The 144,179-nt window shown below is 40.7% G+C and overlaps 1 long non-coding RNA gene across 1 annotated transcript; it reads right to left on the bottom strand.

The window, feature by feature from the left end:
- Positions 1-68,324: 68,324 nt before the first annotated feature.
- LOC142142729 (uncharacterized) lies at positions 68,325-135,299 on the bottom strand. The gene is made up of 3 exons (XR_012689302.1): positions 135,135-135,299; positions 134,036-134,155; positions 68,325-69,025 (listed from the first exon to the last, which is right to left on the bottom strand). It is a non-coding gene; the product is annotated as an uncharacterized LOC142142729 (long non-coding RNA).
- Between the last annotated feature and the right edge of the window lie 8,880 nt (positions 135,300-144,179).

Raw genomic sequence — 144,179 nt, 5'->3', positions numbered from 1 at the left:
AACTTCTCAAATACTATGTAATTTAAACTGCTGCGGCTGAAAGAGTTACAGATGACAATTTCTACTGCAGGCACTGAGATTTAAAGGAACATTATTAAGCAAAATCACATGCAGGTACAATAACAAAGATCTATTGTCTACAAGTAATACAAGGTAAAAGAAAATGAGATGTGGATAAAATTAAAGAGGATTTAGGGGCCTTAAAAGAAAACTAGTGGTCAGTGATATTTTTAAGGAGCCAGGACACTAATGAAATTCTCTAGAAAGTACCCTGTAAAGTTGACTACTAATATATTTTTAGGTGCCAATGCTATCTAACTAGTGGGATTTATCCAACCTTGAATCAGACTTTACCTGCCACAAATGATTTTGACTCCAGTCCATTCCCAGTTATTGTAAAGAAGTGAGTCTTGTCATAACAGAAGTTATATATCATACCAAAATTTAATTTAGGCCTTAGAGTGCTCTAATCATTGCATGCTGTGTTGCAACCAGTCTGAATCTATTTATCCATATGCAAAGTACCAGTGGATCAATCCACTCTGTGACAATTTATGGAAATCATTTGCCTGCGGTTGATGAATAACAGGAAAATCTAAATGACATCAGAAATTAAAAAAAAAAGTTATACACTATTTTCTGGAATTATTGTTTGTATTATTATTTTTTTTTACTAAAATGACATTTACGAATCAAATAACATACTTTAAGGTTAGAGCAAAGGTTTCACGCTCAATTATAAAAGAAAAGCTCCAAAGCACATTTTAATTATTCATAGCTCTTTCTTAATTATAGAAATGATAAAATATTAAGTATGACCTTTTACTTTCTGCTTACAAAATTAATTCTGCATCTTAGCAATTAACAATATGAGTGGTCAATATTTCATATTTGATTATAAGTTTAGTATTTTGAAATTAAAAATTCTCATTTTGCTTGGATGCTTTGTACATATTAACTGTATCAATAATTTAAGTGTGATATGCTTAATAAAAATACATAATATGTATGTGTTAATATAATCTTTTCAGGTTATAAGTACATGGTAAAAAATACTGTAGTTTCAAAAGTATATTTTATTTCAGATTCAGGGTTCCTATTTATTATGCAATGGTGATGATATAGATTTTTTATAGCTGCTTATAGCAGCGAAAGAAAATTTAATTTCACCCAAATTTAAGAAGAAAATGTCTTAATATATAGGCCAGATAAGCAGCTAAGAGAATAACTAGAGTGTGTATACTTTCTTCTTTATATTGGGAAAAGCTTAAAATTTCTGAGCAATGTTTTGAGAAAGTATTAAGGACGTGAGTTATATCTGGTCCTCCTGTATTTTTGCAACAGAACTATATAGCTGGCTTAGGGAACTTTATGAGTACCCAGCTGTCTCTGTCAGGACACTAATCCTATTATTTGTTAATCAATAAATATGCATATGGATTCTGCATTCTGATAAATTAATCATATAGTGTTATATATTTTCAAGGCAAAAACATGAGTGTCGTCAAACCTTACATTTTGGATCCCTAAAAATTAGAGAAGTATAGAGAGATTGGAATAAATGCTCCCTTCTCCCCACTATACACACACACCTGGTTTGTACTCATCTACTCTCATCATCATCATCAACATTTATTTATATATAGCGCCAGCAGATTCTGTGGCACTTTACAATTGGGAACAAACAGTAAAACAGTAATAAAACAATACTGGGTAATACATACAGAGAGGTAAGAGGGTCCTGCTCGCAAGCTTACAATCTATGGCACAATGGTTTGATGAACAAGGGTAAGTGCTACATCATATTGAATATTTGTCCAGCTAGAATGCAAAGGTTGCAAAGTATTAAGTGGCTGTATGCTCAGTCACACAACTATGTTGGCCAGAGAGTTGTTGTCTTGTGTTAGCTGTGTAGAGGGTGGTAATAGGGTAACCTAGGGAGACTACTTGCATGTTAGAGGAATATTATAAGCTTGTCTGAAGAGGTGGGTTTTCAGAGAACACTTGAAGGTTTGAAGACTAGAAGAAAGTCTTGTGGTGCGAGGAATTTTTAGCCCTCTTATGGTAAAGTCATGTTATATTTTTTATTCTATTTGCAGACTTACACTTTCTCTATCATGAGGCACGTTGAAAACAATAATGTAACACAGAAAAACCTCTCTGCAGAATTGTGTTGTGCCTGTTACTTGTAGATCTAACTTTCAAAAGCTAGTTATAAATCTGGCCACCCACAAATAACATTAAATTGTCAGATTTGTTTGTTATAACTTATAACACTTATTTGTCTGGCATTAAGATACATTACGCACTCTGGCCTATGTCCCATTCTGCACCAGTCCCATAGCCTCATAAATTAAAATGACATAGACAACCTATGTTTATAATATTAACTGTAATATTAAAGAGAAAACAGTGATGGAAGTAGATGCAGCTGTCATTCAGCGGGCACATGATCAGTGTAAAAAAAATTACCTGCCCAACCAACCACATTTGAGGAGCACAACTTCCCCCATTAATTGAGCCAGAAATATATTATACTGTGAAGAAAAGTGGAATTTATCATAGGCTAAACCAATAATACAATATGAGACAGTATCATGCCTGCTACTTCACCATCACCTACAAAAATTTCAAAGATGTACCAATACAGTTTTCAATGCAAACAATAAATGATGTTAAAAGGACAGTTACCATTGCAAGCCGAAAATCATTGGTTTGGAAATGCTGACATGTCTAACAGTCAGTTGAGAGTGCCAGGTAGCAAAACTCTAAATGTCAGTCCTAATCCAATACATGAAAAGGCATCATAGTCTCCTTAGACAAACAAGATGGCTGTTCAAAAGATGAACATGTTAAATATTAATTTAGCATTGTGTTCTTGCTGACCCCCTTCCCTTCCACACACACACATTTTTACTTTTAAGCACCCTCCCTAATTTTCAGTTGCTATGTTCTGCTGTCTGCTGTTCCCACAGAGATTGTAGATAGCAGTTAGGAAATAGATGAGGCAAGTGTGGGGCCTTGTACAACGGACATCCCTTATCTGCACATGCTAAATACACATTCAGGCTGCCATCAGCACAGAAACTCCATGTATAACCCCTAGGCAGTTGTGTTCAAAGGGTGTAATATTTTAGTTGAAAGACCAAACGTGGCCTTTTCAGTGCATCCACCTGGATCATTCTCAACTTGACACAAGTGATGGATAGATTTATCATTCACCAGGATCAACCCAGGAGAAACCCTGCCGCTATCACCCAATTCAAATTAGCAATACAGAGATAATGGGAAAAAGACAAGTTTATTACTAATCAAGGGAAAGAATGAAGCAGTGGATAAAGATATGCAGGTAGGAAGAAATAAAGTAAATACGTGGGGTTAAGATAGAAACACAATACTGTGCAAAAATAATTAGATGAATCAAAGTAAAATGAAATTTTAATTTTTTAATAGTAATAGACATATAGGGCAATACTTCAATAATAGTTACTCTTTAGATCACTTACACAGATTACCCTCACACTGTCATTTTTATAATTTATCTCTAACAACATTGTTACACTAAGAGAATGTAGTTGTACACCTCTATTCAGGCGACTGGCCAAATGATACCTTTACAATCAAAGCAGTAGGAGAAGTGGCGGTACGGCATACCTGTCCACTTTGACTACTGATTGTACTCAGAAAGTGCTAACTTAGTATATTTCTTAAGTAATTGCAACTTGTTCTCTAGTACACTTGCAACCATATTCAGTAAATACAATAATACTAATCTTGTGCTCAGAAATGTGATTGAAATTGGTATTGTAAGAGCAGAATAGATCAGGAGTACCCAACCCTATACTTAACAATAGCAACATAAATTAGCTAAACAGCATCTGTTACTGTATTGTAGGTGTTATAATTGACCATGTGACAGGCTGATTTGTCACATTCCGTTTGTACAGTTATAGCTAATAAGTATACAAAAGTTGCACATCACTGGCCAAGAGAGGAAATAAACCATTAAATTATGTCCAGTAGTAATGTTGCTTTATTGCGTCTATATGGTAGCTAAATAAAAAATCTAATTATGCAAGAAAAAGTAGCTAATTTGAATTGAATATGAAAGTGATATGTTTCCTCAACCAATTTTACATCCGATTGTCACTCGCAGGACTTGCCAACAGGAAAAATGAAATGGCTAAAAAAATATAACAAATACAACAAAATAGTACTGCAATAGTATTTTATATACATTTAAATTAGAAGATGTTAATGCACAAAAACTTTAACTGGAAACAAAATGCATTTGAACTTTTGGTTATTAAAAAAAGTGATGGTAAACTTTACCTACACAATTCACTGTTGAAATAAATTATATTTGTAATTATTTTTCATTCCGAAATTACAATACATACATTAAAATAAACATTTACATATTCAATCCATAACTATTCAAAAGTAAAACTAAGATAATTTATAATTATTTTCAATGATTAAAAATAAATATACTTCGGCTATTATGAATGAAATGTCTTATAAACACTTTCACAAATTGGATTGCATTTTGTATTTAATTTCACATTTCGAGTTTAGATTAAAGTTGTTGCCCAAAACAGAACCCCATTAGATTTAAGGGCACTGTAATGAAGTATGACATTGGCAAGTTACAATTTAAACAAAAATGCATCTACTTCCTTTTTTCCCTGTTAATATTCATTGTGCTTCAGAAAAAAACTGAATTGGTTCTTCCCTGCTTTGTAAAGATTAATAAAACAGTCATCTAAGGTAGAAGAGAAATACCGTTTTCGTGATTTAATCTACATTTTCTTAAATGTTGTTCGAGACACGATTGAAAATATGTAAATTGAATAGATAGAGTGAACATTTTCTTTATTAGAGACAGTGAAATAACATCACATCTAGTGGGAAATTAAGTAGAATAGGACACTTCTTTTCAAGTAGAGATCAGGCAAGCTAATTAGCAGACTGTGTCACACCGTAAATTGTCTTCTATTTAGATAATTTTGTTTTTCTTGAACATCACTAATACATATGTAATATTGTAGACAGTGACTTATCATAAACTCGGAAATATACAGTAATTACTGAATATTAGGGAAATTACTTGAAAAAAATGACATGAACAATTATGCAGCACTTTTCAAATCTTGACCCTTAAAAATTATGATAACAGGAAGCTCCTCCAGATAATTGTCTATATAAATGTCAATTACTGGTAAATTATGAAATACGAATGTAAGCAAAAAAAAAACAAAACACAACAAAATCTTGAAAGTAAACTTTATCTAAAAATATGTTTTCTTTGTATTAAAGAATACTTTGAAATATATGTGCATGTTTCTGTTCTTGTAGAGAACTATTTCTGAAATGATATTGCTTTGCTATGAAGGAAAAGCATAAACATAGTACTCCAACAAAATATGATACCTAATTGAATGTGATTCTATTATTAGCAATGTATTAAACATTCACATGAAATTTAAAAACAGATATGGTGGTGCACAAATAAATAAAAACATGTAATAGCAAAATGGTTACAAATGTATCCCAATTACCCGAACAATGTACAATAAAATACATAAAGATAGACACTAGGGCTAGATTTACTAAGCTGCGGTTTTGAAAAAGTGGGGATGTTGCCTATAGCAACCAATCAGATTCTAGCTGTCATTTTGTAGAAGGTACTAAATAAATGAAAGCTAGAATCTGATTGGTTGCTATAGGCAACATCCCCACTTTTTCAAACCCGCAGCTTAGTAAATCTAGCTCTAAGGCTTAAAGTTAACAAAGTGCTGAACTCTGGACTGTGGTTCAATGTACAAAGAACAATATGGGCCTGATTCATTAAGGAAAATAAAGTCAGAGAAGGAGTAACTTTGCACCTTGGCAAAACCATATTGCATTGGAGGGGGGTGTAAATTTAAAATGTGATGGCAGATTTTTAGTTGGGGGTAGGGCATGTCATTGATCAACTTTAAATTTCAGTGTAAAAATAAAGCTTTTTTTGCCTTACTTCCCTTAATGAATCATGCCTTATATCTATCTCACAGAGCACGTCTGTATAGCATTCCAAGTCCAGTGTCAAAACTAATCATAAAGGGTCCTCAATAAGCTCTATGAATAGTGCTGACAACATTATTACATTAATATTATTCATTTGGTTACTTCTTGTTAAAAGTGGTAGTTGAAGATATTGATAAGTGCCTCATAGAAGAGGAAATCAAGTGGATTTCTTTATTGAAATTTGTAGTACCCTTCAAAATTAATTAGGAAACATAGTTTAATATTATTCTATAATTTTGCAACTCATATAAATATGCTTTTGAAAATAATGAACTGCTTGTCTCATGTATTAAATCTATATACAGATTGTGAACAAAAAAAGGAGACACCTGGGTAAAGGTGAGACACCAAGCATTTTGAAAGCAAAGGCGCAGCTCATTGGTTAATTAAGCCAATAACATACCAACAGGATCATATATAATATTTTTGGACTGCTACCTCCAATATTCTTGGTGAACACCGGGGAGATTGTTAGACTCCGCGCCTCAGGTATGCCAGCGCTAATCAAGATTAGTAGTAGTAGAATCCAATATCTGTTACAGTTTGCTGTGACCATGGATTCCGCAGCAAAGGACCTGTTGGAGCACTTAGTGGGAAGGGTGGATAAGCAAGAGGCTAACCAAGAGCAACTTTCAATAGTTTATCCACCCGGTTGGATGTTGTCCAGAACACCCTAGTGGCTAGCGGACCACCTGCATCGTCAGTGTCTGCCCCAGAACCCCAGCCCATAGCGGCAGCTTCTTCCTCGCAGTTACGGATACCTAACCCACCTAAGTTCGATGGGGAACCCAAATATTGCAGAGTATTTTTAAATCAATGCTCCATACAATTCGAGCTATTACCCGGGAACTTCCTTTCTGAAAAAGCAAAAGTGGCCTATGTGATTTCTCTGTTGTCCGGTCAAGCCTTAGCATGGGCTTCCCCTTTATGGGAGAGGGATAATCCCATTCTATATAACTTCAACACCTTTTTGTCCACTTTCAAGAAGATATTCGATGAGCCAGGAAGGGTATCCAATGCCGCTACCGGCTTATTACGTCTTCGCCAGGGAAACCAGTCTGTGGGACAGTATGCGGTCCACTTCAGAACAATGGCCTCTGAACTTCACTGGAACGACGAGGCTCTAGTAGCTACTTTCCGGCAGGGCCTTTCAGACCGGATCAAAGACAAGCTGGTATCTCAGGAACTCCCTACATCTCTGGATGATATCATCTCTCTCCATGTCAAGGTTAATTTGCGTTTTAAGGAGCATAATTTAGAGAAGGAACAATCTCGGTGCAGTATGATTCGCTTGGCCCCCAACTTCCAAACCCCTGTTCTTCCTCCCGAAGAGCCTATGCAACTGGGGGGACCCGCCTGTCGGCCGAAGAAAGGGAGAGGAGATTTCGGAACAAGTTGTGTCTATATTGTGGAGAGAGTGGCCATCTTCTGAGTTCTTGTCCTAAATGCCTGGGAAACGACAGGGCCTAACGAGTTCGGGAGCTGCATCGTTGGGGTTCTTCTCTCAGTCTCAGTCAGTTCCTTGTACTAATGATTGCCTGTCTATCCCCATTTCCCTTCAGTTAGGACAGAAGACTTTCCCGCAGTCTGCACTTCTTGACTCCGGAGCCGCAGGAAATTTCATCTCTGCCGTAGTAGTTAAACAATTCGCTATTCCCACACAAGCCTTGGAACAACCCATCTCATTGCTGGCCATTGATGGGGAAGATATCCTGAGGAATCCATTCTGATACGCACTATTCCCCTCCCTCTCCAGATCGGAGCGCTTCATCGGGAAAAGGTCTCTAGTAATTCAGAAATCTACCAACCCAGTCATCCTAGGACTTCCATGGCTTCGTCTCCATTCTTCCACCTTAGACTGGAAATCATGTCACATATTGTCCTGGGGACAGTCCTGCTTCTCTCACTGCCTTCAGAAAGTGGTCCCTCCAGATATTCCCAGACGTTCTCAAAAATTTCCTGTGACTCTTTTGCCTGAACCATACCAAGCCTTCTCTGATGTTTTTGTCAACAGGAGGCCACTAGGCTTCCTCCTCACAGAATCTGGGATTGTGGCATTGACCTTATACCTGGTAAACCTATTCCTAGGGGTCGTGTTTACCCCCTTTCCCTTCCGGAGTCTAAGGCTATGGAAGAGTACGTCCGAGAAAATCTAAAGAGGGGCTTCATCCGCAATTCTGCTTCCCCAGCTGGGGCTGGCTTCTTCTTCGTAAAAAAGAAAGATGGGGTCTCCGCCCTTGCATAGATTACAGAGGTCTGAATGCTATTACCATTAAAAATCGGTATCCTCTGCCACTGATTTCCAAATTGTTTGACCGTATTAAGGGTGCCACCATCTTCTCTAAACTTGATCTCAGAGGAGCGTATAACCTCATACGCATTAAGGAGGGGGATGAATGGAAAACTGCATTCAACACCCGAGATGGCCACTTTGAGTACTTGGTCATGCCCTTCGGGTTATGCAATGCCCCGGCTATCTTTCAGGGCTTTATGAATGAGCTCTTTCAAGATCTCTTATATCAATCCGTAGTCATCTACTTGGACGACATCCTCATCTTTTCTCAAGATCTAGTATCTCATCGCAGTCATGTACTGGAAGTCCTCTCTCGTATCCGGAGAAATCATCTGTTTTGCAAATTAGAAAAATGTACCTTCGAGCAGAAACAAATTCCTTTCCTGGGATATATTATTTCTGGCACCGGTCTGCAGATGGACCCCACCAAATTGAAAGCCATACTTGACTGGCCTCAACCTTCTGGTCTTAAGGCTACCCACCGCTTCCTAGGATTCTCCAACTACTATCGTCAATTCATTAAAGGTTATTCTTCTCTTGTGGCTCCCATCACTGCATTGACCCGTAAATCTGCTGATGCTAGCATATGGTCCACTGAGGCTATCCAAGCCTTTATATCATTAAAGTCTCTCTTCTCGTCTTCAACCATTCTTCAACAGCCTGATTGTTTACGTCCTTTTATTCTGGAGGTAGACGCGTCTTCCGTTGGTACTGGAGCCGTACTGTCACAACGGAGCCCTTCTGGCAAACTTCATCCTTGCGGATTCTTTTCCCGTTGCTTGTTACCTGCTGAGAGGAATTATGGGATTGGCGACAAAGAGCTCCTGGCCATCAAGTTGGCTCTCTTCGAATGGAGACATCTACTAGAAGGGGCACAATTTCCAATCACCATATATACCGATCACAAGAATTTGCTTTACTTACGTACTGCCCGATGTCTAAACCCTCGGCAAGCAAGGTGGTCCTTATTCTTCTCACGCTTTGACTTCAACATCACCTTTCACTCGGGATCCAAGAATACAAAGGCAGACGCCTTATCTCGCTCTTTTGATCCAGCTGATATGGAACCTTTGGAGGACAATAAATTCATTGTAGACCCCTGTCGAGTATTGGCAACTACACGCCTGAACAAGGGTTGCCCTCCGGGCAAAACATTCATCCTGCCACATCTGTGCACTCAACTCCTTAGCTGGGCTCATCACTCTCTCTTCTCTGGGCATGCCGGCATCCGCAAGACCTGGGACTTGTTGTCCCGAAGTTACTGGTGGCCTTCTTTATGGGAGGATATGAAAAAATTTGTTTCTGCTTGTTCCAAATGTGCTCAACACAAGACCTCTAGGAAAAGACCTTATGGATGTTTGCTCCCATTACCCATTCCTGAATACCCGTGGTCACAGATTTCAATGGAATTTATCACAGACCTTCCACCTTCCAAATCCTGTACTGTGGTGCTAGTGGTCACAGATCGCTTCTCTAAGACAGCCCTCTTTATTGCTCTTAAAGGCCTTCGATCTTCCTCCTCCTTAGCCGATATTTTTATTAAAGAAATATTTCGCCTCCATGGCTGTCCTCAACATATTGTTTCCGATCGTGGATCACAGTTCATATGAAAATTTTAGAGGTCCTTCTGCAGGAAGTCCGGAATTAAGCTTGATTTTTCCTCCGCATATCATCCCCAGTCTAATGGGTCTACGGAGAGAACCAACCAAAAATTAGAAAAATTCTTAAGAATATTTATCTCAAGTAATCAAGATAACTGGGTGGATCTTCTCCCTTGGGCCGAGTTTGCCCATAACAATCATTTTCATGAGGCCATCTCTAACTCCCCCTTTTTTGTTCTTTATGGCTGCCATCCTAGACTACCCACCTTCTCTCAAATTACACCTTCCGAAGTTCCGGCAGTGGACTCATTGTTTTGTAACTTCTCTTCTATTTGGGAACAAACCAAGAGGAATTTAAAGAGTGCAACCATTCGTTCCAAGAAATCTTATGATAAGAGGAGGAGAGTAAGCCCAAGCTTTTCTATCAGTGACAGGGTATGGCTATCCACTCAAAACATTTGTTTAAAGGTTCCCAGTAAGAAATTTGCTCCCAAGTTCATTGGCCCATTTGCTATTTCTGAGGTCATCAATCCGGTAGCTTTCAGATTGAGTCTGCCTCCTTCCCTACACATTCCAAATGTCTTTCATGTCTCCTTGTTAAAACCAATGGTAACCAACAAATTCTCCTCCCCATCAAGAGTTCCTCCTCCTATTGTGGACCAGGATCAAGTGGAATATGAGATTAAGACTTCTGGATTCTCGCAAAGTTCAAGGTTCCATACAGTTATTGGTGGATTGGAAGGTTTATGGCCCTGAGGAGCGCTCCTGGGTAAAAGCCACTGCTCTGCACGCTCCCCGTCTACTCAAACTGTTCCATAAATTTTTTTCCGCTAAAACCCTGTTAAGTGTCCGGAGTCCACCCTTAAGGGAGGGGGTACTGTCACAAACTTACTTGCTTTCCGCTGCTGATTCCTGTCTCTGTGTACAGCAGCACTTCCTGGTTTGGGTGGTCACATGATCATGGCTGGGAGGCGGCTTTTACTATCCACAGACTATATTAAGCTCACCTGGACACTGCAGCCTTGTCAGAGCAACAAGTTCACTTACCTGTTCCTAGCTCCTGTGCTTCGTGGATTGCTGTGTCTTCCAGTCTCCTGTGTCTTCCTGTGTGCTGATCTCTGCCTGTTAGACTATCCTGGCTCTTCAACCCCCGTGTACTGACCCCGGCTTGTTTGACTCCGAGTTGCCTCCTGATTCTGCCTGACTCCATTCCTATGCACCGAACCGGCTTGTCTGACTCCGCATCTTCCGCTCCACTCCGCTGCACTACATCTTGGGGCGAACCTGAGGACCGCGACCTGCGACTCCTGGCAGCGAAGCCCACAGCGCCTTCCGGCGGTTCTTGGTGAACACCTGGGAGATCGTTAGACTCCGCGCCTCAGGTAAGCCAGCGCTAATCAAGATTAGTAGTAGTAGAATCCAGTATCAGTTACAATCACGTCATCCCCCAGACACATTATGACACATCATGACACCCCCCAGAGACATCATGAAACCCTCAAGACACATTATACTTCCCCAGACATATCACATCCCCCCAAACATATAACACCAACCCCCAGACACAAAAAGACACATTATGACATCCCAGGACATATTACGTTACCCCCAAAACACATCATGACTCATCATGACACCCCCCGACACATAATGATGAACCCAGACGCATTATGTAATATAGATTATACAGTGTACTTTTGATTATCAGTACATAGCTTCTAATATGTGCAGCATGGATCTTTTAACACAATGCAGTTTCTGGGAATGTACAGCACCACTTGGAGCATCAGTATCAGTCCTCTTTGGAACTTCACCGCATTGAGAAAATTAGCCCTTAGCTTCTTTACAATGTCTGGTATGCATACAGTCTTATTAACAGAGGATATTGCTGCTAAGTTAGTAGTCTGTTTTAAGATTGTTTCAAACATCTACTTTACTTTCATGTCTGTTCAACTACTGGGCTCATTGAGTTCAACTATCTTTGCTGTTGCCTTTGGCTGCTGGAATTATTGAACCTGAATATATGTTGTCAGATGATCCTGACTAACCAGCTTTACTAATCTCACTGTACATACTTTTGATATCACATGGTAGCTTAACCACCTGCTGTAAAGTACAGCTGTTTTCAGATATTTTAAGGAGCACTCAATCCAGACTATGTTTTATTTATGAGTTATCACAGGTGGACAAAGTGCAGCTCCTTAACTATGATCCGCAAATAGACCAGTGATTTAGCATGCAATTGGCTTAATTTGACCTTGCTCTTGCTTACTCTCTGGTATTTTGGTGGATCTGTTGGCTTCTGACCCCTGGCTTGTCTGACTCTCCTTTTGCCTGATCTTCCTGTGGATCATTTGGTGACTCCAGACATCCTATACCTTCAGTCCACTGTCTAACTTAGAGAGTCTCCAGCTTACTCTGCCTAACCTGTACCTACTGTTAACCTATTGTGCCAGTTATCCAGTACTCTTGTTCCTTACATAACCTGGGATCCTGTTTCAACAGTTTCTATGTACTTGTGCTAGTTGCCTTATTATTTACTGCATCTCATTTTTACCTGTGTGACATATGTTTAAAATAAGACAGGGATGAAGGCTCTGATATGCCTGCTGCTGATGTACTACAACTACCAGCTGTGAGTACCTGCATTACAAAGTGATTGTTGCCAACTTCAATAAAACAGCAAGCTGTTTAAATTCAAAGCATCTGTGGATTCACATTCACCTAACACCACTATCACATTTAATAACATCCAAACATATAACCAACAACAACCCCCAAAACAACACCATTCATACATCTAAATACTCGTCTCAAAATACTGTCCTCACACCTTCATCCTCAAGTTCTAATCTACACCTTGTCTCTGTAACCACCTCTTGCTCCCGCTTAGAAGACTTCTCCCATGCTGCTACCCACTTATGGAATACTCTATCACACTTTATCAGAGTTTCCCCCAGCTTTCAAACCTTCGAACACTCTCTGAAAACCCATCTCTTCCACCTATACTGTTCACACTGGTGCACTTTCACAACTGTCCCAATCTCCACTCTGAGGCACACTTGCTCCTCTTGTCTTAGCTGTGCCCTTTTCCCATTAGATTAGTAATAGCTGTCTCAGGAGCAGGGCCCTCACATCCCTTTGTTTTCATGTCTGCATTTATCTTGTCTACCTTGTATGTCCATGTTTTCCCACTGTCCGGTACTGCAGTGCACTGTGAGGTCCTTTATTACAGATAAACATGCCCACTATTTTACCTAACCACATTAGGGATGTGCACCGGCGACTTTTGAGGTCTCGTGTTTTGTGTTTTGGATCCGGATTTTCGTTATTTTTGGGGTTCGGATTTGTCTCGCAAAACACTTGACGAAAGGTCTCGGTTCGGATTTAAGGTTTTGGATTCGGATTTTTTTTCAAAAAAACATAAAAAGTTTAAAAATCAAGTTTTTGGGCTTATTTTCACTCCTAGGCTATTATTAACCTCAATAACATTCAATAACAAGCATTTCCACTAATTTACAGTGTATTCTGAACACCTCACAATATAGTTATTAGTCCAAAACGTTGCAACAAGGTATCTTTCTGGACTGCGTAGAGGAGTGGGTCACCACAATATATATTAAAAACCCTGAACTTTTATGATTCGCACCAATAAATGTACCTGGACTGCGTAGAGGAGTGGGTCACCACAATATATATAATAAGAAAACCATCAACTTGTTTGATTCGCACCAATAAATGTACCTGGACTGCGTAGAGGAGTGGGTCACCACAATATATTAAAAACCCTGAACTTTTATGAATCGCACCAATAAATGTACCTGGACTGCGTAGAGGAGTGGGTCACCACAATATATTAAAAACCCTGAACTTTTATGAATCGCACCAATAAATGTACCTGGACTGCGTAGAGGAGTGGGTCACCACAATATATATTAAAAACCCTGAACTTTTATGATTCGCACCAATAAATGAACCTGGACTGCGTAGAGGAGTGGGTCACCACAATATATATTAAAAACCCTGAACTTTTATGATTCGCACCAATAAATGTACCTGGACTGCGTAGAGGAGTGGGTCACCACAATATCTTAAAAACCCTGAACTTTTATGAATCGCACCAATAAATGTACCTGGACTGCGTAGAGGAGTGGGTCACCACAAGATATATAATAAGAAAACCATCAACTTGTATGATTCGCACCAATAAATGTACCTGGACTGCGTAGAGGAGTGGGTCACCACAATATATATTAAAAACCCTGAACTTTTATGAATCGCACCAATAAATGTACCTGGACTGCGTAGAGGAGTGGGTCACCACAATATCTTAAAAACCCTGAACTTTTATGAATCGCACCAATAAATGTACCTGGACTGCGTAGAGGAGTGGGTCACCACAAGATATATAATAAGAAAACCATCAACTTGTATGATTCGCACCAATAAATGTACCTGGACTGCGTAGAGGAGTGGGTCACCACAATATATATTAAAAACCCTGAACTTTTATGAATCGCACCAATAAATGTACCTGGACTGCGTAGAGGAGTGGGTCACCACAATATCTTAAAAACCCTGAACTTTTATGAATCGCACCAATAAATGTACCTGGACTGCGTAGAGGAGTGGGTCACCACAAGATATATAATAAGAAAACCATCAACTTGTATGATTCGCACCAATAAATGTACCTGGACTGCGTAGAGGAGTGGGTCACCACAATATATATTAAAAACCCTGAACTTTTATGAATCGCACCAATAAATGTACCTGGACTGCGTAGAGGAGTGGGTCACCACAATATCTTAAAAACCCTGAACTTTTATGAATCGCACCAATAAATGTACCTGGACTGCTTAGAGGAGTGGGTCACCACAAGATATATAATAAGAAAACCATCAACTTGTATGATTCGCACCAATAAATGTACCTGGACTGCGTAGAGGAGTGGGTCACCACAATATATATTAAAAACCCTGAACTTTTATGAATCGCACCAATAAATGTACCTGGACTGCGTAGAGGAGTGGGTCACCACAATATATATTAAAAACCCTGAACTTTTATGATTCGCACCAATAAATGTACCTGGACTGCGTAGAGGAGTGGGTCACCACAATATATTAAAAACCCTGAACTTTTATGATTCGCACCAATAAATGTACCTGGACTGCGTAGAGGAGTGGGCACTGGGCACCACAATAAAATATATAAAAAACCTTCAACAGGTCTGCATTACACTACACATACGGCTGCTCCTCCATCCTCTCCATCATATACATGTTGGAGTTTTAGCGTGTGACAACCTCTTGTTTTTGATAATGTCAGTGCATTTTGAATATTTTTCAATTTGCCCCACACCACTGAATGTACTTTATCTATGATACGCATCTATCTATCTTGACTGCGTAGTGTGGTGGCCCCGGAACACTATTTGGTACCGAGGCCACAATATAGTTAAAAAATTGGGCATCAACTGTCACCGTTGTTTAATATCTGATACACCTAAATATGGACTGCACAGTGGAGTGGCCCCGGTAGTAAATTTGGTGCCGGGGCCACAATACGTCCTCCAACTTCCAAGTGTAGTGTTTATAAAGACAGACAGCGTCGAAGTGTTATTAGTTGACTTTCTTAACCCTAAAATTGTCCCTGTTGCAAATATTCGTGCAATGGACAGTTACTTTTTTATTGAAAGACTCAAGCTTTCAAGTGTAGTGTTTATAAAATATAAACAACAATACAGTAGTTTTAGAGCACGTCAATACCTCTTGTTTTAAATTATGACACGGCATTTTACTTTTGGTTTAATTTCTTGAATTTTTTTAAATTTGGTTTTACTTTTTGAGAGTCTAAGTGGGGTAAGCCACTGGGAGATAATTTCCCTCATTTTCTCTAATATGTTGTCAGCGTTGTGCCTCTTATTAAAGCCTGTAATGCACAATGTTGCCTGCCTTTGCATGAGCAGCCATTTTGTAGATGCTGCTACTGATGCAGCTGTTGCTGTTGCTGCGGAAGGGGATGCATCTACCCAGTGGGCTGTCACAGTCATATAGTCCTTCGTTTGCCCAGAACCACTTGTCCACATGTCCGTGGTTAAGTGGACAGTGGGTACAACCGCATTTTTAAGAGCACTGAGGACACTTGATCGTACTTCTCTGTACATTTTTGGTATCGCCTGCCTAGTGAAGTGGAATCTCGACGGGATCTGGTACCGGGGACACAATACCTCCATCAACCCTCTAAATCCCACTCCACTGATGGCGGACACCGGGCGCACGTCTAACACCAACATTGCAGTTACAGCCGCAGTTATACGCTTTGCAATAGGGTGACTACTATCGTATTTTGTGGTCATGGCAAACGACTGTTGGACGGTCAATTGTTTTGTGAAAGACTTAGCGGTCTTACGACTTCCCCTCTGGGAAGATGACCGACTAACAGCAGCAACAGCAGCAGTGGCAGTAGTAGGCGTACCGCTGCAGGATTCCTCGGATGAATCCCGTATTGAGGAGGACTCAGTCTGGCTGCTGACTTGGGCTGCAGGACTGAATCTGATGGAGATTGTGGAGGAAGTTGACGAGGAGGGTGTTGCTGGTGTGTATCCAACTGGACCACGGGATTTAGGTGTCCCTGTACCGATGAGGGTCCTAGCCCCAGTTCCTGAACTAACCACTGAACTATGAAGGTTATTCAGGTGACGTATAAGGGAGGATGTTCCTAGGTGGGCAAGATCCTTACCCCTGCTTATTTGAGCTTTACATAAGCTACATATGGCCATACATTGGTTGTCTGGATTTGGATAAAAATAACTCCAGACCGAAGAGGTGCATTTTTTGGTCTTCTGACCAGGCATGACGATGGGCTTTTTCATCCCATGGACATCAGCTGTTTCCCCCCCTGGTGCCTCATTTACAATAACCACATCACCATCCTCATCATCAAGTTCCTCCACAGCGCCAGCTACATCATCAATAGCCTCCTCCCGAGCCACCTCTTCCCGTACAGTGATGGGAAGGTCAGGCTTGACAACCACCAACATCCTTGGACTCGCCTTGTGGATTTGTGATAATTTCTCTTTAGAAGGCAGAGTTGTTTGCTGTTTTGTTGCTGACAGCATAACTCTCTTCAATTTTTTGTAGGGGGGGGAGGAGGAGGAGGAGGGCTAAGATCCGTGGGTGAAGCTGAACCACTAGTCATGAACACGGGCCAGGGCCTAAGCCGTTCCTTGCCACTCCGTGTCGTAAATGGCATATTGGCAACTTTACGTTTCTCCTCAGATGATTTTAAGTTTCTCTTTTTGCTACTTTTTCTTAACTTGGGCATTTTGGATTTTACATGCCCGGTACTACGAGATTGGGCATCGGGCTTGGAAGACGACGTTGATGGCATTTCATCGTCTATGTCATGACTAGTGGCAGCAGCTTCAGCATTAGGAGGAAGTGGGTCTTGATCTTTCCCTACTTTATCCTCCAAATTTTTGGTCTCCATTATATGTAGCACAAGATACTGCAGAATGTGTGAACTTGGTAATATTGCAGTACCAATGGACTTATACTGCTGTATTGGTTTTGCAAATTTGGTTATAATTATTATATATTTTTTTTTTTTTAAATTTTTTATTTTTTTTTACTTTTTTTTTATTTTTTAAAAACTTGGGAATAATGGGGAAATAACTATGCCCTTAGAAGCACAGAGCACAGGACACAGCACCACTGGAATGAACAGGACACGGCACAGGACCCAGCAGCACTACGGAACTCAGCAGGACAGAGCACAGGACACAGCACCACTGGACTGATACTGCAGAATGTGTGAACTTTGTAATATTGCAGTACCAATGGACTTATACTGCTGGATTGGTTTTGCAAATTTGGTTATAATTATTATATATATTTTTTTTTTTTTAAATTTTTTATTTTTTTTTACTTTTTTTTTATTTTTTAAAAACTTGGGAATAATGGGGAAATAACTATGCCCTTAGAAGCACAGAGCACAGGACACAGCACCACTGGACTGAACAGGACACGGCACAGGACCCAGCAGCACTACGGAACTCAGCAGGACAGAGCACAGGACACAGCACCACTGGACTGATACTGCAGAATGTGTAAACTTTGTAATATTGCAGTACCAATGGGCTTATACTGCAGGATTGGTTGTGCAAATTTTGTGGTAATTAAAAAAAATTAAAGTAGTTTTTGGTATTTTTTTAAAAAACTTTTTTTTATTTTTTTAAACACAGGGGAATATTGGGGAAATAACTATGCCCTTAGAAGCACAGAGCACAGGACACAGCACCACTTGACTGAACAGGACACAGCACAGGACCCAGCAGCACCACTGACATCAGAAGGACAGAGCACAGCACACAGCACCACTGGACTGATACTGCAGAACACAGCACAGCACAGCACAGCACAGCACAGCACAGCACAGAACTAAACAGCACAGCACAGAACTAAACAGCACAGCACGAGATCTACCAGGACAGAGGACCACCTAACACACCCTCCCTCTACCCTGATCAATGCCCGAGTGAAGATGGCGGCGACTAGCGGGGAATTTATAGGATCCGAGTATCGCGAGATCCGACAACGGGGTTATGAGTCAGAGCCTCAGTTTCACATTTGAATTTGGCGCCAATACCCGGATCTGTCTCGGATCCGACTCGGATCCGCAACGTTCGGGTGGGCTCGGATTTCATAAATCCGAGTGCGCTCATCCCTAAACCACATCCACTTTTTAATCTTACAGGACTTTATCTATTACATGCAAAGTCATCATATTCCAGAGTCTGCTCATCACCAAAAAATTCTGCTCATTTATAGTTACAATTCAGCTAGAAGGTTTAACTTTGTACCTTTGCAAAACCATGTTGCACTGTGTGCGTGGAAGGCAAATTTAAAATATGCAGACAGATTTAGATGGGGGTTGGGCACATCCTAGCTCATCACAGTGTTAAAATAAAGCTGCTTTGATTTTTGTGCTGTATGCAAAAGCAGGCAGTATATTCCCTGCATGCAAACATATGTTGCATTTACACCCCTTACATCACCCTTCAGCTGGGTGCACTGCAAACTTTAAATGGGGCCTCATGTGGCCAAAAATGTACAATTAATTTTGATCCTAATGGCTAATTTATTTTTGGAAATGATAAATTTTGTCTTAGTCTTTGCCAACTAATAAGTTTTAAATAAACCATCTCAAAAATCAAAAACAGAATGCTAATTGTCCCTACAATACTGATTTTCCAGTATACCTTTCTTTCAGTGTCCTTTACACGTATGTTTGGAAATGGTCTCATAAAAGACCAGCTCATCTTACTTTGGTGCTTGTCTGCATTTATGAGACATTGAGATTGAACTAGCAACAGAAGAAATCAGTTTCTGCAAAAATAATTTGATCTGCTTAGAGAATTAACCTGACTGTGAGAGGCTGTTATTCCTGTTCATAGATATTATACACTAAAATGTGTTTGCATAATCTGCAATGAAGACAGCATTTTTATCACCGGGTCTGGTACATTTTGTGAAATATAAGTGTTGGTAATAAAAGTTTTTGGTGGTTATTGCCCTTTTACTCTGAGCAGATACATAAAAAGGCTATCAACACATTTTAAAATGAAAGGGATCACAGTGTGATCATCATTAAAACTGGCACAGATGCTGTCAGTCCTTTTCCTACTCTTGGCATTTCAAGCTTGGCATTTGAAGTCAAAACCATACAGAAGAGTTGGCTTTCATCCTACAAAAAATTTTGTATCAATAACGAAGGGTAATAAAGTTCTATTATTAGACTCCGTTATGAAAACATAATCAGGAATGTGAGAGTTCTGGTTGGCTGAGTCTGAAGAAAACCAACTTTAACTTCAGTGATTTTAAACTTCTGCTTCAGAACACAATAAATGGTGAAAAAAAGCCCTAATAACTTTGCCTGACTTTAAAGGGAGCTGCTAGAATAAAATCAATGACTATTTATAGTAGTCCAGGATAAAGTCATGAAGTTAATAAATTGTCAATCATTTCTATTTAATTGTGTAAACTAAGACTGTAAGCTCCAATGGGGCAGGGACTGATGTGAATGAGTTCTCTGTACAGCGCTGAGGAATTAGTGGCGCTATATAAATAAATGGTGGGGATAATGATGATCAAGACCACTCTATTAAAAATAATTCCATTCAAACTTTACAGTTATGATGAAATGCACAGTCTTAGTTATGGGGCATCCCCAGAAGGCTCTGACAGTCATTTACTGCACTCCTCTCACCTACTACCAATTGCCTGTTTGAAACAGGCAGTTGTCTTATTAAAGCCTCTCTCCATGAATTTCCCATTGATACCCTTTCAGGACATTTGAAACTATCCTGCCTTTGTGGGGATGATTTTTTACTGAAGATGTGAGCTGTCCATTTAAAGAAAATATTTTTTTTGTTTATTCAACTATTCCTGCAGATTATTTATCAATTCCCTCCCTGTCAGAGAGTTTAAAAGATTTCTCGTTTGACAAAAATATTTCTAGAATTTAAAACCTTTAAATGAGGTTCTGCTATACTACTGGAAAAAAGAAGGAGTGATTTGGCAAGAGAGGGGAGGGGTGGTGGCCAAACTTGTAAAGAGCGAAGGAGAAAATTTGTAAGCGGCTAAAAGAAAAAGTGCTGGCAGCCAGATCAGTCTGTAGCTAAAACCCATTTACAGAGACTTGTGCACTGAGATAAATAGGGACAAAGCTGAAAAAAGCAAAAGGTTGGGTGACTGTAAATAGGCACCTAGTGCTTCTCACCTTTAAGTCTTAATAGAGCCTTCACCTGAATCTGAATTCCTGCTCTGGGCTGTGTTTCTAGAATTTGAACACTGGGGATCAATTAAGGAGAACCCCTGCCCCATACCAGACCTGGTTCCCCTCCAAATGACACTCAAATAATATAATAATGTAATAAGTGTCCCTTTGGAGTGAGTAATAAAATATAGGCTAGTTAAAGTGATAAAATATTATCAAGACATCCTCCTCTTATTATATTAAGGTCTTAATATAAACTATTAGGTATCACTCACTGAGTGACATACAACAAGTAAAAAAGATGTCAATGGCTACCCTGGATTGTTCCACTATAAATTAATAGCTTACTGTTTCTACTCCATCACACTATATATTAGAGATGAGCTGTTCGGATTCCGAGAAATCTGACTGATTTGGGCTACCAAGTAGTTACAAAACATGACTCGATTTGTTGCAAAAAAATCGGATCTGAAAATGAGGCAAAACGTAATTTTCGGGGAAAAATATGAAACCAAAACGCTTATTATACAGGAGCGCATCATTGAACTTCCGGGTAATGCGTTCCAAGCTGGAATGTATACAGCTGGAGTGTGCATTTGATATTGGAGGTACGTTCTTAGACTCACCCCCTTGGAACATGTCTTAGGTAGTCATGGGAAATACACATCTGCTAGGCAGGCGTCCCAGGGACTTACCTAGGAATCGCTGAGTTTCATTGTTAAGTGAAAACCTTTTTGTGTACTTTCGGTTTTGGCACTTCTGGTTTATGCGTTCCAGGGTGGAATGCATATTGTTTGGCGTACCTAATAGAGAATACAAGGGAACCAATACCTCATATATTCTGCAATGATATGCAGACTATCACCTTTTCATGAATCAACAGCTGCAGCTGAAGACAATCTGGGATTGCATAAGAAGTCAGGTAACTGACTCATGTTTTTTATATAAATTGTTTATTTAAAGAGAAAAAATGTCTGAGTACAAAATCAACAAAATGGACAAAAAGCTACATAGAAAGCATAAAAGGCATATGTAAAAATATATCATTAGACGTGATACCCTAGAGTATGTAGCTACACAATGACCATATCAGAACATTTGCAAAACATGTTTTTTCAGCATATGTCCTTTCTGTTGTTCTATGTAGTTTTCTTGAAAAAGGTCCAAGTTTATGACTGAAACTTTGACTTATAATGTGAGATATGGAATTGAATTAAAAGAAAATGAAAGCAGAAATGGTAATTCTATCATCATCATCATCATCAATTTATATAGCGCCACTAATTCCGCAGCGCTGTACAGAGAACTCATTCACATCAGTCCCTGCCCCATTGGAGCTTACAGTCTAAATTCCCTAATATAGACACACACTCACACACAGACATATACATACAGACAGAGAGGTAGAGACTACGGTCAATTTTTGATAGCAGCCAATTAACCTACCAGTATGTTTTTGGAGTGTGGGAGGAAACCGGAGCACCCAGAGGAAACCCACGCAAACACAGGGAGAACATACAAACTCCACACAGATAATTCTATCTTTTTGGTAAACTGACATGTATTTTTGCCGCTACTCTGTCACTAATTTTAGCCGGCCAGCTCACTACAGACTAAAATTAGAGAAAATTAGGACAGTTGTGAAGAGATCATTAGAAAATTGACTATAAATAACTATAAATGAATGCTAGTGCTTTAAATAGTAATATAGGAGCAAACACAGCTCACTATCACACCATCTTACCTATTTTGCACAATTGTTAATTAAATCCAGGTCCAAAACCAAAACCTTTCAGGATTTTTGGGCAAAACCTACAACAAAACCAAAACACGAAGATGTTTTAGAGACAAAATCACATCCAAAACCAAAACATGGGGGTCAGCGCACATCTCTACTATATATTCCTCAGCAGAGCACTAGGAATTATTCAAAAATTATAAATTTCTAGAAACCAAATAAGTACATTAAATATTAAGTTTTAAGGCAATATTAGAACATATTCATATTTATTAATTACACTGCATCACACACAATATAACTATGAAAGTCCTCATTTTTGATAATACTTAACCTATGTAAACATGGGCAAGGAGGTTGGTGCACATCAGATGATAATGAATTACTTATAAAACATTGGCAGTTAAACGCTGGTAGAAACCACTGTTACTAAATGGGATGCAGTCGTAATAGTGACTGTCAAATATGACTATGAGGTCTCAGTTTGTCAGATTTTCAGGCAAGTGATGACATTGATTGAAAATTAGTTAAATGCTGTATAATTTTGTTAGCTTGCTAGAAGATTTACACTGTAACTCAATGTGACAGGATAGGCTGTCTATGCCACCCTGTCTGTTGTTGCTGGGCACCAGCTGGGTTTTCTTTGCCACCATTCCCTTTATTTATCCCAATTGTGCCCTTTAACTGCAGTAGGAGAAGCTTAAGCTGCTACCACCACTGGACTCCTTAGCAGCATCCAGAACCACATCCTTCTGGGTAACTGTCACTGCTAGCATACCCCCTTGCTGGTACACCCACCTTGGCTGGTACCCCTGACCTCTTGAATTCAGATCACGGTTACTGTGGCTGGTACCCCTGGCCTATCCACTGGCCAGATCTTCAGGTAGTGGCAAAGTGTTGGTACTGGAAAGATGAGTCCAAACCTTAGAACAGGCGGAAATTGATTAAATTTGGGTCTAATGTGTAGGTCACAGGAAATACAGCAGGGAAGAAGTTGTTAAAGCAGGGTCTTGAACCAAGTGATGTTTATTTGCTCAAGTGTCCTGATAAGGACAGTTCACATTGGTTTAAGGTTTAACTATCAAGGGATCAAGTATCTCCTACACTACCAAGGACCTAGCGTCCTGTTAAACCAAGGCCTATCACCTACTATCAACTATAAGGGCTTTCTGCCCTGCTAACAACCAGGACCTACAGTCCCTCTAACCACAAGGACCTAATGTCCTTCTAACAACTACAGGGCTACTGCCCTGCTCCCCTATCATGAGCCTTGTGCTCCACTAACTCAGAGGCCTGCGCCTCTCTACAACTCTGGGCCCTGTGCTCAGCTAACTATAGGGCCTTGTGCTAAAACAACTACCTATTGGACCTAGTGTCCAGACAACTATCTAAGGGCCTGGTGCCCCCCTTACCTACCTAAGGGCTTAAACCCAGCTATTTATGGGGCCTAGTGGCCAGTCAATCCCTACCTGTTGTACCTTAACAGTGCCAGCATCTTGTGCCCACTAACTGTGCCAGCGGGCCTTGTGCCCGACCTAAGAGCAGCCAATATACTCACCTGCTCTGCACAGGATTCTCAACTTGCCCCAACGTCTTTGTCTCCGGGTCTTCCAGACCCTCCAGCCAGCGGCTCCTCTTCTCCATTTCGGCGCGCTGCTTTGCGGCGTCTTGTTGGTGGGGACATTGCTAGCCCTCACAAGGACTCACCGCCGATGATCTCTACCTTTTCATCTTCTCTGCGTCTTCTGTCTTGCGCGACATCTTCTTCCCTTGCTGCGCCGTCTTCTCCGTCATCTTCGCATGGGAGGGTAGCTCCTAGTCCTTACAAGGGCTCCCTGCCACTTCCGCCGACATCTCCCGCTTCTTCTTTGCTGGATGTCCCACGGCGTCCTCTTCCACCTCCTCCGCCGATGAACTGCTCTGCAAATGGCGGCACCCAGCGGCTTAAATAGCTGACGTCACTCGGCTGTGTTGCCCTGATTGGCTCGCCGCAGGGCCAACAATTCAAACTGCCGTAGATGAGCCAGAATTGGCTCACCTATCCGGCTGCCGATTGGCCAGCAGGGGAAGGTGAGCCCTGATTGGCTCACTTGACCTCTGCGACCGGTGCCTGAAAGAAAAGACGAAAACTTACTGCCGCTGGATCCCAGGCTGGGTAAGTGTAGTCTTCTCCCGTCTTCTTTCTTCCGGGCCTCCATCCTCTCTTCCATTTTCACCCTCTTCCAGGGCACGGCAGCGGGGCACAGCTCCACATATATATGACATTTTATTATATTATTATAATGTGTACAAGTAGGATAATGAGACTTTAGCATTTACTACTAACACTGTGAAGCCACATCTTTACACTTTATGTACAGCTTCTCTATGCAATGTCTATGCTAAATGCTTCCAATGCTGCAAGAGCTGTCTATATAAGCCTGTAATTGGGTCATATATGATAGAGTCTTGCCACCAGATTATCATTGGGCATGGGGTTATTATTGGACCATCCACTCTACTATATTGAGCTAATTGCAGTGTGTGTGTTCAGCATTAGGCTTACTGACCTTCAGGTCCGTCTCTCACTGTAGCTCTCTGCTCTTTATATATTCCATTATTTTACATTGAATACCTGCACCTAACACATAAGAGTGTATATTAACAGAACAATCATATATTACAACAGTCGTATCATAAAACAACTGTATAAAACAAAAAATTGTCTACAGCTGTATTAACTCTATTTAAGACATTGCCTATCCTGGCTATTTTCCAGTAATGGGGTGGAGAAAAGAAGAGGTATAGTAATTGAATTACAATAGGGATATAAACCATGGAAATTATACTAATAAGGTACAGTAAACTCACATTGCTTAGCTATAAAGACATATGCAAAGTATTAAATACAGTTGGAGGAGATAGTTGGAGGAGATAAAATATTAGACATATTTATTCATACCATGAGTTCCTAAGATAGATACTGTTCCTATATGATTCCAGGTAGAACCAGGTATAATTTGGTTGCAATGAGATAAAGATTAGTGACAACAAAGTTCAACAAAAAATGTATCTTTTATTGCAAAAAAGTTACAAAGATCGTGATATGATATGTAGCTTCTAATAGTAGCTTTAGCAATATGTTCAAATCAGCAGCAATCTCCAGGAGCCTCGTTCTCTGCTATTGAGAGCTGCATAAATGATATTTGAACTGACACCACTGCAGACGGTCCAGGCAAGAGGCTACCTGTGTAGCCTCTTGCCTGGACCGGGAGGAGACATATTGCTTGGACTTGGACCTGGACATATAAGCAGCCCAGCTTTTATTGACAGAAAAATGAGGGTGCCAGATTCCATTAACATAAGGTTAAAAGGTCAAAACTTCTTATTAGCACAACTATGATTATTCTACAGTACATTTCCTGCATTTGCACAGTAGGCACTGGGACAAGGCCTAGCTAATATGCTGACGTGTCCTGGCCTTGCCTTAGTTATTTCAACACTTCATAATACACACATTAAAGTATAAGAACAAAAAAATGTTGCCATTTTACTTGGCCTGTCACAATATGATCAATGATTTGATAAATAGATTTGATTTATTGTGGCCTGAATTCTTAAATCCTCTGGCAGTAGCTTAAGAATCCTAACTTCCCTGAAAATATATGCATGTCTAACGTACAATTTAATTTCAAACAAAAGCATGTCTATACTGTAATGACTTAAATTATTTGCTTTGTCCATATTCTGGGGCATATAATTTAAATCAACTTATCTCTTGACAAACTTGTACTATTGGACAAAATATAAGCTATTCTTTGTACATTTTGACAGCACAATAACTGGGCTAAGTGCATTATTACATTATTCTTCTAAAAGATGTATTGGACAAAGGAAAAGGCTTGTAGTTCAACTTTGACTTTTAAAATCTTTTCATATAATGATCAATTGTTCATGCTGCTTAATCAAAGCCAAGGTGGAGGGGTGGGGAGCTGTAAGATATTGGAGGAAGAAATCTTTCATTATTCATATGTGTCTCTGTTCAGTGAAGGTTGATGTGATTGCATTACCAGTTTTATTAAGATAATGAAATTAAGATGCAATATATAATGATGTCTACACAGTGTTATACCCAGGGGAATCTATGAAGTAGTTTGTGATATGTAACATTTTAATGTTCATAATTATTATGTCTGAAGACCGAGTTAACGACTGACCTAATATTTTATTAGGGCTACACTTCAATTGAGTATAATAAAAAAAAGTCACAAATCGAGTTTTATTGATAATGAGCTCTTGCTCTCCTTTAGCTTGGCAGATGTGCCAAAAGAGTTTTTTTTATATTGGTTTAATTTAATTTAATTATGTACATTATGTTTTTATTACAATAGATAATAATTTAAAAAATACAGTTGAACAAGTGTAAAAGTAAATAATGTAAAAGTTAGAATATTATTAGTGCTGGATTAAGGGCCTCATAGGCTTAAAGCAAAAAATAATTATAGCCCCAACATTTTAACTGGGTTACTTCAGTGCTTATTTTGTGAGGATAGACTAGGGGTCGACAACCCCCACACACGTGCCAGACGTGGCAGGCAGAGCCGTTTTCACTGGTACGTCGACCCCCAGGTCACATCCAGACATTAAGGGGGAAGGCTGTTTTCGTGAGTTCTGGGCTTCCGCTGCCCGTCTCTCTGGAGAACAGGCACTTTCTGCTGGACTGTAGTGCGCGTGCGGTCATTTCTACAGGTACCGCAGCACAACATCTATCGTCCAACTGTGTCCCTGCTACCTCTACCTCTTTTTCCCCTCTTCTCCTCCCTTCAGACTCATGATTGGTGAGTGCCTTCCTCACGGTGTAAAAGAGGAGCCTGATCCAAGTAAGTTAGATCTCCCATCTGCATTGCAACCCTGCCTTTTCCTGTCTCCATTTTTCCCTCCAATGTGTGCCTCTGCCCTCCCTGCTCCATGTGTGTGCCTCTGGTCCCCCTGACCCATGTGTGCCTCTGTCCCCCCTGCTACATGTGTGCCTTTGCACCCCCTACCCCATGTGTGACTCTGTCCCCCCTGCCCCATGTTGGCCTCTGCCCCCCCTGCCCCATGTGTGCCTCTGCCCCCCTCCTCATGTGTGCCTCTGCCCCCCTCCTCATGTGTGCCTCTGCCCCCCTCCTCATGTGTGCATCTGTCCCGTTTGCCCATGTATCCCTCTGTCCCCTTTATCCATGTGTGCCTCTGCCCCCTTTGCCCATGTGTGTCTTTGTCCCCGCTGCCCCATGTGCCTCTGTCTCCACAGCCCATGTGTGCGCAAACTATTTGTGTGTATCTGTCTTACATTATGGTTGCCTGTCCCTTTGTCTCTCCGTTTTTTTGTGCATGTCTCCCTTGTCCCCCCATCCCATATGTTTCCCCTTTTTTCCAATGTGCCCCCACAACCCACAATCCTATTACACCACACCTTCTACCCCCGTGTCTTCCACTTCACACCTTTTCTTCTCCTCTCCTGAATGTGGTAGGCAGCGTTGTTAGATCAGAAGCAACGTAAACGAACAAAGGCAAAACCGTGTCCAGCGCCACATAACTGAACCTGAGAATTGGAACCTGAGGCTGGCGGGTAAGCACAATTTTCCTTTAATAAATCGTATGTGCTTTTTCTTCAGAGTGTTACCTCTGGGTATATTACTGCTATTGTTGGAGGTTACCCCTACAGGAGGCAAGAATGCTTTTGCACAGGGGAGCCTATTTAACACAAAATACCTGTACTTTTTTATTGATCTCTGAATGGTGATAAAATACTTTATTTTAGAAAAATTTTAAATGCCCTATCCTTGGAATCTAAAAAATTAATATATATATATATATATATATATATATATACACATGTATACATGTATTACAAAAAGACAGGGGGCGCCAACATAGTGCATTATAAAACATAAAACAATGCAAAAAGTCCTCCAAAGATAGGTTTTCTCCGTACCAGATATTAGTAGAATTAGAGCCAATAGGATGAAATCTCATTGGAAATGCTGGAACTTGCACCAAGCCTGGGTAGCAGATGGATCCTTCCAATATAGACAGAGTAGTATCCAGATACACTTTGGTGGAAGTCTTTTGGCTGCAGTGATATCTGACTTTCACCGAAGTGTATCTGGATACTACTCTGTCTATATTGGAAGGATCCATCTGCTACCCAGGCTTGGTACAAGTTCCAGTATTTCCAATGAGAATTCATCCTATTGGCTCTAATTCTACTAATATCTGGTACGGAGAAAACCTATCTTTGGAGGACTTTTTGCATTGCTTTATGTTTTATAATGCACTATGTTGGCGCCCCCTGTCTTTTTGTAATCCATGTACTAGGTCTGACACTTGCAGACAGGTGTTGAACGATCGGGGAGCTGCCTATTACATTTAAGTATTATTTTCATTATTTTCATTATTATATCATAAAAAGCGCTCTGAGCTTAAAGACTTTTTGGGTGTTTTACATGTATACATGTATATATATATATATATATATATATATATATATATATATATATATATATATATTTATTTATATGGCACACGTGGGCTTGGCAAGGTTTTAGCCGACACACTGGCGGCAAAAGGTCCGACCCCTGGAATAGATCATAGTGTGGCATAGACAAGAAATGGCCCAGGTCATCACCCCTTATAACTGAGGCAAGATTCAGCTATCCTTGTAGAGTTGAAAGCCCATTTAAAATACTTTCTTACAGTGAGTTTGTGGCTGTCCTTCAAATTGGCATATGTATTATATGCACGGTACAACTGTTACTGCTTCCAATACATCTCAAGGCAACACAGTGCGGAATTTATCTGGGGAAGAGTTGCAACTGTGAAACAACTGTCTACATACCACGCACAATGGGGCAAATTAGACTTGAGGAAGGGACAGACCAGTAGTCGGCGGGGCTTAAAGTATCCACTGCCATGAAGCAGGGGGCTTGTTTATGGCATGTACTGGTTGATTTTTTGGGTAGATGGACCTGGAGCTACAGCTTCTTGTTATTCTTGAACATATTGAAAAAAAAACATAACAGTGACTACTGACGTAACATTTTAGCATACAATTTAGAAGAGCTTATTACAACAACTGACAGTAAGAAAAAAAACTTTGAGGATGCATATGACACAACCTGATTTAAGAGCCTATACATAATCTTTGTTTAGGTGTATCTTGTGTATACATGGGCTCTTAGATTCCCTCATCTCATAAGATACACCTAAAAAAAGATTTCAACCCTTGCTAAATGACTCAGAGAATTCCTTTTTTTTTTAACTTTTCCTCAGTGATGACATGTACATTGTCACAGTAGGGTTAATTAAACACTCACAGGACACAGCTACAGTCGCTTTTTTAAAATAAATAGTTTGACTGGAAAATAACCAGCTATAAGTATAGTATTTTCATGGTAGACCCACCACTAAAAATAATTTTAATGGCAGTGGGGCATTTTGCATTTGTCACTGAAGTTTCTATTTTACAAGTCAGTAACTCCAGATGCATCCAGCTCAAACACATTTGTATTTGCATACTTGTTATTCTTACACCATACAATAACGTAGATATGTGGCCATTACTCTCTTCTAATTCTCTCTGCTGCATTTGACACTGTTGACCACTCTCTCCTCATACAAATGCTACAATCCCTAGGTCTTGAAGGCACTGTCCTATTCTGGTTCTCATCTTACCTATCAAATCGCTCTTTCGGTGTTAATTTCTCTGGATCCACCTCTGCTTCCCCTATCAGTTGGAGTACCACAAGGCTCAGTACTAGGTCCTTTGCTGTTCTCTATCTACACCACTTCTCTTGGAAAACTAATAAGCTCCTTTGGATTTCAGTATCATCTCTATGCGGATGATACACAAATATATCTATCCTCTCCTGATCTCTCACCATCTATGTTGTCTCGCGTTACTGACTGTCTTTATGCCATTTCATCTTGGATGTCCTCTCGCCAACTCAAACTCAATCTTTTAAAAACAGAGTTAATAATATTCCCACAACAGAAGTTAGCTGTCTGACATTTCTATTTCTGTTGACAACATGACCATAAATCCCACCTCGCAAGCTCGCTGCCTAGGTGTGATTCTTGACTCAGAACTATCCTTTATTGACTTTATATCTAAATCAAGTTATATATACATCTAAAAAACATTTCCAGAATACGCACATCTCTTACACAAGACACTGCAAAAAACCTTAATTCATGTGCTTATCATCTCCCGCATTGATTATTGCAATTCCCTCCTTACTGCTCTTCCCCAAAACAGACTCAAACACCTACAATCTATTTTGCATGTAGCAGCAAGATTGATTTACCTTGCAAATGGTTATTCCTCTGCTGAATCACTCTTTTAGTCGCTACACTGGTTGCCTGTTTTTTACCGAATCCAATATAAATGTCACTCACCGGACTACTTCTCGTGCTACTTCTCGTGTGTTTAGGAACCGTGGCCGTCCACCATCCTGAGGGTCTGCGCATGTGCAGCCCTTTCAAACCTTCAGTTCATGTTCCTTTTAGTTAATTGGCTGATCAGGCAACACTCCCTATTTAAAGCACCTGAGGTCAATACCTCGTGGCCTGATCTTGGAGTCTCATTCCCAATGAGCCTCTGAAGGTGTTCCTGTGTTTCCTCGTGTGTTCAGCTCCTGCTGATTCCTGTTGTTCGTTTGTGGTTTCCAGACCACTTCAACTTCCCTGTGTTTCATCGTGACTGTGCCAGCTGATTCCTATCCGCTGCCTCTGTGCTACTACAGTTTCCAGTCCACTTCAACTCTCCTGTGTTTCATCGTGACTGCACCAGCTGATTCCTATCCGCTGCCTCCGTGTATCTACAGTATCCTGCTCACCTCAACTCTCCCGTGTTTCATCGTGACTGCACCAGCTGATTCCTATCCGCTGCCTCCGTGTATCTACAGTATCCTGCTCACTTCAACTCTCCCGTGTTTCATCGTGACTGCACCAGCTGATTCCTATCCGCTGCCTCCGTGTATCTACAGTATCCTGCTCACCTCAACTCTCCCGTGTTTCATCGTGACTGCTCCAGCTGATTCCTATCCGCTGCCTCCGTGTATCTGCAGTACCCTGCTCATCGCAACCCTCCAGTACTCCTCGTGTCTGCAGCCAGCTGATCCGCTCTCCGTGCTTCTACAGTGTCTCTGCTTGTGTCAAGTCGCCTGTCGGCATTGGATCAATGCTCCGCTGCTTCCATCTCGTCTAGACCATCTCTACTCTTCTGTATTCTCCAGGTGTCCAGTTCGATATACTACTGCTTCCTGAGTATTGTTTCCATCCCTGCTGGTCTACCTACCTGTGTGCTGCACCTACTTGATTACCGCTTCTACCCTCCTGGGACTTCGTATCCTGCCGGCCTCCAGCCGTCCAGGTATCTCTGCACTTCTGTCTGACAGTCTGCTCTCCTGAACCACGGTATGCATACTTCTCATTGACTGTGCTGGTGTATTGCATATCTTGCTGGACTGAGTTGTTCTCCTCTGGAGTTTACTATCCGCTGAGACTATTGCCATCATTTGACTGTGTTACCTTTTAGCCTGGATAGTTCTCGTGACTTTGTATTATTATGCAGTGCTGTTCAGTCATTACTATATTGTGCATATCATCGTGGGATCAAGTTCAGTGTGCCCGTGTATACTCTGCAGTGCATTTCTCTCCCCGTGCTCCCCCTCACATATATATTTCAGTGGTACAACTTGCTAGAGGCAGACCACTGTTCCCTGTTCCTGAGTCACCTGTTTCCAGTATCCTCTCACATAGCAGTGGTACAACTTGCTAACGCAGACCACTGACTTCCCGGATACCTTCACCTGGATTCCATTCCCTCACCTAGACAGCGGTACCACTTGCTATACGCAGACCGCTGACTCTCATCACCTCCTCGTTACTTCTGGACATTCCTCCTCACTATAGCAGTGGTACAACTTGCTATCCGCAGACCACTGACTACCCTCACGTTTCCCTTGTCCATTCAGTTCCTCGTGTACTATTACTACATATTACCAGTGCTGCTAGTCATAGACTTTCCACGAGCATTCTCTACCATCTGCTGTCTCCTGTTCCGTGATCACCCCGCTACCAGAGTACCATATTACCACCTATACTGCTCTGGTAAGTCCATCATCTGGTGATCCCTGGGTAAAGACTCCTAGTGCCCGTGACAATAAAATTCTTCTATTAACATACAAGGCCGTCAACAAAGCTGCACCAACATACATCTTCTCACTTGTCTCAAAATATCTCCCAACTCGACAACTCCGTTCTGCACAAGATCTGCGTCTCTCATCCATTCTTATTACATCTTCCCATTCCCGGTTACAGGACTTTTTTCGGGCTACACCCACTCTGTGGAATTCCCTCCCTCGCACAATAAGACTTTCCTCTGGTCTACAAACTTTCAAGCGTTCTCTGAAAACCCACCTCTTCAGACAAGCTTATAATATTCCTCAAGCACCCTCTTAACCTCACTGGATTACCCCATTACCACCCGTTACACAATTCACACAAGACAACAACCCTCTGACAAACCTTGCAGGGTGATTGGATCATATAGCATACTAATCCCATTTTGTTTTTTTGTTTTTTTTACCTTTGCAATCTGGCTGGACCAAAATGCAATATGTAGATTTAACCTCATGTATCCAACTCCCATTGTCTCATAGATTGTAAGCTTGCTAGCAGCGCCCTCTCACCTCTTTGTCTGTTTTGTTTATTACTGTTTACTACTGTGTTTGTCCCCAATTGTAAAGCGCTACAGAATATGTTGGCGCTATATACATAAATGTTGATGATGATGATGATGACGACATTGTTAGTAGTATATGTTAAAGTAGATTTATCCCATTTTATACACAATTTGATAACATAATGAAGTATTATATTATAATGAAGTATCATATGCAGAAGAGAGAATAGTGTCTTGACAGATATTAATAAATGTGAAACTCGCATTTTCAATATAAAAATGTAAATAAATACAAACCCCTCCACATCTGTTGTTTAACCTTGTAAAAACCCAATGGGAATCTTTTTATTTCTTGCTGTAGTCCAAATGGAAATTTGAATGAAGTATTGCAAATAGACTTCATATAATATAGATTTGATATAATACAGCCACAACACAAATGATTTAAGTTCTGTTAGCTGGAGGGTTAAATATGCAATCAGCCAATCAGAAGTGGCTAGATGGAGCTGATGAAAGTCATCATCATCAATGCTTATTGTTGATCCATCCATCCTGTCTATGCCAGCCCCCATCTGCCACTGTGGGCATAAAGAGGATGCAAGTCAACTATATGCAGAAATCTAGATAGGGTTCTTAGTGTAAGCATTTTTAGAACGCATTAGCTGTATGGAAATGAGTATCTTATGCACAATAAATTGGACTAAGTCCAATTCTAAATTAGTCCCTAAATCTTCATATGCACGAAGTCAATGTAACGTAAGGGCGTGCCAAGGTCGAGCATATACAGCAGCGTCCCGAGTCAAGCTTTGGGTATCTCTAAGGTACGTGTTTTTCAGTCATATCACTTGTACCAGCTACAGGTCAGGGGTAAGTGCAGAGTGATAGTAATGACGGTCGTTTATGTAAGGTAAAACATGTGTTTGCAACCAAAAGCAACTATAAAAATGCATTTTATGTACAGAAGACATTAATAACATCCTGTAAAATATATTTCATAGGAAAAATGGAAATAAAACATTCTGTGTGTGGTAGGGAATTTAGTTTGTAAGCTCTAATGTGGCAGGGACTGATGTGAATGCCTACACATTCTCTGTACAGTGCTGTATAATATAATTGGCACTATATAAATAAAAGATAAATAAATTAGAGATGGGCGGGCTCGGTTCCCCGAGATCCGAATCCTACCGAATTTAGGGTATCCGAGTACCGAGCCGAGCACGCTCAGTACTCTCCCGCCCTTTCGGATTCGAAATCGAGGCAAAACGTCATCGTGACGTATTTGTTTTTCTGAGCTCGGTTCTCGCGAGATTTGAAAAGCATAAATACCAGCCTCCACAGCAATCCATCGTCATTTGACAGAGGGAGAAAGCAGGGTTAGGTCACACTGGCTATATCAGCGCAGGGACAGTGATTGATTGTATTCAATACCATTGTAATCAGTTGTTACAGCAGTAAGAGGAGAAGAGAGGAGGGTTTTTGTTCAGTTTCTGGCACTCCAAGTGCTGTTGGGCTGTTCCCCATTCTTTTGCAGAAATTTATCGGACTGTCCAAAAAGTCATATTTTGCAGCAGTGCCAAAAAAATATATTTAGCACTCCCATTTGTTTTTGGGGTGTCCCCCATTCTTTTTCAGAAATATATCTGGCTGTCAAAAAAGTCCTATTTTGCAGCAGTGCCAAAAAAATATATTTAGCACTCCCATTTGTTCTTGGGGTGTCCCCCATTCTTTTTCAGAAATTTATCTGGCTGTGCAAAAAGTCCTATTTTGCAGCAGTGTCAAAATAATATATTTAGCACTCCCAATTGCTGTTGGGGTGTCCCCCATTCTTTTGCAGAAATTTATCTGTCTGTCCAAAAAGTCCTATTTTGCAGCAGTGTCAAAAACAATTTGTAGCACTACAAGTGCTTTGGGCACCGTCTTTTGAAATCAGGCAAAAAAACACACACCCCAAAAAAATTTACAGTGTTGAAGCGAAAAAGAAGTGTAACTGAGGAAATGTTAACTGCCGATAAAAAAAAAAAAGCCAACATGCCATTCTACACACGCAGTGGCAAAGAGAGAATGAGGCCTTCACCTTTCTCTATTAGTGGCTGATCCAAAAATGTTACCGAGTCTACAAGTGGTGCACAACTACTGTTACGCGTCAAAGCCGAGCTGCAAGATAACAGTAAGGCATTAGAGGATAATGTTTGCTCTGAATCAGAAATGACACCAACCCCTGTGGAGAGTCCATCCAACAGTGGGATGTCTAATCGTGAGCATTCTGTTAGTGTACCCATAAAGAAGGGCCCTTTCAGCAGTTCTGCTGATGTGTGCCTGAACAGCCCGAGTGTAGCCGGTGATACACAAATTGAGGATGCCACTTTGGAATTAGAAGAGGATGAGGGGGAGATTTGTGTAGGCGATGAGGGCGCTAATGAGGATGTTGATGATTATGATGCAGACAGACACCAAATTGCCTTTCTCAATTTCTATTTATATTCTAGATTATATTTACTTTACTTTAAAACATTGATTTTTCAACAAAATAGCAAAACAAAACCAAACAAAACCAAAACCAAAACACTCATTGGCGGTTTGGCAGAACCAAACCCAGATCCAAAACCAAAACCAAAACCAAAACACGGGGGTCAGTGAGCATCTCTAAAATAAATCCAAAAGAAAAAGAAAAAAAAGAAGTGTTATCTATCCAAACGGTATTAAAAAAAAGCTATAGTTATGGAAGAAAACACACTGTAGAACCAGCTCTTAAGAGTAACATAATTTATTACTTGTTAACATATGTTGCACAGATAAATTACATCCAAGACTTAAAACATCTTAAAAGCATGTTCATAATCTCCCGGAGACAATCTTTGCTTAATAAACTTGCAATATATGAACAGAAAACATTAGTAATAATCCTTTGCTATTTGAAAACTGCTTCCTGCTCATTCTTTGTAAGAACAATACATTAGGAGGGGGGAGCTGCTGACTGTGACATCACACTGGCTATTTCCTACAGGCTACAGATCGTGCACAGGAATACAGAGTGTCACAAGATTAGGTAATCTTGCAGACTAAGAGCTTCCCTGCTCACTCTGTGGGGAGTTTTCACCTAATGTGTCAAGGAGGGGGGAGTCATATTGATCTGAGGGGGGTGTCATATTATGTATGGGGGTGTTATGATGAGTCTGGGGAAAGTCATGATGTGTCTGGGGGGTGTCATGAGGTGTCATAATGGGTCTGGGGGGTGTCATGAGGTGTCATAATGGGTCTGGGGTGTGTCATGATGTGTCATAATGTGTCCAGGGGGGGGGTGGTGTGATGTGTCTGGGGAGTGTCCAGGGATATTACAATGTATCTGGGGGTGTCATAATTTTTCTGAGGTAGGTGTCATTATGAGTCATAATGTGTTTGGAGGTGGCATGATTTGTCTGGTTGAGTGTCATGATGTGTCTGGGGGGTGTCATGATGTGTCATGGGGAGGTGTCATGATGTGTCCTAATGTACCTGGGGGGTGGTGTGATGTGTCTGGGGGATGTAATAATGTGTCTGGAGGGTGTCATGATGTGTCAGGGGTGTCATGATGTGTTATAATGTGTCTGGTGGGTGGCCTGATGTGTCTGAGGTGTGTCATGATGAGTCATAATGTGTTTTGGGGGTGACATGATGTGTCTGGGGATGTCTATCTATCTATCTATCTATCTATCTATATATCTATATATATCTATAGATATATAGATATATATATATATATATATATATATATATATATATATATATATGTAACCCCCTGTCACTGTGTGTAGTGTGGTGTGCAAAGGGTACACAGTGCACCTCCTTCTCAAGCCTTGGCTAGCTGATGGGCAACAGGTGTTTCTTTGTAGTTAGTGGGACACAGGGGATGTCACTTTGGTGCAGTGTAATAGAAGTCACAATAATTTGGACGCCAGACCATCTCTATGATAAACTGAACTTTTATTTACACTCCTCTTCCTCCAGCACGATAATCATAATGGTTGCAGCAATAAAGAAATATATGTACAGCTCCTTACTCTCTCCAGCACAGTTCTTAATGAGCAATACGAATATGGTTGCAAATATCTTATTACTCCTCCTGCACAGTTCTTAATGTTATCCAGATGTTATATAACATAAATCATAGGTCTCTTATACTCCATCACTGTAGATCACCCTCCTCTGCAGGGGCACTCACATGGATGCTAACAGGCAGGCAGCTTCTCCTCCATGCAGCTCTGACACACTCTGTGTACCTCTCAACTGCAGCTCATCCCTCCTCTGCGGGGATAATGTCTCCTGTGCTCTGACACGTCACTCTGTGTACTCTCAGCCTCAGGATCTGACACTATAGCTACCTTGCCTCTTGTAGCACCCCTCACTCCAGGGCCTCTTCCATGAGAGTGTCCCCCTCTCTCTTGGGTTCTCTATAGTGGCATGGAGTTCTCCCCCTCATCCAGGGCACACATTCCTTGCCCTGGCTCAGTCACCACGCTCAGACAGCCAGGCAATGCTGGGGGAGCCTGGGAGGAAGCTCCCACTCCCAGTCCCCAGCTACCATCTCTCCTCTCCTGTGTCTCTCCCAGTCTCTCTCTCTCTCCCTCTCTATTCCCCCTTAATCGACAGCCCCTCCTTCCTTTCACTCAGTCTCACAGGCTGGGCTGGGTTATCACCATGGTAACCAGTTTATGTAACTTTTTATAAACTTCTATCTTACCCTCTAGGTGACTCCTCCTGTTTTCACTGAAGTGCAGGGTTTTACTAGAACACCACTATATATATATATATATATATATATATATATATATATATATATATATATCTATATAATCTACTTTTGGCTTTAATATGAGAGGCAGGCTTTGAAAGTTACTTTAATAATGATTACTAAACTAGAGGATCCTATAACATTTTTGCTGCATTAAATATTGCATATATGTATGCAGTATAGTCAGGTCTGGTATCAATGGTTTTGTGTTGGTATTTTTTAAATATGCGGTATGAATTTTAGATTTAGTGTGATGTGTCATTGCTAGTTTTAATGTACGGTATCAATGGTATTTTTAATATACAGTATTAATGCTAGTTTTATTGTGCGGTATCAATGCTAGTTTTAATGAGTAGTATTAATGCTAGTTTTCATGTGCAGTATTAATGCTAGTTTTAATGTGCGGTATCAATGCTAGTTTTAATGAGTAGTAATAATGCTAGTTTTAATGTGTGGTATTAATGCTAGTTTTAATGAGTAGTATTAATGATAGTTTTAATGTGCGGTATTAATGATACTTTTAATGTGCAATATCAATGCTAGTTTTAATGTGTAGTACCAATGCTTAAAAAGTTTATGTTGAAGGCTTATTGTGACACTCTATTTTTTATTTTTGCTTTGTTCCGAATTCAACCATTGGGAAGCCCCCCCCCCCTAAAAATCCTGCGTTTGCCCCTGAGGATCCAGTCAAAAATCCAATACAAGGTTGTGAAAGCTGCAATAGTATGTTGGAGGTGAAACATGGTTTTAATATTGCTCTGCTGAAATATTAAAGTTTGATGCAAAGAGCAATAATGTGCTATAACCCATAGCAACCAATCAGCTTTTGGCAGTCTAGTATTGTCAGACTCATTAGAGCTAATAATGGGTTACAGCACGTTTTCAACTCAAAGTTTGTGTTTATGGTTTAATTAGCATCATTTTTTTTCTTTTTATTCTCATGTATACAAGACCTAAATAGTATATGTGATAATTACATATATAGCTATACATATAATGATTTCACTTTTCCACTTATTCATGCCCTGTGAGTGCTTCCATCCTATCTTTGCTCTCTCTCTTTGAGGCCTATTTATTATAGGGACTGGTGGTTTTGCCACAGGTAGGGATTCCCCCTATCTATACTGGGGTTACCGCTGGTGAAGCCTTTTAACATTGACAAGTAGAAGTACAACCACAGTCCTCCTGTTGGCATTGCCATCTCAGGATGGTGATAGCAGGGAGAAATTATTGAAATAATACTTAATTTATGTCCCCACGGTAGTTCCACACAATTATAATTTTTTTTAGATGTTTTTATTATTTTTTGCAATTTATTTATTTTTTTATTTCTTTTTTTGGGAGGGGGGGGGGAGAAAGTGGAACTGGAAATCCAAGGGATTACAGATCCACTATGCATGTGTGAACCAGGAAAGCAGGGTCATGCATGTGCAGAGGCATCCAGACTGGTTGGGGAAGCTGTAAGACTTAAATTGCAGCAAAACAAGATTTTCAATTGTTGGGATAAGTATGGGAGACCTCAGACTCTCTCCTTGATCCTTTTCCTATGTTGGCCATATTGACATTTCCTCATTGCTGTTTGGTGATAAGAGTCAACAATGTATGGAATTCAGACTCTCAGCAGACAAGTAACAGAAATCCAGTCTGTAGACTCTGGTCTGATATCTGTATTTCTTGTTTTATCCTTGATGCCCTTTATAAAGTGTATTCATCGAATTAACACAGTGTGGGTTGATCTGCATACTATAATGATATCACTGGAGCAGTGAATTGATTGGTTGCAGTCTCAGTGCCTTAGTAATAGTGCAGGTTCCTAGTGAATTGATTGGCTGAATTTGGATGAATACTGGTGCAGCACAAAAAATGTCCACCTTTTAAAAAGCAAAAAGTAGGACAAAATAAGCCCCACCCACAATCTGCCTAAACCCTGCCTGCAGTCCACCCAAACTCACCCTAAATCTGCCTAACTACTCACATTTTCACTGAGATACACCCACTGCTCCAATAGGCCACACCCTTCTGGTTCTGAGAATTGGCACAGTCCCAAAAACTAATGGGAGGGTTCAGTTGTGCGAATAACCAGCCTATTTAATTCACATTTTTCTTCATGAGATAAAGCTTCACAAAAGGCAAGACATTTTAAGCCTCACCTCATTTAATACTTGCTTTTTTTTCCACTCTCATGAGCGAAAAGAGGTTTTTTTGATCTTATATTTTTTCCTTAGGCAAAATTATTGGGCAGGCGCAAAAAGAGCAATTTAATGCATCACACATGTAAGTTTCTCACACGTGGAGTAAATTGTTGGAATATGCTCTCCACACTGAGGGGTCTATCTAACAAGGTTGGGCTAGAGACCAATTTAAAAATAACTTTTTGCCCTGGCATCTGATTAATGCTCAGCTCCCCAGTGATACGGGCTGGCAGAGTACCCTTACTGATTCACCAGCCAGCGCAGGGTCCTTCTGTGCATGTCCTGAGATGGCGATAGAGATAGTAGGACGGCGGCAGTACTTGTATCACCGCTGTCCTTGTTAAACAGGCTACACCATGCTTTGCATCATACACTAATATCCATTAATATACCTAAATGTATAAAAGTGTCTAATTTAAATAGATATTGTCTGTATTCAAGGATTCAGCTGCTTATACATAAGCTGCTGAGTTTCCAACTGTCAGACAAGAATAGTATTTAATTATTCATTTATTCATAATATTACAGACAACTAAATAAAGGACTTGTTCATATACCGAGACCATGGGAGCATTTACTGTATATGTATCAGAGAATATTAATGACAATATTAATATTAATAGCAAAATAAGCCCTGCATCCGATCCATCCAAACACACTTACTTTTTTACACAATCATTCTCATTAATTGGCAAAGCTCCTCCCATATCAGTACAAGCTCCTCCCATTTTGAGGTCTGTAAATCGGCACTTTTACCTCCAAAATCAGGACAGTTGGTAGGTATGTATTAAGGAGGGGTTGTCAAAAGGAAGAGCCCTCTGTTCCACAGGCAGAACTTCCCTATCTCACAACCACTGCTGGTTCTGTCACAGATGCCACCATTTTCTCAGAAATACCGGAGGCCTGGTGCAATTAGCTAAAATAATAGGCAATATACAGTGAACACAGCCAGACTGACAGGAGCTAAAGCGAGACAACAATTGACAACTTTTTTTATAGTCCTACCCCTCAGTGCCAGCAGGACTCAGAAAATGCCGGCATTTACTCCAGCGTCAAAGTTTGACAGGAGATGGGACTTTATCAACAACTTCAGTTTGGTGCTTCAACCCCTTAAAGCCCTCCTCTCTCCACTGCTGAAGTATATCATAATTTTGTTGTCGAACTTCTTCTTTCACATTGTAAGTTTTGATCATATAACTTGTAATTACAGTTTATGGATCAGAGTCATTGGCCAGGTAATAAACAATGGACTCCAAATTTAGTCTCAATGGTTAAACAGTATTCTCCTGTTTGAGCCATTAAATAGTCCAGGGCTAATCGATGTTGCAAAAGTTAATTTTATTAAATGCCTGTAATTCATGTCCAACATAATTTCATCATAAATTCTAGTCACATTATCAATAAGTCAAACATTCAATTTTGATTAGTCATAAAGCCAAAATTTCCATAAGTAACCATATTACCAATATTTATGACAACTTTATGTCTTACTGACTTGCTAATAATTGGAACATATTTTTTATTGACTAGTACATTTTACCTTTTCTTTCTAAACACATTATGAGACAGTACCTTCTTCAACTCATCATTTGATATTGTATAAACTCTTCCTAAATAGCAAAATCCTTCAGAATTAACTGGTAACCATTTATAAGGATATTTTGTCCGGTCATGTGTGATGCCAAAATTATAACTAGAGCTTTAGTTAATATACACAAACAAATAAGAGGATAAGGTCGGGCCCTTCCTATGAACGTCTAGAGACGTTCATATACACATTGATTGAATACCACTTAATACTTGTTAGTAATAAAAAGTTACTGGGCTGTGGTAGATCACTCCTTTGGATTTGTAATGGATGCTGTTCAATCCGTAATCTTCCCTCCGATGTCTCCTCCAAACACATGTCACGGTCACTAAGGTTCTCGACCCAGAATTCTGCCAGCAGTTGTCACTACACTCAAGGCGCGGAGTCTAACGCAGCGGCTGGTCTTCTCCAGGGACCCCCACAAGAGGGTATGGGTTTTAGCAGCACCCCTGTGCAGGTCGCGGTCCTCAAGAGAGTGCGGCAGAGCAACGGAATTACAGCTGAGCTATAGGAAGATTGGGCAATCGGGATAATGGAACGTGACATGGTGCTCAGGGGATGTAGATAAAATTTAAGAGCAGCGGAGAGATGCAGATGGCAGGCAGGTTGTAGACACCACAGACGTAGAGATAGGATCTGGCCAATAGGAGAGATAATTCGGGAGATGCTACGATGAACAGCAGATGGCTGGGATTACCACAGAGGTGGCGATGATTATCCGGCCAATAGGAGATGTAGATAAGTTCAGTGAATGGCTGGTATTTATCACAGTGGTGGCGATGATTATCCGGCCAATAGATGAGATAATGAGAGGTGTAGTTATATTCAGCGGATGGCTGGGATTTACCACAGAAGTGGCGATGATTATCCGGCCAGTAGATGAAATAATAAGAGGTGTAGTTATATTCAGCGGATGGCTGGGATTTACCACAGAGGTGGCAGTGGAGTATCCGGCCAGCAGGTAAGATATAGCGGGTGTTGCGATGATCAGCGAGAGGCAGGTTTACCACAGACGTGGCGATGAAGTATCCGGCCAGCAGGTGAAATATGGCAGGTACTACGATGAACAACGAGAGGCAGGTTTACCACGGACATGGCGGTGAAGTATCCGGCCAGCAGATGAAATATAGCAGGTGCTGCGATGAACAACGAGAGGCAGGTGTACCACGGACGTGGTGGTGAAGTATCCAGCCAGCAGGTGAAATATAGCAGGTGCTGCGATGAACAGCGAGAGGCAGGTTTACCACGGACGTGGCGGTGAAGTATCCGGCCAGCAGGTGAAATATAGCAGGTGCTGCGATGAACAGCGAGAAACAGGTTTACACAGGGCCCTCTTAACAACCTTTTGGGCCCCCGGGCAAAGCAAGGCACTGGGGCCCCTATATATACATATGTATATATATATAAAAAAAAAGTGGCTATATATATGGGCCTTGCAGCCCAGGGAGGCCCGTCGGAGGCAGCACAAAAAAAAACCTGAAAAAAAAGAAGAAGACAATACTTACCTTGCTGTCAGCTGGCGATCCGGCTCCCTCCATGGTCTCCTCCTCTGTCACGCTCCGCAATGGATGTCGGGTGGGTCTGATGACGTCACGCCCGACATGCACTGTGAGCGCTGCACGGAGGAGGAAACCATGGATGGAGCCGGATCGCCAGCTGACAGCCAGGTGAGTATTGTCTTCTTCTTTTTTTTCAGGTTTTTTTTTTGTGCTGCCTCCGACGGGCCCCCCTGAGCTGCAGGGCCCCCGGGCACCTGCCCATTGTGCCCAATGGGAAAGACGGCCCTGGGTTTACCACGGACGTGGCGGTGAAGTATCAGGCCAGCAGGTGAGATATAGCAGGTGCTGTGATGATCAGCGAGAGGTCTGGAGACGCTGAAGCGCTGAGAGGAACAGGAACCACAGGAGAGTAAATCACGGCTACCACAGCAAGTGAGGATCAAGAACATACAATTAGTAAGAGGTCTAGGTGCCTTAAATAGGGGAAGGCAGACGGGGAGCCAATACGAAGTGAGGAAAGGTTATAAAGTTCCTTCTGGTCTGCACATGCGCAGAAGTATTCTCAAGATGGTGGATGGCCGCAGCGCTGCACAGGCGCCGATAGAGAGGTGAGTGGCCTGGATCTAGGTCCAGAGATCCGGTGTTTGAATACAATGTTTGAATACAATGAATACATGATTTCAATTATCTAAGGTGTTTAGAATTTAAAGGTGTTTCCTCTCCTTATGCAGTGTATGTAGATCTTTTGTAAACTCCAATAGATGTAATATTCATGCAGAGAGAAAGAGAAACAAAACATCATAGCTTTATCCTGTGTTACAAAAAGAGCTAAATACTATTGTAAAAACTCACATTTTATTAAAACATTAAAACATATAGTAAAAAGGAAATTCTGTGAGAAGATATAGTCGTACCAAATGGTATATGGTTAAGAGCGTTCAATTATCGGGCAAACATCACCCGGGATGCTGCCGACTTATTGGGCATCTCCACGAAAATCAAAACACAGGTTCCCCTGCTGCACACCAACACGTTTCAACTTATGAAAGTCTTTGACAAGGTGATGCAGGGGTAGGGTCATGAGCTCTTTATATACTTCCTCCAGAGAGTCTCAGGCTAAAGGACATACGGACCACAAGGGTTGCATATATATATATATATATATATATATATATATATATATATATATATATATAATACTCAAAAAAAAATTACCAATGCTTGATAATATATATAGTGAATAATCATTTGTCATATTATATAATTTTGGACTTCCTGCTTATGTAGCCATAGCTTACAATATTTCAGTGCTACGAAAAATCCTCCCCAGGGGCTTGATTCATTAAGGAACTTAAATTAAGAAACTTCTTATTTCAGTCTCCTGGACAAAACCATGTTACAATGCAAGGGGTGCAAATTAGCATTCAGTTTTGCACATAAGTTAAATACTGACTGTTTTTCCATGTAGCACACAAATACTTGATAGCTCATTTGTACACTGAAATGTAAAGTTGATATTTGTGTGCTACATGAAAAAACAGTCAGTATTTAACTTATGTGCAAAACAGAAAACTAATTTTCACCCCTTGCATTGTAACATGGTTTTGTCCAGGAGACTGAAATAAGAAAGTTCCTAATTTAAGTTCCTTAATGAATCAGGCCCCTGAGGTCTAATTGTTTCTCATCAATATAGATACTTATTATACTGGCCACTTCATAGATAAATATCATGCTCTATAGTCTCCAAAAATAATAGCCATACTAAAAATAGTAAATAGTCAATTACATAGTTATGAAATTCATACTTATGTAGCCATATCTTGCGATATTTCAGTACTACATAAAATATTTAGTTAAGTTATATGTATTTTCAACAATACGACCACAATTACTAAGATCACAATTTTACTCTTGACATTTTATATTGGGACTAATATGAGTCAGTTCTACCTGACATTGGCATATATTCACTCAATAAAGGAACTTTAATCCATATCCAACAATTAGCAATCCCTAACATTTCACCTAGCATAGAATGCAATTAGTCAACTGGATATTCTTTCTTGTAATACACATTATTATCAGAACACCATCTTATGCACCTTTCTTCTGGTGGAGTACCACAATACTCACAAATACATTTTGGAATTGGTGGTAATCCTTTACAATCTCTGAATTCCCTGGTTTTCTTGTTTAGAAAAGAAGCAGAACTGTTCTTATTAAAATCATCCTCATCCAATATATCAGATGGGCTATCACTTCCCCAATTCCTCCTCAATTCCTCTCCAAAATATATTAAAACCTATTAATGCTACAAAAATCATTGTCCCTATGAGACAAGCAACAAGGCTGAAGGTTCTTTGTGACATAAGTCGATAACCATGTAGCTGATTATAGATTTTCACCTCCACCTTGATTGAAGAGCTCTTTTAGATGTAACTCAGTCTCTTTATATGGTTCTGAGTCCGTTGGTTCCTTTAAGCTTGGGTCTTTGACTTGTTTGCAATAGGAACTGTGGATTCAAGTGTCTTTCTCTGCAATTTTACAGTGGTATCAGTTGTTAGTAGAACTTGTCATTTAGTAGGACCATCCCATCGATCTGTAAGGGAACCAGAGCGTAAGAAATTTCTTATTATAACTCAAGTATCTTGAGTGGAGGCCCAAGAGCTGCTTCTGGTTGAATGTCCTTCTGAGCCTTCCGAAGCTTCTGCATTTGTTTAGAAAATTGTATGACATATTGAACAGTTAGATCATGATGCAGATTTAAGTTAGTCTGTGGATAAGTAATGTATCTTGGTTGAAGTCCAAATAACAGTTTATATGGAGAGAGATTGAGTGTAGGTTTAGGTGTGATTCTGATACTATGATGCACTAAAGGAAGTGCCTTTTCTACTCATGCCATTCCTGTTTTTTTTGTAAGCATAGAAAACCTATTTAATTACTCCAATGATATGGGGTGTGAAGTTTTCAATCCATTCCCATCATGTCACACATTCTTTGAAACACTTTCCCTGTAAAATGAGTATCCCCGGTCACTCTCTATGGCTCTGGGTAAACCATATCTACATACAAATTCTCGCAAAATCTTTTTAGCAGTAAACTACAAGGCCTCAGACATAATGTAGTTTACCATGCTTTGACCCACCTATCGACAGAAACTAAAACATACTGTAACCCTCTTATCTTTTTCAAATGAATGAAATCAATAGACCAATTTGTAAGGTTTTCTTAGGCAAATGCCTGGCCTAAGTGGGTACTGTTTTTCCTATACTGTTCTTGAGACAAATGATACATGTTTCACATTTAGACTTTGACACTATAGTAAATCCTGTTGTCTTGTCCCATGCCTACTAAAACATGAGCACTTTCTGCAAGAGCTGATAACAACATTTTTGGTGCTGCATATGAATAATTTGTTAGTAGTAATATACATTTTGTAATTGGTAATATAGCTTGATAATTATTACTTTGACAGCTCACATGTCCTCATCTGCGACTAGTGGACAGAAAAATGTAGTCTTTGAGTATCTTAAATGCCTCTCCAACTGTGTATGTGCACTTTCAACATTCAACTCACATGCACATTGGTCTAGCAATATCCAGATCTGACCTCACATTCCATCTTATCCATCTGGAGTAATCGGTCACTGATTTCTATCTCTCTATTTTGGAGAATTATTCTCAAGATGCAGGCACACAGCATCCAAACTCTATTAATCTAGAGTCTAGACACCCTAACATCAAGAACATGACCTCACAAGACAGATCAAAGGATTGGTTCCTCAACACATGAATCACATTTTCAAACACTCATGTTCCATTAAAGGTTTCACCCTGCCATTCAGGGTGTTGCACAAGTGGCATTACAGATAATTATTGTCTTGCATTGTTTTATATTATGATCAGTGCTAAATAGACATATTACCCATAGTGTATGTTCCATCCTGATCATTGGTGGGCAACAGATAGACTATGGTCTGCAGTGGCAGATCTACCATTGGTGCAGCAGGTGCGGTGCATTGGGGTTCATGGAGATAATGAGGAACGCTGCACTGGGAACTAGCGAGCTGTGGGCCCCGGTTCCTTCCATCCTGATTCCCTGCACTGGTGCCTGCAGCTCGCTCTGGTCTGCATACATCTCCATGGAGTTTACTAGTAATTGGCGCTTATATTCAGTGTGCCCTTCTCTGAGGACAAAAGTGTCATAGATGACAGCACCGACTACTCATGTCATGTATCCTCTTGGTGCATAACACTAATTTTGATACTGTGGTAACACACAGTCTATGTACATGGATCCATACAACGAAGTTCTCTATTTTGATAGCAATTTCATTTCAAGTGTTTAATTTGCAACCTGCCAAAACCAAAACTGCATGTAAGAAATCAAACTATTTTTATCCAAAGAAAATGTAATAAGGGAGTATATTTAAAATACATTGGCATATATCAGACACCTGGGAGAATCAAATTAAATAGATTTGATTGCCAAACATCCATGCAGTTTACATATACTTGGTTTTTCTATTGGGATATATTTTTGGTATAATTTCTTAAACTAAAAAATAAAGAAACTACTGTTTTCTACCCCTGACAAGCAGTCTGATTGTGCATGACTTTAACAATGTTACCATATGCAATAAACTATGTGCTCTCCTAGTTTATTGCCTCCAAGCAAATGAGAATAAAATACAAGCAATTAGCAAGAAGCAGCATTTTATTCCTATAACATCAAGTTTACGAGAGTGAGAACAAAGATTATTTCTGGTCATGAGGATCTGAATTCAATAACATTTAAAATTCTGTATTGTTTTTTTCAGAAAGTATATTGTATTCTGTTGTTTGAATCGTAAATCCATAGTAAATTATTTTAAGGACATTTATTTTCAAGCTTCTGATTTTACTGCTGATCTCTAAATTTATGGTTAAAGTTTTCCCTATGTATTTGTTGATACTGTGGCATTTCTAATATCATCTGAGTTATTACTAAAGTGTTCCATGCTGTGGGAGTTTAATGGTTCAGTGTTTGCAATGAAAAAGGAAAAAAAAAGAAAAACAAACCATTAAGGGAGTGTATGCGGAACAGTTTGCAAATCTAGTTTGCAAGTTTCAAACATATTGTTACCCCAGAACTGGTGCCTTGATAATTCCCTGTGTGACCATTTTTTGCTCCTAACAAGGAATTTGGACAATTGGTCAAATTCTGAGTGGGGAGAAGGTTAGCGTTAGATTTTTAGGTGGGAGAGTAGAATTAGAATTGGGTTTTGGTTAGGTGATGATAGGGTTACCACTGAGTTTTGTGACATTGGGGACGGAGGGGAGCTGGGTAATGTTGTGTATTGTTCCAAAACCACGGCACATTGGCCTGGTGGAGTATTGAGCATTGTGTTTTGTGGATCTTCTGTTCCTAAAACAGGGATTCTGTCGAGGTGGAGTAATTGCTTCCTTTTGGGTGGGCAACATGATGGCTAAGTGGTTAGCACTTCTGCCTCACAGCACTGGGATCATGAGTTCAATTCCCGACCATGGCCTTATCTGTGTGGAGTTTGTATCTTCTCCCTGTGTTTGCGTGGGTTTCCTCCGGGTGCTCCGGTTTCCTCCCACACTCCAAAAACATACCAGTAGGTTAATTGGCTGCTATCAAATTGACCCTAGTTTCTCTCTCTACGTCTGTGTGTGTGTGTGTTAGAAAATTTAGACTGTAAGCTCTAATGGGGCAGGGACTGATGTGAATGAGTTCTCTGTACAGCGCTGCGGAATTAGTTGCGCTATATAAATAAATGTGATGATGATGATGATGATGAAGGTGCCATCTAGGAACTAGAGATCAGATGACTGGGGGCATCATTTGTCTGTCCCCTAATGCTAAATGTAACCAGCCCCCACAGAGATTATCCCTGGGTTTGGCTGCTGTGATTAATGCTGGAAAAATTGGCACACGGAAGCAATATGAAAATTCTTTAATTCTCACCTTATTTCTGTGCCCAGGACATTTTATCACAAGACTTTGCTTTGGGCACCTCTTTATTAAAAATCAAACAACAGTTTTTCACAAAATAGATCTGCTACAAGCATGGTAAGCTCAGACCTAACAGGGAATCCAGATAAAAATGAGGTACACATGGGGAGGGGTAGCTTTGCTAAACTGCGGGTTTGAAAAGTGGAGATGTTGTCTATAGCAACCAATCAGATTCTAGTTATCATTTGCTTATTACATTGTACAAAATGATAACTAGAATCTGATTGGTTGCTATAGGCAACATCTCCACTTTTTCAACCCCGCAGTTTAGTAAATATTCCCCCTGGAGTGGGATTCATGCTTATTTATCAATGTTGTTAACATCAAACTTAAACGAGATTTAATATGCACAAAGTTACTAGAACTACTATAACTCATAGTGAGTCCATAAAATCATGCTAGCCAGTCTGGTGTAGTTACCTTTAGCTTAAAACATATAAAGGGAGGGGGGGGGAGGGTTGGACTGTTTCCTTTGACTGAGGAATACATAGCAAGGGATTTTCTGACACATTTACTAAACGACAACAAAAATTGCGCTATTAAGGGTACGTGAAACCTTAGCTGGCTCCATTGTCAAGCATTTCCTGACAAATTCCATCATGAATGATGTCACTAATAACGTTAATGACATCACATAAAACATTTCGAACATTATTATATCACTGACAACACACAACATGACACCAACTATTACATCAGCAATGACAAAGGTTATGACCCCAAATATATATACATATATACAAATATATATATACATTAAATACTAGCATATTTTATGTCTAAATACTATTTAAATTGGTCACTCTACAGCCAATGAAAATATTAGTTTATTCACCATAAAAAAGACAGTAGGGGCACTGTGTCTGTGTTACCATCCCCATATTTTGGGTTTTAAAGGCAATAATTTGAGATGTTTACAATGTACCTACCAGTAGAAGATCAAATTGTAGGCAAATAGTATGTGACCAAAAAATATATAAAAGCTAATTGCTAATGTAAATATATAACCCTCATGTTGTACCTATATCTTTTTGATTTATTATATTTGAAATACCATCTTTGATTCCACACCTCAGCGCTGTGTGTTATTTTAGATGTGTTCTAGGTTTCACTAGTGGGGAATAGCAATTAACCCCTTATTGTTCACAGCTGCGCTGTGTATATTCTAGTTTGGTGCAGCCCAGTGCAGGATTTTCCCCTTTCAGTACCATTCTAAGTGCATAGTGCTGCACCAGTTGTACGTATGCTAACCTTTACTACATACTTTTACTATTGTGACCTCATTGATCAAGGTGATTGTTGATGAGGATGTTGTGTTATGGCAGTGATTAATTCTGTAATCATCATCATCATCATCAACACTTATTTATATAATGCCAGCATATTCCATAGTGCTTTACAATTGGGATGTACGAAATGTTCAAAGTGATGTCATCAGTGATAACGTTATGCAAAGTTACACACACATGTAAATATGTGTGTACCATTACACGTGGCCGCCATATTTTAAACTGGAGGTAAGTGACATAGGACTCTTTACCACCTGGGGTCATGGGCCCTGTTACGGTTATAAATTCCATGACCACAGTAGTTGTGCCACGAGTTACAATACATGCAAACATTAATGTTATATGCCTTGTTACTAGCCTTGTATAATAACATGGTAGAAATCACAATTATGTTGTAATCCATAGCAGCCAATTACATATTAGCTTTGACCAGACTTGTGCAGTATGCAAATTAAAGCAGATGTCTGTCTTCTATGGATTTCAATACCACAAGATGAAATCGGATTTTATGTAAAACACTGTACATGTCTAGCAACATCCTAAATAGGCAAATTACGTCTGGAACATTAGGGACATTATAAAATGGCAAAAGACTTTGTCTTAAAACAAAGCTTAAAACAATCCACAAATCAGCATCAAATAAAATAGCATAACGGAAATAATACAAAATAAGAAAAGTGTGACTAATGTATGACCCTCAAGACACTGCAATACAATGGAGAGGTAACAAAAGCAGCAAGGGGTGAATGCTGGTTCCCTTCTGTAACATGCCCTTTAAATTTTACTTTAAAATGACTGACCACATAAATCTACATTTATTAAAGCATTTGCAGGGCTTTGCTTTTCCACTGAAATTGGCAGAGAATCTACAAAAGTGGCCCAATGGTATAGGTCAGAATTATAAATATGTAAATTTCCACAGGCTAAAGTTGCTTTTGAGCTGTAGAACTTTTAATAGATGTTTTATATCAGATCAACTTGGGAAGGTGAATATGAGCTGCTCACAAGCACACCTTTAATGTCAGATAGGTCAACCCATCTGACTGATACAAATACCAATTCACATATCTATTACAATATCTAGTCTTCCCTTGATTAAACAAGAAGCAGCAAAATCAAATAGGAAATATTTGATATAGATAACAGTAACAGTGGTTACATTACTTTCCAGAGTTCTCCAAGGATGCTCAAGTCCATGAAAGTAAAATGAATAATACATTTTACTTTGAAAATATGATCAAAGCAAGTGACTATAATAAAATAGCATTTAATACATTTGCTTACCATGTGAAAATCATATTGCACTATGGGAATACTGTACATTGTAGTTTTGGCCAGAAGGTTGCAATTATATTTGCGGTATACAATAATACTTCTTAACACATTTTGTCAGTAAATCAGAGAAACAGTCTATAAAATGACCCAGGACAGTGGCATTTCTCTGAGTAGAATAAAGCAAAGAAACATAAAAGAATCACTTCTAGAAAGAAGACCCAATGAAATATTTTTGCTTTTGTGAAGAGTTATTGATGTGACATTTTTAGATTTCTACCAGGGATCTATGTGCTGGAAGTATGCGACAGAAGATCAGAGGGTGGCAAAGGCAACAGGAGCATATTAAGAATGAATAGTTTGCCTCAATATAGAACTTATCTTTGAAGACTGAGGTCTACTTTGATTGTAAACCTTTTTTTTTCCACAGGGTAAATTTTAAGCAGTTCGTGTCACTTATATGGCACAATCTGTTCCTGCTGCTTAGAACATTGTACAGTTAATTTAAAGAGACTTTTTGTGTAACACAATGGATTTGGAGTTCAAGTCACGCAATTAAAGGGGAAGTGTCAATTTTCAAAATACTTTTTCAATGTGAATATGGTATAGTAACACAATTTAAATAATTATTCATTAAAAATCTGCTGTTTTCATTTTCTTTTATTGTGTAGTTGAATGTGCCACCTGTGTAGTTAAAGGCTAAGTAAGACACATAATAGATTGAAATAATAAATGTATTTTCCAAACCTATAAACAGAGCATCCGTATGTGAAATTTGTGGGGGGTGCAAACTTTTACATATTTTAGATTTTGTTTTGCGGGATGATATTGTTTTAATGAATCAAGAGGAAGGTGCATTTAGGGGTTCATTCCCTGCTTTCCTGTGATAGGCCACATAGAATGTTCCTCCCCCGAATAAGGGCTATCATTTTACTGGCATTCAGATGGTCCCAGTTATCATAAGTTATCCACAGCCTCCACAGCCAGACAGGTTCGCTTTCTCTGTGTCCCACAGAGGCAGCTGGTATTAGTGGTGATGGGAATCTTGTGACATTTCCTGCCCTTTGCTGCAGTCCTCATATCGCTTGTTTGCATATCCATAGCGCCAGCTCATGCAATATCGGTGTGGAACACATCATGTTATGTCCATAAATAGCACTTGTTCTGTTCTCTGCTTCTACCTGGAAGCCAGAAGGAGCTGATTATTGCAGTATGTTGACCCCGTCACTGCTAAGCAAGTGCTTGGCTATTAGCTGCCAACCACAGTCTTAACCTCACCTTATAGAAAAAAAATTGAAACATAAATTGCAATTGGGGCTCTAAGCCTGACCTAGCAAAGCCATTGATCCATTTACAAGTGTAAGATAAGAAGCAATCTCCAGCATCTCCAAGGTGGGTGATAGGTCCAATCCATTCAATGCCTCCTCCTGGGTGGTAAAAACTTTTGCCCCCTTCCCAATGCATCCATCTTGGCTGGCAAATCTATGTGGTCCTCTGTAAAAGTTGATGAGTTTAACCAAAGTACCCTGTTGCGTCACAAAAGAGTACTTTCTCTATGGCTTTGTACTTCTACTTTTCCTAAATTACACTTTGACTTGCAGTAAAAATTAGTGTAAGAGGCTATACTTTGTCCTTTGAAAAATGTTCTTTAATTATCAAAGATAATTCTATTAATTTATGATGTTTCAATGGATAAAAGAGAAATAACATTAAGGGGGATGAAACCCACTAGGCCAGTGGATCCCAAACTTTTTCAGTTCAAGGCACCCTTAGGGTCTCCATAATTTTTTGAAGGCACCCCTAAGCCAAAATAATTACCAAGTAGTCCCCCGCCTTGCTTACCACTGGCCCTGGCTGAGGAACCCTTGTGAGATCGCCGAGGCACCCCAGGGAGCCTAGGCGCACAGTTTGAGAACAACTGCACTAGGCCAATGTATTACTATCCCTCACTAGTCCATGGAGTATTTTGGTTGTGTTCAGTCAGCCCTAAAATGCACAGTTTTTAACACTCATCATTATCATTTTGTATTTATAAAGTGCCACAAAACTGTGCAGTGCCTGACAGTCGGTACAACAAATCACCGAAAAGCAAATCATACATAGAAACAGAATAAAACCATAAGTAGTTGACAGACAAGTTTCAGGCATGAGACAAAGAGAGGTTACTGCTAGTGAGATGTTATATTCTAGAGGTTAATGTCTAAGCAATAGGAGCTGGAGGGATGGGACTGAAGCTGGTAGTGCACAGATGGCGTAGTATCAGGAGAGGGTGGTCTACACTATAGTGAACCATTGGGATTTGAGATAATTCTTGAACGATTGAAGGTTGGAGTAAAGTCTTTTTAGGCCGGTGTAATGATAAACTGTGCATTTGTAATGATTGCTGAGGGGTCAGGGGTAATTGAAAATTATGATGTTTATTTCTGTACACATTTGTAATCAAATAGTGATGATTAGGACACGGCATAAATGAACAACTGTCAATTGCAGGATAAAGTCCTACTAAGGCAGTGGATCCAAAACTTTCTCAGTTCGACCCCAGGGAGCCGCAGCACCCAGCTTAGGAACCACTGTACTAAGGTGCAAATGCCCAAAGTTCACAACAGCAGCACCTCTGGTAGAACAGAGGTACTGCGGAGATAATTCAAAATATAACTGAGTTCTGACAGTTGAGTAGGGAGTTCCAAACATCGGGTATGTCACCTGCGTACACGGTGGTAGTGGAAGCTGAAGGAGTATATTAATTCACCAAGAGAAGAAGTATAAAGATGGAAAAGTAGACAGCCTCAAGGAACCCTGACAGATAGTGGGAATGAAGGTGAGGATGTCCGAGAAGTAGAGGCATCGAAGGAGTGTTTAAAAATGTAGAAGGTAAACCAGGAGAGTACAGTGCACAATTATGCTGCTGTTTGGCATGAACTTCACAATAAATCTGCAAACCCCATGTGTAACTTATACAGTGGCTATAAAAAGTATACACTCCATTATTGAGATTGCTTGTATTTGTGATGGAAAGTCTGAAATCAAGATAAATCATGTCAGACAATTTTTTATCTTGTTTCTCCTTTAAAATTACCTTGCACACAAGACAATGCAAGGGAAAATCCAATAGATTTTTTGTAGAAAAAAGAAGTGAACATAAAAAAGTACAATACACTGGTTGCATAAGTGTGCACACTGTTCCATAATGGGCTCGAGCTGTGTTCAGAATTAACCAATTAGATTTAAAATCATGTTCAAATATAATCAGCATAACTGCCAGCATTAAAAGCGATTGTAATTAATTCTAAATAAAAATTAGCTGTTTCTGTAGGATTACCTTGAAGTTTCCTTAGTTGCATTTTACTGGGTTAGCCATGGTCCGCATGGAGCTTTCAAAACATCTACAGGGTTTCACTGCAGAAACCTACTAATCAGCAGAGGGATATATATGACCTATAAAGGGCTATGCAAAGCAAATACCTTTGCAAGGTGATGCAATTTCAACAGGGAAGAGTCAGATAGAATTGCAAAATTCATGTATGTGAAGTTGATGGAGACTTATTTAAAATGTCTCACTGCTATAATAAAAGCACAAGGTGCTTCCACAAAGTATTGGTTTATATTTAGATGTTGTCTATTTGTTTTCACTTGAGTATTTTTGGTTGCAAGATGGTTGTTGCTTGCAAAAGGTCTCACATGATTTATGTTGATTTCAGGCTTTATGGCACAAACTTTCAATAAGGGTGTGTAGACTTTGTATCACTCACTTTGTCTATCACTTTGGCAATACCCAATGCCCAGATGCAGGAGCTCAGTAACAAAGTAAAAGCCTGGCAAGGACTTACACTGGGCAATGGCCACCATCAAAATGACCTTGAGGGAGCCTTCATTTTACTCTCCATTTTGACAACAATGGTAAAAATAATATATTGTCTTTTTATTTAGGTAACATTTCATTTTTGACAATAATGAATGAAATAAAAGATAATGTATAAATGCACACTAGAACAGATAGAGCAGTGGGTCCTTTAGTATTTGTAATAGGAAAAAAAGAGAAAAAATCCCCATAAAGATGCATACAGACTGTTGTTTGCAACACTATTTTTTAACGCATGTCAAAATGCAAGTTAAAACACATACAAACTGCATTGTGTTTATGTATGCGATTGTTATGAATTTGATATAAATTTAAATGCACAAGTATGTGCAATTTCTGTTTCCTAAACATGCCTTTATGTCAAAACAGGAAGTTGTATTCTTCTTCAAACTAAATGCATGTGGACATGCTTACCAAATCTCATTGCTTATAACTCTCAAATGTCCAGCAGGTCAGAAAGTTGGGAGGCATGTACCATTCTACTCTACTCTGCATATCAGAATAGTTGTAAATGGGAGCTGTGTGCACCTGCTACTGGGGTATAAGCTAGCAAATTCAGAGATTGGATATAAGCCAACAGTTTCAGAGATGGGTTAAAGATATCAGTCTCAGAGATGGGGTATAAACTGACAGTCTCAGAGATGGGATATAAGCCGTCAGTCTCAGAGATGGGGTATAACTTGTCAGTCTCAGAGATGAAGTATAAGCCGACAGTGCCAGAGATGGGGTATAAGCCAACAATCTTAGAGATAGGGTATAAACCGTCAATCACAGAGATGGGGTATAAGCCGTCAATCTCAGAGATGGGGGATAAATCGACAGTGCCAGAGATGGGGTATAAACCAACAACCTCAGAGATAGGGTATAAGCCAACAATCTCAGAGATGGCTTATAAGACGTCAATCACAGAGATGGGGTATAATTCATTAGTCTCAGAGATGGGGTATAAGCTGTCAGTCTCAGAGATGGAGTATAAGTCGACAGTCTCGGAGATAGGTATAAGCCAGCAATCTCAGAAATGGGGTATAAACCGGCCAGTATCAGAGATGGGGAATAACTTGACAGCCTCAGAGATGATGTATAAGCAGATAATCTCAGAGATGGGGTATAAGCCCACAATCTCAGCGATGAAGTATAAGTTGACAGTCTCAGAGATGGGGTATAAGCCAACAATCTTAGAGATAGGGTATAAGCCAACAGTCACAGAGATGGGGTATAAGCCAAAAATCTCAGAGATAGGGTATAAGCCAACAGTCACAGAGATGAGGTATAAGCCGTCAATCCCAGAGATGGGGTATAAGCCGACAATCTCAGAGATGGGGGATAAACCGACAGTGCCAGAGCTGGGGTATAAGCCAATAACCTCAGAGCTAGTGTATAAGCCAACAGTCATAGCGATGGGGTATAAGACAACAATCTCAGAAATGGGATATAAGGCGTCAATCACAGAGATGAGATATAATTCATCAGTCTCAGAGATGGGGTATAAGTCGCCGGTCTCAGAGATGGGGTATAAGTCGACAGTCTCAGAGATGAGGTATAAGCTGACAATCTCAGAGATGGGGAATAAGCTGACAATCTCTGAGATTGGGTATAAGTCACCAGTTTCAGAGATGGGGGATAAACAGACAGTCTCAGAAATGGGCAATAAGCTGACAATCTCAGATATGAGGTATAAATCAACAGTCTCAGAGATGGGGGATAGGACGACAATCTCAGAGATAAGGTATAGGTCGCCAGTCTCAGAGATGAGGCATAAGCCGACAATCTCAGAGATGGGGTATAAGTCGACAGTCTCAGAGATGGGGGATAAGCCGACAATCTCAGAGATGGGGTGTAAGTCGACAATCTCAGAAGTGGGGGATAAGACGACAATCTCAGAAATAGGGTTTAAGTCGCCTGTCTCAGAGATAGGGGATAAGCCGACAATCTAGAGATGGGGTATAAGTCTAAAGAAGTTGTCACGGGCACTAGGAGTCTTTACCCAGTGATCACCAGATGATGGACTTACCAGAGCAGTATAGGTGGTAATATGGTACTCTGGTAGCGGGGTGATCACGGAACAGGAGACAGCAGATGGTAGAGAATGCTCGTGGAAAGTCTATGACTAGCAGCACTAGTAATATGTAATAACAGTACACGAGGAACTGAATGGACAAGGGAAACGTGAGGGTAGTCAGTGGTCTGCGGATAGCAAGTTGTACCACTGCTATAGTGAGGAGGAATGTCCAGAAGTAACGAGGAGGTGATGAGAGTCAGCGGTCTGCGTTAGCAAGTTGTACCGCTGTCTAGGTGAAGGAATGGAATCCGGGTGGAGGTATCCGGGAAGTCAGTGGTCTGCGTTAGCAAGTTGTACCACTGCTATGTGAAAGGATACGGAAACAGGTGACTCAGGAAACAGGGAACAGTGGTCTGCCTCTAGCAAGTTGTACCACTGAATATATATGTGAGGAGGAGCACGGGGAGAGAGATGCAATGCAGAGTATACACGGGCACACTGAACTTGATTCCACGATGATATGCACAATATAGTAATGACTGAACAGCACTGCACAATAATACAAAGTCACAAGAACTATCCAGGCAAAAGGTAACACAGTCAAATGATGGCAATAGTCTCAGCGGATAGTAAACTCCAGAGGAGAACAACTCAGTCCAGCAAGATATGCAATACACCAGCACAGTCAATGAGAAGTATGCATACCGTGGTTCAGGAGAGCAGGCTGTCAGACAGAAGTGCAGAGATACCTGGACGGCGGGAGGCCGGCAGGATACGAAGTCCCAGGAGGGTAGAAGCGGTAATCTAGTAGGTGCAGCGCACAGGTAGGTGAACCAGCAGGGATAGAAACAAATACTCAGGAAGCAGTAGTATATAGAACTGGACACCTGGAGAACACTGAAGAGTAGAGATGATCTAGACGAGATGAAAGCAGCGGGGCATTGATCCAATGCAGACAGGCGAGTTGACACAAGCGGAGACACTGTAGAAGCACGGAGAGCGGATCAGCTGGCTGCAGACGCGAGGAGTACTGGAGGGTAGCGATGAGCAGGGAACTGCAGATACACGGAGGCAGCGGATAGGAATCAGCTGGGGCAGTCACAATGAAACACGGGAGAGTTGAGGTGAGCAGGATACTGTAGATACACGGAGGCAGCGGATAGGAATCAGCTGGTGCAGTCACGATGAAACACAGGAGAGTTGAAGTGAGCAGGATACTGTAGATACACGGAGGCAGCGGATAGGAATCAGCTGGTGCAGTCACGATGAAACACGGGAGAGTTGAAGTGGACTGCAAACTGAAGTAGCCCAGAGGCAGCGGATAGGAATCAGCTGGTGCAGTCACGATGAAACACAGGGAAGATGAAGTGGTCTGGAAACCACAAACAAACAACAGGAATCAGCAGGAGCTGAACACACGAGGAAACACAGGAACACCTTCAGAGGCTCATGGGGAATGAGACTCCAAGATCAGGCAACGAGGTATTGACCTCAGGTGCTTTAAATAGGGAGTGTTGCCTGATCAGCCAATTAACTAAAAGGAACATGAACTGAAGGTTGAAAAGGGCTGCACATGCGCAGACCCTCAGGATGGTGGACGGCCACGGTTCCTAAACACACGAGAAGTAGCACTCACAGTCCGGTGAGTGACAGAAGTTATGAAGAAGTGTATGGAAGATAATGCAGTAGATCTTCAACAGAGTTTAAGTTATATATGTGGTAAGAGGATTGGAAGGATCATTGGCTAACAGTTTAATTAATAAGGAGAACTCTGTAAAATCATTATTTTTAATGATAATCTTCAGTATACTACAAAAATAGCAAAGAATGAATTCTGATCCTGACAGTGTCATTGAATATGTTGCAAAAGATATTAATAAGGATAACAAGAATATCGGAAGCATCTGGAATCTAAATACTGAGAAGTTTTAATCTTGTACCCAAATGGATTTTACACATAAGTCTTGAAAGTCATGGTCTGAAGTAAATTATATATTACTAAGTCATTCTCAGCGTCAACAATTAGAAGAAATTACATATCCCTTATCATATTAAACCTTCACCGCCTCCCCCAACCTCATCTATATACTAGAGAGTGGGTATTGTAGTATATATTAAACAACAATGTGTATATGTGTGCATAGATGGATGAATATGAGGAGCATTGGCTTATATTAGCCCTGGGGCCACAAAGCCTCTAGCTATGCATTATTAAGTAGTGCAGACATTTTTGTTTTATGTAGAAAAATATCTTGTTATGTTAGTGAAAATCTTACACACTGTTAAATACACCCTGTCTTTTCATTTCTCATAAGATGGAATTAAAAATATTACTGAGTTTTCATTTGATGGCTTCAATTCTTTCTAAATTGTCTAATTTTAGACTATGACAGGCTTATAAAATTGATTACCGAGGCCAAACGAGGTCCACACTTTGACATGTACTCTGTTTTAAGTCCTTGAACTCTCCATCTTTTGCAGTAACTTATTAATTTTCAGAACTTGTGAAACAACTAATGTGGCTTCTTTTTAAACTTTTTTTTGCATTGTTCTTTGACCCTTCTTTCTTTCTCTTTACCCTCTATATGTCATTTAATTTGTAACTGTCAGGAACATAAATTTTATTAGTTTCTGAAACAAAGCAAAGTACTCAGCCTGTTATCTGCTTTACTTCATATGACAATAGGGAGCCGTTAGAACTGAGAAGCACTGTGTCTGCTAATGAAAATTGTAGAACTGCACTATACTTTAGGTCTTTCCATATCATTCCTGTGCAAACATACACAGTGCAGACTAATATTTAACATTCACTCGTTATGCTGGAGCATTTTGTCATTTATTCATGGATATTGTTATTAGCTTGCTTGCGGTACAAATATATTTGTGTTTTTCACAAAATTCCAAATACATGGTATTATATCAGAAGCTAAAGCAAGAGGTAATTAGATTTTCTGTTTCTATTTATATCTCATACACTGTATAGTTTGATCACATGTTCACAAATGTCAAATTACCATGAGTCACTGGCAGGGAAACAAAACCATGACGGAGATTACTATCAATATCTGTAATAATGAACCAGTCTCTGTAATGGAAACTACAAGATTTCCAATGCCCTCAGTAATAACAGCTTTCCACTGGCACATGCTGAATATAACCTTCTCGCTCTGTCATTGTTTCACCACAATCATTACATAATGTAGTACAGCAAATACAAGTTATACTTTCAAATGTCCCTTTTTGATGAGATAATCTGCTCCTGATGAAAGAAAGCAGAGTGACATGGAGATATAACATTTAAGTAATTCCTTGTCTTCAGACAGATGCTTCCATGGTTCTCTGTCATCTCTTCTCATGAATTATTGATGCAAATTGATACAAGTTTCGGTGTTTAAGAAATATTAGAGTCTGGTGGTGGTGATGATTCCCAACTAATAGGTGGTTTATCCTACACGTGCAATATGTTGCAAGGTCAGGAGAATTTAAATGACTTCATTTGGAATATTTATCATTTGCATTCCATGTTTGATAATTTTAGGCACTTATTACCATGAATTATACAGTACATAGCTAGAAGGTGCAGTACAGTATTTGGATTTATGAACAGTCTTTCTATAACCTTGTATCTCTCAGAACTGAGGTTCGTTTGACAACATAGACTTCCTGTATCAGTTTGACAGGAGAGTCACATCATAATTCTGTGCTCTCATTAGCATTTAGATGGCTCCATTCTGCGCTAGCCTCTCCCATAGAAAATTTGCTTATATGTGGAAATGCATGAGTTGGTAGAGCCAAAATAGACGTTTTGGAAGAATGATGTCAATCAAGGTTAATTACTAACATTGTTCAAAGATGCAAGTCTGCACTAATACTATAGCAAACAAAACAGAAATTAGTTTTACCTGTCAAGGGTAAGTTAGACAATACGGGTCATATATGAACCACAAAAAATGCAGACCTTTATGTTTACAAGTGCACATACTGTGATGACTTGAGCATTTGAAGGTGCTTGCCTACCTCACAGTCTTTGAAAACACCCCTGTAAAATCAATCTGCCCCAGCTTGCAGATAACCCTGAAAAGGCTTGTGGTGGAAAGAGTAATAATGTCACATTGGAATACACTTTAGGAACATCTATTCATTCATTTAATTTAATTTAATTTAAAGTTATGTTCTCCCCTGCAATTCTGCTTGGCATAGCCTTGTTTGTGTTTTAAATTAACCATGAGAATGAGGTGACATTGGGAATGTCTTTATTACATGTTTGTGTGCTAACACTTATTTATTGCATTGGTTGATGTGCACATACAAATGTGTTTGCCGCAGAAATGTAATTGAAGGTTCAAAACACTTCCTATTATAAATATGAGGCCAAATCTTTGACACCTCTGAGTGGGGCATGCTGTTGTATATGCACTCACTCTAGACCTTTAACTCCTCCTGTGTTTCATGTGGGTGCAAAAGTAGGCAGTATGTCCCTAATCTGTACACAGATAGGAGCTCCCTACCACCCAGCAAACCAACTCACCCGTAAGCTTGTTTACTTTTGCTATTTGCAAATAATGACCCTTAATAAATTCAAATGAATGTTCATTTGGCTGTTATGGTTCTAGTACTCTTATTTCTGTAAGGAAAAGTATTTAATGTTTATTAATAAATTCAAACGAAATCTCTGAAAAGCATGATTATTTAACAATGAACTAATAACCCATGTCCTGCTGTAATAAAGGGAAAGAGTATTACATATACTCAGCAAGGCCAATAAAAATTGATGTAGGACGCTAACGGTTCTTTAGAGTTCTGTCCAACAGACAAAAGAACCACATTGCACCACTGAACTGTTTCTTTGTTTGAGAAATTTAGGGGTGGTGTTACAACTCTGCCTGTGTTTTGTATATGGCAGCAGTACCTTTGGTCCATCAGAGGTGCTGTTGTTCTGCTCCTGAGCTTGCACCATGCATGAAGGGGTTAACCTCCTTGCCAATTAGAACTGCACCTGGCTCTCAGCTTCATATACCTGCCTTTACCTGTACTCAGTGCAGTTCATCCGTTTGTTCCTGGCTGCTGCTGCCCTGTTCCTGTGTTTCCTTTGGCTCGACTTCTGGACCTTGCTTATTCGCTTGTGACCTTGATCTCTGCCTGGCTATTTGGATTTTGTTTATCTGATCTCTTCTTGATCCCTGGACTCTGTCTGCTTCCCTGGACAGCCTTGTGCCTTCTGGACTGGGGTAAACTTATAATACCTGTTCCTGCCATTTTACTATACAGTCTCTTTTGGAACCTGTTCTTATCCGTGGATTTGAGTTATCTTTGTTAATGTATTTACCTGAATAAAGACACTTAATACTTCCGTTGCTCTTCGTGAATGCACTAGGAATCATAACAGGTGGACTGGCAAGTGGAGCAGGGGTACACTTGTCCTGCTGGCCAGTCTCCAACTATTGCTCACTTAAACAGTAAGGGACAGTGAGTGATCTGCCTGGTGTAGTGAGTGGGGGACAAAAGAAAAAAAAGGTGCATCACAGAAAGTGACTAGTTGTTATCAGGATGCGTTGTCTTTTTGGCTGCCTCTGGGTGTTAACACTTCATTATACAGATGCTGTAGTCTGCCTTCCACTCTGTCATTCATGTACAGACTGCTTGAAGCTCGGTGTCTTGTGTGTTGTTCAATGACTAATTGATGCCACCTGATTTCACTTTTTTTTTTCTCTTCCTTCTGGACGATCAAGACCTCGCATTGTCACTCCTGATTGACATGTTGGCCCATGAATAAGATCAGTCTCTTTCTTGTGATGTTGTACTGTATTCTGTATATTGGTTATGGACCTCGAACTTGCAGTTTGACAATTTTTTTTTTAGGAAAAATAACATCTCTAGCCCTATCATCAAACAATATTATGTCAGTGAGGATGTGCGACTTAGATTGGGGGTACAGTAAACACCTGGCTCTTTCAGAACAAAAAAACTTCTTTCTGCTACTTTCTTCTGTTGAATATAGAGCAATTGAGCAACCACTGTTTTTTTTTTTCTGTTACTGATCTTTATAAATACATTTAAGAAATTGTGGAACATGAAATAATATGAGACCAAAATAGATGTGCCTACTGCATGTTAAATGAAGAATTAAAATCCACTTAAGATACTTAATTATTATGAATATTTATTGTATATATTTTTAAACCAGGAAAGTAGATTATTCGAGTGTTGTGCAGTTTACCTTTAGGAACCTTTCCTAAAATATGGATAGCAACACAGTAGTTAGAAAACGACATTATTGTGCAGACTTCCTAATGCCACCAAATTTAGTTCATTACAAAGTTAAAATATAAATGGAGAAGGATGACTATCTCAGAGCATAATACATTAAACTGTACGCGAAAAGACTTGGACTAACCTTATCTTTCTTTTGCAATGCACATTCAATTTCCCTTAGAATGATTTTATACATCAAGTTTAATGAAGTTTCTAAATGAAAGCTTGCTATTCTTGGCAAAGTGCAAGTGATTTTATATCCCTTCAGTTTAAAAATTATTTTGTGACTACTGTACATTTCTCTATATATTCTATCATTTTAATTGTGGAAATGTGTATGTTGTTTATGCTTTCTTTATTTGTCTTTCAGTTTATTGGGATACTTGTATTCCATTTTCACATTTAGAAACTCGTATTGTTCAGTTCATCCCAAGCAGCTGATGCCTGAGGCAAAATTGATTCATATATCAAAATGAATGCTCTTTACTCCATAACAGGCATATGCCTTCATAAAATGTATCTAATCATTCTACCATCCAATATACTCACCGGAAGGTTAAATTACATTAACATATTGTATTATGAAATGCCTTTTATATTGAGAGTGTGTCTCAATGATGAGTCAGTGTCCCTGTAAAAGCATTGTTCCGTTCAAATTAAGTTTACTTTTCCTGAAATTCCCATCCACTAAGATGATATTGCGTACTATGCCTAGAAGCCATTTACGTGTCAGGTCAGTGAAACCATCTATTGATTTTCAATTGGCTCAAACCAGTTTTCCTAAGTATAGGGGAGAAATGCAGATGCTTCTTTTCTGTTCTGAGTCCTAATAATTGCCTTGGGAGCTCTTTTCTGCCATATCTAGTATCCATCATGTTGCAAATATTATTCACAAATTGGAATGTTAGTCGTCACATGCCTAAAATGTATTTCATGTTCTCGTTCGTTATGACTTCACTTTAATAGAAGGTAAAATTAGTGATGCTTAAGGATTCTATTGATTATTTTTCTAGCAAGAGCTTCCTGTACAAATTCAGTCTGAAAATAAAAGTTCACATGTGGCTAAAATTGTGCATTCTGACAACAAAACCATCAGGCGCTATCCTTGCATCTTCACATTTGCACAGGGACGGACGCCTTCTCCCCACAGGGTGGTCGTGCCCGTTGCCTAGCATTTGCTAGATTTTCATTATCTACTGCCTATATAAGGCAGACTCTGACACCATTAGCGTGCCAGAATATTACGTCTACTTACCTGCTCCAGTGCTGTTCCAGTTTTCTTGTTCCTGGTTTCTGACTTCAGCTGCTACATTTGACTACTCTCCCTGGATCCTGATTTGGTTCTTCAGTCTAACTGGTTTGATCCCATTTATTCCTGACTATCCATTCTGATTCATTGACCTCTTTCTTTATTGACCTCTCTGACTCTGACTTGTTCCTGACTACTCTTTAGATTCTTACTGATCACCTCTGCCCACTCCCATCTCCAGGACTTTTCCCAGGCTACTCCCCAGCTGTGGAATGATCTTCCACCTTCCATCAGGGTAGCCTCTACTCTCAAAGGCTTCAAGCGTGTCCTTAAGACTCATTTCTTTATTCAAGTCTCAGTCCTCCTCCTAACTCCTTTGTTCCGGCTTTTTCCCCCAGTCAGTACCATCCTATTTGTGTCTCACCCTTTCCTTTAGGATATAAACTCTTATGAGCTGGGCGCTCATTCTTTGTGTTCTCCTTCTAATATTCCATCACCCTCTGTACCTCTTGGCCTTCTCCTACTTCTCGCTGGTTACTACCATCACTCTCACTCATTGTCCCAGAAATATTTTGATCTGCATTAACATGTTACCTGTATTTTTTTATTTTTATTATTTACTTATTCATTCAGTATGTCTGATCTTTGTATTTTGTTCTTATGTCTTATGTCCACTCAACTTGCAGTCTGAGGTGCGTTCTGCAAGTGACTGAACATAGCTCAAAGTCAGCAGACCATGTAAACTTAGAAATTATATGTGTTCAGAGCCTTAAATGGTAACTCCACTTAAAAATAATGTTCCTTAGATAATATTATTATGCTTGATACTAAAACTTACTGGAATACCTCCTAATACTTTGAAAAGCAGTTTTGAATGGAATTGTCTGTTGATAACATGACTGTTATTGTCATTTGACAGGTAGGTTGGGAATAACTGACCTTCTATAGCAATACCAGTAAGCATGCTAATACAAAGTAAAGTTTACAGTTTCTTTCCATGGATTCAGATGTTGCTAATAAAGATCAATATTTTAGAGACTGAGGAACAGAAAAATGCTGTATGGCTTCTGATGTAGTAAGACTGTACTAACCCCACCCTTAAATATAATGTAGTCCACAAATCCATCTTGTTCTGTTACTTTTGTATGCTGGCAAAAGTAAGAATGGCACTTAACATTTGGATCAGCCCCTTAATTAATATCAGGTGTGAAGTCAAATGAACAGACTCATATCCCATGCCAATTCTCATATGCATATCTGGGACAAGTGCTACCTCTAAGCAGGGCCACCTTAACAACATTACGGGCCCCCGGGCAAAGCAGTGCACAGGGGCATATATATATATATATATATATATATATATATATATATATATATATATATATATAGGGGCCCCCTTAACTTACCTTAAGTCCGATCCCCTTCTCTTCTTTTTTGCTCGCTGAATCTCTCTGTTCTGTGCTCCTCCGTGCTGTGCTTGCAGTGATTGTCACGCCCGACATTCACTGCGAGCACAGCATGGAAGACGGGACTGAGGAGGGAGCCGGATCGTCACCTGATCACCTGATCTGAATGGTCAGGTAAGTTTTTTATTTTCGTCTTTTTTTTCACACAGAATTTTTATTTTCACAGCAGTCCTGTCTTGCTGTCTTGGGCCCCCTCTCCCGCTGGGCTCCCGGGCACCTGCCCATCGAGCCCAGATGGAAAGACGGCCCTGCCTCTAAGTTCACTCAAATCTACCTCTCGTTCCCTGACGTCTCTCCTTCAATACTATGCTGTATAACCAACAATTGTTCCACTATTTCTATATGGACTCTCAGCACTACCTAAAGCTCATCATGTCCAAAATAGGGCTTATCAGTTTTCCCTCCTCCTGAAGTCACCACCTCTCCTCAAATCTCCTCAGTGTAAACAGCTGCAATTTTATCAGTCTCCCAAGCCCGTTGCATTGGTGATTTGACTTTGCTTCACACCTCAGATCCAGTTTCTCTCGCTGTCCTGTAGCTTCTACCTTTGAAACATCACTAGAATACTCCCTTTTCTTTCCCAAGGTGCAATCAAAACGCTTATCCATTCTCTTATCATCTCTGGCTTGATTCATCAAGGAATGCAAAACAAGCATAATGTGCGTCTTTTTTACAAACACGCGGAATTCGGTCTTATGCTTGTCCATATTCAGGTTCGAGCCCACATGGGCAATACGGTACTTGATGAATAGGGTGGTAACTCACTTACATGACAGAAAACCTAAAGCATGCATAATTGCATTTTTATTTGCTCCTGTATGTGATATGCGAGCAAAGGGTCCTTATTGCCCTACACACTACCTTATTACTCCTGGTTGATAGAGGAAAGCACAGGAGTGCAAATCCTTCATCACATTCATTCACCTTAGTACTCCTAAATTCTCATGTTTCATTACTGCATAATAACTCTTTACATGCATTAGCACAACAACCTGCACTATGATCTTAGAGGATATTAACACGTGCATATTAGAGCTTGCAGGTTGGTCATTACCAATGACATATCACATTGCTGGGTGTCATTTAATGACAGATTACACCTTACCAAGCATTATATTTTGCATTGTATATATTAGATCTTTACATTACTGCTGGTATGCTATATAATTGTCGGTATTATTACTGGCATATTTCAGTATATAGCAAATTATCACTGGTATATTATAAGTTTTTTGCTGGCACATTACAAGTTGATATAAATTATAACTAGCATAATAATATTACTGGTCATTATCACTGACATATTAGATTTTACTTATGGCATGAAAGATTGACGGTGTTATTGATTTTCCTTACACAGTCTTAATGGTAGACCTGGGTACTGGCATCAGATTGTAAAATAGTTGGCACTTATACTCGGTCATCCAGTTGAAAATTGCAGATTTGTGGCTTTATAACTTTATGCAGCTGCCTTGTTGTTCTCATTTGTATTATCTTAATCTTTTTTGCCATCTTCCATGATATGCAAAAACCCATTACAACCTCAAATACATTATTAAACATTTCCTTTGAAAAAATAAAACACACACAAAGGTTTTTCTTAAATATCAACAACAAAAATTCAGACATTAACTTACACAAGAAAAACTTTAACAAACTTAACTAAAACTTTAACCTAATATAAACTTTAACCTATCTAACAAAAAATATTTGTAATGCTCTTTAAATCAATCTAAATATTTTGTTACATTTTCTGAATTAGTATATCTGCAGGCGGTGTTCCCTGTGCACTTGGAGAACAAAGGAAAACAAAACATTTAACTTCACAACATTATGACATTTTGCTAACATATCCTGGCTCTATGGGTGTAAATTTGGGCCACATATTCTAGCTTGGTGAAGCTAGAATAATGGAAATTCTCTAAAACATTCATCTTTCTGTAAATACAGTGCTAGCCAGAGGACTGCATTTTGGATGCACATGCAGATATATTAGGAGCAGGGGTGGAATTGCTTGACAAACAAACCTTTGGAATTGTAAAGTTTATCAAGGCCTAGGCAATGACACATTTATTATATAAATAATTTTTTAGGCCTACACTTTTATGAAGAAAAAAAAAGAAAATACTAACATAACATAAAATTCAGATACTTCTCTTCAGGGGCCTGGATGGACTATCTGCCTCCTCCACCAGGAGCTCCACTACTATAATGAGGAGTCCCTTCCAGGAGTCCTCCAGGTTTCCTTCAGGGGAGGGGGAAAGGTTTCCTCTGGAGGTGGGATAAGGGGTTGTTTCGGTGGTTGAGAAAGGCCCTCCTCCAGGACCCCCTCCTGGGGCTCCTCCATGACCTTCTCGCTGGTCTCCTTTTGATGGCGGCATTCTGTTTGAAGAAATATGCATTCGTTTTTTATTAAATTTTCTCTATTTCTCCTACCTAGATAGATATAATGTTAGGTTTCAATGTCTATTATCAGATACCACACATGGAGCATTACTGTAAACACAACACTGTTGTGTAAGGCATGGGAATACCGAAACTAAAACCTTTTATAAATATAGCAATTTAAATATTTGCAAACTTACATTGCAAACTGTTTTAAGTGTATAATATTGATTATGGCTGTGTAGCAGTCTGTGATTATTGTGTGACCTGTTGGCTTAATAAAATATTAGATTTATATCTACATGGATGTGTGTAACAGTATTTTAAATTTGTTTTACCAGTATACATTGCAACTTAATTCACTTTGAACATTTCACACAGGTGGTAAGACTATAAAAGAAGACTTAAGGATAAATTGAGAGACTACCACAGACAAAACAAGCGGTGGTCCCATGGTGCACATAGACCTCAGCTCTCTGGAGTGCACAGCATTGGCTTGTTTAGATGATTGATACCAATGAGTGACCTCTCCCAGCCACACACCAATCTCCCCCCAGGTAACTTCCAGATCAGAATACATGCATTTACTATTCAAATTACTGTAACATTGTGACTAAATAAATCAGAACACCTCCACCAACTGTGCTCTAAATTAATCTCCACTTGCCTTTTAACAAATGAGATTGTGAATTTTGTGAAAGCAAACCCAGCAAGAGCTAGTGCCCCAGACTGCAACATAGTCTGCCTATTGGATAATCTGGCCAGGTATTCAAGATTACTATGTATTTTCTGTAATATTATTGTCAAATCATTTGGTGTAATATTTTCTCTACATGACCTCACATATACACACATGACACCAAAAAAATATACATTTCACAGGTGAAATGACTGTGTGTTATGAAATCTTCTTATATGATGCAAAAACTTGGATGTTATTGTTATGGATAAAAACACACATGGGTATGATGTTATTTTGTTTTCCATTATTTTAGCTGACTTGTTTTTAATAAACTGTGACCTATTCATTTTCCAACAAATCTGATGTCAGTGTCTTTATTTTACTATAAGTTTAGTTAAAACTTAACGTGTGAGTGTAGTTTGGTGCAGTGAAAGTGAAGCATCTACAATCTGCCGTTTTATTTAAATTTTTCATTTTAGTTTGAAACAAAATGACACAATGGTATTATTATTATTATTATTATTATTATCATTTATTTGTTAGGCGCCACAAGGTATCCGCAGCGCCGCACACAGTACTAGCAGTAGACTATACAGGGTGAAACCATACAGAACAATGAACAAAAAGTACCAATACTTCAGAAACTCCAGCCAGTCATATGCAGTAAAGACGGAGCGGAAGAACAGGTATGGAGACAGGAGGGGAGGGGGCCCTGCTCATACGAGCTTACATCCTAAGGGAGGGTAAACAGACCAGGCACAAGAGGAGCCAGTTGAGGCAAGAGGAGAGAAGGGAGGATGAGATAAAGGGAGGAGATGGGGGTTAAGTAGATGGTTGGTAGGCTTTGAGAAAGAGGTGAGTTTTGAGTGCACATTTGAAGGAGCACAGAGTAGGAGAGAGACGGATGGAACGAGGGAGGTCATTCCAGAGAAGGGGGGCTGCACAGGAAAAGTCTTGGATTCTGGAGTGGGGTATGAACCTGCGTATGAACCTGCCATGAGCTTATAATGTTGTTTGTTAAGATGAATAGTTTCAGGTGAGTTGTCAACATCTCATTAGATTGTGAGAGAGAATGCTGTACCTGGTCATCCCTATCATCCGTCACTTACACATGCTCTGGAGTAGATGCAAATCTTACATCTGAAAAAGAGTGTACTTCTGCATATGGCTGGACTTGACTCGATCACATCTACTTGGGAACACCTCTTCTGTACTTTTGCTATGTTCAACAGCCTCCCCCATTCCACCCTTCATGTCGTAGGCAGCAGTAAGTGTCATTTTCATTCAAAGATGAATTGCATTCACATGAATATAGTCTATTTGTGCTACTAATTGTTAGGATCTGCCTCAGGATGCTGCTTTATTTCGGCAGCTCCTGCCTCTGGGAATATATTGGACTTTGCTATTGTATTTACCCTGCAGTACCTGTGAACCACTAGAGGTACTGCTATTCTGCCTTCTCATCCCACTATCAGAGATTAACTAGCTGTACTAGTTAATCATTCGCACCTGATTGTCTCCTATATATGCCTGCCTCTCCCAGTTTCCTTTGCTGGACATTAATGTTTCTGTGCCTGTTTATGGTTCTGTGCCCTTGGACTATTGCCTTGCTTTTCTCTGTTCCTGTGGAAATCCTTGCTTAGGCAGTTCCTGCTTCTATGTAGCATTTAGCACTCACCTGTATTTGGTCTCCTGGAGGTAAACATGATTTCTGCATTATAACTGTTATTCTGCAATACCTGAAAGTCTGTTTAGTCACTGACCTAGTCTGTGTTTACATTGCTTCACATGGGCTTGTGTTTTCAATGCAATAAACAGTTTAATGTTTTCAACATATGTCTGGCTCCATGGCTGTAATTACAAGGACCTAGTTCGTGGTGCAGAATTGTAACAGGATGGCCAGCCCAGAAAACAACTTTGGAGCCATGTGAAAGTTCTACTTCCAATTTTTATTTCCTGAGACTCTTACTACAATTGTTCCATTTGTTTTCTCCTGCAACATGTCTGCCTTACAAATTGCTGAATTGCCTCTGCTACAGACTCTACAAGCAGATATAATTTTGTTACCATCTCAGCTAGCTAATTTTTCTGCTTTACTTACGGACCCACTCAGAAGATTCTCAGATTTTGTTTCTCTCAATTCAAATACTGTTGATTTGCCTTAACCATCTTTCTGAATCAGTGCAAACTGCACCTCATAACAGTGCTATTACAAATGTGCATTTTACTAAGAACTACTGTATAACAAACTCCAGATTAGCAGGTGGACCACTCTTCCATCTGACAGAAGAGGAGCAGCGGCACAGAAGGACTAACAAATTTAGTATGACAGTGATGTACACTTTTTACCGCAGACCACACAAAAGCCTACAGAACTGTCTTCTTTTTACTCTCTGTCATGTGCAAGCTAATTTTTAGGCATAAATCTGCAAATATATGTTTGCAAATTACTTCCTAGAAATAGTGTGACATGGTTCTCTTAGAAGCTGTTAGATCAATGGGTTTTGTGTATGTTAAACTACCCAGAGGGGGCTGGTAGATAAGGGTAGCACCTTTCACCATTTATGGCAGAACGCAAATGTGAAAGCCTTTGAGGATATCTCTTGCAAGACAATGAAATCTAACACATGTGTAGGAAGCCCCAGACATGCCGACTGCAGAGACAGGGTTGTATGTTAATGACAGATTCAAGCTGAATAGGGTCACAGGAAAACATCATCTCATTTTCTCCAATATCATACCTACCAGAGGCATGTGTGGTATGCAGATGAAGGGAAACTTATGACTTGTTGTGTGGAGGTAAAATCATGTTTGTAAACCATACTGTTCAAAAGTTAGGACGGTGTAAAGAAAACTTGACTTAAAGGTATTCCAACAGCAGAGTCATAAAACCCTAATTTGCATTCTACCATCCTGTTGGTTCTGACCTCACAGGAAAGGGGGCAGGGGGGTCCTGTAGCAGGGTTTTAAAACTATAGAGTAAATGTAAGTCTTGGTTCACTCTGAGGGAGTCATTTGATTGAAGAGGTCCCATTTTTCCTGCTTCTCCCAGCACCAGAAACTTGATTCTAAGTGAGGTATCAATTCTGTGTTTCATCCTTTTTATTTCATAAGAAACAATTGCACTATATTTGTATGTCCTTCATTATCTGTTTTATCTTAAGCATTGTGGATGTATTTTCCATATTAAATTACACTTAATAAGTTCTAGTCTCTGTGTTCTTACGAAGTCATGCGACAGTTTGGTCCAGACGCTACATAATTGAAACTGTGCAAACCTTGTGGTTTATGTGAACTCTGATTAAAGTAAATTGTGTTAGATTAATGCTAGGGAGAACCGAAGGCTTCCTAAATAAGAGTGTCAGCTCTTGTCCGAAAAAATCTTGGTGATGGCATAATTAGTATCGCAAAGCTAGTGGGTGGCATAGATAGGGAAGGATTTAATCATTTTAGTCAGACCAGGTGGTTGTTTTTGTGGTTAACCCTGTGTCACATATGCATCACGCAGACTCAGGTGAGTGCTGTTTGTGACACTCTCCTTCGCATTACAGATTTGTTCGTGCTTCACTTTCCGTTTCTAAATTTCAACCTGTTCTGCTCCCTGGGATGAGGTCTAGTCAACCAGATTTAGCCACCTGTCCCGAGGCGCTAGTTCCAGGCGCCTGTCCCGCGGGTGCCTGCCTGGTCTTACAGTCCATTCCAGCGGTGGCCCTGTCCTTACAGTCTGCTCCAGAGGGGGCCCTGTCCTTACAGTCCGCTCCAGAGGGAGCCCTGTCCTTACAGTATGCTCCAGAGGGGGCCGTGTCCTTACAGTATGTTCCAGAGGGGGCCCTGTCCTTACAGTCTGCTCCAGAGGGGACCCTGTCCTTACAGTCCGCTCCAGAGGGTGCACTGCCCTTACAGTCCACTCCAGAGGGGGTACTGTCCTTACAGTCCACTCCAGAAGAGGCCCTGCCCCTTTAGTCTGCTTCTGAGGGGGCCCTGTCTCTCCAGTCCAATCCAGAGAGGTCCCTGTCCTTCCAGTCCACTCCAGAAACATCGCTGACAGTTCATCCCGAGTTGCCACACAGTTAAGTTTATCCCGAGTTGCCACACAGTACGGTTCAGCTGAATTTCCAAACAGTACAGTTCAGCCCAAATTGCGGGTCATAACCCACGATTTTAGTCCCCAAGTCTTCCATGTTTACCTAACTCTCCTGTGTTTCCTAACAGCGTGATTAGTAATCACATCACTGTTACACTGTATGCCTATACAGCCAGAGGTCCGACAGCTGTCAAAAGTTTAAAAATAGATAAATGTTTTAAAAACAAAAGCGTGGGGTCCCCCCGATTTTCATGCAACCAGCACTAGGCAAACCAGCCTGGGGGGGGGGTTGTTAGTTTTTTTCGGTGGACCCTGCTCCCTAGGGAATCCAGCCTAGCTGAACAGCCAAGGGTTGGTTGTCGCTATGGCAGGGGGACCCCTGCTACCTGTCCCCCTGCTATAGTGCCACCCACCCCGCCTTGTTTGCCTAGTGCTGGTTGCATGAAAATCGGGGAGACCCCACACAAATTTTTCCCTTATTTCCACACAAAAAGCAGTAGACTGGCAGCACTAGGGTTAATAGTGGTCGGGAGGAGGGATCCCACGCTTTTTTTTTGGGAACATTTATCTATTTTTAAACTTTTGACAGCCACGGGCACCTGCGGCTCTATAGGCAGACAGTGTAACAGTATAATACAATAGTATATGATAGGCGCAACACATTTAATGATATGACAGACTGTCCAAACGAGCAACACAAATCTGGGGTTAACCACGCCGTTAAAGTACATTCAAAACAAAATTGAAATGGTGCACGGTGGCGAAGTGGTTAGCACGTCTATCTCACAGCACTGGGGTCATGAGTTTAAATCCCGACCATGGTCTTATCTGTGTGGAGTTTGTATGTTCTCCCCGTGTTTGCGTGGGTTTCCTCCGGGTGCTCCGGTTTCCTCCCACACTCCAAAAACATACTAGTAGGTTAATTGGCTGCTATCAAAAATTAACCCTAGTCTGTGTGTGTGTGTCTGTCTGTGTGTGTGTCTGTCTGTGTGTGTGTGTTAGGGAAATTAGACCGTAAGCTCCAATGGGGCAGGGACTGATGTGAATGAGTTCTCTGTACAGCGCTGCGGAATCAGTGGCGCTATATAAATAAATGGTGATGATGATGATTATGACAACTAGAGGGCAATAAGAAAACAGAGAACAATTTTTATCAACCAAATAACTTGAATATCATGTATATGTAAATGACTCAGAGTCTGATAGCACATTAGAATCAATGACAATTGTCCAATGATAGTTCCAAGGTTGTATATGAATAAAACAGTGTTGACAGTCTGGCTCGGGTCGTGAATGTGAGGTAAAAGATCTAATTACCTTACAGAAGGCATCATGCGCATGAAGTAATGCATCTGATTCAAGCTGTCACAGCTCGCACTCTCCAAATCCTCGGTCCTCTGTGTATCTACTCACCTGACTTCTCATACAAATTAGTCAGCTGACTCAGAAAGGCCAGTGGGTAGATGATACATCAGACAGTAAGCTCACGGGAGATGTTCATGTGGGGATAAGGAAAAGAGGCAAACCATTGTGAAACTATCACTAAAGATCCTTTAATGATCAAAGAGTTGCACTTACATAAATCCAATAAAAATAAACTTACGTTGATAACAGATGGGAATCAGATAATAAACCACCAACGCGTTTCATTCATTAAATTGGTCTTTTTCAAGGAGACTCTGTGCATACCTAGATCTGATATATAGCTAAGAAAGTTGAACAGTTTTCATGTCTGTTGGACTTCATTCAAACCTCTTTTACTATGTTCAGGTTTTAATTGGCTGTTTTCTCTGGTGAACAGCAAACCTTGAATGCAAATCATGAATGCCCAATGTCAAACACAGTAGTGTCCACCGTTCAAATTAAAATCTTCAAAGTATTTTGTAATTATTTAGAAATGTTATTTAAATATTGACTTAAAAATAAAAATATTTTAAAACAGTAATTTGAACCTGGTTTAATGGTGAATCTTAAACAAGAACAGTGAACAGCAAACCTCGAACGTGAATGGGGAACCACAAATGTAATTTGCAAGTACAAATTGTGAACAATGAATGAGCTGCAAATTACGAACCACAAATTCAAATTCGGGTCAATTTCTAATTATGCCGCAAACATGTTAGTGGCCAGCGAATCTGTAACATAGTAACATAGTTGATGAGGTTGAAAAAAGACACCAGTCAAGTTCAACCTATTTTGGATCTCTTGCGATCCTGCACTTATATTTGAAATTGATCCAAAGTAAGCAACCGCTAATCTGTTTGAATTGTGAAAATCATCCCCCAGACTCAATATTGCAGTCCTATTTTTACCCTATATCCACTACTATCCTTCATTCCTTCATTTTAATTAACGGTGGTATCCCTGGATACACCTTTCCGCTAAAAATTTGTCTAACCCTTTCTTAAACATATCTTTTGAATCTGCCATCACAACCTTCCCTGGCAATGAATTCCATATCTTGACTGCCCTTACTGTAAAGAACCCCTTCCTTTGCTGGTTGTGAAATTTCCTCTCCTCTAACCTTAGAGGATGACCACGTGTCCTGTGTATGGTCCTTGGGGTAAAAAGTTCCCATGAAAGTTCTCTGTATTGACCCTTAATGTATTTGTACATAGTAATCATATCTCCCCTTAGACGCCTCTTTTCTAAAGTAAACATGCCTAAACTGGCTAACCTTTCCTCATAACTTAATGACTTCATACCCTTTATCAATTTATCAACTTCTCTGAACCCTTTCTAGTTCCAAATTATCTTTTTTATAGAGTGGTGCCCAGAACTGTACTGCATATTCCAGATGAGGTCTTACCAACAATTTATACAGTGGCAAAATTACACTGTCTTCCCTTGCATCTATGCCCCTTTTTATGCATGCCAATACTTTGCTTGCCCTTGCAGTTGCTCCTGCTTGATATTGAGCACTATTGCTAAGTCTACTGTCTACGAGCACTCCCAAATCCTTTTCCATTATAGATTCTCCTAAATTAATTCCATTTAATTTATAGATTGCGTTCTTGTTTTTGATACCTAAATGCATAACCTTACATTTATCTATGTTATACCTCATATTCCATTTGGCCGCCCAATCCTCAGGTTTAGTTAAGTCCCACTGTAGAGAAGCTACATCTTTCTCTGATTTTATTACCTTACAGAGTTTAGTGTCATCTGAAAAAATAGAAACTTTACTCTCTAAGCCATCACCAAGGTCATTAATAAATATATTAAAAAAGAAGTGGCCCCAGCACTGAACCTTGAGGACCACTTAAGACTTTTGACCAATTAGAAAATGTTCCATTTATCACAACTCTCTGTTTCCTATTCTCTAACCAGTTTTTGATCCAAGTACAAATGTTGATTCCTAGACCCAGTTCCCTAATTTTGTAAACCAACCTCTTGTGTGGAACTGTATCAAAGACCTTTGCAAAATCTAAGTAGACCACATCTACTGTGTTGCCCTGGTCTAAGTTCCCACTAACTTCCTCGTAGAAACTAATTACATTAGTTCGACATGACCTATCCCTCACATATCCATGTTGATTCCCACTAATAATTTTATTGCGCACCAAGTAATCCTGAATACTATCCCTTAAAATACCTTCCAGTAGTTTCCCCACTATTGATGTCAGGCTTACAGGTCTATAATTCCCTAGTTGTGATCTTGTCCCCTTTTTAAACAACGGTACCACATCTGCTATTCGCCCATCCCTTGGAACTGAGCCTGATGAGATTGAATCTCTGAAAATTAAGAATAGCGGTCTAGCTATTTCCGAGTTTAACTCCATAAGGACCCTTGGGTGTTTGCCCTCTGGACCTGGAGCTTTATTTATCTTAATATTCTTCAGTCGCCTTTGGACTTCTTCCTCTGACACACAAGTATTAACTAATGGCATGGTTTCATTTCCATTTTTATGTATTACTCCTAACATTTGTTCCTCTCTAGTAAATACCGAAGAAAAGAAAGTGTTTAATGCCTCTGCTTTTTCCTTAGTATCATTTATCAATTCACCCATCTCACTTCTTAGGGGTCCTATATTATCTTTTTTTTAATCCTTTTACCATTTATATACTTAAAAAACTTTTTGGGGTTTGTCTTACTTTCTTTTGCAACTTGCCTTTCATTTTCTAATTTAGCCAATCTAATTTCCTTTTTGCATGTTTTATTACATTCCTTGTACCTACGGAAGAACTCCTCTGACCCTTCAGACCTAAACAATTTAAATGCACCCTTCTTACTTTGCATTTCTTCCCTTACCTTTTTATTTAGCCACATTGGTTTAGACTTAATTATTTTATTTCCCATAGGAATGTTTCCAAAAACATTTTAAAGACAACCCACTTTTCTTCCATATTTTTTCCTTCAAAGGCTTTGTCCCAGTCTATGCTCTTTATAGACTTCTTTAGCATATTAAAATTTGCCTTTCTAAAGTTTAAAGTCCTAGTTGATCCCTTATACTGTTGCTTCTGGAAACTAATTTCAAATGAGACCATATTATGATCACTGTTTCCCAAGTGCTCCCTTACTTGAATATTTGATATTATGTCTACATTGTCTGTTATTACTAGATCCAGTATAGTCCGGTTCCTAGTCGGTTCCTCTACTAATTGGGACATGTAATGGTCTTTTAGCGTGCTCAGAAACCTATTTCCCCTAGCTGTACCGCAGGTCTCAGTACTCCAATCAATGTCCGGATAATTAAAATCCCCCGTAATTAAAATATGACCTAGTTGTGTAGCCTTTTCAATTTGCTGTAGAAGTTGGACTTCCTCAATCGTACTAATATCTGGCGGTTTATAGCAAATCCCTATCAGCAACTTCTCTGAACTTTTTACTCCGCTGGATATTTCCACCCACAATGCCTCTATATTATCACCAATATTCTTGTATATAACTTCCTGAATACTTGGTTTTAATTCTGGCTTAATATAAAGACATATTCCTCCTCCCCTTTTATTTACCCTATCCCTCCTGAAGAGAGAATAGCCTTCCAAGTTTACTGCCCAGTCATGTGTATCATCCCACCAGGTCCCGTAATACCTATAATATCATACTGCTCATTCATTGGTACTAGTTCTAACTCCCCCATTTTACCTGTCAGGTTTCTTGCAAGCATACAATTAAGTCTATTGCCTCTCTTAGGTATTTATTTTTACTTTAAAAAGGGCCTCTCCTTATCGGCTATGCCTCCCTTTCCCCCCTCTCCACCCCCTTGGCTCTTGTTACATTCCTCCTTACTACTCTCAATGTCTATCCCATAAATACTTGCTTGCCCCCCATCCCCCGAAGCCTAGTTTAAAATCTCCTCCAACCTTCTAACCATCCTCTCCACTAGCACTGCAGCCCCCTCTTCATTCAGGTGCAATCCATCTCGACAATAAAGATGGCAACTGACCGAGAAATCAGGCCAGTGCTCTAGGAATCCAAAACCTTCCTTCCTACACCAATCTTTTAGCCACACATTAACCTCCCTAATCTCCCGCTGCCTCCCTGGACTAGCGTGTGGCACAGGTAGTATTTCCGAAAATACTATCTTGGATGTCCTTGCCTTAAGTTTGTGACCTATATCCCTGAAATCATTCTTTAGGACACCCCTTCTTCCTCTAACTCGGTCATTGGTGCCAACATGCACCAAAACCACTGGGTCATTCCCAGCCCCTCCCAAAAATCTGTCCACCTCCGCAATATGCCGAGCCCGAGCACCCGGGAGACAACACGGCAGGCACGGCCCCGGTAACAGATTGCCCTATCTATCTTCCTAATAATTGAATCCCCTACCACCACAATCTGCCTGGGTCCCTGAGTAACTTTGGTCACCTCTATGCTGGAAAGACCATTCCCCTGGTTGCTAGAGGAAGCAGTCTCATCCAACTCTACCAATTCTGAACTGCCTTCCACAGTATCTTCATCCAATCTGGAAAATCTGCTGGGATTGCTTAGCTCAGAACTGGCCTGCCTCTTCCTCTCTCTGCTACCCCTAGTAACTGTTACCCAGCTGCCTACCTGTGCATCCTCCTCTGTCTCTGCTCTACCCTGCTCAGCTAACGCATCAACGGTGAGCTGTAAATTCTGCTCCAGGTTGGCAATGCCTCTCAATGTTGCAATGGTCTGCTTTAGATCAGTTACCTGGGCCTCCAAAGAGACCAATTGCTCACATTTCTCCACGAGGTATAAACCTTGGAACACTTGCTCCAAGTGTGCATACATATGACAAGATATGCATTAAGGTAGATCATCAAGCCTGCTACCACTCATCTTATTATGACTAACCCTTCTTATAGCCTACAGTGAACTCAAGAGTACTAACCTTTGCTACCTACTTATCAGATTAAACCCCTTCCTGGATTCAACTCCTCACTGGATCTAACTCCACACTTTAAACAAAAAGCACTTGAAATCAAACAGCAGTGGAAATCACAAGCTCAATTAAATCGATTACCACCACCTGTTAAATAGAGCTTGCACTAACCAGCTGTATCAACTTATGCAATTAAACCACAGCCACTAGCTCTACCAGAAATGAGAAAAAAAAAAAGAAAAAAGAGAAAAAAAGAAAAAGAATAAAGGGACACTTAATAAACACACAGAAAAACGAATCCCCTTCAATAAACACACAGAATAATTCCCCAAACTATATCACTCACTCAGCACAGCATAGCAATCCTTACTGGATCTAACTCCACACTTTAAGCAAACAGCATCTGTGAAATTCAATTGAACTTCAAACTGGTTAAAATTTTACAATACCTCTACTAAACAAGATACATTGTTCGGTGCTGATGTCCATCCATAGACAATGACAACAACCATTGAGAATTACCTTCGGCATATACAACAACAGTGGTTTTACTGTACAGCTATTGTTACATACAGAATCATAAGTACCAAGAACTGCATTTCAGTTCAGTCTGCAAATTGGTTCTGCATCACTTTTTTTCAAATAAATACAATTATTTTTAAAAAATAAAAAAAACTTAAATAAAAGGTACCTGGTTTCTGTGTCTGGCATCTATTTGCTGGCAAATGCATCTGCATTTATCTCCTCCGAGATTCGTTCTGCTCAGTTATGTGAGTTTCAGACTATATCTATAATGTTCTGTTTTAAATATTCCTGCCTCTGATTAAGTGACATTGCAGATATGAAACTATTTAGTCCTTCAGCTCACCTGCTAATGCATTTTTATACTTAATACTACTTTGCTACCAATGCTAATAACAATAGTGTTTCAACAAAAGTAGACAGTAAACAGTAACTTCCTTTGATGGGCATGAGCGTGGGTTCTTACTTCCTACATTTTCTGTTGCTTGTGGAGGAATCACAGCAGTGTCCTATGCCACAAACATGGGATCAGTAACCAGATGTAGCGAGGAATAACTCGCCATTACAGGGAAAAGTATTAGGAAGTATTTATTACAGGGGACTGGAGATTCCCTATGTTCAATATTGTTCTACTTGAAGCCACATGACCGAGCCAAACAAATCAGGCCTATTGAGAGATGAGATACAATGACACCTCTTAAAGTGATAGACTAATCACGTTTCTCTTTCCAGTAGGAGTGCATTGTTGGTACATGGTAGGTCTAAATGTCTTTGGCTGTGTAATAGTCCTATGTGTATCTCAACATGGCATGTCCCAACTGCAAATAAATCCCTAGAAGTGGAAGGCGCAAACAACTGACTTAAGAATAAAGGGCAACTCTGGCTGCTATGAGTCAAAGGCATCCAGGATGTGACTAAGGCAGTTCAGCAAAAATATTGTCTCTCAAGTCATGGCAGACACATTAGTTCAGATATAAAATGCCAAGAATTCCAACCTGCTTCTGCAGAGTGCACCACTTGCCAAAAACAAGTCCAGTATAAATTTTTAATTTTTTCCTGAAATACACTTTGTAGAATTGTAATGTTGATATAGTGATACTTCTCAAGGGGAGTTCTGATTTACTGAGTAGTTGGATACAATGTTGAACAAATTGTTTTTCTTACTATCCTTCCATCACCTGTCTCCATCACTTTCAAGATTCTACAAAAGTGCCCCATTGAAGGCAGGCTTTGTATCAAACTAACCTCCATCTATGACCTCTTCCTATCAAACAACGTCAACCTTCTTGTAATAACAGAAACATGACTCACACAATTAGACACTGTTTCACCTGCACCGTTTTCAGCTGGTGGCCTCCACATCACCCACATCTTCAGGCCTGGAAGCACTCACCCCATGATGCACATTTGCAGATCAACCAAATAACTTACTTTTCTCCCTATGCAGCACATGCTGTCAACCTATTGTTTTGCATGTTGCTCCCCTGAATCACCCCAACAATTGCTTGAACATGATTCTTCTTGGCTTCCTTATTTCTTACCTTTTGACATCCCCCCCATCCATATTGATTATGCATAATATTCTTGTGCCTCCAAATGAATATGAGTTCTCTATTCTTTTGTTTTCCTACTCTACTAGAGGTCTGCTCTGCTCTACTAGACAGGACATGGCAGGATACGTCCAATATATCTGTGGAATATAAACTCAAAAGATAACACACAGAAATATATGGCTGAGAAACAAGTTCTTTTAAGATGCGTGTGACTATGAGTAAACATCCCTTCCCCGTCCCATTCCCTCCCTGAAATTGTAGGTTGTAGTAAGTGTCATTTACTGTGTTCTGTGGCATTTGGTCAGGTTCGGGGCATGCGCAAAATAATTTTGCAGATTGTACACATAAAATTTCCATTTAAGTCCCTTAATGAATAAGGCCCCAAGACTGTCTTCTAGCCTCCAGACCTTCAAACTTTCCCTGAAAACGTATGCCTTCAGACAAGCTTATTGCTTTCCCAACCGTCCAAACTTCCCTAAGTTACTCTACCCAATTACCATCCCTCGGTACAAAGTTTCAAACAAAGCTTAAAAGTCTTCTCTTTTTATGCTCAAAAATGCCCTCTGCGTGAGACCAACATTGCTTTGTGACTTAATCACTTAGCCCCACAAAGCACTTTTTACCTTTTAAATCTGGCTTAATTTATATTCAATACGTGGCACTTAACCTCATCATCATCGTTATTTCTTTAAATGGCGCCACAGACTGGTGCCTGAAATAATCATACAGATGAAACAGATATGAGAACAATAAGAATAACAATGGGTACAGATATAATAAATGCATTGATGCAATTAACAGAACGAATTGCAAGAAATAGAGAAATATTTCAGCATAAGACATGTCTGAAACAATAACAGGTACATGGGTACAAATAAGCAGAATAATCAATGCATGGATGTAATTAAATCAATAAATTGCATGTCTTACAAAGACAGGGGCCAGAAAGGAGCATAGGTCATGATAATACAGAAGCCATGATGATGCTAAGGCCTGGATGGTTAACGTAGTCTCACAAGCCTGTAGCAATTGGCTCGTCTTTCTCTTGTAGCCACAGGAATTAGCTGTTTGGTCCCTCTTGACCATTTGACCACTGGATCACATGCCAGCTTAACTATTTAATCATAGGTCGATGCAGGTCCAGGGAAGGATGGAGCTTCAGGCCACAGATTGCAGTGGAGATGGAGCAAAGCACCAGAGTTCTGAGCAGTTGTGTCCTGGGGCATGCTGGGCCAAAGCAGGAGTACATGGCTGGGTGTTGTGGAAAGGTAGGTCTGAGTCATGAGGGCAATCCGTATCTGTTTCCCAGGGACTCTGGATATGGGGAAAGGGGAGATGGACAGTGTGTTTAAAGGAGCTGGTGATGGGGGACATTCTGGAGCACTGGACAACTGGATCCAGTGAATAACTGAAGCAGCTGGCTGCAGGAAGGGTTCAGGCTTTGACATGAGATGGAGGTCAGGGCTACATAATATTTCTTTGGATTTGAAATAATGAGGAGGAAGAAATGTGCCTCAAAAGATCCAAGTAATGACCAGAATACAATCCGGAAGAAAAGGTTTGCTGTGGGGTCAGGAGCACCCCGATGTTAGTGGATTGATTGGCTTGATTTAGGTAGCTGGTAGAATCCATATCAAGGATCAGGATACCATCTGATTACCTCATATATCAATCTCCAATTTTCCTACAGATTGTAAGCATGTGAGCAGCACTCTCTTATCTCTTTGTCTGTTAATACCTCATCTTGTTTTATTACTGTGCTTTTTCCCAAATTGTAAAGCACTATGGAGTGTGCCGATACTATATAAATAAATGTAAAATAATAATATTTAAGGGTAGGGTGGATAATTTGTTTAACACTGGTTATAGTGATTTTGATTTTGTAGATATGTGTTTAATCGGTGGTACTCACTTTCCCGATGGCCTAAACCCAGACAACACTTACCCCGGCAACAACAGGGCCACTCTGTCAATTCCGGCACGCTTCTAATGCCTACTGTTAGTTTAACTGACGTGAAACTAATGCAATGATTGAAGATCACGACACCATTAAATGACTTTAGTCTGCGACGTGACTTTCTTATTGCTCTTGTTAAGGGGGTAATGGAAGCAGCCAGTGGCAGTAGAATGTGAAAGTGTTTGTCAAATATTATTTTACTTCCGCCGGCTGCTTCCATTATCCCCTTAACAACAGCAGTAAGAGAGTCGTGTCTCAGACTGACGTCATTTCATCGTGTTGGGATCTTAAGTCAATGCATTAGTTTCACGTCAGTTAAACTAACGGTAGACATTAGAAGCGAGCCGGAAATGACAGCGTCGCCCTGAAGTTGCCGAGGTAAGTGTTGTTGAAGTTTAGGCCATTGAGAAACAGTACCCAACCCGTGTTTAATCAGTATAAATTTTGGAGGCCATTTTTTTTTTTTTTTAAATTGCTAACATTGGAAATGGCTTGTAAAATAGGGTTATATTAGGTATTTTACAGGACTCTCCTTTACAGTTCAAATAGTAAAGTTTAGTACTTTCTGATTGTATCCCTGAATGCAATATGGATGTGGTTACAGAGTTATCTATTAAGGCTTATTGAGAAGAAGGAATCAGTCCAATACTAATATGACATTCATTAGGTATGCTTTGCATGCAATTAACTTTTTTAATGCTAGCGTTTCAAACCTGCCATGTAGTTTTTATGGCTTATGATATCTTACAACTCTTGAATTACTTTGAATTATTCCTTGAAGAAAAAATATCTTACACTACCCAGTGAACAATAATCCCAGTAATCTTTATACGGCAGTCTGAAAACATTTTTTTGAATTTCTGGTCCTTGTGTTCATCTGGTTTGTATTTTGCAATTAATTCTGATAATAAACACTGGGGTTTATGGTTGTTTCTACTTCTGTGCAGTTTTATTGCACTGAGATTATTAAAATGTCATCCACCTTTACTCCGTACTAGGTAACCATTTATTTCAAGAGTGTGGAAAGTAAATATAAAATGACATTTTACATTACCTGGCACAGAAGCAAGGATCTTTACAGTTCCTTTGATCGTCTGAATATGTCAAATAAAATACAGCAATTGTTTAATTAAATTGTCACCTCAAAGAGTTTTGAAAATTAGAAATTTTCTTATTAGGAAATGCTGTAGTTGAGCAAAAGACAGTTTAGTTTTTCAAGTAGGGATCTCAATTAACCTCTTGGTATCTGTCAATGCATATCAAACTAAATACATCCATTATTGTGTAGACACGAAAAGAAATGTTTTAGAATGTTTATCAGGTTAGGAGATATTCAGTTTCCATGGTTATATTTAACTTTAGTGAGTAAAATCTTGTGTGAGTCAATATTTAGTGAGAGTTTAATACAAAGGTCATAGAGGTGCTTTAGAAATTAGCTATATATTTAAAATAATTATATAACAAAAATATTTCAAATTAAACCTTACACTACACATATAATACAGTATTTTTAGCCTTCTACTTATATAACTAGCATTTAGAGACTGATTGACTTTTGTCATTACGGTCTTTGTAAATGGATAGCCCCTATAATGCTCATTGACAAGTATGCAGGGCAGAGATTTTTCATCTTTAATTGGGATTGTTTATAAAGCACACTAAACGAATATACTGTAGCACACTACACCCTTTGACATGGCATAGTCATTGAACATAAAGCTGCACAGAGAATTGCATACAGGACAGGAGAAAATATACAGTTCTCCCGTATATATATATATATATATATATATATATATATATATATATATATATATCTATATATACATATTTGGGTGTAGAAAATACTTGGGAATTGTGTTATGTATTATTTATATGAGGCTAATTACAGTGACATTGCGTTGCTCACAATGTACTCAGGAATGGTTAGAAGTTACTGTGCCCCACAGCAGCATTTTAAGGGGCTTCCAGCTCCAGTGAATGTATTCACACTTATATATTGTTGAACTTGGTATGCCATTTCATCTAGGATCATCCAACCATTATAATCACAATGTGTATACAGGTAAATTTTAGATGATGGTGAGAATCTTCTGCCATTCTCCAGCACACTAACACAGGTATCCCAAATGATCATACAACTCTGAACCCCATTGTAGCCACATTGGCTTCTATCTTTTATGACATTATGGCGCAAGACTAAATTACTGTGAAATTCCATGGTTATTTGGTCATTTACCATGACACATTCCTCCATCCTCTGTGGAGTTCCAGCGCGCCACTACCTCTTGTTTGAGGTAATGGCAGGGCAGGTTCAGGCTTTTCTGATGTTGCTTGAGTCTGCGGTAGGCAGTGGCAGAATGCCAAAAGTGTCCAGCATTTTTGCAGGCCACCGCAAGCATATCCTCCACACCCCTGTCACTTTTCAGGTAATGCTGCACCACCAAATTTATTGTGTGGACAAAACATGGCACGTGCTGGAAATTGTCCATATGTAATGCCCGCACTATGTTACTGGCGTTGTCCGACACCACAAATCCCCAGGAGAGTATAAACGGGGTAAGCCACTGCGAAATGATTTCCCTCAGTTTCTCTAAGAGGTTGTCAGCGTTGTTCCTCTTACTGAAACCGGTGATACACAACGTTGCCTGCCTTGGAACGAGCAGGCGTTTCGGAGATGCTGCTACTGATGCAGCTGCTGCTGTTGCTGCGGAAGGCGATGCATCTACCCAGTGGGCTGTCACAGTCATATAGACCTTAGTTTGCCCTGAACCACTTGTCCACATGTCCGTGGTTAAGTGGACAGTGGGTACAACCGCATTTTTCAGAGCACTGAGGACACTTTTCCGTACTTCTCTGTACATCCCGGGTATCGCCTGCCTAGTGAAGTGGAATCTAGACGGGATTTGGTACCGGGGACACAATACCTCCATCAACCGTCTAAATCACACTCCACTGATGGCTGACACCGGATGCACGTATAACACCAACATAGCTGTCAAGGATGCAGTTATCGCTTTGCTATAGGATGACTGCTGTGGTACTTCATGCTCATGGCAAACGACTGTTGTACGGTCAATTGTTTAGTGAAAGACGTAGCGGTCTTACGACTTCCCCTCCGGGAAGATGACCGACTACCAGCAGCAACAGCAGCAGCGGCAGTAGTAGGCGTAGCGCTGCAGGATCCTCCGGAAGAATCCCGAATTGAAGAGGACTCAGTCATGCCGGTGACATGGCCTGCAGGACTATCTCTGATCGAGATCGTGGAGGAAATTGACGAGGAGGGTGTTGCTGGTGTGGATACAACAGGACCAAGGGATTTAGGTGTCCCTGGACTGCTGATGGTCCTAGCCACAGTGAATTATGAAGGTTCTTCAGGTGACATATAAGGGAGGATGTCCCTAGGTGGCCAAGATCCTTACCCCTGCTTATTTGAGCTTTACATAAGGTACATATGGCAATACATTTGTTGTCCGGATTGGGATAGAAATAATCCAGACCGAAGAGGTGGATTTCTTGGTCTTCTGGCCAGGCATGACGATGTGCTTTTTCATCCCATGGACAACAACTGTTTCCCCCCCTGGTGCCTCATTTAAGATAACCACATCAGCATCCTCCTCGTCAACTTCATCCTCTGCGCCAGCTAATATCGTCCTCCCGGTGTACAACATTGACACCTTCATTAGCCAAATCTATAACTGCACTGTGGGTGATCCTTCCAGCATATGCAGAGGGTGTGCTGCAAATGGTGGAAGGAGCCACCTCTTCCCGTACAGTGATGGGAAGGTCAGGCTTCGCAACCACCAACACCCTTGGACTCGCCTTGGGGATTTGTGATGCCATCTCTTTAGAATGCAGAGTTGTTTGCTGTGTTGTTGATGACAGCTTAACTCTCTTAAATTTTTTAGAGGGGGGGACGAGGAGGGCTTAGATCCTTGGGTGAAGCTGAACCACTAGTCATGAACACGGGCCAGGGCCTAAGCCGTTCCTTGCCACTCTGTGTCGTAAATGGCATATTGGCAAGTTTACGTTTCTCCTCAGATGATTTTAATTTTCTTTTTTTGGTAATTTTAGTGGCTTTTTGGATTTTACATGCCCTCTACTAGGAGATTGGGCATCAGCCTTGGCAGACGACGTTGATGGCATTTCATCGTCTATGTCATGACTAGTGGCAGCAGCTTCAGCATTAGGAGGAAGTGGTTCTTGATCTTTCCCTACTTTATCATCCAAATTTTTGTACTCCATTATATGCAGCACAAGAGAGCGTACCCCTAAACCACACACACCCGGCAAAGGCTTAAAAAATTATATGTGGCACAGGACCGTACCACTAGACTGGAGTTATACAGCAGTACCAAATTTTTTAGACTGCAGGAACAGTGAACGTAGTTAGATTGCAGTACCAATTTTTTTAGACTGCAGGAACAGTGAACGTAGTTAGATTGCAGTACCAATTTTTTTAGACTGCAGGAACAGTGAACGTAGTTAGATTGCAGTACCAATTTTTTTAGACTGCAGGAACAGTGAAAGTAGTTAGATTGCAGTACCAAATTTTTTAGACTGCAAGAACAGTGAACGTAGTTAGATTGCAGTACCAATTTTTTTAGACTGCAGGAACAGTGAATGTAGTTAGATTGCAGTACCAATTTACTTATATACTGCAGGAACAGTGAACGTAGTTATAGTGCAGTACCAATGGACTTGTATACTGCACGAACAGTGAACGTAGTTATATTGCAGTTCCAATGGACTTAGTAGGACAAAGCACAAGACACAGCACCACTGGACTCAGCAGGACAGAGCACAGGACACAGCACCACTGGACTCAGCAGGACAGAGCACAGGACACAGCACCCCTGGACTCAGCAGGACAGAGCACAGGACACAGCACCACTGGACTCAGCAGGACAGAGCACAGGACACAGCACCATTGGACTCAGCAGGACAGAGCACAGGACACAGCACCACTGAACTCAGCAGGACAGAGCACAGGACACAGCACCACTGGACTCAGCAGGACACAGCACAGGACAGCACCACGAGAAAGAGCAGGACAGAGGACACCTAACACACCCTCCCTCTTCCCTGATCAATGCCCGAGTAAGGATGGCGGCGGAAAGCGGGGAATATAAAGAATCCGGATCTCGCGAGATCCGACGGTGGGATTAGGACATCAAAGCCTCGTTTTCATTGTGGCCATCAGCGGGAATACCCGAACAGTGCTCGGATCGGGCTCGGATCCGCACTGTTCGGGGCTGTTCGGATTGCGATAATCTGAGCCCGCTCATCCCTGGTATAAATATATGAAAAAATATTAAATTTGTTTAAAAAAACAGAACCAACTCCTTAGAAAATCACAATATATCTTACACCTATATACACATCTCATCCCAAAAAGAAATTAATTTGGAAGGGTTCTAAATTATATACTAAATAACACCCTCACTTAGAAATAAAATAACATGTCTAAGTTGTCATACACTTAAAATGTTACAGTTCTCCAGTATGAATTTTGAATGTTAACTACCACAATCATTGTCCAGTCTGTTGTGGGTGAGCTTAAGATATGGTAACATTAACAACCCTAGCACTGGCATCCTAGGATGGTACTTGCAACATTAGGGCCAAAAACATAACTGGTACTCTAATATTTCCTTATATATATTATAAGAACTAGCTTTAACAGGCTGGTGACGGGACCTCTTACTATAATGCAAAACCAGCAAGAGGATGGTCAGCACAGAAGATGGTGTCATGCTAAAATTCGAAAAAATTAACCATAGGTGTCTTCTGCATATTGCAATAGGGCTCTTCCAATAGCATGTGTGGGATAATAGTATATAAACTGATGTCATAGTGCCTTTATTCCAGGATGCACTACAGGTCCCAGGATGGCCAGCTTGTCATTAAGTGTTTGGTAAATGTTTTGGTAACAAGGGATGCTGGCAGTTAGCTAACCAAAAAGTAGCCAGGGTCCACTGGGACTTGTAGTGTACCAAATGAATATGAACAAATACACAAAAACATACACAAATAATAAACAATTCTTCACTTACAGAAAACTATCCTGACACAAACAGTAAAAAATAAAAAAAACAGTCAGACCAAAACCAGGGTTCTTTCTTCTGTATTACATCAATGGTATTTTTAAAAATATAATTAACAATGTATAGTATCTACGCTAGCTCAGGAAAACTCCACTGGGAAATGAGCACATGCATTAAGCTACTTTTTAACAAACTGCCTATACAAATACATAAAGTACGCAAACGTATATATATGTCCGCAATGTAACTAGTGAACAAAAATATTGCGAACATAAACGGAGTGTAAAGATACGCCGGTTGTAACGTCATGTAACTGATTTTACTACCCAAGTCATCAAGCAACATATATAGTGATCTGTCCCTTTATGACTTTGGCAACATGCAGAGGCTATTTGCCTGCGTTTCAAATTAAATGCATGTTGCGCTCAGTATTCGTTCTTTAATAACTCAGTCCCGAGTAGTAGAGTGTCAGGAACTCTGGATTGTACTGAGGTAGCAGAGTGTCAGGAGCTCAGGTTTGTACATTGAGAACAGGATGCTAAGAACTCCGGTTTGCTCACTGATGGCAGGGTGACAGGAATTTAAGATTTCAGGATCAGGATACCAAGAACTCAGGCTAGCAGGATCAGGACCAAATCAAAGGAACTGTAACTGTGTGACAGCATAAGATCACCAATGATTGGGCACTAATTGCAGGGTGAGCCAGAGTTTTAAATGCAATGCAATAGCTGCAGCTCATTAATTGATGCAAGCCATGACATGTCTCATGCCTGGGAATTCAATGTTTTTATGAAGTTATCGCTAAATATATATTGAGGAGCATCTCAAAAGCCAAGAAAAAGATCCCAAACTAAATTTTAGATTTTGAAATTTTGTCGGATTTAAGGGATTTAGTTCCTACAAATAATCTTAGAAACATTATTCCAGCCCCACTAACTTAACTTCCATTTTACACTAATGGATGGTCAAAGGGATCAATTTGACAACACTTTTACAAATATGTCTAATCAATGCTTTCTTAATGAGATGTGCAGCAGATTGGATGGAAAAAACTGCAGTACATGTTCACTGAAACAGTATAATATAGTGCACATCAGTATATACTTATTGTGCCTTAATGGGAGCTAATAACCTTTGAGTATAATTAGTGTCATGGTGATTTAATAAAAAATATGAAATATATATATATCAATGTAAAACTATATAGTAACTGTAGAATCTCTTATCAAGTTATTTAGTGGTACTATTTTTATTTGTTTTATGTTGAATTGTGTCTTTTGATATGGCTGGAATTCGATTAATGATTTCGAGTTTCAGTACTATTTTGGATGTTAAGAGTCCGTAGCTGGAATAAAAGAGGTTTTATCTTTGTTTTTACTATTAGTGTTCGTATTGTTTAGAGAAATTGTATTATTGGTTGGAAGACTAATGTGAGCGATATATACAATTAGAAAGAAGAAATGTTATTCAAGCTTTATTTCCACAATCGAATTATCCGATTGATGATTGGCTATTCTGTGTTTAAATGCAAGCTGATTGGACTCTGTGTATGCCTTGACAAAGACCCCAAAGGCGGGGTTGAAACGCGCCAGTGAACACAGATCCACCCACCAGACAACAGTGTTACACGAGCCGGAGGGGAGCAGAATGTCCAGCGGGGATTGCCCGGGATTTATTCAATCTACACGCAGACACTTCACTTACGTCTGGTACGAGTCCATTTGTTGTTGATGTTGGGATTTCGTATATGACATGATGATTTTATTGTGATGTTTTAATATTGTGTGAAATAAACCCCGAAGATATTATGCCAGATTCTCTCTGTATACTCTTCTCATTGTATATGCTACGATTGGGTGTTATGTGACAAAGAGATCTAGGGGTAAATGTATCAAAGTGCGATTTTACCAGCGTGTTTAAATCACGGCAAACCCGCAATTTTTTTAAAAAAACTGGAAATGTATCAAGCTGTGATTTTGACACTCATGTTCAAAATCGCTGGTCATCTCTGGCGATTTTGAGCGATGTAAACACTCACGAGCTGTAAAAACTGTAAAGAACAGATCAAAGTTAAAAAAAAAAAAAGCACTAGGGCTCTTCCTACTACCCCTGGGCTGTGGGTAGTAGGGTAATACGGTGCTAAATGGTTTAAAAAAACAAACTGACACCAATTTTGTTTGTGGAACTACAAGTCCCAGCCAGCCAGGTTGCCAAAAACAGTGTGGCCATGCTGGTGCTTGTATAACAAGCACCAGCATACCCACGGCAGCCAGGGCATGTTGGCACTTTGAGAACCAAAAGTGCCAACATGCCCTGACATTCCTGGCTTGCTGGGCCCTGTAGTTCCACAAAGGAAAAAGTTAACAAAACAACAACACCCTCATACAAACCACACATATTTATTAAAAATAATAAAACCCACAATAAAGACACTAACCACCCTCTTTTTAACCACAACTATTTAATAAAAATAAAAAAAACCAAATACTTACCAATGATGTCTTCTTTCTTGATCCAATGTCCCTTATTATTTGTACATCCATCTTGCCGGCTTGCCCCAGTCCCAGCCATTTGTACCTCCATAAACGAATCTTTGCCAACTGGAACACTTCACCCAGAAGGGGCACATATTTGTAATATCCCGAATCTTTAGTCTTGATTGAAGTTAATAAAAAAAAAAGCCAGGAGCTGCCGCAAACACCTCCTACCTAGTGGGAGGTCCGTTCCGCAATGCTCTTACGCTGTTTGCGTAAGAGCTAAGTACTGTATTATGGCATTTTCCCACGCTAGTGGGGAAATCACATATTACTGTATTTAGCGCTTACGCAATTAAAGTAGCGCATTGCGCATGCGCTACGCTAGTTGCGTAAGCTGTATTTACTGTACTGCATTGCGGAACGGACCTCCTACTAGGTAGGAGGTGTTGTATGAGGGTGTTGTTGTTTTGTTAACTTTTTTCTTTGTGGAACTACAGGGCCCAGCAAGCCAGGAATGTCAGGGCATGTTGGTTCTCCAAGTGCCAACATGCCCTGGCTGCCGTGGGTATGCTGGTGCTTGTAGTTATACAAGCACCAGCATGGCCACACTGTTTTTGGCAACCTGGCTGGCTGGGACTTGTAGTTCCACAAACAAAATTGGTGTCAGTTTGTTTTTTTAAACCAGTTAGCGCCGTATTACCCTACTACCCACAGCCCATGGGTAGTAGGAAGAGCCCTAGTGCTATCAGCACTGGGCTGGTTCTTTCTGCGGGGGGGGGGGGGGGGGGGGCGCTCGTTTTTTTCAGCGGACCCCACTCCCTAAGGAATCCAGCCCAGCGCTGAACAGTCTAGGGTTGGTTAGTCATTATGGCAGGGGGACCCCTGCCGCGTGTCCCCCTGCTATAGTGCCACCAACCCTGGCTGGTTTGCCTAGTGCTGGTAAAGTGAAAATCGGGGGTACCCCACGCAAAACTTTTCCACGATTTTCACGGGACCAGCACTAGTCAGGCAGCACTAGGGTTAAGCATAAATAACGGGGGGACCCGTGTAACAGTGATGTGTTGAAACAACACGCTGCTATCAAGCAGCGTGTTGTATCTGGCGTGTTTAGAAGCAAACTCTCCTGAGTTTGCTAACTCGCAGCTTCATACATTGGAGACTTGTATAGCTGCAGTGGCAAACAGTGGTGAGTTTGATCTCTGGCGATTTTGCAAGTAGCGATTTTGACAGAAGCAGAACTCTGGCGATTTTGTATGAAAACTCAGCTTCATACATCGGCGAGTTTCAACTCTCCTGAGAAAATCGCTGGAGTTGCAAACTCGCAGCTTGATACATTTACCCCCTGGTGTGGATTAAACATCAATCAGTGGATTAACTTCACTGTGTAAGTGATTTAGCTCATTTCTCTCTCACTTTACACGTGTGGTGGTGCTTCAAGTAACCGTTAGTTTATACGCGGTGGAGTTTGATATCTTTGGATACGGAATTTAGGAAAAGTGGTTTTATTGTTGGTTGAAATACTAATTCAGTACCCATTTATCCTTTTTTTCCCAAATTCCACGGACCGCACCATTTGGAGAGTTTATAAAAGATAAACAAAGTCCCTCCATATGACATCCGCTTTTCGATATCATCTATAAAGAATATTCCATGATTGGACTGATAAAAAGCGTTTGATATATGTGGACGTTTTGTGGACTTTTTTCCATTTATTCTGTGGTGAACTTGTTATACCTTTATACCTTTATTGTATTATTAGTATAATATAATGCACTGCTCCACTTATTTATTTATTTGTTGTTATTATTATTATTATTATTATTATTATTATTATTATTACTACCGATTGTAAGGTACCACAGTGCTCCACAGAACCAGATAGTGGGGTAGACTGGACCTACAAACAAGAGAGGCATACAAAGTAGACAAAATAAATGCAGACATGAAAACAAAGGGTAGGGATAGCCCTGCTCATGAGAGATTTTAGATTCTAATTGGAAGAGGGCCCAACTGAAACAAAAGTAGTGAGTGTGGAGATTGTGGCAGTTGTGATGGTGCATTTGTGTGTGTAATATAGGTGTGAGTATGGTCTAATAAAGAGAGCGGTTTTCAGAGAGTATTTAAAGATATAAAGGCTGGGAATGTATTTACTTTTATATTTATATTAAATATTTGATGAGGCTGATGCTGAGCTGGACACATATGTGTCCACAGAAAAAAATAGTATATTTATGCCCATATGTTGAGTTGGAAGCATCTCAAGATACTTCCACCTCTGCACCAAAAACATATGCACCAGGTTTATGTCAGGTGTACATCAGTAACACCCAACCAGGTAATAAACACAAGAAACATTTTTTTTCTTACAAAATCATATAATATAGGAACAAGCAAATGGAATTGGTTAACTAGTGCCGTCAACCAACATCATAATATTCATCATCATCAGTTTGTATTTGCACTATTATTACTATTATTATTATGATAGATTTGTAAGATGCCACAGTGCTCTGCAACACTGTAGTAGGGAAAATAGTACATACATAAAACAGGGACATACAAGGAAGACAAATTAAATGCAGACATAAAAACAAAGGGTATGAAGGACCCTGCTCATTAGAGAGCTTACATTCTAAGTGGAAAAGGGCACAGCTTAAACAAGAGGAGCAAATGTGGTTTAGAATGGAGATTGGGACAGTTATGAATGTGCATTAGTGTGAATAGTGTTATTAGGGATAAGGTCACCTCTAAAAAAAATATATGGGTTTTCAAAGATTGTCTAAAGATTTGAAAGCTATTGGAAAATTTGATTGAGCGTGGTAGGGAATTCCATAAGTGGGGAGAATTCTTGTAGGCGGGAGTGAGAGGTGGTTACCAGAGACCAGACAAGCCGCAGATCAGAGGTAGATGTAAGAGGATAGGAAAGAGAGTATTTTGATATGAGACTTGAGATGTATTCAGGGGTAGTGTTGTTAAGGGATTTGTAGATAAGGGTGAGTAATTTGAATTTGATTCTGCCGGACACAGTGAGCCAGTGTAGGGATTTGCAAAGTGGTGCAGCAGATGTAGAGCAGTGAGAACAGAAAATCAGTATGCATTTAGGATGGATTGAAGTGTGGCTATATGGATGTCAGGAATTCCAGATAGCAGGAGGTTGCAATTGTCAAGACGGGAGATGATGAGAGAATGGATAAGAGTTTTGAGTAAGAAAAGGGCGTAGCCTGGCAATGTCTTTTAAGGTTGAGTCGACAGGATTGGAAGAGAATCTGGATGTGAGGAATAAAGCAGAGTGTGGAGTCAAGTGTGACACCAAGGCAGCAGGCTTGGGAGTCTAAGGAAATTGTAGTGTTATTGACAGTAAGGCAGATTTGTGGGGAGGTGGTGACTCTGGCAAGAGGGAAGATAATAAGCTCTGTTTTGGACATGTTGAGATTTAGGTAGTGTTGGGACATCTATGTGGAGATAGCAAAAATACAGTTGGTTATACGAGACACTACAGAAGGAGAGTGGAATCATTGGTTGTGAGGGAGGAAGGGGGAGGAGGTGCATGTGGGCAGAGAAGTTATTTGAAGGTGGCAAAGAGATGGTGTGGGTTTGAAGACTGGGTGGTAATTAGAGTTTTGAAGAATATTTGTTTGGCAATTGAAAGGTCAGTGCTGTAAGGTGAAATGATGAATTTATACTGGAGGAAACTGGGATAGGAATGAGATTTCCTCCAGTGTGTTCTGCAGTGCAGGAGCAATTTTGCAGGTGGCGGGTCTGTTTGGTCTGCCATGGTTGGGGTTTGGATCATCAGAGACTATATGTAGTAACTGGAGCTGCATTGTCTAGGGCTGAAGTGAGTGTTTTGTTATAGAAAGAGGCAGCCTAATTAGGACAGAACAATGCAGTTATTAGAAAAAAATAGTTCTTTTTAGGGAAAATGAGAAATGGATTGGGTTAAGAGTACTTAGGTTTCTTTGTGTACGTGTGGATTTGGGTGCAGGGCATTAGGTAAGGTGAGGCTGAAGGAAATGAGCATGTGGTCGGAGAATGGGAAGACTAATTTGGAGAAACTTGAGATGGAGCAGTAACTGTAGAAGTCAAGGTAGTGCCCATCAAAGTGGGTGGGAGATAATGTTCATTGGGAGAGACCAAAGGAGGAAGTGTTATGATTCCTAACGTATTCAGGAAGCGGCAACAGAAGTATAAAACCAAATGTCTTTATTCAGGAAAAATATATGAAGAAAGATTCAGTTCATGGAATATGCAGATTTTCGAGTAACAGCATAAACAGGTATAACTCCAATACACAAATATGAATAGGTGTGATGAATGGCAGAAAAGTTAAATGCAGTTAAAATGCAGGAACAAATATAGAGTTACCCTATTGCCAGGATGCATGAGTCTATCCAGGGAAGCAAAGAGAGTAGTTGAGTCCAGTGACCAGGCAGAGGTCTGAGCAACAAAAGTTCAAGCAGAAACCAGTGTCCAGGCAGAGTTCAGGGTCACAAGCAAACAAGCATAAATCGGTAATCAGGCCGAGGTCAAAACGGGAGATCAAGCAGCAGTAGAACAAATCTGGAACAGGGAGAAACAAGCAGCAGCCAGGGATAAACGTTGAACTGCACAGAGCACATATTGAGGCAGGTATTTAAAGTTGTCAGACAGGTGCAGTTCTAATCAGGCAAGGAGATTAACTCCTACAGGCATGGTGTAAAGTTCAGGAGCAGAACAACAGCAACTCTGGTGGAACAGGAAGTAGCTGAAAGAAGTTTTGTGACAGAAGAGACAGTGGGATTATTAATTATCCCTTGTCTTCAACATCCTCAAATGATACAGCTACTGATTATCTGCGTCTCTGTGCGGGCCTGACTCCTTACTCCCTTACTTTACTCAGACTATGTTTGCCCGCCCCTTCTCTCTCCAGTTTCGACTCTCCAAATGTAAAAGGCACAAGGGTCAGATGCGACCAAATCTGCATTCAAACACTGGCATATGATTTATTGTGGGCATACGCAGTACAAATTTACATATTTTACATAAACTAAAAGCTCAAACTCCTGATGTCTACATGAGCCCCATTGAGGATAAGATCTTATCTACACATGTACCAGTCTATAGCCTAACTCATTTTCTGCCAAAAAAATAACAGCTTCACAATGTTTAATTACGCACAGGGTTAAATATTGTAATGAATGAGAAACTGCAAAAATGTAAATCAGCAGAAAATATATCACATCCTATTCAATGTATACTCCTAATGCAGGTGTAAGCTGTATTTGTTTTTAAGAAATAATCATTTATTATAAACAGAAATTCTCAAGACCAACAATTAGTATTGTACACAGTGAGCATCTTTACTGGCTATGTGAAGAAAGTGCTGAGACAATCACTTTTTCTACATCAACAGACAAGTCCTCATGTAAATGTTTTAATACAAGGCACACGATCTGATCATTATGTGTTTGCATAATCCAAATAATCTTCCTGAATATAATTCCATCTATTGCTATACTTATATTGGCTCTGATACTGTTTTTATTTATAAATCATAGTTCACAGTAATTAACAGGCCACTAATTTAAGTAAAGTATCATGTATCTAATACAAGCATACTTGCCGACAAGTTAGTGGAAGAGTAGTTAGCTCAGCTAAGGTTCATTAAGGGGAGACACGGTGCGCTGTGTGAACACGGCCATACTGTGAGATCTGAGGGCTAGTTTGCGTCACAAGATTGACCAGGGAATGTACGTTGACTTATTTGCTATTACGGAGGTTGGTAAGAAGACATTAGGGCAGACTAAAGCAAAAGATGGTAGTGGAAGGGAAGCCTTTGGGATGTACGATAATTAGTTGTCAGGTTTCATAGTTCTTCCCTCGGCTTATCTGGAGAGTAGACCTAATGAGCTTAAAGAGGTTTTAAAGTATTTGCAAATGATTCATGATGTGCATGCAACTGAGGTTGACACGGTTTGGAGGATATCATCATCATCATCATCATCATCATCATCATTTATTTATATAGCGCCAACATATTCCGTAGCGCTTTACAATTGGGGACAAACACAGTAAACTAATAAACAAACTGGGTAAAACAGGCAAAGAGGTGAGAAGGCCCTGCTCGCAAGCTTACAATTTATGAGACATATGATGAGGAGTTCTAGAAAAAAAAGTGGATGAGGGAGGTTTTAAGGAAATTGAGATTTAAATGGCCATGCAGCAAGCTAGTAGGTCTGGTCATTTGGTAGCTGTGTATAGAATGCCAGTTGCACCTAATAAGACAAGTTTGCCCTTTCTGGCAGGATTAGATGCTTCGCCTTCAACAACTCCAGTAAAGGCGTCCAGTATAGATTTAAACACTCCTGCTTGCACTGCGGCAGGTGGCATGCAATCAAGTAATGTCCCTCGGCCACTAATAAAGCTCCTCCTAAGTAAAGCCCCTTCCCCCAGATCAGTAGAAGCCATGTCTCTTTGGCTGCAGCTACACACCGATCAGGAGGTAGCTTCGCTTCAAGTCCAAGGTTTTCGCAAACGTTTTCTGTTAACTATATCAAGGTCTGTCCATGTGGTCGCCAATTAGAATTTGAGATCAGCCTTGGCTCACCCGGGAATGCTGGTAGACAAGATAAATAAAGAAATGGAGCTGGGCTGCATGTGTGGCCCTTTGCATTCCCCTTCCATGGCTTATTTAGCTGCTTCGCCATTTGGCATTGTTCCCAAGAAGGCCTCTGGCAAATTTTGATTTATTCAGCACCTCTCCTTTCCTAACACTGGTTCAGTTAATGATGCTATTACTCGGCAGCACACCAGAGTAGTATATCTAGACTTTGAGTTCGCCCTAGGCTTATTGAAGAGGTTCGGTAGGGGGTGTTGCTGGCGATAGTAGATATAATGTCGGCCTTCCGGATCCTCCCTTTACACCTTGACTCCTTTTGGTTCATGGATTTCCGTACCACTAAAGGCAATGTGTGCCTACTTCGAATGCTTCAGTTTGTTCTTGCACTGGAGCACAGAAGAGGGCACAGATTACTAGGGAGTGGTACATTATCTATATGACTTCCTTATTGTGGTCTCTCCTGACTCCCCACAATGGGCCAGGGTGCTGTTGGATAAATTTAATGGGGTTTGCATATGGCCGGGATCTGCCGTCTCCAGCTACAACTGCTCTCAGACGCTGCGGGTGCTGGGTTTTTGGTGCCTATCTCAATGGTGCGTGGTGTGCACCACTGTGATCTCCGAAAATGGGTTTTGTACAGTCTGCTGCTAATCTATTGGTGCTTGAACTTTTTCCCACTATTGAAGTTATGGAGCTCTGGGCTTCTTGCTTAAGAGAATGCTGTTTTATTTGCTGTTGTGACAACTTAGGTGTGGTGCAGTCTATAAATAGACTAAGTGCTACGTCTGCCACTTAGGTTTATTAGGCATTTGGTATTGCACTCCCTTAAGCACAACATTATATTTAGGGCCAAATACGTGCCAGGTGCAGAGAATACCTTAACTGGTGCACATTCCCATATTAAGTGGGGGAAAATTCAGGGATCTTGCTCCAAAAGCTGACACTAATTGTACCCTTTGCATTTCTCATGTTTGGCAGATTGTCGAGCCAGCAAATAGGGACTTGGGGGAGATGTCATTGACTGTGTCCACCCTGAGGGCGAATAGAGCTGCTTGCCGTGACTGGGTTCAAATTTCCACCAATGCAGGAAGCCAGCATTTGTACCAATGGCAATATATGCTTGACTTTGATGTCATCTACTCTAGCTGGTATTTCCTTTATGGCACAATTGCAAGGGGAGCGGAAATTTACCATGGGATTTTTAATAAAAAAAGCAAGACTGGGGTGGGCTAAGATACAACTCGCTGCTACTGACACCAGACGACCTATAGGTGAACGACTACTCTTTATGAAGCCCTGTTATTTAGCACCTCCGTGGCTTTTTTTGGAGCATTTCTAGTAAGTGAGCTGGTGGCTTCATCTAGGTTTTTCCTTGATTCAGGATTGTTAGCTAGCTATGCTATACTGCGAGATGTCTCTGCTTTTCAAAATGCATAAATCTAAATCCATTCAATTTAGCAAGAGGCGTTGGGTCATGTTGGAGGCACACTCAAATTCAACAATCTGCCCAGTGGAATTGGCTAGTGCATACTCACTAGTTAGACCCCTCAGTGGCCAGGTTTGCACCCCTCACAAAATACCAATTTCATTTTATATTTAACAAATGTATTTCTGAGATAGGTTTGAACCGGGCTGACTTTGGAACACATTCATCCAGCATTGGTGCAGCCACCTATGCGCCAGTAGAAGTTTCCTTCATGGAAAGTATAAAGCGGCTAGGCAGCTGGAAATTCTCCACATAAAAGTGATAGTTAAGACTCAACAAATTGTAATCTTCGAATTTACCATTCCCCAATGGCAACCCAGGCCTCATTCACTCGTCACTTTTGAAGATGAGGGCATGAATGGATTTCCCTAAGTTTTCCTCAGATGAAGGACCTCATAGCATGAACATGTTCGACGTTTTTTATGTTTTTTACCTTCATATGGGTTGCCTCTGCCCCCCTCCCCCCCCCAAGTACCCAGCATTGGTGCTGTCCGCTTGCCTGCAGAGATGCATTTCATGTCACTCAGGTATTGTGATTCGCACAGATGTTTATGTTGCTATTGTGCTTAAGTCGTGCTTACATGCCACTATATGTTTAATTTGACCTTCAGGAGGTTGTTCTGGTCTACAGATCATTCCCTGAAACCCTGTAAATTGTGGCTGGTTGGCCTTTCTTTCATCTACTGGGCTGCCAGACACCCATCGGCGCAGGATATGTCCATTAGTAAAGGCCTAGTGAACATGCAGTGGATTTGTAGTGGTTGGATGTGCTGGCCCAGCTTATCCAACCTAGCTATCATATCAATAAGCTGGTACGCTCATTGATATGAGAGCTAGGAAGTAGGCCCCCAATTTCTTAATTATTCACTTAGGGGACAATGATCTGGGCAATTTCAAGACAATTGGCCTCATTTGGCGTATAATAAACGATGTGTGGCTTATTGCCGACAACTGGCCTGGGATTAAAGTGTGCTGGTCCAAAATCATCCCTAAATTAACTTGGAGGGGTACCCGTAATGGACATGTCATGGATAACATGAGGCGACAAGTTAGCCGCTCTGTTTCAATATTTTTGAGGGGCTCAGGAGGAAGGGTAATACAACACCCTTTAATTAAATTCTGTCACCCGCATCTCTATAGATCCGATGGGGTGCATCTCACAGGACGCAGGTTTAAGTTTTTTTTATTGAATCTATGGGTTTTTAGCAGAATTCTAGAGTCTGGTGGTGGTGGACTATCTGTCCATTAAAGGACAACAGAGTTGCCGGAAAAGCAGTGCAGGCAGCGGCTAATACATGGCACAAGAATTATGTTTGGCCGCGTGATTCTATCCCCCTTCTTTCTTGTCTCTGTCTGGGTCACTAGTGCCAGTGCCCTATGTATTGTATGTAAAAGCGTTAACCTTGGGGCCAGAAGGGGTGAAGTGTCCCTGCCGCGGTAAAGTAGTGCCTAGGAGTTCTGTTGGTATTAGCTGGTAGCTGTACCTGCATCTGCTTTCATTGCCACCATTATTTCACAACTAAAACTGTGACCTTGGTACATCAAAATTGAAACATGAGTCTGTGTCATTATTTCTGGTATTAAGTATGGCTATTTAACTTAAGGCTATTTAACTTAAGGCTATTGAACGGTGGTGCAGGGTGAGAAAATCAGCCAGTTTGGTGTTTATGTTGTTTTGTAGGAGTGAAAAATAAAGTTGACAAACTGTCAATAAATGTACTTGGAAGCATAACATATAACAATATATATATATATATATATACATATAATAAAATTAATGGGACTGCTTACAATCTGCTTAAACTTATTAGAAGTGTATAAAAGGTGTTTCCATTATGCTTGATCCATTGCATTTGCAGATCCTTTTGATAGTGAACTTTTAAAAACACATTTCTTCCCACAATTCTTAGGGTGGTGCATATTTCAACAATTCTTCTTTGTGTATAGTTTGACAGCCAAATATACACTGCTACTTTAAAACACTCTGCTTAACAAAGCGCTGGTTTGCCAGCTACTCTGGCCAAAAATTAATCAACTGTAAATGACAGGTATCACTAGGTGACAAGACTTGGAGAGACTGCCAACTTTGCAATGAGTAATGAACTAAAAAGAAGAAATGATGTACAGATTAGAAATACACAACAAAATAAAACAGTGAATTCTGTAGTGTAAGAACAAAATAATGAAATAACAGTGTGAATAAATAAAATATTTTTAAGATGTTTATTAGAATAATCAAGGAGACAAATGGATTTTGATACAGTAGACTCGCATAATAAATCCCTTATTTAATAATGTATGGGAAAGTTAAACAATGTCTAAATTCCCTAATGTACACACACAGACAAAGAGACAAACTAGGGTCAATTTCTAAGCAGCCAATTAACCTACTAGTATGTTTTTGGAGTGTGTGAGGAAACCGCAGCACTCGGAGGAAACTTATGCAAACACGGGGAGAACAAACAAACTCCACACAGATAAGGCCATGGTCGGGAATTGAACTCATGACCCCAGTGCTGTAAGGCAGAAGTGCTAACCACTACGCCACCATGCTGCCCAATGTGTCTATGTTTTAAGCGTATCTTACAGAAAAGTGCGCAATTTGCTAACTATGCAGACTTGCAGGTATCATAAGATAACCAGGACTCAAGAATTTATTTCAACAGATGTAATTTATATCTATGCTTTTGCCATAATTGTTTCCAAATCTATATAAAGTCCTGCATCCAGAAAGCAAAGTTTATGCATACATGGCACTACCACGGCTACATATAGATAGAATACAGCCAGCAATACTGCCCTTTACTGCATTGACCTCTTTGAAACTTCTCCACCAATCACTTAAAAAAAAAAAAAGCTATCTGATCACCTTATTTTAAATAAGGGGTAAAGAGGTTGATCAACCCCTGCAAATTCTGGTCGATGGAGGTCCCATGAAGCTTGAGTTCCATAGTCTGTTTAGGCAGTTTATTGACCACAGTTAACAGTGGTTGTGGGCTCAAAAAGACACATGATCCTGGTCAGGGCTGTCATTCAAAATTGTTGGGTCCAGTACAAATGAAACAGGTAGCCCCCCCCCTTTTCGACCCCCATCTTCCCAGAAACAATCAGTTCAGGCATGATGTTGTTGTCAAACCATAGAAATGATGCCCTATCACATCTGACTGAATGAACTTTCATATTTGGCACACATATGTGTGCACATGTATGGCCAAATCTGACAGAAATACATCTGCTTGTGTGCCCTGTGTATGAACACCTTAAAACTGACGTCTTGTTTGCCTGTTCTAACCCATATAATCCTGGCATTCTACCTAAGGGCATTACCGGGTAGGAATCATGGTAGACATCAAAGTTAAGTGAGCAATGGATAAACATTTATATAAACACAATGAATGCATAAGTTACAGATCGGAGCTGTCACAATAATGACTAAAGAATGCCACTGACTGATATTGGCGAGACTAATCTGGGAGGCGCTGAGTCTAACGTACCCCCGGTATTTACCAGGGACCCCCGCAATGAGGTATGGGCTTAGCTGCGTGGGGTGCGCAGGTTGCGGTTCTCCCAGTTAGCTATCAGTGCAGCAATAGTCGTATGGTCCGGGTCGGTAGCCAAACAATGGTGCAGTACACAGGGGTGATCCGAGAGAGTGGTCAGGAGGAAGCCGAAGGTCAGAATCCAGGAATCAAGCAGACCCAAAAATGCAGGGCAGAGAATAGTCAGGAAAGAAAGCCAAAAGTCAGGAGCCAAGAACAGCAGAAACAGGATACAGGACGCTGGAGCTGGTGAAACCAATACTCTGGCACAGGGTGAAGAAAGGAGGTGCTAGATATACTATATGGTGGGCCCTGAGAGGTGGCTGTGGATTCGGCGGTCAGACAAGCAATACATTTCGAGAAAAACATAAATGTTTAAATTAATGATGAAGTAAAAGTTAGATAAAAGTGTTCCATGATATGTTCACCCCATTTAGCATTTGGCTTTAAAATTTTGCATATTTTGCTAATGAATTTGGCCTTAAGTGTTCTCAGTCCTACCCCAATCATACCACACCATACAACAGAAAAAATTGTTGTCCTATTCCTAGATATAAATTCTGCAAAATACAAATGTACAAATATATTATGGAATCCGATAATTATATCGCCAGAAATTTGCACCCCTGTAAAACAGGTTGTTCTCCCCCATATAATTTGTTTTAATTAAGTCACGCAAGAGTTAATCACTTGGCTGACATCAGAGAAAGCTCAACTCTTTACCATAAAATTATCTGCGCTTTTACGGGGCTGGTTGGGATAGTGATAAATGGACACTGACATAACAAAGCCTCACTTTTAGGCTAAAAATTACTCACCAACAAATGATGTGTGCATTCCATACTACTGAAAGCTCCACACAAGTGTTTGCTAGTGATTCTCATTGTCAGACAGATACAAGGGGGAAAGCCATTATCATTTTTATTCACTGTAGTTGTATTGAAAATAAATTAATATATTATAAGAGAAAAAAGGGAAGATAGGAAAATAATAATTGCAAAGCTGGTTTTCCATTAGATCTGATAGATTGTGCTGGGGCTGATTCTCCTCTTCAGTATGGAGTGACCAATTGAATAAAAAGCTGGCAACTCTCAAGTTAAATTAGACCTTTTTAGGACTGAATATGTGAATTTGGATAATATCTCAGCTTTGAGTATTAATGAGAATCATGCAAATGAAAACCTCATTGGTCATCAGGTGATATAATGTACTGAAAACACTGTTCTTCATTTCACCTGCTTATAAATGTAGAATTTCAGTTATGCCCAGTAAAATACTGCATCAGCTTACAATAATGGCTGGTTTTATAGACTTTATATTACTGGGTTTAAATACAGCTTGCTAATGCACAATGCATTGCATATTTTACTTACTGTGAACATGCAGCTCATTAATAAGATGTTTGCTGAGAAATAAAATGGCTATTGTCTTGAGCCAGTGTTCATTGTTTATATGACCATGGTGCTCTAATTATCTCTTATGCTGCTGAATCTATGCAAGCATTTCTGCTTGAAAATTTCATCTAATAATCCACTATAATTAAAGTTTTTTTTATTGTATTAACGTTTCCCTGTCAAAAGAAGGTTTTGTTTAATTATTTAGTTTACATTCTCCTTGTTTAAACCATATGTTTAAGTAAAATGTTTACCATCACTATTCCATATTTTACATCTAAAATGTCAACACTGCATCAATGTAAACTTTAAGTTGAAATTTTTGTACTGCAAGTGTAATACAAATTATCCAACAAGGGTATTATAGATAAATCAAGGCCAATATTCTAAATGAATGCACTATGTAATTTAAAATGTTGCAATGGTGCTAGCTCTTTGTATACTTGGAAGCAGGGCCAGAACTAGCAATTAGCCCATAAGGGGGCATAGATCTGCTCTTCTGATTTGAGCTATGCTCTGTGGCCAGTGCATATGCAATAGAGTCACATATGCAATTTCAGTTCCATTGTGATAGTTATTCTAAATATTTAATAGTATCACAATGGAACTGGAATCCCAAATGGGACTCCACTGTGCATGCACATGCTCAGAAGGGCAGAGAGAGTACACTGAAGCGGATGGACATGCATAATTGGGCCACTCTTCACACCTGAGCCCTGTGTCAACTGCATGGGTTGCTCCAGAGGTAGTTACATTCCTCCTTGGGAATCATTGACTCCAGAGTGTGCTTATATCCTTTTGCAATATAATCCATGGGCCTGACCAATATTTTGGTCTAATCTGTGGTTTACACAGACACTACATGATATTTTTCACCCAACACAAAATGTTTTTTTTTTTATTTACCAAACTTCTTCTATTAATATTGTTCTATTGAATTATTCCCATCTTATTTTCATGTCAGATAATGTCCATTTAAAACTCTAAATGGGGGAAAGTATGATGAAAACAAAATGATTATAGCTGTCGCAAGTAAAAAAACAAAAAAGAAACTTCTTTCACCAAGAGTGAAAGTGAGGCATTGAGATAAAGTTAATACAATTTCTTCTTTAGATATTTAACTCAAGCTCTTGTTGGCTAAATGAAGGGCTTCAAATAGCTCTTGTCTTGTGCAGACGACTCAACATAAATTACATTCAATATATTCAGACAGTGCATAAGAACTCGCCTTTATTAAGCCTTCCCAATTAAAATAATTACAGGGCACCTGAATATAAAAAGCTTTTGTCATCATTGGTAATTATCCTGCTGCATATAATAAAAGTCAGTGTATTGGTAAGATGAATGTCATTGCATTGTTTTGTGCTAGAGAAAATTTTAAAGTTTACTTTTGACCTTTTAGGAAATATTAAATACAAAATGTAACAAATAGGGAAGTATATGTTCACAAAGGTGTCCAGCTGCTTTCAACTGTTTTTTTCAGTATGGTAACTCTACTAGAATAGGCTGTTATACAACAACAAAAACCTTCACACATTGTAGCTCTGAAGAATAGTCTAATCTTAAATGCTAATTCCAATTTATTATAGTTTATTTGAAAGGTTACCCACCACCATCCTCCCTTCGGACGCCCTCATGTGGCCAGTTGGAGGTCTGTGTTTTACAATTGAAGGTCTGATCTGCAAAAGCCCCTATGTTCTGTATCGGCTCCGTGTACTGATATTGTCATTGCGCCACTTCAAAACAATGTTGTTAGGTCCTAACTTGGTACGCTGGGGCCACAAAACTCTTAGACCTAAATTAGTACGATAAGGAGAGCGGTAGACAGAGTTGAAATAGGAAATAGCTTGCAGAGCTTTCATAAAAAAGGCTGTCTGTTGTGAAGCAAAGATTGCACAGGTGGGGTCTCAATGGAGATAGATTCATAATTCAGGTAAAGGGGAGCAAAGATGTTAAAGGAAACATTTTAAAATTCCCACATTACACAGTAAATGTGGGATTAACCTTTACCTTTTCATGTAGAAATTGTTTATGTATCATTTCGTTGTTTGGGTAGAAAAGTCCAGTTGTGCTTGGGTGATACATTTATCAATGTCTTTTTAAGACCAGGCTACACCCACCTGTCACACATCACTCATATTGGGTTTAAGGTGGAAGGACTGGATGTAAGCTATAGCAGCTCCCTGCGCTATAGAAAAGCCACTACACAACAAATAATGATTGGATCCAGGATACTGGATATATGCTGTGAAATAATGCTGTGATACAGTATGTACTAGAAAAGTAATTCTGTAAGGCTTTAGTATTATTTAGCGTGTTGAAAGGACAATGTTATTTAAGGAAAAGTGTGTAGGCTATAGCGAGCGTATCTAAGAACAGAATGCGAAGATAGCGCGCACGATTAAGGCGTAACCGCAGGATCTTTTTCACCTTCATAATCAGACCTAATTTCACTTTTTGTAGTGCTTCAATTTACTTGAGAATAACTTTTTTATTTTTTGGCTTAATGTACATGCGGCATGACAAACATTCAATATTGATTGACGCCAAGGCAAATTGCTTTCATATCTTACAGGGTGGGTTAATTCTGATTTGTGTCCTGATAATGTGCAGAGTGAGTTGCCCAAAATGCAGACATACCCCAGATTTGCAATTGGAGCTTTCAGCAACCCTTTCTATTGGCATTAAAGGAGGAGGACATTTACAGGTTAGATCATGCTGCAAGAACAGGTAGGAGAGAGCAGCACTCTCTAAACTCTATACTGATTCTGGTCCCATTTTTGGGGGACTGCCCTGAGATATCAGGACAGATATGTCCCGCTTCATGCTGCACTGTTGACAAAGGGGGAGCAGGATGCACCAAGCAGTCATTATTCCATTGAGAAATCTGCCTTTTACTTTAGAATAAGCTCTGAATAGCTATAAAAAAAAAATGATTTTCTCCCCTCTTTTTCACACAGGGCAGCTGTTTATCCGATGCGTGAATGGAGATGGAAAGGGTTGAACATCGGTCAGATGTTAGAAATGCCCCCTTAACTTGTTCATTTTTTCCTCTGGTGGTAGCAAACTTTGGGCCACTTGGAAGGACTCTTCCTCCCCAGGCAAAAATTGCCAGCTAGCCCCTGCCTTAATCCCTCCAACACTCTGTGTCAGCTTCAGAGCTCTTCACAGCTGCCAGAATTTTACAACCACTAGTGCCACAAGTCGAGTCGGGTGCCTCGGGCACTCGCTGCTGTTTTCTTTTGATGTGGAGGGTCTTTACTAAGGCTTTAGTGTTGTAAAACTGATGGGGAGTGCATCTCCAAGTGATGCCAAATGTATTGTAAATCCCTAATCTTTCCTCGTTCTAACGCTGTCTCCTCCATGCCGCGATCAGCACTTCTGATAGCGGGTCCCATGACTTGGTTGTCTGGACGGGTTTTTTGAATCTGCCTCTATAAAATCTTGGCACTGACACTTGCTCGGTGTCACTGCAACTTGGTTGCTGTGTGTCTGACTTCTATGTGCTGCTCCTTGTGTAATGCTTTCTGCTGGATCTTCTGTGTACCATTTCTGCCTGTATGACTACGTCTTGCTGGATATTCCTGTATACCTAACTTGACCTGTCTGACTACGCGCTGCTGGATCCCTTTGCACCGAACTTGGCTTGTCTGACTACGCATTGCTGGATTCCTATGCACCGAAATTGGCCTGTCTGACTACGTGCTGCTTGATTTCTCTGTACCGAACTTGGGCTGTCTGACTATGTGTTGCTGAATCCTCCTGAGTACCAACCTTGCTGCTTTAGTAGCACTTGTAGCCTAATGTGGGTTACACTCTAGGACAGAAGAGGTACTCACTTAGGGCCTGATGCTAAGTTGGACGAATGTTGGGTTTAATTTATGCGCAAAAAAGCCTCTCGTAATATATACGCCAGATTTACATCAGACTTATGTCAGACATAATATGCATACACACAACCAGGTTATAAGCACAAGATAACAAAAACCACATTGACTATTAACCTTGACATAATACTGAAGATATAATACTCCTTCTTGTCTCCGAATGAAAGTAGAATATTCATCATCAGCATGTATTAGCATGAGCCCTCAAGCAGGTACAAAATTTATGGCTCCGTGCTGGTCTGTCATAGCTTCATTTGCATGTACTCGGCCTACGTTAGACTGCCCCTTCCCTTCCCTCCCCTCCCCTCCCCTGCCTCTCCAGTCATAAGACACACGTGTAGATACACGCAACTCTGTATGTGTGCATATGCAAGCGGCTTGTTTTCTGGGCACGGGCAGTACAAATTTGCAGATTTTACACTATGTAAGTGTAAATATGTTCAACTCAGTTTCTGTTAGGAACTCCCAAGTCAGTACAGTGAAACTTGGAGACTACTCTGAAGGCCCGGTGTTCGCTGGAGCCCCTAGTGGTGGGGACAGACTTGGCTGCGGGCCAACCGAGGGTCGAGTAACGTATACTGACTTAAAGGAGCACCCAGGAGTGGAGTGATTGGCGGGCTGTAGTGAAGAGGAATCCAAGGTCAAAGGTCACTAGCACAGATACAAAATCCAGGGACAAGTGAAGGGTCAGACACACAGACAAAGAAGCAAAATCCGGAATCCAGGCAAAAAGGTCAAGGTCAGAAGAGAAGGTTCACAGGTCCAGGAACAAGCAGAGGTCAAAACACGGGTAGTCAATCAAAGGTAGCAATAACCAAACAGAGAGAACAAGCAGGCAGCAGAACTGGCTGCAGACCTCACTGCCCTAAATACCACAAGCCACCAATCAGAGCCTAGCTCTGAGCCTCACACAGCCCCATAATTAATTACATTAATCAGCCCACAGGCTGTGTTAAATTGCGCGCATGCGCCCGGCCACTAGTACCGCCGGGACGCAGCGCCAGATTAGAAGCGTCGGACCCTTGCCTTGGCAATGGCCGACCAGGAACTGGAAATGATGTCCCGGTCGTCAAGGTGACGGCCGGGACGCCAGAGGACCCAGGAAGCGAGCCGCAGCGGCTCGTAACAGTACCCCTCCTTAAGGAGGGGTTAAGGAACCCCGACACCCAGGTTTAGTGGGAAATTTCCTGAAAAATTATTTAATGAGTCTCCCAGCATGGAGACGCCTCCGCGGTATCCAGCATCGCTCCTCAGGGCCATAACCCTTCCAGTGCACCAGGAACTGAACTTGGCCTTGGACTCTCCTTGAGTCAAGGATCCTTTCAATGACATATTCCTGGTCTCCATTCACCTCCAAAGGCCGAGGCCTGCTAGAGGAAGGCTGACGGAATCTGCTGGGAGCAACGACTTTCTTCAGAAGCGAACAATGGAATGTCGAGGGTATTTTTAAAGAAGGTGAGAGTTTCAGCCTGAAAGCCACTGGATTTATCTTTTTCTCAATTGAAAATGGTCCAATGTATCGGGGCCCCAGTTTCTTGCAAGGTTGCCTCATCTTGATGTTCCGTGTGGACAACCAAACCCGATCTCCCACTTTCAGAGAACATGGCACACGATGGCGGTCAGCGAAAGCCTTGGATTTTTGAGAGGCTTGAGTGCACCTTTTTCCAGACAGATCTCAACCTGGCCGTAAAAGCAGGTGTTCCAGAATCCCCACTGGGAACAGCAGTAGAGAAAGAGTTTGAATATATTGGAGGTTTTTATGGTCTATGAAGATGGTAATGGTATGTGCAGCTCCCTCCAACCAATGTCGCCATTCTTCCAATTCCAACTTAATGGCCAATATTTCACGGTTTCCGACGTCATAATTACATTCCGCAGGCAGAAACTTTCTCGAGAAAAATGCACAAGGATGTAACTTTTTACTCTGTGGGTCTTTCTGAGAGAGAATGGCACCAGCACCGACATCCGAAGCGTCCACCTCCACAATAAACGGAAGTCCTGGGTAAGGGTGTCTAAGGACTGGAGCGGAAATGAAGGCAGCTTTGAGAGCCGAGAAACTTGCCATTGCTTCTGCGGACCACTCCGCTGGGTTAGCTCCTTTTCGAGTGAGGGCAGTGATAGGAGCCACTAACGAGGAGAATGAGCCAATAAACCTTCGGTAATAATTGGCGAAGCCAAGGAATCTTTGGATCGCCTTCAAGTTAGTAGGTAGGACCCAATCTTGAATTGCCTGCACCTTGGTGGGATCCATAGCGAATCCTGATGAGGAGATGATATAACCCAGGAATGCCACTGTGGACACCTCAAATTCGCATTTCTCCCGTTTTGCATACAGATGATGTTCTCGTAACTTCAATAAAACCTGGCGGACGTGCTGACGATGCTGAGATAAGGATTCAGAATAAATTAGGATGTCATCCAAATAAACAACAACTGTTTTTCCCAAGAACTCACGTAATACATCGTTAATCAGGTCCTGAAAGACTGCCGGAGCGTTGCACAAACCGAATGGCATTACGAGATATTCGTAATGTCCCGAGTGGGTATTAAAGGCAGTCTTCCACTCATCCCCCTTCTTGATTCGGATAAGGTTGTAGGCCCCTCGGAGGTCAATCTTAGAGAATACAGTAGCTGCTTTCAGTTGATCGAACAGGACAGAGATCAAGGGTAAAGGATACATGTTCTTAATCGTGATGTTATTCAGTCCACGGAAATCGATGCAAGGCCTCAGGCTGCCATCTCTTTTGGAAACGAAAAAACAACCTGCGCCTACAGGAGATTTAGAAGGGCGGATGAACCCTTTCTTCAGGTTTTCTTGTACGTATAGTTCCATGGCCTGTGTTTCAGGAAGGGATAGTGAATATAAACGCCCTTTGGGCAACTTAGAACCGGGTACCAATTCAATTGCGCAGTCGTATTCCCGGTGTGGTGGGAGTGAATCAGCTTTCTTCTTGCAAAAAACATCACTGAAGTCCTGGTAGGGTACCGGCAACAATTCTGGACTAGGCTGTATAATTCTAAGAGGCAGGGTCAAGCAAGAGATAGAGCACCCGGGATTCCAATGGACAATCTCCCCTGTTTTCCAGTCAATAAGGGGGTTATGACTGCGAAGCCAAGGATACCCCAGAATCAATGGAGCAGAGGGACAGGTAATTAGGTAAAAGGAGAGTTCCTCGATATGGAGGGCTCCTACAGACAACCGAACCATTGGAGTCCTTGCAAGAATTCTTCCCCCGGGCAAGGGGTTACCATCCAACCCACAGGTGGAAATGCTTGATCCTAGCTTGATATCCGTAATGTTGAGCTCACGAGCCAAATTTATGTCCAGGAAGTTGCCAGCCGCACCACTATCCAGAAATGCTGACAGATCCATGGATTTACCACGGAAGGCCAATCGTCCAGGCACTAACAAGGAATTCTCTGAAGAGATAATCTGAAGACCTAAGCACACCTCTTCACCTGCACTTAGGCTTTGGAGTTTCCTGGCTTATTGGGACACAGACGTACTAAGTGGCCATGTTGACCACAATACATACAGAGACCTAGTGAGCATTTCCTGGAACGTTCATCTGGAGGTAAGCGGTAAGAGCCCACCTGCATGGGTTCAGGAGAGTCGGGCAGAGTGGCACAGGAGCTGAAGGATATATCAACAGGTACAGATGATTCCCGTTCAGTCTTCCTTTCTCTGATCCGCCGATCAATTTTAATAACGAGTTGCATCAACTCCTCCAGTGACTCGGATTCCGGATACTGGACTAAGGAGTCCTTAATCTGCTCGGTAAGTCCCAAGCGAAATTGACTTCGCAATGCTGGATCGTTCCAGGCACTATCAACGGACCATCGCCGGAATTCCGCGCAATATTCCTCTGCAGAGCGACGTCCTTGCCTCAATGCTCGGAGGTGCGACTCAGCTGAGGCTACCCTGTCTGGGTCATCGTACAATAAACCCAAAGCTTGGAAAAAGGCATCCACGGACTGCAAGGCTGGGCTGGTTGAAGGCAAGGAGAAGGCCCAAGACTGAGGGTCACCCTGGAGTAAAGAGATGATGATTCCTACCCTTTGTTGTTCCGAACCAGAGGAACGTGGTTTCAGGCGAAAGTACAGCTTGCAGCTTTGTTTGAAGTTACGGAAGGCTGTCCTGCTTCCAGAGAATCGGTCAGGCAAGTTCATTTTAGGCTCCGGTGTGTCACCAGCGGGAACTTGCTGGAGCTGAAGCTCTCTGGAAACCCCTTCTTGGGCTGCCAGGCGCTGGGGTAAATTCTGCACCACTTGAGAAATCGCCTGTATCTGATTTGCCAAGATCTGAGCTGGAGATAGGTTTGACTCGTCGTCGTCCATGGCCGAATAATACCAATCTTCCTTGGCCGGTTATAATGTTAGGAACTCCCAAGCCAATACAGTGAAACTCGGGGACTACTCTGAAGGCCCGGTGTTCGCTGGAGCCCCTAGTGGTGGGGACAGACTTGGCTGCGGGCCAACCGAGGGTCGAGTAACGTATACTGACTTAAAGGAGCACCCAGGAGTGGAGTGATTGGCAGGCTGTAGTGAAGAGGAATCCAAGGTCAAAGGTCACTAGCACAGATACAAAATCCAGGGACAAGCGAAGGGTCAGACACACAGGCAAAGAAGCAAAATCCGGAATCCAGGCAAAAAGGTCAAGGTCAGAAGAGAAGGTTCACAGGTCCAGGAACAAGCAGGGGTCAAAACACGGGTAGTCAATCCAAGGTAGCAATAACCAAACAGAGAGAACAAGCAGGCAGCAGGACTGGGGGCAGAACGCTATAACCGGCAGTGAGGCTGCAGACCTAACTGCCCTAAATACCACAAGCCACCAATCAGAGCCTAGCTCCGAGCCTCACACAGCCCCCATAATTAATTACATTAATCAGCCCACAGGCTGTGTTAAATTGCGCGCATGCGCCGGCCATTAGTACCGCCGGGAGGCAGCGCCAGATTAGAAGCGTCGGACCGTTGCCTTGGCAACGGCCGACCAGGAACTGGAAATGACGTCCCGGTCGTCAAGGTGACGGCCGGGACGCCAGAGGACCCAGGAAGCGAGCCGCGGCGGCTCGTAATAGTTTCTTAGAATTTTTATGGGGTGACACTGAAAGGATTAAAACTGCTTTTATGGGTGATGGTGTAGTTTGGGAGACAGGTCCTGTCCCTCTGGAAGGTTTGAGTGAAAAAAAGAGGTTGGTTACTTCTTCAGAACAATTGTCTGGTTTAGCTAACGACACAAGGTCTATGGGATACTTATTGAGCATATTAATGTATTTCTGTTGCAAAAAAGTTGTTAATTTGAAGCTTTTAACAATATAATTTTCTGCCATACTATTTATATATGTTTCTAAGTCATATCTGTTACTCTGATGTCACTCTTCAAAATTCTATATTCCACATCCCTTTGTTGCATGCTGAAATTTTAAGCGGGAGTCCTTATGCTGGAGCAGTAAGGCAGAGTCTACATGACTGATTTGTTTTTTGTTTTCAGGTTGGTGAATTCACAAACAGATCCATGTTTTCTTTGTATTGGCTATTGGCGTTATTTTAGCCAGTGTATTACTGTTTGTAATAGAGAAAGCAGAAAATCTTACATCTCAATATATTTGTTAATAGAAATCTAAAGTAGGGAGTTATAGTTAGATTGACTTTTAACTTCAAGCATCATACAGTACACAGTATGAAAATTAAAATGTGTGTAGTTTGGGGTGTGAAAAGGTGTATGCAGAAAGAGGCAACTATCTTGGTTAAATACAGGTTTAGGTGTGCGGGTACGGTACTGAACACAATAATTTTATTTCCTTGTTTTCAGAGTATCATAGGGGAATTATCTTCAATGTAATGTCACAACCTGACCACCATCAGTCAATGATTTTCAATGGCTTATTCAATTCCCTTAATGCTATCAGAACATACAGAAGGATAAAATGTAAGCCCCAAAGCAGCGACAATGCGATTATGTCTTCTGTATGTATAAGGTAGAGAGATGAATGCATTTTGACATCTTAGCTTTAGTCGACATTTTACCTAAATCTAACAGTATTACATTTTTTTCCGCAGTTTAAAAGGAAATGTTAAGGGTATTCCCCAACCCCCTTTATCATGAAAACACACTAGTTCCAGCTGGTGATGTGCATCAAACTGCTGAAATAGCAAACTATATAAACATGCAATGTCCTCTCTGGACATGCATCCTGCACAGAGCACTTTCATTACTTAGGAGATGTGCAGACAATCATTAACACATATGGAATATAAGAAGCCGTATGTCTCAGTATACTGCCCATTCTCACAATAAGCATTACAGTGTTATGGAAGATAGAAAAGCTTTGCCTTCATGCACAGCTTTGCACAATCATTCACCAAATGGATGAGACAGAGTGCATGCAGGTGTAAGCACATAAGTTACTCAAGATCCTCTATTTACCTCAGTAATTAAAACAAAAAACAAAACAAAACAAAAAACAACAAAAAAAGCCCTATCCTGCTAAGTACAATAAGATGTGTACACAGAAAGCAGAGGCAGCAGGACCAGCGCCACCAAACGTAATTCAGACCCCTGTACAGCAACTTCTTGGGAACCCTTCCCAATGCACCATACCAGGTTGGTGGTTCCTCCCACAATGCAGCCAGGCCAGGGTCCGCAGGAAGGCTCGGGCCCTAGTACTTTGTACCTACTCCTTCCCCACTCTCTGTGCCCCTTAAGCAGGACTGTTTGTCTGTCTGTCTGTCTATTTAAAGATCTTATCTATCTGTCTCTCCCTTCACCCGTATGTCATTCTATCCATAAGCGATTATTATAATAATCAATGCACACCTTGGGCCTGAGTCATTAAGGAGAGCAAGGCAAAAAAAGGAGTAAGTTTGATTCTGGACAAATCACGTTACAATGCAAGGGGTGCAAATTAGTTTATTATTTTGCACATAAACTACTGGCTGTTTATTAATCTAGCACATAACTACTTGATAACTTTATTTTTACACTGAAATTTAAAGTTGATCTAAGACATGCCCTACCCCAACTATAAATCTGTCCCCACATTTTAAATTTACCTCCCCCTTCAAAGCAACACCGTTTACCAAGGTGCAAAGCTACTCCTTTTTTTGCTTTGCCCTCCTTAATTATTATTATTATTATCATTTATTTGTCAGGCACCACAAGGTTTCTGCAGCGCCGTATACAGTACAAACAGTAGACCATACAGGGTGACACAGTACAGAATAATAAACACAAAGTACCAATACTTCAGAAACTCCGGGCAGACATATGGAGTAAAGACGGAGCAGAAGAACAGGTATGGAAACAGGAGGGGAGAGGGGCCCTGCTCATATGAGCTTACATCCTAAGGGAGGGTGACTCAGGCCCTTTATGTTTTAGAGGTTAATATTTTAATGGCATTAAAAATAAAATACATCAGTATGTAAAATAGTAATGAGAGACACTATTCAAACGCTAATCAAAAAATATTTTACAATATATGCTTTTCACCTAATAGCATTTTCATTAGAAGAATGATAGTAGCAAATGAAAATGTTATTTCTTCTCATGAACTAACTTGATTGCTTCCACTGAGCCTACCTGTGTTTTATCACAGCCTTCTTCCATCCTTTAACAAATTTGATGTCTCTGCTAATGATATTTCTGTGCGCACACCAACAACTCGATAAAGGTATTGAACTCTATTAAAGGACAGCTTTTTATTTGTTACTGATGTAGATAATGTTCAATTTTACATTGCTTGTGAAGCTAAAAAAAAAATATTCATTAATTTACCAAACTAAATAACTTGTATGGAACATCAAAATACAGAATGTAATCATAACGAAAAACTAATTTAGGAAAAAGTGATCGAAAATCTCACCAGGATTTTACTTATCAAAAGTGTGTACTACAGCAAAAAGTAAATGGTGACTATGTATAATGTTCCCTAATTAAATCACTGGAACGCTGCCCTTTCTTGTAACAGTGTGCTTTCATATTAAAGACTTGAATAACAATGTCCTAAAGCAGTGTTTCAGAGTCATGAAATTTTAAATTCCACACTAAGGTATAGTTAGAAATGATGGCCCTGTATCAAAATGTTGAAGGACCTGTGTCCTTTAAAGATACTTTACAGTAGGGATGTGCACCGGCGACTTTTGAGGTCTCGTGTTTTGTGTTTTGGATCCGGATTTTCGTTATTTTTGAGGTTCGGATTTGTCTCGCAAAACACTTGACGAAAGGTCTCGGTTCGGATTTAAGGTATTGGATTCGGATTTTTTTTGAAAAAAACATAAAAAGTTTAAAAATCAAGTTTTTGGGCTTATTTTCACTCCTAGGCTATTATTAACCTCAATAACATTCAATAACAAGCATTTCCACTAATTTACAGTGTATTCTGAACACCTCACAATATAGTTATTAGTCCAAAACGTTGCAACAAGGTATCTTTCTGGACTGCGTAGAGGAGTGGGTCACCACAATATATATTAAAAACCCTGAACTTTTATGAATCGCACCAATAAATGTACCTGGACTGCGTAGAGGAGTGGGTCACCACAATATCTTAAAAACCCTGAACTTTTATGATTCGCACCAATAAATGTACCTGGACTGCGTAGAGGAGTGGGTCACCACAATATCTTAAAAACCCTGAACTTTTATGATTCGCACCAATAATTGTACCTGGACTGCGTAGAGGAGTGGGTCACCACAATATCTTAAAAACCCTGAACTTTTATGATTCGCACCAATAATTGTACCTGGACTGCGTAGAGGAGTGGGTCACCACAATATATTAAAAACCCTGAACTTTTATGATTCGCACCAATAATTGTACCTGGACTGCGTAGAGGAGTGGGTCACCACAATATATTAAAAACCCTGAACTTTTATGATTCGCACCAATAATTGTACCTGGACTGCGTAGAGGAGTGGGTCACCACAATATCTTAAAAACCCTGAACTTTTATCATTCGCACCAATAATTGTACCTGGACTGCGTAGAGGAGTGGGTCACCACAATATCTTAAAAACCCTGAACTTTTATGATTCGCACCAATAATTGTACCTGGACTGCGTAGAGGAGTGGGTCACCACAATATCTTAAAAACCCTGAACTTTTATCATTCGCACCAATAATTGTACCTGGACTGCGTAGAGGAGTGGGTCACCACAATATCTTAAAAACCCTGAACTTTTATGATTCGCACCAATAATTGTACCTGGACTGCGTAGAGGAGTGGGTCACCACAATATCTTAAAAACCCTGAACTTTTATGATTCGCACCAATAATTGTACCTGGACTGCGTAGAGGAGTGGGTCACCACAATATATTAAAAACCCTGAACTTTTATGATTCGCACCAATAATTGTACCTGGACTGCGTAGAGGAGTGGGTCACCACAATATATTAAAAACCCTGAACTTTTATGATTCGCACCAATAATTGTACCTGGACTGCGTAGAGGAGTGGGTCACCACAATATATTAAAAACCCTGAACTTTTATGATTCGCACCAATAATTGTACCTGGACTGCGTAGAGGAGTGGGTCACCACAATATATTAAAAACCCTGAACTTTTATGATTCGCACCAATAATTGTACCTGGACTGCGTAGAGGAGTGGGTCACCACAATATCTTAAAAACCCTGAACTTTTATGATTCGCACCAATAATTGTACCTGGACTGCGTAGAGGAGTGGGTCACCACAATATCTTAAAAACCCTGAACTTTTATGATTCGCACCAATAATTGTACCTGGACTGCGTAGAGGAGTGGGTCACCACAATATCTTAAAAACCCTGAACTTTTATGATTCGCACCAATAAATGTACCTGGACTGCGTAGAGGAGTGGGTCACCACAAGATATATTAAAAACCCTGAACTTTTATGATTCGCACCAATAAATGTACCTGGACTGCGTAGAGGAGTGGGTCACCACAATATCTATTAAAAACCCTGAACTTTTATGAATCGCACCAATAAATGTACCTGGACTGCGTATAGGAGTGGGTCACCACAAGATATCTTAAAAACCCTGAACTTTTATGAATCGCACCAATAAATGTACCTGGACTGCGTAGAGGAGTGGGTCACCACAATATATTAAAAACCCTGAACTTTTATGATTCGCACCAATAATTGTACCTGGACTGCGTAGAGGAGTGGGTCACCACAATATATTAAAAACCCTGAACTTTTATGATTCGCACCAATAATTGTACCTGGACTGCGTAGAGGAGTGGGTCACCACAATATCTTAAAAACCCTGAACTTTTATCATTCGCACCAATAATTGTACCTGGACTGCGTAGAGGAGTGGGTCACCACAATATCTTAAAAACCCTGAACTTTTATGATTCGCACCAATAATTGTACCTGGACTGCGTAGAGGAGTGGGTCACCACAATATCTTAAAAACCCTGAACTTTTATCATTCGCACCAATAATTGTACCTGGACTGCGTAGAGGAGTGGGTCACCACAATATCTTAAAAACCCTGAACTTTTATGATTCGCACCAATAATTGTACCTGGACTGCGTAGAGGAGTGGGTCACCACAATATCTTAAAAACCCTGAACTTTTATGATTCGCACCAATAATTGTACCTGGACTGCGTAGAGGAGTGGGTCACCACAATATATTAAAAACCCTGAACTTTTATGATTCGCACCAATAATTGTACCTGGACTGCGTAGAGGAGTGGGTCACCACAATATATTAAAAACCCTGAACTTTTATGATTCGCACCAATAATTGTACCTGGACTGCGTAGAGGAGTGGGTCACCACAATATATTAAAAACCCTGAACTTTTATGATTCGCACCAATAATTGTACCTGGACTGCGTAGAGGAGTGGGTCACCACAATATATTAAAAACCCTGAACTTTTATGATTCGCACCAATAATTGTACCTGGACTGCGTAGAGGAGTGGGTCACCACAATATCTTAAAAACCCTGAACTTTTATGATTCGCACCAATAATTGTACCTGGACTGCGTAGAGGAGTGGGTCACCACAATATCTTAAAAACCCTGAACTTTTATGATTCGCACCAATAATTGTACCTGGACTGCGTAGAGGAGTGGGTCACCACAATATCTTAAAAACCCTGAACTTTTATGATTCGCACCAATAAATGTACCTGGACTGCGTAGAGGAGTGGGTCACCACAAGATATATTAAAAACCCTGAACTTTTATGATTCGCACCAATAAATGTACCTGGACTGCGTAGAGGAGTGGGTCACCACAATATCTATTAAAAACCCTGAACTTTTATGAATCGCACCAATAAATGTACCTGGACTGCGTATAGGAGTGGGTCACCACAAGATATCTTAAAAACCCTGAACTTTTATGAATCGCACCAATAAATGTACCTGGACTGCGTAGAGGAGTGGGTCACCACAATATATATTAAAAACCCTGAACTTTTATGATTCGCACCAATAAATGTATCTGGACTGCGTAGAGGAGTGGGCACTGGGCACCACAATAAAATATATAAAAAACCTTCAACAGATCTGCATTACACTACACATACGGCTGCTCCTCCATCCTCTCCATCATATACATGTTGGAGTTTTAGCGTGTGACAACCTCTTGTTTTTGATAATGTCAGTGCATTTGGAATATTTTTCAATTTGCCCCACACCACTGAATGTACTTTATCTATGATACGCAATACGCATCTATCTATCTTGACTGCGTAGTGTGGTGGCCCCGGTACACAATTTGGTACCGAGGCCACAATATAATTAAAAAACCCTCCACGTGTCGGAATTCCACCAAACAAGTATCTGGACTGCATAGTGGGGTGGCCCCGGTACCCAATTTGATACCGGGGCCACAATACCTCCTCCAAACATGCTACAGACAATTCGTCATTGAGAGACCCCAGACAGACAGGGTCGAAGTGTTATTGTTTGACTTTGTAAACCCAAAAAAATGTCCCTGTTGCACATAGTCGTGCAATGAAGACTGACTTTTTCATTTAAAGGCACGATCTTTAAAGTGTAGTGTTTGTAAGTCTAAGTCATATTATACTTTTGGTAAAATTGGTTTATTTTGTTCCTCTTTATGGTAATTAATTAGTAATAGAATTAAAGTAGGAAATAGAATTAAATAGAATTAAAGTAGGAAATAGAGTGGTATAGAGTTGTAGTGTGGTATAGATAGAGTGGTCCACACAATATAATAATAAAACCCTCAACTGGTCTGAATTCCACCAAACAAGTATCTTGACTGCGTAGTGTGGTGGCCCCGGTACACAATTTGGTACCGGGGCCACAATACCTCCTCCAAACATGCTACAGACAATTCGTCATTGAGAGACCCCAGACAGACAGGGTCGAAGTGTTATTGTTTGACTTTGTAAACGCAAAAAAATGTCCCTGTTGCACTTGCACATAGTCGTGCAATGAAGACTGACTTTTTCATTTAAAGGCACGATCTTTAAAGTGTCAGAAAGAGAGAGAAGACACAGGAGAGGAGAGTTGTAGCTGGGGACCTGGGGTGGAAGCTCCCAGGCTCCCCCAGCATTGCCTGGAAGTCTGAGCGTGGTGACTGAGCCAGGGCAAGGAATGTGTGCCCTGGATGAGGGGGAGAACTCCATGCCACTATAGTGAACCCAAGAGAGAGGGGGACACTGCACATGGAAGAGGCCCTGGAGTGAGGGCTGCTACAAGAGGCATGGTAGCTGTAGTGTCAGATCCTGAGGCTGAGAGTACACAGAGTGACGTGTCAGAGCACAGGAGACATTATCCCCGCAGAGGAGGGATGAGCTGCAGTTGAGAGGTATGTTGTTGAAATAGGACATGCACACTTTAACAAACCAATCATTTCAGCGACAGGGCCTACCAAACAACTTTGACTGAAATGATTGGTTTGTTTGGGCCCCCACACCAAAAAAGCTATTCATCTCTCCCTGTACAGACTAAACAGGCTCTACTGAGGCAAGATGTCGTCCTCATCCTCAACCTCTGATTCCTCTCCCCCTACAGTGTCTACTTCCTCCTCATCACACATTATCAATTCGTCCCCGCTGGACTCCACAACCACAGGTCCCTCTGTAGTATCTGGAGGGCAGTGCTGTACTTCATTGAGGAATTGATTATTCATTTTTATAAACATCATTTTTTCAACGTTGTGAGGAAGCAACCTCCTTCGCCGCTCACTGACCAGGTTCCCCGCTGCACTAAAAACTCTTTCCGAGTACACACTGGAGGGGGGACAACTCAGGTAAAATAGAGCCAGTTTGTACAGGGGCTTCCAAACTGCCTTTTTTTCCTGCCAGTAACAATATGGACTGTCTGACATGTCTACTTGGATGGTGTCAGCAAAGTAATCATCCACAATTTTTTCTATTGTCACAGCATCCAATGCAGCGAGAGTAGACATGTCTGCAATGGTTGGCAGGTCCTTCAGTCCGGACCAGATGTTATCAGCATCCCCGCCAGTGCCTCTTTTGGGAAAACTGAGCTTTTTCCTCGCAGCCATAGATGTGGAAGAAAATGAGGGTGGAGCTGTTGGCATGTCACGGTCCTCTTCAGAGGACAATCTCCTGACCAGCAGGTCTTTGCACCGCTGTAGACTTGTGTCCGCCGGAAACAGAGACACAACATACGCTTTAAACCGAGGATCGAGCACGGTGGCCCGAATGTATTCCTCTGACTTTAAAAGAGTGACCACCCTCGGATCCTGGCAAAGCGTACGAAGGGCTACATCCACAAGAGCTACATGCTTGCTGTAATCGCAATGGCTTACCAGCTCCTCCCTCACTTTCTCCAGCTGCTTCTGCAACAGCCTGATCAGGGGAATGACCTGACTCAAGCTGGCAGTGTCGGAACTGACTTCTCGTGTGGCAAGTTCAAATGGCTGCAGAACCTTGCACAACACGGAAATCAGTCTCCACTGCGCTTGACTCAGGCGCATCCCCACTCCTTTGCCTATGTCGTAGGTGGCTGTGTAGGCCCGAATGGCCTTTTGCTGCTCCTCCATCCTCTGCAGCATATAGAGGGTGGAGTTCCAGCGCGTCATAACCTCTTGTTTGAGGTGATGGCAGGGCAGGTTCAAGCTTTTTTGATGTGCCTCTAGTCTGCGGTAGGCACTGGCTGAATGCCGAAAGTGTCCAGCAATTTTGCGGGCCACCGCAAGCATCTCCTGCACACCCCTGTCACTCTTGAGGTAATGCTGCACCACCAAATTAATGGTGTGGGCAAAACATGGGACGTGCTGGAAATTGCCCATATTTAATGCCCGCACAATGTTACTGGCATTGTCTGACACCACAAATCCCCATGAGAGTCTAAGTGGGGTAAGCCACTGGGAGATAATTTCCCTCATTTTCTCTAATATGTTGTCAGCGTTGTGCCTCTTATTAAAGCCTGTAATGCACAATGTTGCCTGCCTTTGCATGAGCAGCCATTTTGTAGATGCTGCTACTGATGCAGCTGTTGCTGTTGCTGCGGAAGGGGATGCATCTACCCAGTGGGCTGTCACAGTCATATAGTCCTTCGTTTGGCCAGAACCATTTGTCCACATGTCCGTGGTTAAGTGGACAGTGGGTACAACCGCATTTTTAAGAGCACTGAGGACACTTGATCGTACTTCTCTGTACATTTTTGGTATCGCCTGCCTAGTGAAGTGGAATCTCGAGGGGATTTGGTACCGGGGACACAATACCTCCATCAACCCTCTAAATCCCACTCCACTGATGGCGGACACCGGGCGCACGTCTAACACCAACATTGCAGTTACAGCCGCAGTTATACGCTTTGCAATAGGGTGACTACTATCGTATTTGGTGGTCATGGCAAACGACTGTTGGACGGTCAATTGTTTGGTGAAAGACTTAGCGGTCTTACGACTTCCCCTCTGGGAAGATGACCGACTAACAGCAGCAACAGCAGCAGTGGCAGTAGTAGGCGTACCGCTGCAGGATTCCTCGGATGAATCCCGTATTGAGGAGGACTCAGTCTGGCTGCTGACTTGGGCTGCAGGACTGAATCTGATGGAGATTGTGGAGGAAGTTGACGAGGAGGGTGTTGCTGGTGTGTATCCAACTGGACCACGGGATTTAGGTGTCCCTGTACCGATGAGGGTCCTAGCCCCAGTTCCTGAACTAACCACTGAACTATGAAGGTTATTCAGGTGACGTATAAGGGAGGATGTTCCTAGGTGGGCAAGATCCTTACCCCTGCTTATTTGAGCTTTACATAAGCTACATATTGCCATACATTGGTTGTCTGGATTTGGATAAAAATAACTCCAGACCGAAGAGGTGCATTTTTTGGTCTTCTGACCAGGCATGACGATGGGCTTTTTCATCCCATGGACATCAGCTGTTTCCCCCCCTGGTGCCTCATTTACAATAACCACATCACCATCCTCATCATCAAGTTCCTCCACAGCGCCAGCTACATCATCAATAGCCTCCTCCCGAGCCACCTCTTCCCGTACAGTGATGGGAAGGTCAGGCTTGACAACCACCAACACCCTTGGACTCGCCTTGGGGATTTGTGATAATTTCTCTTTAGAAGGCAGAGTTGTTTGCTGTTTTGTTGCTGACAGCATAACTCTCTTCAATTTTTTGTAGGGGGGGGGAGGAGGAGGAGGGCTAAGATCCGTGGGTGAAGCTGAACCACTAGTCATGAACACGGGCCAGGGCCTAAGCCGTTCCTTGCCACTCCGTGTCGTAAATGGCATATTGGCAACTTTACGTTTCTCCTCAGATGATTTTAAGTTTCTCTTTTTGCTACTTTTTCTTAACTTGGGCTTTTTGGATTTTACATGCCCGGTACTACGAGATTGGGCATCGGGCTTGGAAGACGACGTTGATGGCATTTCATCGTCTATGTCATGACTAGTGGCAGCAGCTTCAGCATTAGGAGGAAGTGGGTCTTGATCTTTCCCTACTTTATCCTCCAAATTTTTGGTCTCCATTATATGTAGCACAAGATACTGCAGAATGTGTGAACTTGGTAATATTGCAGTACCAATGGACTTATACTGCTGGATTGGTTTTGCAAATTTGGTTATAATTATTATTTTTTATTTTTTTTTTAAATTTTTTATTTTTTTTTACTTTTTTCTTATTTTTAAAAAACTTGGGAATAGTGGGGAAATAACTATGCCCTTAGAAGCACAGAGCACAGGACACAGCACCACTGGACTGAACAGGACACGGCACAGGACCCAGCAGCACTACGGAACTCAGCAGGACAGAGCACAGGACACAGCACCACTGGACTGATACTGCAGAATGTGTGAACTTGGTAATATTGCAGTACCAATGGACTTATAATGCTGGATTGGTTTTGCAAATTTGGTTATAATTATTATATATTTTTTTTTTTTTTTAATTTTTTATTTTTTTTTACTTTTTTTTTATTTTTTAAAAACTTGGGAATAATGGGGAAATAACTATGCCCTTAGAAGCACAGAGCACAGGACACAGCACCACTGGACTGAACAGGACACGGCACAGGACCCAGCAGCACTACGGAACTCAGCAGGACAGAGCACAGGACACAGCACCACTGGACTGATACTGCAGAATGTGTGAACTTGGTAATATTGCAGTACCACTGGACTTTTACTGCTGAATGTGTGAACTTGGTAATATTGCAGTACCAATGGGCTTATACTGCAGGATTGGTTGTGAAAATTTTGTGGTAATTAAAAAATATTAAAGTAGTTTTTGGTATTTTTTAAAAAAACTTTTTTTTATTTTTTTAAACACAGGGGAATATTGGGGAAATAACTATGCCCTTAGAAGCACAGAGCACAGGACACAGCACCACTGGACTGAACAGGACACAGCACAGGACCCAGCAGCACCACTGACCTCAGAAGGACAGAGCACAGCACACAGCACCACTGGACTGATACTGCAGAACACAGCACAGCACAGCACAGCACAGCACAGCACAGCACAGAACTAAACAGCACAGAACTAAACAGCACAGAACTAAACAGCACAGAACTAAACAGCACAGAACTAAACAGCACAGAGGACCACCTAACACACCCTCCCTCTACCCTGATCAATGCCCGAGTGAAGATTGCGGCGACTAGCGGGGAATTTATAGGATCCGAGTATCGCGAGATCCGACAACAGGATTATGAGTCAGAGCCTCAGTTTCACTTTTGAATTTGGCGCCAATACCCGGATCTGTCTCGGATCCGACTCGGATCCGCAACGTTCGGGTGGGCTCGGATTTCATAAATCCGAGTGCGCTCATCCCTACTTTACAGCCCTTCTCCATCACAAGTCACAGCTACATACTCATATCTATTCCATCCCAAAGCAGTTCTCAACACAGCAATGGCAGGATGACAATACATATATACTCAATGGGTCTGATTCAAAAGGGCAAGCATTCTGAGCGCAACTCACGCTCCGTATTCTGTGCATGTATCCATGAGTTGTGGGCTCTGAATTCTTCAAGGACAAGATCTCAAGATATGTGTGCTCTTGAATTCGGGTGTAGGTCTACTGTGCTGTACCACACAAGATGCTGCATGATTCATAGAATCCCTATGTTGAATATAAATTCTCAAAAGAATGCACAAGAAAATAAACAAATTACAGAATTAATGTCACAAAGTAATAATAAAGGCATTAATGATAAAACAGCGGAAAAAAAGCGTTTTTCTTTTAAAAAAAATGATCCCATGAAATACATTTATTAGAACGTTGTTAATGTCTACTAAACATACAAATACATTTTACAGATGCTTGTGATTGCAAACTCATGTTACAGGATGAATACGAGACTGTTATCATTACTGATCAGTACTAGCCCCAGAGCTGGGGCAAGAGATAGGGCAGAAAAAAAAAGTTACATTTTACGCTGTAGTGCTTGACAAGGCCGCGGCTGCTGGCCCTCGAGTTTGGCACATCCCTATAGTATGTTGAGTACAGCAACACGATCCTTCCTCACCCACTTTACTCTCCTAAGTCGGAAGCTGGAGTAAGTGCTCCTTGCGCTCACTATCGCATGAACATTGCTTGCGTACACATCCATGTCTCTCTGCGCAGGGTGATTCTGCATATGATAAGCTCAAAAATGACAGACGCGTGCCTTGATTAGGGATGTGCACCGGCGACTTTTGAGGTCTCGTGTTTTGTGTTTTGGATCCGGATTTTCTCGATGTTTTGGGTTCGGATTTGTTTCGCAAAACACCTGCCGAAAGGTTTTGGTTCGGATTTAAGGTTTTGGATTCGGATTTTTTTTGAAAAAAGCATAAAAAGTTAAAAAATCAAGTTTTTGGGCTTATTTTCACTCCTACGCTATTATTGACCTCAATAACATTCAATAACAAGCATTTCCACTAATTTACCGTGTATTCTGAACACCTCACAATATAGTAATTAGTCCAAAATGTTGCAACGAGGTATCTTTCTGGACTGCGTAGTGGAGTGGTCCCCACAATATAATAAGAAAACCATCAACTGGTCTTAATCACACCAAAACATGTACCTGGACTGCGTAGAGGAGTGGGTCACCACAATATAAATTAAAAACCCTGAACTTGTATGATTCGCACCAATAATGTACCTGGACTGCGTAGAGGAGTGGGTCACCACAATATAAATTAAAAACCCTGAACTTGTATGATTCGCACCAATAATGTACCTGGACTGCGTAGAGGAGTGGGTCACCACAATATATATAATAAGAAAACCATCAACTGGTATGAATCGCACCGAATAATGTAACTGGACTGCGTAGAGGAGTGGGTCACCACATTATAAATTAAAAACCCTGAACTTGTATGATTCGCACAAATAATGTACCTGGACTGAGTAGAGGAGTGGGTCACCACAATATAAATTAAAAACCCTGAACTTGTATGATTCGCACCAATAATGTACCTGGACTGCGTAGAGGAGTGGGTCACCACAATATATATAATAAGAAAACCATCAACTGGTATTAATCGCACCGAATAATGTACCTGGACTGCGTAGAGGAGTGGGTCACCACAATATAAATTAAAAACCCTGAACTTGTATGATTCGCACCAATAATGTACCTGGACTGCGTAGAGGAGTGGGTCACCACAATATTATTAAAAAACCCTACACGGGTCTGAATTCCACCCAAAAAGTTTATGGACTGCGTAGTGTAGTGTTCCCCACAATATTATTTAAAAATGTTGCAGCAACAGTCAACGTTGTTTAATATCTGATACACCTCTATCTGGAATGCATAGTGGAGTGGCCCCGGTACCCAATTTGGTACCGGGGCCACAATACCTCCTCCAACCATGGTACAGACCATTTGTCATTGAGATCCCATCAAGTATGTTAAAGACAGACAGGGTCGAAGTGTTATTGGTTGACTTTGTAAACCAAAAAACTGTCCCTGTTGCACAAAGTCGTGCAATGAAGACTGACTTTTTCATTTAAAGGCACCATCTTTCAAGTGTAGTGTTTGTAAGTCATATTATACTTTTGGTAAAATTTGTTTATTTTGTTCCTCTTTATGGTAACTACTAATAGAATTAAAGTATTAAATAGAAGCGGCAGTTCCTCTTTATGGCAATTAGTAATAGAATTAAAGTATTAAACAGAATTAAAGTATTAAATAGAGTGGTATAGAGTGGTAGTGTGGTTTAGAGTGGTCCCCACAATATAATAATAAAACCTCAACTGGTCTGAATTCCACCAAACAAGTATCTGGACTGCGTAGTGGGGTGGCCCCGGTACCCAATTTGATACCGGGGCCACAATACCTCCTCCAAGTTCCAAGTGTAGTGTTTATAACATCTTAACACTACACTAATTCTAGCACGTCAAAACCTCTTGTTTTAAATAATGACAGGGCATTTAACTTTTGATTTAATTTATTGAATTTGTTGGCATTTTCTTTTACTTTTTGAACATGGCAAACGACTGTTGAATGGTCACATAATGCCAAAAAAAAAGTTGCAAGATGGAATTGTCCTTGGGCCCTCCCACCCACCCTTATGTTGTTGAAATAGGACATGCACACTTTAACAAACCAATCATTTCAGCGACAGGGCCTACCAAACAACTTTGGCTGAAATGATTGGTTTGTTTGGGCCCCCACACCAATAAAACAATTCATCTCTCTCTGTACAAACTAAACAGGCTATACTGAGGAAAGATGTCGTCCTCATCCTCAACCTCTGATTCCTCTCCCCCTACAGTGTGTACTTCCTCCACCTTACACAATATCAATTCGTCCCCACTGGACTCCACAACCACAGGTCCCTCTGTACTGTCTGGAGAGCAGTGCTGTACTTCATTGAGGAATTGATTATTCATTTTTATAAACATCATTTTTTCAACGTTGTGAGGAAGCAACCTCCTTCGCCGCTCACTGACCAGGTTCCCCGCTGCACTAAAAACTCTTTCCGAGTACACACTGGAGGGGGGACAACTCAGTTAAAACATAGAGCCAGTTTGTACAGGGGCTTCCAAACTGCCTTTTGGAGTTCTACCACGTCACTACCTCTAGTTAATTTAGATTGCAAGGCTTGTAAATATAAATACTTTGAAGATAAAAAAAGCAGGCTGCACAGACTGTGGAGCTAGCAAGTTAAATTAAATGGACCACGTTACTTTGGTGGCTATCTATGCCCCCCCCTACCCCGCCCTACACTTGTAGTTGAATATAAATAAAGCAGCCTGCATAGACTGTAGAACTAGAAATTCAAATATACAAAGAAATGGACAAAGGCAGTTTGGTATCTGTCTGCATCAGATCCCCTCTCCACTAGGAGTAAAACAGAAAAATTTTCAGCCGTTACATAATCTAGAATATAAATAGAAATTGAGAAAGGCAATTTGGTATCTGTCTGCATCATAATCATCAACATCCTCCTCAGCGCCAGCTACATCAATATCCTCCTTCCGGTGTACAACATTCACACCTTCATTAGCCAAATCTGTAACTGGACTGTGGGTGATCCTTCCAGCATATGCAGAGGGCGTGCTGCAAATGCTGGATGGAGTCACCTCTTCCCGTACAGTGATGGGAAGGTCAGGGTTCACAATCAACAACACCCTTGGACTCGCCTTGGGGATTTGTGATGTCATCTGTTTAGAAGGCAGAGTTCTTTGCTGTTTTGTTGTTGTTGCTGACAGCCTAACTCTCTTAAATTTTTTGTAGGGGGGAGGGGAGGAGGGCTTAAATCCTTGGGTGAAGCTGGACCACTAGTCCTGAACACAGGCCAGGGCCTAAGCCGTCCCTTGCCAGTACGTGTCGTAAATGGCACATTGCCAACTTTACGTTTCTCCTCAGGTGATTTTAAGTTTCTCTTTTTGCTATTTTTTGAGAACTTGGGCTTTTTGGATTTTACATGCCCTGTACTAGGAGATTGGGCATCAGGCTTGCCAGACGACGTTGATGGCATTTCATCGTCTATGTCATGACTAGTGGCAGCAGCTTCAGCATTAGGAGGAAGTGGGTCTTGATCTTCCCCTACTTTATCCTCCAAATTTTGGTTTTCCATTATATGTAGCACAAGAGAGCGTACCCCTAAGCCACACACACTCGGCAAAGCCTTTAAAAATTATATGCGGCACAGGAGAGTAGCACTGGACTTATACTGCTGAATCAGTGAACTTTGTAATAGCAGTACCACTGGACTTATACTGCTGAATCAGTGAACTTTGTAATAGCAGTACCACTGGACTTATACACTGCTGAATCAGTGAACTTTGTAATAGCAGTACCACTGGACTTATACACTGCTGAATCAGTGAACTTTGTAATAGCAGTACCACTGGACTTTTACTGCTGAGTGTGTGAACTTGGTAATATTGCAGTACCAATGGGCTTATATACTGCTGGATTGGTTTTGCAAATTTGGTTATAATTATTATTTTTTTAAATTTTTTATTTTAATTTTTTTTATAACTTTTTTTTTATTGTTTAAACACTTGGGAATAATGGGGAAATAACTATGCCCTTAGAAGCACAGAGCACAGGACACAGCACCACTGGACTGAACAGGACACAGCACAGGACCCAGCAGCACTGCTGAACTCAGCAGGCAGAGCACAGGACACAGCACCACTGGACTGAACAGGACACGGCACAGGACCCAGCAGCACTACGGAACTCAGCAGGACAGAGCACAGGACACAGCACCACTTGACTGATACTGCAGAATGTGTGAACTTTGTAATATTGCAGAACCACTGGACTTTTACTGCTGAATGTGTGAACTTGGTAATATTGCAGTACCAATGGGCTTATACTGCAGGATTGGTTGTGCAAATTTTGTTGTAATTAAAAAAAAAATTAATTAGTTTTTTGTATTTTTTTTAAATAAGTTTTTTTTATTTTTTTAAACACTTGGGAATATTGGGGAAATAACTATGCCCTTAGAAGCACAGAGCACAGGACACAGCACCACTGGACTGAACACGACACAGCACAGGACCCAGCAGCACCACTGACCTCAGAAGGACAGACAGAGCACAGGACACAGCACCACTGGACTGAGCACAGCACAGCACAGAACTTAACTGAACAGCACAAAACTTAACTGAACAGCACGAGATATAGAAGGACAGAGAACCACCTAACACACCCTCCCTCTACCCTGATCAATGCCCGAGTGAAGATGGCGGCGACTAGCGGGGAATTTATTGGATCTGAGTATCGCGAGATCCGACAACGGGATTATGAGTCAGAGCCTCAGTTTCAGATTTGAATTTGGCGCCAATACCCGGATCTGTCTCGGATCCGACTCGGATCGGCAACGTTCGGGTAGGCTCGGATTTCATAAATCCGAGTGCGCTCATCTCTAGCCTTGATGAATCAGGCCCAATATGTTTTATTATAGTAGTAGCTAATTCTAATTGCTGCTTGAAGAGACAGTATGCTACAGGAATCCCCTTAAATTGCGTACCGTGGATGCCCATCTTTCCCTTCACAAAACACCTTTATCAACTTAAAATAGCTTATCTAAAATAAAGACACAGAGACATTGTAAAGTGGTTAAATAGGTCACAGTTTATTCATTAAATGTGGTGGGGGAGGAAGAGCACTGCAGGACAGCTGACCAGACTGATGACCCGAACAAAGTTAAAAATGGCGAGACCGCAGTGCATCCACTTACCACAGGAAACAAATCCCTAATTGCTTGGCCGGCACTAAACCTAGCATCAGAGTGACTGCACCCCCTCTAAACTCACAATGCTGTACCCTCACTGAGCCAGACAAGGGATCCTCCTCACTGAAGGACCAAGAGTTACCATTGCCTTCGAAGGGGGCAGTGACCTGCGGACAATAAGCAATAGTGTCGTATGTATCAGTCGCTGATCACCTTCCTACCTTCCTACCAATTGTGCCTGCTCTGTGACGATGAAAAAAATGGGTTAAAACAAGCAGTTTAATCCCTAAACTGCCACAAAGGTGCAGGTGGGCGGGTCTTGAATAGAAGAATGAGGCAACCAGGAAGTGAGAGGACCTATATAGAAATCCAGGACACTCCCATAAGACAGTCATTGGTTGGCCTTAAGCTGGATGTTAACCCATGCAGGTAAGTATTCATCATCATCATCATCATTTATTTATATAGCGCCACTGATTCCGCAGCGCTGTACAGAGAACTCATTCACATCAGTCCCTGCCCCATTGGAGCTTACAGTCTAAATTCCCTAACATATAAACACAAACAGAGAGGGAGAGACTAGGGTCAATTTTGATAGCAGCCAATTAACCTACCAGTATGTTTTTGGAATGTGGGAGGAAACCGGAGCACCCGGAGGAAACCCACACAATCACGGGGAGAACATATAAACTCCACACAGATAAGGCCATGTATTATATTACAGAGGCATACACTTCTGCTGCTTAAGTGCTATCGCCTATAGTTACAAACAGGGATTTCAAACCTAGGGACTTTTGTTTAATTGGAAATATAATATGGCATTTAACCAGAAGCATGGGAAATTTTCTAACTTTGTCATTATTCCCAAGGATCTAATTGGATATATTGTTATAACTCCAACCAATCACTAAAGAGAAAGATCTCTGTCTATGGATTGGTTACAATTTAATACTAGTATTATTTCTAATAGATTTGGTGGGGACTTAAAAAAGTATCTGGCCATTTGGAGGTTGGTGCAAATAGTACTCAAACAGGGCTTGTTCACATGTGTTAGATTGCACCACATTTTTCGGTGGTAATCATATGTTAAATACTCCTTCTTCAGTTTTACTGCCTACTTGTTATTTAAGAATGGTTAGTTCCAAAAAGCACAGTGATAAAACAATATACAGTATAATTATAATACTGAATAAAAAATTGTTACATAGATAGCACAGATCACACAATTCATAGCTCTCAGCATTTACAATTTTAAAATAAGAACACTTTAAGTCATTTCCATATATGTCAATATAATAAAATGCAAAAAAACAACAATCCTTGTGTAACACCCCTTATTCCTGTTAGGGTGTATATATCAATTTGTGTGTGCGGTCTGCAAATTAATTCAGTACCTTGTATTCCAGATTGCGCAGTGCCCCCACCTTGGTCTGATTACAGAAGGGTCTTCTTTGGGTAGTGTCCTGGTTGTAGCAGCACCAGAGGGAGACCAAGGAACCCTCCGTCCCCCTTCACTGGACCAAAGGCACACAAGTGAATAATGTCACACATGAGTTATCTTTAGAAGCCACACTGGCACATTTATTAGTGTGGTATAAGCTTCTAAAGGGATTTTCCAATATTTTAAATAAAAAATATAAATTGTAGTTTAAACAAACAATTGTATATAATCGATAAATAGTACTATATAATGCCTATACCACTATACATATATATTCTCTCTTCTCTATTATTCTACTACTAAGAGGTACCTCTCTGTAAACTCCAATCATCTAGCAAATATAACTAATATCAAACAATTAGCATGAAATAAGTCCAGCAGCATAAATAGACATATGTTTACACTTTGGATTTCATCATCTGTCCCTTAGACATGACTTCAACATCATAGGCTCCTCACACCACAATTTTGTGAATTTCTCTTGTATGTGACTGAGAGGATAGTGAGGTGATCTGCACAGTTTCTTATACATGTAATTCAGTCTCTGCTCCCTAACTAACTGTCCCTGCACAAATCCCTTGTTAATATTATCTCAGGCCAGCAAAAGGGTTCATTTACATTACAATCTTCAGGCCTTCCCACCTAGTCCCTATCTGACTACTGGTATAATACAGAGTCCCGATAAATCAATAAACAGATAATAAGATGTTACTTATCCATATAACAATCAACCTTTTAGTCCAAGATGGCTTTTTCCAGTCAGGACTCCAGTTGTTTTTCTCTTTAAAAAGATCTTTTCCTTCTTCTCACTGTGTCTCTCTCTATAGCTCTCTGGAATATTTTCTTTATTCCAGACTTTTACTTTAAATAACTGACAGGGGTGTACTCCCCTCACCAACAGCTCCTATTTACCAATATCGCTCCTCTGTATACAGGGGTCTAATAGATACAGCTCCCTCCTCTTCTCAGACTTCTAGTACTCTCACAGAGTGTGTCCTGCCTCTCTGCTCCCTCTCTTTTGCTCCCAAGCAATAGTACAGGGGAACACTCACTTCTTAGTCAGCTCTGTGTTTTCTTACTCTCTTCCATACTTCTTCTTCTCTTTCAACTGCTGCATTCCAACTGCCAGTTTTAAAGTCATTCCTCTCCCACCTTAGCCCCTCCCCCTTCCGCAAGCTCTTACTGAATCCTCCGACAGAAGCTCAGTGCAAACCGGGGATTGTAGTTCCTGGTTGACTACTGTTCGCTAATGCGCATGTGCAGACGTCCGTGTCTTCCAGCGCTTCACTTGTACTGCAGAATTTTGTATTATAGACGTTCATTCAGGCCCAGTGTGTTAGAAATGATTAAGTTGTTCCCTTTGAGTGAAGATCACATTTTATGTTCTTGCTAAGGAATAAAAGCTTCCATTTGAAGTTTCACTCTAGCAGTAAAAGCTCATAGACCATAATGACATGTGTTAAAAAGTTTGATATTTAAGTACTTTTCTAGACAGTCTTTAAACCCTTGAATATCTATCTTATCAAGTATATATATTATTTTCAGATCTGATTGCATATTTTTAAAGCAGAATACCTTTGGGTGAAAAAACAGAAAGAGCTCTAACCGCATGTACAAACACTATGATTTAGCACATGCATTTGAGATGTGGCTCACAGGCAGCTGATATGTACTGCATCCCTATGCTTTTGAAAATTTGTCTAGCACACAAGTGGTAAGAAACTTTTCCAATTGATGTGTGTGCTAAATGTAGAAATATGATTACAATAATTGGGTTATTGAAATGTTTGGTAAACCTATTTACAGTATATAATAAAGAGCTGGCAGTGTAGCCACCCCACATTCATCAAGCTCCCAAAAATGAAGCTATGCACTACAATTGCTATGCTTACCCCAACTGTAAGGAAAGTGGCTACATCCATTTGAATATGTTTTCGGTTTAAGTGTACCTAAAACTGTGTGTTCCCATTAAAGTGAGCCTGAAAGAATGAAATGCCATCTCTTCAAAAGTATTTTATGAGGCTCAATCTCCGATACCTCAAAAAATGTAAAAAAACACATTTTCTCTTTGTGTTCTTTCCTGGGAAACAGAAAATGTCCCCTAAATGCACACATATTTCACTCAAATACCTCTGCCCCGCAAAAAAGAATATTATTTTAAATGTAGGTACATAAGTAGTTGCATTAATGAGTCTAGTCTGTAGCCAGTATAGAACAAGATCAATTCTACCATCTCATTGAATCCAAAAGTGACAAATTTTGCACCCCATTGCCTACACTGCCATCTTGTCCTGCAAGCGCTTCCAGATAAAATGGGAGCATTTGCACGTATATAGGCATATGCTGTACTGAAACTGCATTTGCTCTACACTTTTGCATTGATGAGTCTTAGGGGTCTATTCATCAATAGAAGCAAACACCCTATAAAAGCAGATACGCTGCGACAGACATTTTTAAAGTTACTAGGGTCAGAGTTTTGTAATAAATAAAAATCTCTTGCCTATCTGCATGCCCCCAGGTTTCACTAGCCAATCAGATCATGAGAGAGCTCACAGCAGCACATACTATTTTAGGAGAAGTATGTGCTGATCTTGCAGGATGTGGTGATTTATCTACTCATGTTTATGTTAGCAAGAGCAGTGCTGCATGTAACAAGAACAGAGTCATGGTGTTTGGAGGAGAATAGAGGTAGCCACAGACTGAGCATTAAATAGTGCAAGACACATGGATCCCAACAGCACAGAGTAGTGATGTAAAACTTCAGTCAGTCTGATGTAGGACCATTGTGGTGTAAACTAACAGCTCTACATAAAACAACAATCATATTCAAATTTCACTGATAACTGCAAACATGCAAAGGAAATAGTCTCTAATTGCAGAATTACGTTTACTGAATATTAACTAACTCATGTTGTTAAATAGACATACTCCCTTTACGTTAAAAGATATGGTGAATGTAAGTAGTTAGAACAGGTGATTGTGCATTTATTGCAGTTTAACATTTTATTAAGTATTGTTTATTTGGTTTTAAATCAATCTGTTAGAATCACTTCTGCTTCTTTCTACAGTGTCTGCAGTATCTGTATTTGTCTTGTCTCTATGTGATGAAGTTTTCAGAAAGTTCTTAAGCACCCTAGGTCATTAAGCTCCTGTCTTTTACTTCTCTTGGGTGTTCATTAGATGTAGAGACAAGTTCGGTCTTGGATGTTTTTCTATTGATTTGTTTTTAAAGTTTCACCTTAAATCAGAAATTGATGTAACATAATTAAGTCACCTGTACAGTAAGTAAAGAAACAGGGATTTAGGCAAAATGGTAAATAAAGGTTATGCTTCTAAACAGCTGTTGTTTTAAAGTCATGTTGACATTTAGTTATATTATATTTTGACAGCTCAGATAGCAAACAAAGGGGAGGGGGAAACAAATTTGGCAGAGGAAATCAACAATTGGGGTGGGGAAAGAATCTCTTCTATTTTTACCAACGTGGTTAAATATTTATTCAATGTAAAATCAACAGAGCAATACAGGCTATGTACCTTGAAGGGGCCATAACTTTACAAATTGAATTGGTGTCTTTTAAAAAGTAATGATAAAGACCTGCAGTGTGATGAAACACTTAAATATTTTTCTGAGTTCATTGGTTAAACACCTATTTATATAATCTGCAACTGACATAGAGCAAAACTAGGTTCAGAGCAAATTCAGCGCTGAATCATGGCTCTAATGTGCCTGAAAACATCTGGGCCCCCAACTTTTTGCCCACCAATAATAAAAACACTCAAATTTCTCTTGTTTCTGTTTTACAGTGATTTTACATGACCTTTTGGACCCAGGACATACATTTTTCCTCCCAAACTTTTTCAAGAATTTTTATTGCATAGTGTCATCATCATCATCATCACCAGTTATTTATATAGCGCCATTAATTCCGCAGCGCTGTACAGAGAACTCACTCACATTAGTCCCTGCCCCATTAGAGCTTACAGTCTAAGTTGAGAGAGAGAGAGAGAGAGAGAGAGAGAGACTAAGGTCAATTTTATAGCAGCCAATTAACCTATAAGTATGTTTTTGGGGTGTGGGATAAAACCAGAGCACCCGGAGGAAACCCACGCAAACACAAGGAGAGCATACAAATTCCACACAGATAAGGCCATGGTCTGGAATCAAACTCATGACACCAGTGTTGAGGCAGAAGTGCTAACCACTAAGCCACCATGCTGCCCAGTATGAAATTGGCCGTTGATAATAAATTTCCATGAGCCATGAGGGGTAACTAACCCCAACCCCCTTTGTGTTATGTTTCCAAATCCGGATGTTTTCTTATTGCGTTTTTTTGTTTATGAATTGTTCAGTAACCCTGGTATGAATCTCCTCTATAGATGAAGTTCTTTGGCATGGCTGCTGAATGAATGACTGCTTTATGTGTTAAAAACATTGACCACATTCCGATTGCCACAGATCCACTCTGGTGGCAATAGTTCTATTTTTGGAGAATTGATTCAGAATTGGTTCACATGTTAAAATGCTTTTTAAAAAGACATTTTAAGTGTATACAAATTATTTCATATACAACATTAGCTCAGTTTGTGATTGCTTACACTTTTTAATTCTCTTTATTTATAATAGCAGTGTAATCAGCACAACAAATTATTGTAAATTATTATCACATCAGCAGACATAATTGATTGAGTACATAACAGGTAACAAACCATATTTATGTACTGGATCTTTGACATTGTAATAGAATTGGTTGTTTAAAAAAGTTTTTAAAAACAAACTTATCCTAGTCAGAAACTTTTTCCAGGCCTGACCTTCATGAACCAACACACTTGCCAAAAAGCACATATATTTCTAGAAACTAAAAATTTGCCAAACCAACTCTTATCTTTAATTGCACCTGCAGTTCAATGCAGTCAATGATAGTATTTACTGCTCAGCCCGATAAAAATCCCATCCGATTCAAAATAATTTTTTATCAGATTATATAGTATTTTAAATCCTTTTTGGAAGTGAAAGCTGCACTGGGTATTTATTATTTATTTATACTATATTGTATATTATTTAACACAGAGCTTTTAACACAAAATATCACTTAATTACAAGTGTTCATCACTTGTGTTCTTATTTTTTAACTAGTCCGTTATTGTATGTAAAAAGATGTGAGCAAAAGCTCATTAAACAAAGTTGCACAATGGGAAACAATTCGCCTGACCTAGCATCAAACTGTTTACAGAACAGAAATAATGTCTGTTCAGAGTACATTTTGCAATTTATAATGTAGTGCTGTGTATTAATATACTGTATATAAATATTATGGGCCTGATTCATTAATGAAAGTAAAGCAAAAAATTTGTTTTTACCTGGACAAAACCATGTTACAATGAAAGGGGTGCAAATTAGTTTTTTATATTGCTTATAAGATAAATACTGGCTATTTTTTCATGTAGCGCACAAATACTTGATAGCTTTATTTATACACTAAAATTTAAAGTTGATCTAAAACTTGCCCTTCCCCAACTATAAATCTGTCCCCACATTTTAATTTTAGCTCCCCTTCCAATGAACATGTTTTTGCCAGGGAGCAAAGTTACTGCATTTTTTGCTTTACTTTTACTTTTACCTTCCTTAATGAAACAGGCCCTATGTCTCCAGAATTGATTTGTACGGAGGGGCATGGTAAGCCAAAGAGTTCAAAAGTAAAAATACTGTAAAACATTATATTGTAGCCTGAGACCCGTTTTAAATATATATATATATATATATATATATATATATATATATATATATACATACATACAAGTTAACCCGTGCATGATACTCATGCATTCTAGTCAAATCAAGCTACTTAAGGTGTTAAAAAGGTTCTTGTCATGCATTTGGGCCTAGCCCAGGCCTCCTCAGGGGAAGAGCGCTACTTCCCGACGCAAGCGCCCTTTTTTAACGTGGTTTTGTCCACATGTCACCACCTCATCATTTTTCTCCATCAGCTCATCCTTCATCTTCATCGCCACATCCTTCATCAAGCTACTTAAGGTGTTAAAAACTCCCCACTGTCACCCCCGGCAACCACCAACCACTCCCAACTGTCACTTCTCCTTCAAGAAATATATAGGTCAGTGTATAACTCTGCCCAGCAGGTAGCGCTGCAGCTTTTTTTTTTTTTTTTTTTCCACACACGCCACTAGGCATTTATATATATACAAGTTAACCCGTGCATGATACTCATGCATTTTTTTGTCAAATAATGTCAGTATACCAAATTTCAGGTCATTCGGATTAGCCCTTTCTGAGAAAATAGTTTTTTACACAGACACACACACTAACACACGCCGCTAGACATGCAGGGGCGGATCTAGAAAATGTTTGTTCCCCGGTGGGATGTTAGGGCGGGGCGATTTAGGCCCCGCCCTCTTTCCGACTTCTGAGGCTGCCGGGGGCTGCACAGTATGTGCAGGTCCGCTTGGCAGTGACAGGCAGGGACAGTGTGCTGCCCGGCTGCTCTGATTGTTTTAAAACACAATCAGAGCACCCGGGCAGCACACTGTCACTGCCAAACGGACCTGCACATTCTGTGCAGCCGTCGGCAGCAAACCCCTGCTAGGGGGGGGGGGGGGGGGCGATTGCCCCGATCGCACCCCCCTGGATCCGCAACTGTACACATGTGTGTTCATGAGGTAAAATTACCTCACGAAAATGAGTTTGACCCCTCAACTCGTCAATAATGTCAGTATACCAAATTTCAGCCCTTTTTGAGGTGTTTTTTCCACACACACTAAGAATTTAGTAGGTCAGTTAACCCGTGCATGATACTCATGCATTCTAGTCAAATCAAGCTACTTAAGGTGTTAAAAACTCCCCACTGTCACCCCCGACAACCACCAACCACTCCCAACTGTCACTTCTCCTTCAAGAAATATATAGGTCAGTGTATAACTCTGCCCAGCAGGTGGCGCTGCAGCTTGGTTTTTTTTTTCCACACACGCCACTAGGCATTTATATAGTAGATATATATATATATATATATTTATATATATTGTGGCAAAAGCCCGCTACTGCAGAAGCACACGCGAACAACTTCTTCCTTTTTATGTAGTTTTATTGTCAGGATGGTAAATGTTTTGACACCTTACAGATTTCACAGCAATTCTTGGAGACCCTAAACGCTAGCTAGACATAGCTCAGCTCTCTCAAGACCAGCCAGCTTCCCCAGCGTTGGTCTCAGTGCACAAATTACACAAACAAGCTTTTATGCATGATACTCCTCTCCCAGCCCTAGCTTGATGGGCAGGTGACACACCCACCTTCTCTTTAAGAGAAAATGCCCATCACTGGCTCTGTTTGCACCAACAGACACACCCTGTCTGTTTGCTGAGAGGAAATCATGTAAGTTAACAAAACTTTAAACTACACATAAGTTTTTATCTGGTTTAATCTCACCCTAGGTGCATAACTGCGTCAATGTTTTATTCTGCTTGTATGTTTTCTCTGCATCTTGTCAGATAAATGCCTCCCTTTGTTACATATCCTTCCCCCTAGCATCTCCAAGTAGGGGGACGCGGACTTCGTGAGGAGCGCATATTTTCGTGACAATGCATCTGCATTCTTGTGCAGAATCCCAGGTCTATGTTCTACTGAGAACTTGAAAGGTTGCAGTGCCAAGAACCAGCGGGTTACCTTGGCATTTACCTCCCGGTTGTTCTGCATCCATCTCAATGGTGCATGGTCTGTTATTAAGGTGAACTCTCTGCCTAGGAGATAATAGCGCAGAGCTTCTGTAGCCCATTTTATGGCGAGTCATTCTTTCTCCACAGTGGCGTATTTTTGTTCTCTTGGAAGCAACTTACGACTTAGGTACAGGACAGGATTTTCTACTCCATTCTTCTCCTGTGACAAGACTGCACCTAAGCCAACACCAGAAGCATCAGTTTGGAGGAAGAACCTCCGGGGAAAATCCGGTGCTTGTAGAACTGGGGAGGAACAAAGAGCTAACCGAAGATCAGACCAGGCGGTTTCTGCAGAATCAGACCAGGTTAATCTATCTGGACAACTTTTTTTTAACATGTCCGTAAGTGGAGCAGCTCTAGTGGCGAAGTGGCTTACAAACCGCCTGTAGTAACCTACTAAGCCTAATAAGGTTCTAAACTGCGACTTTTTTTCTGGTCTTGCCCAATTTTTGACTGCCTCCACTTTGTCTAGCTGGGGTTTTACACGCCCTCGACCAACAACGTACCCCAAATATTTGGCTTCTCTCATGGCTATGGCACATTTCTCTGGGTTAGCTGTTAACCCTGCTGACCTTAATGAAGCTAAGACCGCCTCAACTTTGGCTAAATGTGATCCCCAGTCTGGGGTATCAATCACTATACCGTCCAGGTAAATGGCTGCATAAGCTGTGTGAGGTCGTAGCAATTTATTCATGGCCCTTTGGAAGGTGGCAGGTGCCCCATGCAACCCAAAGGGTAGGACTTTATATTGATAGAGACCATCAGGGGTGGAAAATGCTATCTTTGGCTTGGCCATGGAAGTCAGGGGAACTTGCCAATAACCCTTTGTTAGATCAAGGGTTGTCAAATAATTGCTACCAGCAAGATTTTCCACTAGTTCATCCACACATGGCATCGGATAGGCATCAAACTGTGACATACTGTTTAGGCGCCTAAAGTCATTGCAGAACCTAACTGTCCCATTGGGTTTCGGGACAAGCACAATGGGACTATTCCACTCACTAGTGGACTCTTCAATCACATCTAACTAGAGCATCTTCTCGATCTCCTTTCTCATGTCCACCCGTCTAGCTTCTGGAATACGATACGGCTTCTGCTTTACAATGACTCATGGCACAGTGACAATGTCGTGTTCGATTAAGGTAGTGCGCCCAGGAATGGAAGAGAAGACATCCCTGTTCCGGCAAATCATTTCTTCAGTCTGTTGTCTCTGCTGAATGGACAAAGCTGGCTGTATGGGCACTTTAGACTTTTCAATGGCAGTGCTCACTACCTGAGGAGAGGTTTCCTCATCATGCCAAGGTTTAAGGAGGTTAACATGATATATTTGCTCCTCCCTTCTCCTACCTAACTGGCGGACTCTGTAATTGACAGGACCGACAGCCTCTAGAACTTCATATGGACCCTGCCAATGGGCGAAAAGTTTGCTTTCCTGGGTGGGAATCAGGACTAGGACCTTGTCCCCAGGCTTGAAAGATCGAACAACAGCACTTTTGTCATAACTTTTTCTCTGTCGTTCCTGAGCCTCTTTTACATGTTGCTGCACAATGGGCCCTATCTTTCCTAGCCTCTCATACATTTGGGACACAAATTGTACCAGATTTGGCTCCCTGGGACCTTGCTGCTCCCACCCTTCTTTTAACATATCCAAGATACCCCTGGGCTGTCTCCCAAACAATAACTCAAAGGGACTAAATCATGTTGAAGCTTGAGGTACCTCACGGATGGCAAACATCAAATAGGGAATAAGAATGTCCCAATTTTTTTTCTCTTGAGCCACTGCTTTCCTGAGCATGTGCTTTAATGTGCGGTTAAAGCGTTCCACCAAGCCATCTGTTTGTGGATGGTATACAAAGGTGTGAAGTGCCGTAACCCCTAGCAACTGGCACATGTCCTTCATCAGTTTAGACATGAATGAAGTACCCTGATCTGTGAGAATTTCTTTGGGTATTCCCAAGCACGTAAACATCAATACAAGTTCTCTAGCTATGGTGCTGGACTTTATGTTTCGTAGGGGAATTGCCTCTGGATACCTGGTTGCATAGTCAAGCACCACTAGTATATTTTGGTGCCCACGTGTGGATTTTTCCAGTGGTCCCACAAGGTCCATAGCTATCTGTTCAAAGTGAACTTGTACTATTGGTATTGGAATGAGGGGTGCCCTGTACATGGGTTTGGGACAGGTTCTCTGACAAATGGGACAGGACCAGCAATACTTTTTCACTGCCATGTGTACATTGGGCCAGTAAAACCTAATCAGAACTCGTTCCCGTGTTTTATCCTCCCCTAGGTGTCCCCCACAGACATGTGTGTGTGCTGCTTTTAACACTAGGGGTACATGGACCTGAGGAACCATTAATTGTTCTACTTTTTCC

Source organism: Mixophyes fleayi, chromosome 3 (assembly GCF_038048845.1).
Source record: "Mixophyes fleayi isolate aMixFle1 chromosome 3, aMixFle1.hap1, whole genome shotgun sequence".
NCBI classification, from domain to species: domain Eukaryota; kingdom Metazoa; phylum Chordata; class Amphibia; order Anura; family Limnodynastidae; genus Mixophyes; species Mixophyes fleayi.
The sequence above is the reverse complement of the archived record's forward strand: the minus strand, read 5'-3'. Positions and strand labels throughout refer to the sequence as shown.